At 37.1% G+C, this 125,274-nt stretch overlaps 2 protein-coding genes and 1 pseudogene across 4 annotated transcripts; 1 reads left to right on the forward strand and 2 right to left on the reverse strand.

Moving 5' to 3' along the window:
- The first annotated feature begins 11,037 nt into the window (after positions 1-11,037).
- LOC132495316 (securin-like) lies at positions 11,038-11,638 on the forward strand (annotated as a pseudogene).
- A 2,930-nt stretch (positions 11,639-14,568) lies between these two features.
- Positions 14,569-23,004, reverse strand: GCG (glucagon). Its single transcript, XM_060107119.1, has 5 exons — positions 22,988-23,004; positions 19,924-20,024; positions 18,300-18,461; positions 16,051-16,188; positions 14,569-14,716 (listed from the first exon to the last, which is right to left on the reverse strand). Exons 2-5 carry the CDS (start codon positions 20,013-20,015, stop codon positions 14,569-14,571), a joined length of 540 nt encoding a protein of 179 aa, XP_059963102.1. The 5' UTR covers positions 20,016-20,024; positions 22,988-23,004.
- A 15,488-nt stretch (positions 23,005-38,492) lies between these two features.
- FAP (fibroblast activation protein alpha) lies at positions 38,493-110,340 on the reverse strand. 3 transcript variants are annotated; one of them, XM_060106134.1, is made up of 27 exons: positions 110,124-110,340; positions 108,673-108,853; positions 108,256-108,340; positions 93,560-93,658; positions 92,498-92,592; positions 91,500-91,574; positions 89,904-89,956; positions 86,275-86,347; positions 85,450-85,570; positions 84,396-84,550; positions 82,228-82,331; positions 80,258-80,393; positions 76,599-76,643; positions 70,260-70,364; positions 70,091-70,161; positions 67,683-67,736; positions 65,901-66,025; positions 61,982-62,029; positions 56,735-56,833; positions 56,189-56,258; positions 55,251-55,445; positions 49,747-49,801; positions 42,542-42,641; positions 41,216-41,280; positions 40,642-40,714; positions 40,306-40,379; positions 38,493-38,893 (listed from the first exon to the last, which is right to left on the reverse strand). In XM_060106134.1, exons 2-27 carry the CDS (start codon positions 108,676-108,678, stop codon positions 38,798-38,800), a joined length of 2,277 nt encoding a protein of 758 aa, XP_059962117.1. In that variant the 5' UTR covers positions 108,679-108,853; positions 110,124-110,340; the 3' UTR covers positions 38,493-38,797. The 3 variants fall into 3 exon arrangements, with proteins under 3 accessions (XP_059962117.1, XP_059962118.1, XP_059962119.1); XM_060106135.1 differs by lacking the exon at positions 110,124-110,340 and having other exon boundaries at positions 108,673-108,881; XM_060106136.1 differs by lacking the exons at positions 91,500-91,574; positions 92,498-92,592; positions 93,560-93,658; ... (1 more) ...; positions 108,673-108,853; positions 110,124-110,340 and adding an exon at positions 87,726-87,852.
- Positions 110,341-125,274: the final 14,934 nt, after the last annotated feature.

Here is a 125,274-nt window from a genome sequence, read left to right on the forward strand (position 1 = left end):
AGCCTTTCCTTCTCATTCTCTTTCCTTATCATCATTTCATCTATAATTTATTGTGACACTTTTAAGACATTTAAGAAAATATGAAGGCTAATGAACACCAATATACTCACCACCAACCCTAAAATATAAACTTCCAAATTCCATAACAATTGAAGTACTATGCTCAATCTCTGCTTCCTTCCCTTGACTCTTAACAGAGGTAACCCACTCTTTTAAAATTAGTATTCTTTCATTCCCACATGTGTTCACTTTGAACGCCCAAATTACAATGGCTCTCACTCACCTGATGTAGCATCTCAGCCACACCACCCAATCGCTGAAGATAAACATTTAAGAGTAATCCTTAATTCATCACTTTTTCTCATCTTGTGGAATGATGCTGTGGGCTCGTACACTGGGGAGTAACAATAGTGCACATTTCTTCCCAAAGCCATGTTCAGTGTGAGATTGGCCATAGTGGGGGTACTCACACCATGAACACTGGCAATAATTACAAATCAAGTGTTTCCTCCTCATTCCCCTCCCACTCCCTGAGAATGGGCCATTAAACATTTACCAACATGTTACTGTTCATCTCAGAGGTGGCAATTTTGGGTGTGAAGGAGTTGCCAGTGGGGGTGGAAGGAATAACAGGGGAACAGGGTCTCTCATGGATGCATCAGGAGGGAAGAAAGGCTGTAATCTAGGACACTGAGCAGGGAACACAGCAGCCAGAAGTCCCTGACCTTGGGATCTAAGCAGGTCAAGCTAGGGGTGTTTTGAGGAAGCACCTTATTATGGCTAGTATGGTTTTGAATACATTGTTTGGCTTCACATTGAAGTGAATGATGTTTAGTGCTGCCAGGCAGTTGGCAGGAGACTTACGGTTTTGCAAGTGTTTTGATAGAGGCATGTTTCTCGGGGCAAGCAGTTAGTTATTCAGAAAAATAGTATTCTACAGGGTCCTCTAAGCTGACCAACTGGAGGCATTTTTGCAACTCAGCCTCCAGGCTGATACTCATCACAGCCATCTCCCTCCTGGTGGGGAGGTGATGTGGGGAAGGGTGGGATTCTAATGTCTAGTGAGGTTGAGGTGCGTTGACTGAGGTGCTGTCATCTCCAGCCGTGACCTCTTGGGCTGGGGTGACATCCTCTGAAGCGCTGGTGTCTTGGGGGTGCTGAAGGCCAACTTGGGGGAAGGTGACTTTTCTGGGTGGGACACATGAAGGAGTGGCTGGCTGCTGTCAGTTCTAAGTATATATGCTAGAGGCCTATCTCAGGATGAAATTACAAGTACAGGATCTACTGCTAGTTGAGCAGATCTCAGTGAGCTCTGTAGGATCCTCAGGGGCGCCTTGCAAAGGAGTGTGTGATGTCTATGATGGAGCTTTGTGCGGACTCCATCCATGATGTATGTAGCTTCTGGGCATATTGACGGGCTAATTGTGGGAACATTTTGTGGATGGCAGCTTTAAAATCCAGAGATTGCCCCATTAAGACTATATAGTAGAACCATTAGGGCACAAACCTGCCAGCCAGATGGGTCTGATTTGGTTACACTGGAAGGCCATTCTGCCTGGGATATAATTTGAAGCATGGTATAAGGTGGGAGCAGCTCATTTAAGTATGGCTTCCATTGGAGCCATTTAATATAGAAGGAAGTGAGCTCTGAGTCGGAATCCACTCCTGGTGGCAGGCTGGCTGAAGCCCTTCCAACAGGGCCTGTCACTCAGCCATCCTCCTGTGCAGTTGTTCACCTGGCTGGTATTCCCACACATCTCCTGAGACAGGATTAGTCCTGCAGGGTCCACTAGCAACTCTATCATCCAGGCTGTACACAATTAAGAGTAATAACCATGATAAAAGAGTGTGTTTGCATTGGACTAGCTTGCTGGGGCCTCCTTCAGAGCAAGTAATCTGGATACTGATCAAAGGTAGAGTTGCTTTGGATCAGTAGGTTGTTTCCTCCTCCCCCAAGGTGCTGTAGTGACCTGGATTCCAGGGTTCCTTTATGGATTTCACTTCCTAATGTGACTGGCATCCATTAGGCAGAGGGCCTGTGTTCTTCTCTCTGAGACCCACACAGTTATTCGTTAGTGGCTTTTGGAGTTATAATTTCCATGTAAAATTTTTGATGAATTTGCTTTAATTAACCAACTTTTATTACCTGAATAGTGAGGCAGAGCCAGTGGCCTGAACTTCACGTCTGGTACTGGACCATCATCTGGGCCAATGATATCTGTATAATCATGATTTCTAAACAATTTTCTTCCCTTGGTTTCTCTGTTATAAGAGGGTCATATTGCACAATCCACCCTCAGTTGGGTTGTCAGTATGTGGAAGATGGCGAGATTATTGAAAAGTCAAAATGACAAGGGAAGCCTTTATCTGTAAGCAGACTTGAATGACCTCCTCTCTGCTATGGAGGGAGTGAGAGTTCCCTGTAAGTACCAGTAGGGAAGTCTTTGGAGAAGACTGTCGGTGATGTGAGGGGTTTGGAGACTTGGAGGCCAGGAGTTGAGGAGTATGAGAACTTGGGGTAAAAATTTTGTCTATTTGGGTGATCATTTATTGTTTAAAAGCTTGAGGAACATGTCTTTGAGTAGGACATTGTCCTTCTCTATAAGTTTGGTCACTTGGGGTCAGTAAGCTAGGTGGAAATTCCATAAGATTCCATGTTCTGGATAGATCTTAGCTAGATGTAGGACATGATTGAACAGCTTGGGAAAGTGAAATGATACCTTGATCTGACTCTACAATGTCTGGTGGGCCAAAGTGAATGAGTACCTGCTTAAGAAGGAGATTACACAATGGGAAGCAGCATTTCAGGAAGAAGCAGCCAGTAGGAGTCTGCCCCCTAATAGTGTCCCCTAATACTACGTTGCTTGTCCAACATATGGACCAGGGAGTTACAGCGACTTTCGAGAAATATTATTTATGTCACACTTTCCTCAGGCAGTAAAGGCGAGTGATGAATCAGGAACAACCTTGTGACAATTTTGGAAGGACTATAACATCTACAAGGCCATAAAAAACCTTGACTTTGCTTGGAGTGAGGTTACGGCCGTCACCATGAATGGGGTTTGGGAGAACCTTTGCCCGCAGCTTGTTAATGATTTTCATGGATATAGGAAGGTGGATGACGAGTCCAAAGAGGTCTCTTCAGCAACTTAGTGACCCTCAGCAAGAAGCTGGAGCTAGATCTGCAAGAGGACGACTTCACTGAAATCCTTGCTGTGCAAGACGAGGAGCTTACTAATGAAGACCTGATGGAATCGGAGGCCGAGAGAAAGGACGAAGAGAGACAAGAGGAAGAAGAAGTAATTGAAGAACTGAAGAGATTCACGATGCAGGAAATGACGAGGGGATTTTGTTTATTTGATGAGGCACTGTTAGTTCTTGAGGCACAGGAATGTAGAAGAGTACGTGAAGGTTGCAGCAGCCGTTCAGAATGCAATCCAGTGCTACCGTGTCATCTATGATGAGAAAAAAAAGAGCTACAACCCAGACATCACTGGATCGCTTTTTCAGGAGGGCAGATAGGATTGAAGCCAGCAAGGAACCAGACCCTGTGCCATCAACGTTCAGGCCTGAGTGAAATTGCGGCTTGCCCTCTGTCTCCTATTGCTGATGATCCTTCAACTCTACCATCTCCCACCTCCTCTCCCTCCTGCAGTCAGTAACTCTTCTTGCCTGTTCACTCGATGCCAGCCCCTGTATGCCAGCTGTTGTTCTGTACTACTGTACTTTTCAAGGTACTGTACTGTAAGATTAAAAATGTTTTCTCTATTTTTTGTTTATTTTTTATGTATTATTTGGGTGAAAATATTATAAACCTATTACAGTACAGTACTATATAGCCAATTGTGTTAGTTGGGTACCTAGGCTAGCTTTGTTGCACTATGAACAAATTGGAGTTATGAACACACTCTCGGAATGGAACTCATTCGTATGTAGGGGACTTACTGTATCCACAATGGTGGTTTCATACCTACTAGCTCCAGGAGAGGGCGGTGGCCATCAAATAAAAATCATTTGCCATAGCAGTAAGGTCTATCGCCCCAGGGAACACGTCCCCACCTGGGAGCCTCCCAGAGTTTTGTTTGGGAGCAAAGGGGGCAATTATCTGCCACCATTATGTCTAGAACCAGGGTGAGGAAGATGCTGTGCCTATTTGCCCAGTCAGTCACTACCTGATGTCCTGATGTGATGTGGTCCCATTCTGCTAGTGGGTATGACATCTCTGGAGGAATAGTTGTTTCCAGGGCTATGTCTGGTACTCTGGGGTGTGGCTCATGTGGGGCCTTGGAACAGGTGTGTAACTTGGATAAAGAGTCTGCAATGCTATTATAATGTGCTTTTGGTGTTTGTTTATGTGTGTATGTGTCTGTGTGTGTGCACATGTGCAGAGATATATAAGTGACCACAATTGACATGTGTGAGCTGGCTATCTCCAGATGAAGACATCCCAGAGAGGCTTTCCTTGAATCATGAAATTACCCTTTTGCCAGTGTCCAGGCCAGACTGTGAACCCCTGATGGCAGCCCAGGAGTCAGTAAAAATGCATGTCTTTAAGAGTCTCTCTCCTAGCAGTTTCAAAATTATTATATAAGGGTTCAGAACAGGCCTCCCCAGGATGTGCTACTTTGGCATGTGGATTATTTTGAGCTAAAGGCAGTGGAGACCCTATAGGCTCAAGAGAAACTACTGTCCCTCCCTTAACTAGAAGGATTTAGATTGGAGATTTTCCCCAGTAAAAGAGTTATGACCAAGAATCTCTCATGTATGTGGGGTTCCTGCATGTGTGAAATGAAATTTGATTTTCTCCTGTTAATCTAATGTTAATTTAATTTTAGACCAGCCAGAAGAAACTAGAAGAGCAAAGGAAAGTCTTTTTCTTCCCCAACAATTACACTAATACTACTGGAAACAAACCTATCTTTATGAACTGAAACTCATTCTTCTTCTTTTTTAATGGCTATACAGTTCCCTATTTCATGGATGTATCTTGATTCATTCAACTAGTATCGTATGGGTATTCAGGTTATTTCTAATTTTTTACAATGAATAATCAATATCCACAAAGAGTAACCTTGTATGTAAGTAGATTTTTATTTTTTATTTTATTTTATTTATTTTTAAAATAAATTAATTAATTTATTTATTTTTGGCTGTGTTGGGTCTGTTGCTGCGTGTGGGCCTTCTCTAGTTGCAGCGATTGGGGGCTACTTTTCATTGCAGTGTGCAGGCTTCTCACTGTGGTGGCTTCTCTTGTTGAGAAGCATGGGCTCTAGGCACGCGGGCTTCAGTAGTTGCAGCACGTGGGCTCAGTAGTTGTAGCTTGTGGGCTCTAGAGTGCAGGCTCAGTAGTTGTGGTGCATGGGCTTAGTTGCTCCGCTGCATGTGGGATCTTCCCGGGCCAGGGCTCGAACCCATGTCCCCTGCATTGGCAGGAGGATTCTTAACCACTGTGCCACCAGGGAAGCCCCTAGACCTGGTGACTTTTTATGAGATGATACTTTGATATTTTTGTCCATTTCTTCTATGGAAATTGGTTTATTTATGCTTTTTTTTTATCTGTACTAATGTCAATTTTTAAAATTACATTTTCTTTCAAATTTCATCTCTCCTAGGTTTTCAAATACATTTTATTCTAATAAATCAGACATTTTCAATCGTCTCATATTTGTTTTAATTTCATTTGCTTCAGTAGTTGTTTCCAAATTCATTTTATTTTATATATTGTTGTTTCTTCTTATTCCTTGTTTGTTTGTTCTGTAATATTTCTTTTATATATTGCTAGATTTGATTCATCAGTGTTTTATATAGGATTTTTTTACCTATGTTCAGTCAGATCGATCTATTGTGTTCCTTTTCTGTAAAATCTTTGTCAGATTTTGGTATCAAGGTTATCCTGGTCTCATAAAATGAGGTGGGAAATGTTTTATATTTGCTCCTTATTTTGAAGAATTTATGTAATATTCGTGTTTTTTCTTCCTTAAATGTTTAGAAGAATTCACCTGTTAAGCCATCTGGGCCTGGAGTTCCTTTCTGGAAAAGTTTTAAAAATAACAGATCCAATTTCCATAATAGAGGACTATTAAGATTTTCCAATTATTTGTGTCTATTTAAGTAACATTTTTAAAAAGAATTTGTCCACTTTATCTAATTGTCAAATTTACCAGGCATAGAATTTTATGTACTATATACTTATTATCATTATATTGTCTGTAAGATCTTTAGAGATGTCCCCTTTTATTATAGGTATTGGTAGTTTTTCCTCTTTTTGTCCTTGCCTAGTCTTGCTAGGGATTTATTAATTTTATTAATCTACTCAAAGCACTGAGCACTAACTTTTGGCTTTGTTAATTTTTAGTACCAATTTTTATCTATTTCATTATTTTCTTCTAGTTTTTTAAAATTTCCTTTCTTTTACTTTCTGAAATTTGCTGTCCTTTTTCCCCCAGCTTTTAGAGGTAAAAACTTAGGCTATTGATTTCCAAACTTTCTTCTTTCCTAACAAATACATTTAAAGCTATGTTTTATTCTTAAATACAGCTTTAGTTGTATCTTTCATTTGTATTTATCTTATTTTCATTATAGTACAGTTCAAAAGTATTTTTTGATTTCCTTTATGATGTCTTTGACTGATGGGTTATTTAGAAGTGATTGCCTAGTTTCAAGCAGTTGTGAATTTTTAAGCTATCTTTTTTGATTTTTAACTTAATTCCACTATGGTCTGAATGATTTCAATCTTCAAAATTTGTACAATTATTTGTATAATTAAGGTTTTCTTTGTGGCCAACAATGTGGTCAATTTTTGTGACCTTTCCATTCCATTTTGAAGAACATGTATCCTCTTTCATCAGAATTCATAGTTCAATTTAGATCTATAAGATCTATCCTATTGATTATGTTGTTTAGGTCTCTGTATCCTAATTTTTTTCTTCCCTGACTCTATTTGAGTTAAGAGGGGAGAGTTTAGATTTCTTTTTATCAGTGTATTTCTGACTATTGCTTCTTGAATCTCATGTAGTTTCTGCTTTATGAAAGTGGTTGATGTGTTATTGGGTGCATAAATATTAACAGCTGTTATAGATCTTCATTATGATTCAGAACACTCAGCATTTTAAAGTGTCCTTCTGTTCCTTAATATTTTTTTGCTGGAGTTTTAACTTTTGGTGCCAATAGTTCAACCCCTGCTTTCTTTTATATTTATATCTGCCTGGCTCATTCAACATGACTGCTTTATAGTCTTATCCCCATTATTTAATCTGAGTTCTATAATTAAAGACATAAAATGTTTGTATGAGTCTTATCTAAATGTTCTACAGTAATCTTTGTTGGGTGCTTTACTTTTATCACATTGAATTCAGAAGGAGTCCAGGTTTTGCAAACCTGATTGGACTTAGGCCAATGAAACTTCAAACTACAAAGGTGGCACTCAGCAAAATGTGGCTTGGGCATCTCAACCCTGACTGTGGTAATGCACCGTTTGATTCTAATTCCATACATATATTCATTCTCTTACCTTTCCTTACTAATATAATCCTGTTTTGTATGGGCTGCAACATATTCATCTGAAAGAAAAAATTCCCTAGCCTTCCTTGTAGCTAGGATGAGGTCATGAGAGACATTTCTGGCCGAAAAAAAAAGAAAAGAAAAAATCAAGATTCCTGGGAATGTTTTGCTTTTTCAAAATTTGTGCATTCCGGGCTTCCCTGGTGGTGCAGTGGTTGAGAGTCTGCCTGCCGTTGCAGGGGACACAGGTTCGTGCCCCGGATCGGGAAGATCCCACATGCCGCGGAGCAGCTGGGCCCGTGAGCCATGGCCGCTGAGCCTGCGCGTCCAGAGCCTGCGCTCCGCAACGGGAGAGGCCACAACAGTGAGAGGCCTGCGTACCGCAAAAAAAAAAAAAAAAAAAAAAAGTGTGCATTCCCTTCCTGATTGTCAGTTCTCCTTTTACTTATTCTCATTTTCCTCCTCTTCTTCTTCCTCTTTATCCTCCTACCCATCCTTTTTTTCTCTTTATCTTCCCTAAAAAATGGACAGGAAACTTGGAGATGGATCAGTCATTTTTCAAATTTGAGATGACTGTGAGAGGAAAGCCATTTGCTAAGATGGCAAAGCAGAAGAATAAAGAGTAGGTGTTATTGCTGATATGCTTACTTTTGGACTTCCTGTTTCTGGACTTCTTGTTTTGTAAAAAGTATATATCCTCCTATTTAGTTCAGTCTCTGTGATTGAGTTTGTATTACACACAGGTAAACATAGTATGTAACTAATATATTCAACTTCATTTCTCGGCTTGCAGTCCCCATACTTAGCTTTATCTCCCATGGTCGTCCCTTAGTTTGCTTTTTAAACCTAAGGGAAGATTAATCTCTGATTTTGACCTTTGGCATTATTTTGGGCTTGACTCATATTTGCTGTTTTATGCTTCCCTTTTCCATTCACTCCAGCTAGGTGTCAGTTTCCTTAGCTGCCTACCTCCTTTCCTTTGTATCCCTGGTTCTGAAAGCTGCTGCTTAACTGGAGTGGGCATGGAGGTGTTCTCAAGCTTTTGAACAACAGCCCTACTCAGAAAGAACTTGTGCAGCCTATGAGCCTTCCCCTTTCAGATGCTTTGGAGGAAAACATGTTAGTTTTGGTTCTGGAGAAGCTGACTGACATAATCTTGATACATACAAAGGTAACTTCTGCCCTGAGTAGCTCCATAATAATGATCTTAGGATATATACTTCAGGATCCTATTATTACTGAGAACTCATTGTAAGACAAATACAGAGTTATAAACAAAGATTTCTGAAAGATATGGTGGTGATTAGGCACTTTTAGTCTAATTTTTTCTCATGAGGAATTTAGGCCCAGGCAGCTTAAATTACCTGCTCAGGCTCCCACAGCTGGCACTAAACTTACTTAGATAATGTTAATCTTAAATTTTCTTTCCAGATCAGGAAAAGTTTGTCATTATGTAAATGGGTGAGAGGATTATTACAGATATTACAGATATTACTCCTTTTGGTCAAAGTATGTAAGTAATTTATAGGGCTTCCCTGGTGGTGCAGTGGTTGAGAGTCCACCTGCCAATGCAGGGGACACGGGTTCGTGCCCTGGTCTGGGAGGATCCCACATGCCGCGGAGTGGCTGGGGCCATGAGCCATGGCCGCTGAGCCTGCACGTCCGGAGCCTGTGCTCCACAATGGAAGAGGCCACGGCAGTGAGAGACCCGCGTGCCGCAAAAAAAAAAAAAAAGTATATAAGTAATTTATAAACTTTGGAAACTTATTGGTGGGTAGCTGGGAAATTCTGGCTTACAGGCACTTTAGAGATAGAGGAAGAGGATCCAACTCAAACTGATGTCAGCATCATTTTGGCATAATACATTCCTCCTTTCGGTCCCCTTTTTAACAACTAAAAACCAGTATCCATTTATGAACAAAAGTACGTCTGTAGAGTTGTGGGATCGAGCACCATATGTCAAGGGACCTGGAAGGAGTCTCTCCCAACTGTGCATCTGGCAAAAGGAAGACAGACCTTTGTATAGTCTGCGAACCAGCAGGAGTTGGTGAACCTTCCCCAACACCCCTTGGTGGCAGTTGAGGAAAACCTGGAGAGTGCTGACTTGGGCAGCCATTCAAGAAAAGAGAGACTTTGTAGAGGTCTAGCCTTCCTGAGGGGCTATTCCAACACTCCATTGGAGCAAAAACAAAAACAAAAACGAAAAGTAAAACCAAATTTGGATGCTTTGGAGAGGGTGAGAGGAACCACCCAGCTCTGTCCCTCCCCCAAGGTGACACAGTGCAGGGCTGAACTAACTGGTGGCAACTTCTCTTGGGGGAGAAAAGGTGAGTGGTGAATGAGTGCCAGGCTACCCCAGCTGTGTGGGAAGCTACTGGAGAAACTCATTTCTCTCCAGCAGTACCCACAGTACTGAAGGGAGGACATCCATGACTGGAGGATGAGAGAGGCAGATAAGAATATCAAAGGGCATTAGAGAGTCCTGCTGAATGCTTTCAGGACTCCAAAGGAAGCTCACCTGTGAGAATCCCCCCAGCAGAACTGCAGGCATCCTCAATGCCCCAATTACTAAACACACACCTCGGCCCACTCTTCTGCTGGTTCCTTGTGTGGGCTCCCAAGTGTGGCAAATGGAGTGTGCTCAGAAAATCAGACCAAAGTCTGTGGGCAAGGGAGAAATCACAAACTTGAGCTGTAGTGCTACTTTTTGGAAAAAAGAGATAGGTTTCCAGCAGCTCACCTGGTGAGTAGTAAGAACCAGAGAAGGCATAAAAGCTTAAGAATTCTGCCACGAGAGGGAGCAAGAAGTGTGGAGTTGGTGTATCCATAGAAGGTCAGAGAAACCCCAGATATAATAGGACAAAGGATCAATGTATCTCACCTGATGGGAACTAGTAAAGATTTGTGGGTGATTCTGCTACTTCAAATGTGAAATCAGCAATGCAGAACTCCAAAAATATGAAGAATCAAAGAAATTTGTCATCATCAAAATAAAATAATAATCTCCAATTACCAAACTCAAAGACATGGAATTTTGCAATTTACTCGATAAAGAATTCAAAATCGTTCAATGAGCTACAAGAAAACACAGTAAGACACTTGAACAAAATCAGGAAAACAATACATGAACAAAATGAGAAATTTAACAGAGATAGAAATCATAACAAAGAACCAAACAGAAATTCTGGAGCTGAAGAATCTAATGAATGAAATAGAAAATGCAATAGAAAGAATCTATAGCAGAGTAGCTACCATAATTTGTTAACAAACACATAATATAAAAAGACATAGCTTGTGATATAAAAAATATAAAAGTTGGGGGGTAGAAGTGTAGAGTATTCATATGTGATTGAAGTTAAGTGGCTATCACATTAAAATGAACTGTTTTTTCCATAAGATGTTTTATGTAAGCCTCCTGGCAACCAGAAAACTAAAACCTAGAGTAGATTCACAAAAGATAAAGAAAAGGGAATCAGAGTGGAAAATCAAGAAAAGCAGTCAGAACAGAAAAAGAGACTAAGTCTTGCTTAATCCAGAATGACTACTCTAATCTATGTTATTAAGGAAAATGGAGAACCAGGCATCCATGTGGCATCTAAGGAGAGACTGAAGCTGGGGTCTAGGACTTCAGTCACAGTCTTAGATGGGAGATCTTAGGTTTCAACATCACATGTTTGCAAAATGTTTGATTTTCCAACAGCCTTATGTAAAGCCACCAGAAAGTCTTTAGGAACTGTCAACAGAGCTACAAAAAAAGTCAGTAAAGACTAATAGATGCCTCAGAGACAAACTTCTCTGCCAAAAAGATGACCAAAAGCACTGTTAAAGAAAAAGTTCTGTTCCTGCCTCAAATGATACCTATCCAGACATAGAGACACATTTCCCCTTCAATCCTCTAGATTTTGAGGGTTTTGACCTGCCTTAAAAGCACCAAATTGGACACCTCCCCTTGAATGGAGTGTCTCTCATGATTCTCAGTGAGGAGAGGAAACTTGAAAAGTTGTTATACCTTGGCCCCTCTTCACCTTTGAAGATTCCCTCTTCATCAGGGGAATCTAATCTGTTGCAGTATCTTTCAAGCAATTTGTCAACTCTGGATGTTGAATTGCCACCTGTTTGCTCTGACTTAGATATTTAAATTTCTTATTGCTTTATACTTTGTGTGTGCTTTTGTATTAATAAGCAATTTTTTTGTTTAACAAGAAGAAAATGGAAAATCACTAATTTAAAATGGTAAGCAGATATAGAGGAAAAAAGAAACAACGGAACTACAAAACACCTAAAAAGCAACTAATAAATGACATTAATAAGGCCTAACATATCAATAATTACTCTAAATGTAAATGGAATAAATTCACCAACCAAAAGTCACAGAGTGTATAAAGGGATAAAAAAACAAGACCTAACCATATGATGCCTATAGGAAGCTCACTTCAGCTTTAAGGACATACATAGGCTCAAAATGAAAGGATGGAAAAAGATAATCCTTGCAAGTGGAAACCAAAATAAAGTGGGGGTGGCTATACTTATAATAGACTTTAAGCCAATACAGTAACAAGAAACAAAGAAGGTCATTATATAATAATTAAGGGGTCAATTTATCAAAAAGATATAACAATCATAAAAATATAGATACTCAACAGTGGAGCAGCTGAATATATTAAGCAAATACTAACATATCTGAAGGGAGAAATAGACAACAATATAATGATAGCAGGGGACTTCAATATCCTACTTTCAGCAATGGATAGATCATCTAGATGGAAAATCAAGAAGGAAATGTTAGACTTGAAATATATATTAGACTAAAAGGATCTAACAGATATTTATAGAACATTCCATCCAACAGCAGCAAAATACGCATTCTTCTCAAGTGCACATAGAACCTTCTCCAGGATAGGTCATATGACAGGTAACAGAATAAGTTTTAGTAGATTTAAGAAGATTGAAATCATACCAACTATCTTTTCTGATAACAATGATATGAAACTAGAAATCAACAACAAGAGAAAAGCTGGAATGTTTATGAGCATGTGGAAACTAAACAACACACTTGAACAAACAATGGTTATCAGGACCTAGGGGGTGGGGAAGTTGTTATTAAAGGTTACACCTTTGCAACTAGAAGATGAGTGAGTTCTGGAGATCTAATGGGTAGTATAGTGATTATAGTCAATAATACAGTATTACATACTTCAAAATTGCTAGGAGACTAGATCTTAAATGTTCTCACTACAGAAAAGAAATAATTGTGTGACCTGACAGAGGAGTTAGCTAAAGCTCTGGTGGTAATCATATGGCAATATATAAATGTAAATTGACATGTTCACCATAAACAAACACAATGTTATGTGTTTATTATATCTCAATAATAAAAGAGAGAAAGAGAGTTGGCAATGCTGTCTGTATACAGCAAAGAAATGTCTCTGACACGGCAATCAGCATCAGACTGGCCCAAGATACTGGATACTGCAGGACAGGGAGATAAGAGTACAGGGTATGATAGACAAATTTAAATGCCTGCAGGTGCCGGGCAAGTAAGATATATAAATAAAGTGGATCGGGGAAAGTGGCTACCTGTGTATATTATCTGGTTGTGAATGTATAATATACCCAGGTGTGTGTGTGTGTGTGTGTGTGTGTGTGTGTGTGTGTAGGGGGCACAATAGTGAGCTGAAAAGCATGTGACCATTCAGAAGAAGGCAGCTGGCTCTCAGCTTCAGAAGAGATTTGTTTTGTGGGTCTAATATTTCCTGAGGACCCAATTTTTCAAGAAATGTAAGAGGTCAACATTTTAATGTTAAAAACCTTGATTTTTCAATGTTGGCCAAAAACGTTAAAGCACTGTGTAACAACTTAAAACATGAAACCACGGCTGGGCATCAGGTTTGGCTTATGGGCTACCAGCTTAGGAAGCAGGGGTATTTGGAAGGAGTGGGAGCACAGAGAAGAGAGAAAACAGACCATGGTGAAGAAGCTTGACATTTTTATTCAGTCTATCTTTTATATATTGAAAGCTGAGCATTTTTATGACAAAAGTTTTAAGAAGAAAGTTCTCTTTCAGTTTCACAACTGTGGCTACCAGTCCTTCCTTTATCCTATTATTATAACACAGATAGGTTGTGATTGGAGTAATTTATATATACAAACTATATCATAGAACAACAATTTCATTGCTAAGTGTAAGCAGGTTAGGGTACTTCATCCAAAATAAGAAGAAAATAAGAGAATTCTGCATTTTTTTTTATTTTAAAGCTGACATTTTCACACTATTTTGACAATGGTTTATTTATTTATGATCTTTTGGTTACACAATATTAAAAGGAAATTTATTTATTGGCATGCAAAGCAATATGGCTTTAGAATACACCTCTTAAATGTACAGAACTTAAAATTTCAAACATCCCACATGGCTGGCAGGTGATACTGTGAAGATGAACTTGAGTAATGACACACTTACTTCCTGGAGATTAAAAAAAAAAGAGAAAATGACTTAACATAGTATAATACACAGATGATATAGTTAACTTATCCAGGGAATATTTCAATGATTTATTTTGATCAAAGTTATTTATGTCTTTTCATCTTATATATCCCTTTGTCTTTTGGACTTTTCAAATATTTACATTTGAAGATGGCTTACCCTAAAGTGTCCTTATCAAGAAATATAAAGTGTATGAATAATTATAAAAAAGGCAATTACAACCTACCAAGATAAGTGGTTAATTTTGGCATTTAAATTTTTACTACTACGCTTATTACATTAAGTATTTAATACCATATATACTGGTATTTTACTTTGTGCTAAAATTTCAACATACATAGCAATTTGCAATGTGTTTCGAATGCCTTGTCCCTTATTGACACTCAGGAAATGTGTTTGGAATAAATGAGTGAATGGATAAAATTGTAATGACAGAAACAAATATAATAATGTACTCTTGAATGATTCATAATTTTGATTATATACCAAGAGAGTAAAGACTCTCTCCCCACATAGGAAAAACCTGTAGCTGTATGATAATATTTATGAAAGTGTTGATGGTTTTCAGAATGAACTAAAATAAATCACCTGTCAGTAATTTTTGTCTGAAGCAACCAGTTTATAAAGTCTCGAGTGGCAAGATTATCGAGAACTGTGCTCATCTCATCAGAGAAAGAGCCATCGGCGTGTCTGCGGCGGAGTTCTTCAACGATGGTGACTTCTTCTGGGAAACTGAGAAAAAGAGAGGTAAAATCAGTACTTGGTTAAACGTTTCAAATAAATACTTATTGGTTGCCTATCACTGGCAACATGTGTAAGCATCGCTGAGAAAACCATATGTTTCTATTTACAGAGGGCCTATCACGAAAAGCCTCATAGAAACTTGCATATCAGAAAGGGAATTAGGTAGAATAGCGCAGAGCTGGGACCTGAAACTAAGGCCTTTCCCATATTCCAGCTGCTTCAAAGATTTTAGTGTATTGCCAACACAGAAGTTATTATTGAGACTATTAATTTGTTTATAATTCATAAAAATATATTCTAGCCTATAGAACTAGTGATTATCAAAACAGCCTTGCCAAGTGCAGTATTAAGGGATTAAACCTTAGTCTATATCAGATTTTCTCTTCGATTGATTTATTTAACAGAATTTTTGGTATCCCTTTAAAACACTATAAAATAGTCTCAAGTGTAAGTGACTATTTTCCCACTGATTTTGTAAATTTGATTGTTAATGTTTTAAAAATCAGCACAATACTAGTTCCCTTTTGCCCTGAGAGCTCTTTAAAGTCTCACTAAAAATAAAAATAGAGTGGAACATGAATTTCCTGCTTCTCATAATTCAAATGTCAATCAAAATGGTCACAAGAAAACGGAATGGTTCAGGGTCTGATTGGTTGTGGTAAGATCCAAGAAAGTACCTAAAGGTCTTGGGCGTATTTTCAGCTGTGATAATTTAATGGTTATCTTTATGACAGTCCCATAAAAAATGGGCATGTTGTTAAATATATGGATGTTGCCACATATCTGTATTTTGAATGTCATTTCATTAAATGTCTTAAGTTTAATTCCTTTCAGTCTTTATCACATTTTTACCTCAATACTTACTAACACAATACTTACTAACACATAAATTATGTAAATATTTAAAGTGAAACTAAGTTTTCTGCATTATTTCTTCTTTTCCTTTATCCCTAGTTTTCCTGGACAGTCCTAGTTTAAGCTTATTTTCCTGGTGTAGTTATCAAAAGCACTCTGTTTATTCTCAAAAGTGTCCTGGATTGGCAAATTAATACCCTGATTATAATACAACTATAATGGGGGATAAAAAGTAACCTGTTTGACTCTATTAATACTTGCTAACAGAGGTAAAACAGATGAGACTTTTGTAAATTGTCTCCCACCAACAGGAGTTATTTCTTTACTCTGTGAGACTACACTAATGGCTTGTGTAATGCAGATCCATATATAGATAACCGTATTCTAAGTTTTTTACATCAAGCAAAAAAAAAAAAAAAAAAAAAAAGAAGAAAAAAGAAAAGTTGAGTAAGAATGTACAGACTTACTCTCGCCTTCCTCGGCCTTTCACCAGCCAAGCAATGAATTCCTTGGCAGCTTGGCCTTCCAGATAAGAACTTACATCACTGGTAAAGGTCCCTTCAGCATGTCTCTCAAATTCATCATGACGTTTGGCAATGTTATTCCTGAAAGAAATGTGAAAGTTAAATTGAAGATCTGCCTCTTTAGCAATATGGTTCTCACCTATAAGCAAGCAGTGGCAGCTTTGAGTTCGGGATTCCATGTGTTTTTTTTTTTTTTTTTTTTTTTTGCGGTACACGGGCCTCTCACTATTGTGGCCTCTCCCGTTGCGGAGCACAGGCTCCGGACGCGCAGGCTCAGCGGCCATGGCTCACAGGCCCAGCCGCTCCGCGGCATGTGGGATCTTCCCGGACCGGGGCACGAACCCGTGTCCCCTGCATCGGCAGGTGGACTCTCAACCACTGCACCACCAGGGAAGGTCTCTGTGTGGTTTTGAGAGATGAGGGTGGGTAGAGGACTTGTCTGGAAGCTACATTAATTATCTGGAGTGAAGGTTGATGGGGGGCTAATAAAAATTATAGGGGGCTAAGGTCCCTCACTCCACCTAGTGACCCATTTTCACCTGCCCTGCTTATCTGTGCCATTGACTATTACAGCAGCATTTTCTTCAGTCTCAATGTATGGGGGCTATCCACTGTGCTATGCTACCTGCAAACAAAGCAGCAGCTTGTCATTAGTACATATGGGGTCAGAGTTAGTTAACTGAATCAAGGGAAAGCAAAGGAGCATCTCAAAATGTCATCAAAAGACCACACGTTATTGGATTAAAGGAAATGTGTGATGGGCTAACAGTGAGGAAAGCTAAGAAGATGACCCCGTATCACCCTCAAATGTGTACAGAGTGCTCTGTGGAGGTGGTTGACCAGGTAGATGGTCAGTCGCTCCATCATATATTAGCCCTGGAAGGTTTCATCTTAAACACAACAGAAACTACCTGGGAGCTAGGATTGTTTTACATTAGTTTACCAAGTCATGGTATTCTCTTTCTAGAAATGAACATAGTTGTTTGCATTTTTTCAAATAAGTGATTTCTCCCATTTCACCAATGGCCCCATCTGTAATCCTTAACGAGGACTTCTCTCAGTGTCTTCTCTGACCATGACCACCATCTTTCCTGTACTCTCTAGTTTAAGGATTTTTGGTCAACAGCTCTCTTTTATTCTTCCTGCTGGCTCGTCTCTCTCTGTCCCCCTTCTCCATTCTATCCAGACAAATTTATTCCCTTTTCCTGATTTTTAGATTCCTTCAGCTGCTTTGTGTGCATAACTCCCTTCCCCTTGTGGGTCACCCTCCAAAGAAATTGTGAAATTCCACCATCCCTGTGAAACTCTTGTGGCTGATTTCGTCCAGTAGCCTGGATGCAGCAAAAAAAAAAACAAAAAAAAACAAACAAACAAAAAAAAACCCTGAAACTGTCAAAGCAAATCCAGCATTAAAATGTATGCCTTGTGATAGGCTTGTGTTCTTATATACCTTCTTCTTTCTTTATGCTGTGCAGCTAGGCTGTAATTTTAAATGTGTATCTTGGATTGTATTCTACAAGAAAAAGACTGCATCTGTTTCCATTCCTTACCATGACTAACTTGGCTAGAGGATACTTTGTGATCATAATCATGAGTTTGAATCCTACAAGGGAATGTTGAATTTGCTCTTATCTTTTGGTCAGGGATTAGATTTCTAATCTTGCAGGTCCATAAAGGTCAGCTTTCAATTTTAAAGGAAAATGGGCATGAAGTGAGTATTGCTAAGACCACAGCTGGGAAAATTTAAATTCTATGTCCCATTGGAGGGTGGGTAAGAGTTTTGGAGGGACGAGGGGTGGGACCTTCAGAGGCACATTATGAAGGATAGCATCACCAACCTTGAAAATCATCAAAATTGAAAGAGCTTATGGGGCTTTCCTGGTGGCACAGTGGTTGAGAGTCCGCCTGCCGATGCAGGCGACATGGGTTCGTGCCCCGGTCCGGGAAGATCCCACATGCCACGGAGCAGCTGGGCCCATGAGCCATGGCCGCTGAGCCTGCGCGTCCGGAGCCTGTGCTCCGCAACGGGAGAGGCCACAATAGTGAGAGGCCCGCGTACCGCAAAAAAAAAAAAAAAAGAGCTTATGGACACTATTTGATATGCATGATAACTTAAGAAAGTCAGGAGGAATTTTAGACATATTTAAGTAATACATTTGTGTGCAAATTTCTGATCAGGTTCAGACTCTTACTTATTCCTCTTGGTGTTCATCAACCACTGAACAAAATCCTGGGCACGCCTGGAGTCCAGATACTTGCTGTAGTCACTGGTGAACGTGCCCTGCGAGTGGCGCTTGTCTTCATTCATCTGATCTGGATCATTGAGCGGGTCGGTCTGGGAAGCTGGGAATGATCTGTGAAGAAGAGTGACTGGTGCAATTAAATCTCTCCTCAAGAGTAGATTCACTTGAGAGGCAGCTTCTCTACAAAATACAGAACCACATGAAGTTGGAAGGAAGGTTCCTTGAGTATTTCAGTTGGCAGTTCAGAAAGACCTTAATTTGCTATGGGAATCCCATGGTTTTACCAGAGTTGAATACACTCCGATTTGGAATTCTAGCAATTGATTTTTCAACTGGCTTCTTTTTTCTGAAATAGGATTAAATAAATCTTTTTTTAACAATTTCATCTACTCATAATTATGTTAATAATGCCAGAAGAGAGCAACGTCTTGAATATTTTAAAAGAGTGAAGAATACCAAACCGTTTTTTTGGGGGGGCAGCAGATTTATGTTCCGAATTCTGTTTTGCATATATTAATATAAAAAAGTAGCTCCATTACCTGGCTATGTGATAGCTAATGGTGAAGGAAAGACAATTAAAAATTCAAAGAAAGGCAAGAAAAAGCCCACTTGCTAATTTGAAACTGTGTAGTGGATAATCCACATGCCAGTAATCAACAGTTGGTTGGCACGGCTATGTGGGGAAATATTCAATATGATTAAAACTCAAAAATAGAAATGAGATACTATTTTTACCTATCAAATTAGCAAGGATTAAATACCGAGGAGGATATTATGAGAGGAGTATTTCTATAATGCTGATGGGAGTGTGCATGTGTATGACTTTTCTGGAAAGCAAGTTGGCAAGATAAAAAATTTAAACTCATTCAGATCCTTTGACATGATTATTTTACTACTAGAAATAAATCCTCAGAAAAATAGTAAGAAATGTAGGAAGAAATGTTATTTGCAGCATTCTTTGTGGGAAAATTTGAAGAACCCTTACATATTCAATAGAGCAGGAGTAGCTAAATAAATATTGTATATTTATGCAGTGAAATAGTATGTAGCCATTAAATATCATATACTTAATAGATATTTGTAATGATATAATAAAAATAAGCTAACAATACAATGCTAAGAGACAGAACATAATACAAAGCTGTAACTGATTGGGATATATTTATATACATTACATGCATATTTTGTATAAAGAACACGTATGACTTTTACAGTTAGTAAGAAGCAGTGTTATTTTTTAGAGAAGAATAAAAGAGGAAAAGTTGGTGTGAATAATTAAAATGACCTACTCTGCAGTGTGAGTAATGAATGAACGGGGAGTATTAGCTGAAGATTTCAAAGAGCTATAATTTCCCATGTAACATATTTTTCAACATTGCCCACCCCTTCGGTTATGAAACAACATACTCTGATCTGTACTCTAGAAAAGCCTTTATCACAATGATACTTTAAACATTTGAAAATTGTGCAGAGTATTTACTCCAAATTACTGAGACTTATTTATTAATCACAGTTATCTCGGGCTGTATTCTAACCATAGTGCTATGTTAGTTCAAGTCTAACGATTTAATACCTGGATTTCTCCTCTGTGTCCTGAAGCGAACGTTGCCAGCTGCCTTGGACCAGCATTACAAGCAATCCAGCCACAAAGTAAATGCTTTTCATTTTTGCTGCCTGTTGGAGCACAGAGTCAAGGGAAAGATAGAGACCCTCAACCATATTTAAACCAGTCAGACTAAATTAGTTCAATTTTGACTAAGTAAATATTATAAATAGAACAAAAAGCTAGTCATCAATTTTATTCTGATTATATTTCGAGTAATTTCAAATATTAGCTTATATTTTTCCTGCAGTTTTTTTGGTGGCTAAAAAGAATACAAAAGATGTGTAGCACTGTGAAGCTTTTTCATTAGTGTAGGACACTTCTGTTAATGATTAGAAGGCTCATTTCCAGACTTGAAATTAAAAATGTCCACAATAAACATTGAAAATACCCACTGTAGATGATATGCTACATATGGTTAGCCTGAATGGCGCCTTATCCGTAATGCCACCCTCTTCACTATCAGTCTGGCTTTCAATTAATAGTCCTTCACTTCCAAGCATTTACATTATACTGCATTTCAACCATCTTAAAGCAGCCTCAGGCTACAACTTGGCATACCAGCTGTCGGTTCAGATGTATTATTCATTTATATTTTAAATAGTGTAACTTGGTCTAGACTTTGTAATTATAAAGCGGCCAACAGATTTGAGGTATTTTAGGGTGCTTTGACCTGTTCTAAATTAAAGGAAAAAAATCATTTTAAAGACAAGCAATTTGCAACAAGAACTAATGCTTCTGGCAACTTGAACAATCACAACTAAGAAACTAAGAGATCACTGTCATAAAGAAAATTAATGCTTGCTTCTGAAGTCTTGGAAGTCCCCTGGTTGTTTTATAATTGGACTGAGTCCAGGACGTGTCATTCACTGCTAGTGACACCCTACACCAGGTTGTAGAATACCTCGCAACACAAGCAGATGCCTCATGAAGCCATGGGATGCCATGGACATCATGATGCAGTGTGGATGGGCGGGGTGGGACCAACATGAATGTGGCCAGAAAGTCCCCACAGGACAAGCACCCCTATTTTCTGAATGAAAACCTCAAGTCCAGTGTTTGTCATGAACTTCCCTCTGCTACTTTCAACCGACCATGTTTACTTTGAGATGTGGGGATTTCAATCCAAGTTTGATCATGCTTATCCATAAAATATTTGAATGAGTATTTTTAGCAAATGGCATGTGGTTTGAAATAAGTATTTTATAAATATTATCATTTTAAACTATCAGTCTTTTCTTTAACATCTTAGCCATACTTACTATCGGTCTTTGGCACTAAAACATGGAGACTGTAATACCTGTGCGATATTTTTTTCCTTTGAAATATTAACTCTTTTTAGATTAAGAGGTCAGTTAGACAAAGCCACACAATAGGCATTACATATTCATCCTTCTTCATTCATCAACATTCAATTACTACTATGGCATTTTGCTGTGCTTCAGTTTATCTGGTTGGCAAACTTTGGAAACCTTGCCAAATATAGAGGCAGGGTCTTCTGATTATAATTTTTAATGATAAATTTATGCTTTCAGAAACTTAAAAAATTAAAGTAAGCATTTCTCTTTAGGATTACATCACTGTTGGAAAGTCAATTGAGAACTGTACTCCCTTCCACACAATGTCCCTAACAGTTTTACAGTATCTTCTATGATGTCCTCTGGAGGCAGATATGGAGCAGGTGGTTTTCTGCCCCCGAGAGAGCTGGTAGAAGAAACAACCATACAGAAGAGAATGTTCGAAGTCCTCTCCAGGCAGCAGAATGAGCTCTACTGAAAGAAGTAACTGATTTTTAAAATGGTATTTATTCATTGTGTAAAAGTCAACAGAACTGTGAAAAATTTAAGAATAAGGTTGTTTGAATACCACGACTTGAGAAAGCAAATAGTTGCATTATTTTGGTATCAAAATCTTATTCAATAAGAGAAGACTTTCCAATTACTTCCCACCCCTGCTTTAGGCAGCCTACAGAAAGAATCTGCAGTTTTATAAGAACCTTACATTTCCACTCAAATTTAAAAGGAGATAGGGTACCAATAATATTTCCTGAATAGAAAGTCTTTCAGAAAGATTAATCTTTGACCTAGACAAGGTGACATACAGTATATCCCTAAATATATTGGTGCTTTAGGCCAAATACTTTAAAAACTGGCTAGATCATTTCCTCTCACAGGTGTTAATTAGTATGTGTGGAAAAGAAACCATACCACATGATCATTTACCCATTGAGGATCTCCATAAAAGTGTTCTTTGTCCTTAAGAGCTTAAGTAGGTACTTTAGAACATCTGATTTTTTTTCTAATGGTATTTACTAAAATTTCATTTTGAAATGTAAACATTTTAGATATTTTATTTATTACTTTTGGTCCTCAATACATAGTAAGTAATTATTAATCTATGCTTTTACTCAGTTCCATCCACAGGCTTCCCAGTAATCGATGATATTTGTTCTCTGCACAAAATATGCTATGTCTTATTTACAAAGAGCCGATTTCATGGACTTTGATTTTTTGATAGCCTTATCAGCCTTATTTGAATATTTGAATGATGATGTTGATTCTGCTCTTTTGGAAAACCATACGTTTTCATTGGTAAGGAGCAATTGCTGTTATAACCTCTCTAATGGACACATTTCTGCTGAATTTAAAAGGCTCCTTCTGTTCACAATAGTATACACATTTATCAAATCCAAAGAAAAGTATTTGTTTTTCAAAATGTTACCACTTATTTTTAAAATGCAGTTCTCATAACAGTTAAATCTTGTAGTAAGTGCATTGATTTGAATCTTTGTTTTTCTTTCTATTTTCTCTCTTTGCATTGAATTATTTCTTCAACTCACTTTGCGGCTACAGTATGTTGAAGTTTATGTAAATGCATTTTATATCACTTTTTCATCTCAACTCTGCCCTGTGTATTATAGTCATAAAGTATAAGATGAAAAAACAGCACTATAATTCATAATACGTTGCCCCCTTATGAAAACTGTACCCCAAACAGGATTTTCAGTCTTACAATCTGTCAGTATTAATCTTACCTTCTGACACCAGGAGGTGGAACAGAGCAGGTAGAGAGAGAGAGAGCCCTCTTTTGGGGACTTTGGTGTGCAGTGTCCTGAGCTCTGTAGTTCTGCACCAAAGCGCACTGCTTTTATATCCTCTCCAGTGTTGTTTAGCCTCACAGATATTACGCTGACAATATAAGTTTTTCATCTGTGAATAATGGGTTTTTGTTACAAACAATTTCACTCGCTCACTCACTTTGCTCATCTGCATTCTACGTTTATATTGAGTGGGAAGTCAGAGACCAGGAAACTTTTTATTTACTCTTGTCTTTTTTTTTTTTTTTTTTTTTGCTGAGAATGGTGGAAAGGGCAGCTTGGAGATTCACCTTTCACTCTTGGTCAGGCACGAAGATCACTTAAGTACTCTAAAGTGAATTTTTATGCTGCAGACAAAAGAACGTGAAATTACATAGTCTGTGGCCAACGCACTTTGAGCATAGCCTTATTCGAGCGTCTGGTAAGCCCCTCTTTGCTATTTAGTTATGATGAATTTATCTTAGTCTAATAATCTCTTCATCCTTTCATCTACCCAAATAATAAATCACTCACTCAAAACATACTTATTAAGAATCTTCTCATCTACACTATATGAAATTAATTTGTATTAATTACTGTATTTCTTACTGTATTATTTTGGTGGGGAAGTTTAAAGAATATCAGTTAAGACCTAATGTGTCCTGTGGTTAAAAATGGGATTCAGGAAGAAAGGATAAAGCAAAGTGAGGATTAAACATCCAAGATAGGTGATGCTAATAAGACAGGGTCTAGTATTTCTTTTTCCTTCTAATGGATATTTAAAGACTAACTCTGCTGATAAGAGAGTTGGACACTAATTTACAACAGAAAGAGTTACTAGGTATACTATCATATTTACTGAGCTTTTTGATCTGCCACTTAGGACTTCAGTGACCTATGGGATTTAGCAGATATGAGTCTGGTCACCTTAGAGAAAGAGAAAAGTGGGAAATGATCTGGACAGACAGCATGAGGACAGTGTTGGTGTAATTAGATTTTAGTTTGGCTGCTATAAACAAGCTGTTTGGCCTCAGTCAAGTCACATACTCTCTTTATGCCTCAGCTTCCTGTTTGGAAATGAGAGAGTTGGTTAAATGACTCTTCTAAAATAAAAATTTGTTTTCATTTGACCAAATCATTGCAACATGTGTTATCTAGATTCCAATATTCTAATATAATCGACTGCATGGTGAAACTTGTACAGAAGTAAATCATTGAGATAACTGTAGAAACATTCCCAATGAATTTAAATTGTTCACTTTGTGGATTGGACCCACTGTTGGATGTAGAGCTATTTAAAGGCCATAGAGATCAGTTCTCTGTGAAACTGGGGGACCTCAAGAAGAAGTGTTTGTGCTGGTGATTACTGATGTTATATCATTAATGTTAGCCTTGCTATTCAGTGTGGTCCAAGGACCAGCACCACTTGGGAGTTTGCCAGAAATGCAGACTCTCAGGCACAAGCCCAGACTTAGTAAGTAATTTACATGTTACCAAGATTCCCAGGCAATTAATATGCATATTAAAGTTTGAGAAGCACAACTGTGTAAAATACATATCTCATTTTCCTCACCTTCTCCCGGTGTTTGCTCATGTTTCGACCTGAGGACGGCTTTCACCAGCAGAGGGGGCGAAAGAGCAGAGAACTGTGGCACACCTCAGGGCTGTCTGGATTAACACTTAACACATGCTGTAATGATTTGAGAGTGTGGATTAGTTTACTGTATGATCAAATTGTTCTTCCCTCTGGCCTCAATCCTCATGAGTATATTGGCTATATTTTTATTAAATTGTTTGGCATTCAGTTCTATTTTTTTCCCTTTGCCTATTTGAGTAGATGTTTCTTCCTCTCTTTCTCCGTCTCTGTCAGTCTGTCTGTCTCTCTTTCCTTTGCAGATGCTACTTGTTTGTGGGAGCAGCCTGAAGAAGGGGGCTCTGCAATGACGTATATAAGGGCGTTAACATGGCACCTGGCATCTCAGTAAATGCCCTCTCCCAATATATCATGAAAAAACTTCTTTTTTTTCCCTCCACTCCACTTGCTTTCTATTATTTCAGAAGTGACTATCTCGAGTTTTTTCAGGAAATTTCCTCTAGCGTCATCTCCAGCCCAACAACACTGATTCTTGGGGGTCCCCAATACCATTAATGATAAGCGTTCTGAGAGTGCAGAAACACTAAGAGTGCCACTGAATAAGGCACTACTCTCCTCCCTTGGAAGGGGAAATCAGGCTCCCTAACAGACATTGTGTCATCAGAAATTAAGACAAACAACAAGTGCAACTTGGACTAGTGGATCTTCTTGCAATGACTGTCCCAACATCAACATCCACTGGGCCTTCAGTTCCCATCATCGCAGTTGTTCAGTTATTTAGACGTGAGGCAGGGAGAGTGGTGGTCCTGCATTTATATAACTAGTATTAAAAAGCTTGTCTGGGAGCAGGGAAGTTCTGGGAGAAGTCATCTAGAGTTCTCCCATCAGGCTGTGTGGTGGCACCTGAGGTATGGCCACGTGATAGCTATGATATGCCTTCCTGAAAGGTCAATTTGACTTGATAAGGTTAATTTAAAACATGACTATTATATGGAGTGGAGTGCAAAAATGTACATCACATTTTAAGGTAAAATAAGTTCCTACTCAAAGCTCTCTTACTTTCTTTACAGGACCGCATGCTTGGCTTAATGTTCTACTCTCGCCATCTTGAAATTCTTAATAATTTTTGAACAAGGACTCCACATTTTTGTTTTCTACTTGGCCGCACAAAGTAAGTAGCAGATTCTGCTTAGGACCTCACCTCACAAAATCATAGGGTGCCGGGGTTTTGCACGTTTATTTTCCTCAGCTGTTCAGGAAACTTGAGTTGAAATGCTTGAGAATGGCAAAGACCCAGGTTCACAGTGCACTCTGGTAGCAAGACTATGGTCGAGGGGAACACTCATGCATTGCTGATGGGATTACAGCATGTCACAACACGTTTGGGGCACAATTTGGCAACATTAACAAAATTACAAATACCTATCACCCTTGGCCTAGTAAGGCTAAAGCACCATTCTGGAAATTTATCCCATCTATCTTCCTACATATATATGTAATGATGCAGGTAAAAGTTTCTTCATTGCGGCCTATGTATAGTAGTAACATGTTGGAACCAATCCAAGGGGCCATGGATAGAGCAGTTTTAATAAAAAGAATGAGGAACCTATTTATTCACCAATACGGAAAGTCTCTAAGATATGTTGTTAGGTGAAAATAAGAAGGTGTATTATGGATATGTAGTAGGTTACCTTTTGTGTTAGAAGAGGGAAAGGGACAAATGTATGTTTATTTACTCATCACTGTGTTTAAAAAAATTGGAAGAATGCACAAGAGATTAATAAAAGTGCTTATCTGTAGGAGGCAGTGTGGAGCAGTGGGCTAGACAGGAACAGAGTACAAAGAATACTTCTTAATGTATACTCATGCTGTCTGGAATTTTTTACCATTTCATTTAATTATTTATTCAAAATGCAATTTAAAAAGGGATGGAAGCTTAAGCTTTAAAGCTAACTGTACAGCTACACTTTGACCTAGTAATTCCACTTCTAGGTGTTTTACCCAAAAGAAATGAAAACGTATGTCCACGAAAAGACATGTATAAAAATATTCACAACAGCTAAAAACTGGGAAGAACCAAACTATCCATCAACAAAAGAAAAAATAGACAAATTGTGGTATGGAATTCATATAATGGAATCCTACTGAACAATAACAGATATTGGCAGCAATATGGATGAATTTCACAGATATGATGCTGAGTGAAAGAAAGTGGACACAAAAAACTGCATACAGTATGAATCCATTCATAGAAGTTGCAGAAGCAAAACTAAGGTTAAATAAAACGCAGAACTGTGGTTGTCTCTTGGAAGAGGAGAAGAGTCTGGGGGTAACTTTCTGGGGACGTGGAAATATTCCATATCGTGAAAGGGGTGTGTTTTACCAAGGCATGTCCAGTTGTCAAAATAGTGCAGGTAAGATTTGTGATTTCAATTTATGCAAATTTTAACTAAAAGAAAAAAAACAGTAAAAATTAAAAGTGGTGTGGAGAGGCATGGCAGAATATTGATAATCGTTGAAATTGACTGATGAGTTATTACAATGAGGTTTTATTATGTGATTCTACTTACTCTAGACATGTTTGAAATTTTCCAAACTAAAAAGCTAAATTAAAGCTATAATAAAATAAATGTGTGGGTGGGCCATTAGCACCAATTAATCAGTTACTCTGGAAGCTAAAGAGTTTGACCCTTCAGTTACCAAGGATGTAAATGAAGTAAACGTAAATGAAGTTCAGAGACACATGGGGGCAACAAAGCTTGGATGTAAATTGGTAGCACAGGGCCAGGCCTGGGTAATGGAAAAACAACTTCAAGAAGGCAGGGTGTGAGAACCACCGTTCAGGGGTAGTGGAACAGTGATCACAGCTCCTTCTCAATCATTTTCAAGGCCTGTCCCTAGGGTACGCCTCTGCCCTCGTGTAAGACATAATAGTGACCACTAACACTTTCCCGATGAGTTTGAGGTCCATTTTTGTTTCTTGGAGATAATTCTCTCAATATGCATGCTATTCCTCTTCTCCATAACAAGGGTCTTCTGAAAATAACCCATGAGCCTGCAAAAGATCACCCCTCCCCACCCCAAAAATTTGTCTATAGCATGTGAGAGAAAAGTTTACATTAATTCAGGTTGGTTTGTTTTTTTTTAACTTGGAAGAAAAAAAGTAGCAAGGGGTTTAAAAAAACCCTTTGAAACTGTAAAAATTGAGTACATAGAACGTAATGATCAGATGCCTTTCACATCTCCTGAGAGTCTTGATGAACACAGGGGTCCAGAGGCAATAAAAGAAGAACATCCAAGGCGAGTTCTGAGTTTGCCAAAGGATGTGAGATAGATTTTTACTGAGATATATTTAAGAAACAGATCATGACCCTTTCATCTGGAATGATTCCAAAGAAGCCTGCTGGGTGAGGGGAAATTCCGTAATAAGATCAGTGGACAGTTTTCCCACCCTGAGGCTCTGAGACCCTGTAGACAGCGCAGCTCACAAGTCTGAGGAGGGGACCGAGCGGCATCATGGCTTTGCATATGTTGATTTTATCTCTTGCTAGATCCCTGGTATAATGAGATGTTTAAAATTGTTCTAAGTTTCAGTTGTTATTTTTATTCATAAAGGGAACAAGGAAGAGAAATAAAACAAAATCACATTGATACAAAATAATCATATTTCATAATTTATAATCAGAATATATATTTATATGTATAAATACATATATATCATTGAATACATGTGTTATGCTTCTATTTTTCGCATATTGTGACTATAAAAAACAAACCATATGTCATTACATTTATCCAACCTCTTGCTCATCTGGAAAGACTTTTCCCTCAAGCTTCTAAGAGTCTTTAATGTGAACAAATTAAAACATTGCAATTTCTCAAAGGCTTCTGTAAAAAGAAGTAACCTCAGCCATTAGAATATTTAAAATTTGAAATCTGTAACCTAAAAAAATGCTGAAAATGCAAAATGGACACTTTTTAAAATTCATGATGTCTTATAATCAGGCTTGTCCCCTGCCTGAAACTTGCTCAGGGCTGGTGCTGCCACATCATATTTTATCAGATGTATTACAAAGATATGCCCAGTTTTTTGGTGATATTAAAACGACGTAATCATAGACTGAAGGCTAATTTATAAAGCCCTCTAGGCTATTATCATATTTTTACGTAGAATTTTATCTAATTTAAAACAATCCATTGTTTGACTATTTTATTCTTCAAACATAGAGAATTCCTACAATTTCATTTTGTAATAAATTACCCCAAATAACTTATCTCTGAACTCAGAAACAGTTCTGTGGCCTCGGTACTGTGTTCTAATCCTGACTCCTTCTGACTGAAGAGTAAATTGTTTCTTTGTTGGAAAGCTGTCAGAGGAAATTAAGACTGATTTTTCACTTCCATTTTAATAAAAATCTTTTCATCCTCATAGAGCACACCAGAGTATTAACTGTGAGCCCTGTCTAATGCTGAAGAAATGTAGATTCTCCCTTTCTTTCTCATAAATCTAGTGCATGGTCAGCAGCATCCTCCTCCATAAACACTGATCAGCTAACTCTAGAAGTCAAAGTCTGGATATTAGACCTTTTTCTCCACCGCTTCCTCTCAACCCTAGGCATAATGCATAGCAAAAAAGCAACTCACTGAATATCTTAAACTTGGCTTTGATTTATTAAGCAGCAATTTGCATCTAATGTTTTTCTGGACAATTGTCCTACATAAATGTATCATTTAGGACAGTTGACATTAATGAAAACAACCAAGTATAAATTATAATTTCAGGACAACGTTTGACTTAGCACATGGATGAAAGTGTAAAGCCATTCATTTCAGTGGGTAGCACGTTATACTAACCACCTGATTAGGTGATTGCTTTTTTACATTTTTACCTGTGATTCATATATTGGCTTAGTTATAGGCAACCAATGTAGAAAATATTTGAGGAGCAAGTCCTCTAAGATAATTGAGATAGCTACCATTTATTAATGCCTACTAAAAGCAAAACTCTCTGAATATATTATTGTTTCATCCTCATAATATACAGTGAGTTAAATATTCTTTCCTCCATTTTACAAATACGAGGCAGGGGCTTAGAACAGGTAAGCAAGTTGCTTAAAGCCGCATCTGGATCTGAATCCAGATCATACTGCCTTTCTAGAGAAAGGCTCTACAAAGCAGTGGTGAGAATCCCGGCAGAATCTCCTAACCTCCTCAGAATCTGCCTTGACTTCTGTCTGAATCCATTCACAGACGCCAGATGGCTAAGATAGCAAGAGGACTAAAAAATAAACAATTGGCAATTCCAGGTATTTTATAGTTTAGCTTTTAAAAGTGTATGATTTTTGGTTTATTCACAATGTTGTATAACCATCACCACTGTCTACTTTCAGAACCTTTTCATTACTCTCAAAGGAAACCCTGTACCATTAGCAGTTTTTCCCCATTGCCTCTTTTCCAGCCCTTGACAACCACTGAAGTACTTTCTCTCTGTATATTTGCCTATTCTGTGCACATATCATATAAATGGAATTGCTCAATACATGCATGTAACTTCTTTTACTTAGCATAATATTTTCAAAGTTCATCAATGTTGTAGCATGAATCAGTACATCATTGTGTTTTATGATTGCATAATATTCCATTATATGTATACATAACATTTTTGTTTAACTATTCATCAATTGATGAACACTTGGTTTGTTTCCACTTCTGAGCTACTGTGAATAATGCTGCTATAAATAATTGTCTGGACTATGCTTTTAATTCCCTTAGGTAAAGTAGAATTCTATAAGAATTCTAAAGAAGAATTCTAGAAGTAGAATTGATGGGTTATGTTTAACTTATCAAGAGACTGTCAGAGTGCTTTCTAAAGTGACTGTGGAGATTCCATTTTTGAAGAATCAGATCCATGAGTTTTGGAGATGTCACTCAATTGACTTTTCACCCTTTCCAACAGCTACAGATTTCACTTTCTGATGAAGAAGCTGGAACATTGAAAGAACATAGGATTGAGAGCAGAGTAAGGGAATGAGACAGGTCTTGGCAAAGAGAGTTTGTTCTTATAGTTTTCTCTAGACTGATGTGTAAACAGAATGCAAGGAGCAAAGAAGGAGGCAGCCTGAGGTTGGGTATTGGAAAGAGTCATTTTGGAAGAACTGCTATACTGAGTGTGGTTGAGCAGGAAGTTGGAAGAACAGAATTTAAGAGGCAGACAAGCGAATATCTGGTATTTGAAAAGTCTGTTTTGAATGCTAATGAGGTGTAAGGTATGACTCAGGGGGTGAATTCTATGGATTTTCTCTCATCCACATCCAGAGGTGTGATGGTGTGAATGACAACTGGTTAAATAAGTATAACAAATTTTAATCTTTTCTTTAATTGAGAATAAAAATATTCCTTTATTGGCAATGAGGATGGATCAAAATAAATATTTATAAAGCACCCAAGAGCCTAATTTCCTAAAACATACCTTTCTTTTAGATTAAAAACTTGAGTCTACTGATTCTAGAAAGGGTGCCATAATTATCATAGATTACTTATGCTGAAAATCTTTACAAATAGAGTTTTTAAGATTAGATTTTTTAAAAAAAATTATTAAGATTAAATTCACATAACAAAACCAAACTGTTTAAAGTGAACAATTCAGTGGTATTTAGTACATTCACAATGTTGCGTAACAACCAACTCCATCTAGTACCAAAACATTTCAATCACTGCAAAAGAAAATATGCCTTCTCCATTAAGCAGTTTCTTCTCATCCTCAGGAAACTACCAATCTGTATTCTGTCTTGTGGACTTACTTATTCTGGATATTTCAAATAAATGGAACCATACAGTAGCCTTTTGTGTCTGGGCTTCTCTCACTTAGCTTGTTTACGAGCATCTCTCACATTGTAGCATCTATCAGTACTTCTTTTTATGGCTGAATAATATTCTTTATATGTATATACCACAATTTGTTCATCCATTCACCCACTGATGGACGTTTGTGCTGTTTCCACCATTTTGACTATTGTGAATCAGTGCTGCTATGAGCATGTATGCCTATACATGTATTTGTTTGAGAACCTGTTTTCAGTTCTTTCGGGTTACAACTAGAAGTGAATTGCTGGGTTGTATAGTAATTCTATGTTTAACTTTTAGAAGAGTTACTAAACTGTTTTCCACAGCAGCTGAACCATTTTACATTCCTGCCAGCAGTATATGAGGGTTCCAATTTATCCATATCTTTGTCAATACTTTTCTTTTCTTTCCTTTTCTTTTCCTTTCTTTTCTTTTCTTTTCAATAACCATCTTTGTAGGTGTAAAGTGGTACTTCATTGTGGTTTTGATCTACACTTTTTCTGATGACTAAGGATATTGAACATCTTTTCATGTGCTTGTTGGTCATTTGTATAACTTCTCTGGAAAAATGCTTATTCATGTTCTTTGCTCATTTTTTAATTGTGTTGTTGAACTGTAAGATACACAAGGCCACACTTAGTGGTATCAGTTGGATCCTGGAAAGTTCAATTCACCCATTTTGAATGGTCACCTAGAAAAATATGATCTTAACTGTACAACTTTTGGAAGATATATTTCACTGGCTTATTTTTGATAACTCCAAGTTTAAAATCTGAATTTAAAAGAACCAACCAATCAAACGTTCAGGGTTTGAACTTATGATCTATCTGATCAGGAGACAGAAACAGTGTAAAGCATGAGTATCCTTGTTTTACAATGTGAAGGAAACCTCTAGTACTTGAAATATATTAATTAAGTGAAATATGTTTTTTAAACTACTTTTTTTTAAAAAAATGAAAGATGCTAAAATAATCAATAGCATTCCAGAGACTTATCTGACTTTATTCAGTCTCAACATTTTGTGCTAAACTTACCCAGTCCGCGAAGTCATCTAGGGGCAGTGAGAATCAGGGGTAGGTCCGTGCAGTAGGCTGGTTTCTATTTCCTAACCCAAATTATTTTTTGTTCCAAAGACCAACTTCTTTTTTTTTGTTGTTTAAGGTACATTCTCAGAGATTACTTCTTTTTTTACTACATTAAAAAAAAATTATTTATTTATTTTTGGCTGTGTTGGGTCTTCATTGCTGTGCGTGGGCTTTCTCTAGTTGCGGGGAGCGGGGGCTACTTTTTGTTGTGGTGTGTGGGCTTCTCTTGCGGTGGCTTCTCTTGTTGCAGAGCACAGGCTCTAGGCACATGGGCTTCAGTAGCTGTGGTTCGCAGGCTCTAGAGGGCAGGCTCAGTAGTTGTGGTGCACAAGCTTAGTTGCTCCGCGGCATGTGGGATCTTCCCAGACAAGGGCTTGAACCCGTGTCCCCTACATTGGCAGGCAGATTCTTAACCACTGTGCCACCAGGGAAGTCCCAAAGGCCAACTTCTTAGATCTCTGGCTAAGATTCATGTCCTCCCCATTCTCCTGACTGTGGATCACCTGCTGCTCAGGGAGTTTTTTCTTTCTTTTCGCTTTGAAGGCGAAAAGGCAAGTTTCTATTACATACTCATTTCCAGAAAGGGTGACATCTGTTTCCACTGTGAGATCACACATAAGGATTCTAGTTTCATAGGCCTTCTTATCGGCAAAATGTGGGAATACATTCAGCAAATGTTTATCAAGCTCCTTCTACCTTATTCCAAAGTCTATCAAGGCCCTGGGTGCAGAGAGGTGAAAAGACAGATAGGGTCACTCCTTGTAGAGAGCTTATATTTGAGTGGGAGAACAAAGTACCAAGCACGTATCTAAATAAACATGCTTTTACAGTGCTATCAAATTATAAGTTGTTTATAAATGCTATTAAGCAAACAAAATTAGATATTGTGGTTGGAAGTCTCTGCCCTGTGGAAGAAGCAACAGTAAATCCAGTGACCATTAAAGCTAGAGAAGTTCTCTCTAAAGTGCTGACACCCGGGCTGAGACCTCGATGGGCAAGGACACAGCCAAATGAAAATGTGTGAAATCCACATTCGAGGCCCTGAAACAGAAATAAGCTTGGTCTGCACAAAAAAACAGGAAGGAGACCAGTGGGGCTGGAGTTTGGAGGGCAGCGGGTGGAGATAGAGCCAGAGCAGAAGGACCCGTGTGGTGCTTTGTAGGTTGTTTTGTGAAGCTGGGTGAGGGAACTGTCCGTGTCATTCAAGTGCACATTTCCTTGGTGGTCTGTCTTCCCCCAAGGTGTTTCCACTACTACTGTCAAATATTGACAATATTACTATTGTCAAATGATTCATTCAGGGTCGATGAATTTCCTCATCTTACTGGTTCTTCTTAAAAGGCCACATTGTTTCAGAAAAAAACAGAGATTCATTTTTAAGTGATGGATGGTTCTGATACTTCTACGAAACTCACTGATGTGGGAAAGAAATGATTGGCTTCAGATTAAACTATTAATTTCTTGAGAATTAATTCACTGAAAATGCCAACTAAAAAGTTGGTTTACTTTATGTATCTAGGCAGACCCCTACAAAATACTTACTATATGCCAGACACCATGAGCTCTATGAATAACAACTAATTTCAACCTCCAAATAATGCTATGGGATAGGAACTATTATTATTCCCCATTTCACATATAAGAAAACCGAAGCAGAAAGAATGTATGAACACTCACCAAAGTTACACAGCTAGTACATTGCTGAGCTGGGATTTAAACCACGTAGTCTAACTTTAGCATTTGTGCCCTTACCTGTTACAGTCCACTGCCTTTAAAATAAGTTATAATGAACATATTATATTTAAAAGAATTGGCATGTGAGCTATCTTGTATTTCATTTGAAAGGGAGGCATTCGCAATATTGCAAAGTATTGCTTTAATCTTCTAAAGAAAATGAGAAAGCAGCATTGTCTCCTGTCGATATATAAAAGTACTTGCATATAGTAAAGCATCATCTCTTACAGCTGGAAATTTAGCCAAGTGTCAGTGTGTTGCAAGCAAATTTTATGACCTACCTAAAATTTTCTATTATGTCCATGAATATCTGAAAGGATGTTTCAAAAACAAACTGAATCATGAGTGAATTAATAGTAGCTTTTTAGCAAACAAATAACATTTATATCCTTTTAAATGACTTGTTAAGACATTTATTTCAAAAATTCACTTTCTGTAACAATGAGAAAAATTCCTACCCCCAATAAATCATGGCTAGCAAAGATGCTCCTGCCTTTGCTTGTCAATGACCAGTAATTATGAAAGTAGGAACATGAGTTGTCAAACCATGGTGGCATGACCTCGGCTTGATTACCCCTCCCTCTTATGAATGTGGTATGGACTCTGTATAACCACAGAGCAAAGGCTGTACCGCTGCACCAACAAATATTTGTTAAATCATGTATTGTCAAAGCCATTTTTAAAGTGAGTACAGTAAGTAATGGGGTATTAATTAGAGGCCAATAAAATGAAATCATACTGCTCTAGCTTGCCAACGACATACCTGTGTGTCAAAAAGAAGTGTCTGTGACCAGCATGCTAGTATTGCATGCCAATAATCTGAGCAGGTGGTCAGTAGAGACTTTTGTTAGGACCCAGATCTTTTTCCCCATGAATAGTTCGGTAAGGTCCAGGCACTCATTTCTCCCTGAATTAGAAATTATTCCACTTCAGATTGCTAGGGTACCTGTTCATAAAGCCAAGGAAGTGTTTTTAGCAGTTCTTTCACAAGCAGGGAATGACTTACTATGTTCAGAATTTTTAAATCTGTTTTATTAGATAAACTCAAAGTATCTACTTTACTGGATACATTTAAAATATCTGTTAGGTGCCTTCTTTCTTCTTTACAAACAGGATAATTGAAAATGTTGTTTTGGTGGAATCTTCTCAGTAGACCACATAATCACCATTTAAATTAGCCCTACTTCATTTCACATTTGCTTATTTTACTGTTGTTTTCCAGAACTGTATTTTTTTTTTACAATTAGAACATCTGAATTTTAATTACATTACCATCAAGAAGCTCATTAAAGTCACTTAATTGGCAACATTTCAAAAAAAAACCTTAGCTGGGTTTAATATATTTTAAAGAGTTACTGTCAAAGTATAATTTCACCATTACAAACAGCTTGGCAACAACATTTGCATAAAGATCTGTCAGTTTCTGAAAAATGCTTAAATGTTGGGAAAATCAGATTCGTTAAGTTGCCTTTACTGAAACAGTCTAGAAATGGAGAACTTGTCACATACATTCATCTTTGTAACCCCTGCAATACCCAGAATACTGCCATGCACAGTATAGGATCTCAAAAAATGTTTCTTGAAGGAAATAAATCATACATTTTATACTTTGGAGAAGATTTTTTAAAAACTTAACCTCAATCAAAATTCCCTCATTTGTGTTAAATTTAAAAAGATACCCATTTTTTTGCTGCTTTTTTCTCATTCACTCTGACAAATATTTGATGATCATTTAGAATTTTGAAACCTTTAAAAATAGCTCTAAGGCCAGCATTGCAGGGTTGAAATTTGAGGTTATTTTGAAATGGCAGCATTTTTTATGGTTTTCCTCTTACACCTACTAGAATCTCACCCCCAGAGTACTGATGTCATTTGAACTTGCATTGTAGTTACTCACATTCATATCTCATCTTTACAAGCCTTAAGCTCTGCCCACAGATATGCATACTGTTTAACATACATGTCTTCTGCGGGGGAGGGTCACCTATAGTACCTGAGTCATTGGCTTGCAATTGCATTTGTTGAATGAATGCATGAAAATCCCTAGTTTGAGATATGTGAAGGATGATTCTACCCTGCAGCATGAATTAAGATGTTGGGACAACCTCCTCCCCAAATCACATATGAAAGAATAAAGTGTGGCAAACCATAGTTATTATTATAATTCACTTCCTACAAATGGAAAAGGTAAGACGTTTAATCATCCCTTTTAGTTTGGTATTTTCTACTAAAATCTTTGTACTTTATGTACCTCTTATTTTCCAAGCCAAAAGAAAAATCTAGGAAAGCTGTACAAAATGTGAGTGTTAAAAAAAAAATTAAAAAACAACCCTGCCACTCTTGTTGCTGCCTTGCTCTGCACTATGTCCTCAAAGCCTTGTCAGGTATACAGACAGCCTCAATAGATGGTTGTTGAATGGATGAATAAGTACATAAACACACACTGATAGTCCTGAGGAGTGCCTGAGGGGTCAGGAGAGGCTGCATCAACGGTGATGTAGAAAACCCGAGTCTTCCATGAAGACAGAGTTGCTCAATCATTCACTGGTTGGCGAGCTTCTACCATACGCTATGTTCCAAGATATGGTCTGTGAAGATTCCTCTAGGATAGCACCATCGCATAGCACTTTCTGTGATGATGAAAATTCTACATAGAATATCTACAATGTTATTTTCCAGAACATGGAGAATCCCTGGAGGTTTCTACTTGGGAAAATGACGCAGTTAGATCTGTCTTGTAGAAGTTGCCTCTGTGGCAGTGGGAACCAAGGCCTGAGGCTGGAGACTACTTCTTGCACATTGGTATTAAACACCAGGTTTGCATATTCCACAAAGGCAGAAGATAAGTTGGGGTAACAAGACTTCCTTATTATACAAAGAATAATTACAAAATTGCCCTCCTGTCTCCCTTAACACAGTGTTAGGAAAGGACTGTTGGCTCGTCTCCCCTTCCTAGCTGGAGAGAGCGAATGAGGAGAAAATTATGCAGAAATCTCTTGGGCTTGCTTCACAGGCTGCTCCAGGTGGAAGAGAAAAGGAGAAGTAGTAGCTTCCCTCTGACCCTGAGGGCATCAGCAGTTGTATAGATGTGCAGAGGAGGGGCTGTGGCCAGTCCTGAATCTGTGAGGGTGTTGCCGGGGCTCCCTGACCTCCACCAAGTACCCTTCCTGACAGGTGAGGTGGGTGGGACTCTGTGGCCTGAATGGGAGCATGATTTCAGAAAATCATAGGAGAAAGAGTGCTGGACTGAGAAAGGTCTGAAAACTCTAGAAGAGTCTGTGGTGTATGACCTTTGAGGTCCCTGCCTGCTGTAAGTTTTCCTGCCTGGACTTGTTCTTCTAGTTATACAGCATGACAGAAGGTGTGAGGGTCTTCTACCTGACACTGCGAAGAATCAAACCAAGGATGGGGAAAAATCATCCAGGGCAATTGAATGCTGGGAACCATGTCAATGGAAAGTCCTCTCGGCAGCAGCTTCATGATACTTCCAGCATTCATTTAAGACATCTTCTGGTGATCTGGTGTGGATCTTTTTAATTCTGTGGCCATCACAGAGATGGCGTACTGCCTGCGTTTGTAATTGATGGGGACAGTTGTTGACAGAGCATTGCCTTTGGGATTGCTGGCATTATGGCTCTCTTTTCTTTTTTCCAAAATAAACACTATAACATAGAACTAAAACCCCAGCATAATCTCACAGATGTAACATTTCCCTTCTCCAGCTGTTGATGTCCATTTTATCTAATTTTTTGTTTTATTTAGTTTGGTGTGGCTTAGCAATCAGAAAACAGTTAACCAATACTCATTCTAAAAAGGGATCCAAAATAGGAACATTTCCAAATTTGAAGCATTTCTTAAAAGGAGCCTGGATCCAAAATTCTGACTTTATCTTTATCAAATGCTTTTGGCAATGTTGAAGAAATCTTCTGGGAGAAATTTAATAAACACTTCTTGGAGGGACAGCACAGAGTGCAAATGTCAGGGTGCCTTTACAAACTGCATTGCCAACCTGATTTCTGAACAATGCTTTTGCACACTCTGAGCTCTGTGTTCCAGCATTTAGAGTTCTAATTACAAAAATCCAAAACTGCTTCTAGATTCTTCTCCTTCATGACCACTCTAATATTATTCAAACACTTGCCTAACATAAGCATTTCTTTCTCTGATAGAAACGGGAACATGAAATTAATGCACACAGAGAAAATCATAGCATTTTAACTTCTGACTTTATTCTTTTCCCCTCAAATGAACAGGTGATAAAACGCTGTTTGTGTCCAAAGCAAAAGGTATGGCCTCCTTTTCTCTTCTTTCACAGAGTGCCAGAAAATGTAAACAATATTTAGGTTGAACTTCTGAGTCCTCTGAATTTTCTGTCAGCCTTCAGAACAACATTTGTTTGTTTGTTTATACCAACATTTAACAGCATAAAGAGTAAAACAAGCAAACAGTCTGAGGCATTTATAGGAAGTGTTCAGATTGTGATACAGTCTTGTATCTGCATCGTTTTTACTCTTACAAAGAAAAACATTGCTTTAGGAAGTGGGTCATGTGGGTGTATAAGTGCTTCGTGGACAGGCCGGATATGCCATGGTTCTGGTCTGAGTACCACTGAAACACAAAGGGAAGAAACCTGTTTTATTCCTGCAGACACACAATGCATCCAGCTTTGGCTTTTTGTGCTCTCAGGACCTGATAATTTTTCTAAAATTATGGCTGGAATTCTACCTAAGAACACTTGCATAAATAAAATAGGTTACAGGTAAACATTTAGAACAGCAAGATTTAAAGCCTTTTTATTAACCTTCACTACTGTTTCATATTTTTCAAACTTCTATTTGAGATCTTGGTGGCTGAACTTCCACAGCAGCCAACATCCCGGGTTCCAGAGCTGGGGTGTTAGGTCAGTTACTTTGCTTCTCTGGAGCTTGGTTTCCTCATTTGAAAAATGAGGGGGTTGGAATTGATTTTCTCTAAGGCTCTTTCTAGCTCAAAAATTCCATGAATTTAATTCCTATCTGTTGCAGAAAATTCACAATACATGTAACTGTAAACACCCTCCATAGGAGTTAAAAATAGTATCATTAAAAAAAACCCAGGGAGATGGTATTACAAATTTAAACTTTATTGCTGGAGAGTTGCCAGTTAGATTATTGTTTTCACTGAATAAATGTGGCTAGTGGTTATTGATGTAATGCTATATACTTATGAGTTGAATTTACTTTGGGAGTCACAATTTCAAAAATGGGTGAAAGGGGTAAAAAAAAGATCAGAAAAATCTCACCTCACCCTCTTTAAATTATTTTCAGAAACCAAATTTCCAAAAGATGGGGGTTTCCTTTTCTAGGTGCTTGGGCAACATAAGCAAGCGAGGGAGAATTTATGTTCCCTGAAGAGGGGGAACAATAGCCACCAGGGACTGTCTCCCTTGCTTTGGCTTTTGCCTTATTTTCCTCTCTGTTTCCATTTCCCATTCTTCATGCAACTGGATTTCAAAGCTAGCTCATTTATTCATTTACTCAGTAAAAGTATGACCTTCTGTGATGGGCCGGCCACATGCCAGGCACTGAGACCACAGAGCTGGAAGGATTCTCTAACTCTGTGGAACCACCTGATTTCAGGGAGCCTCTGAGGTCTCATAACATTCTGCGATTGCTTCTTACTGAATAAACAGAATCTTCTAGCTTCTTCGAGCCTCTCAGATTTTACAGGGACTCTAAGCACATAGCTGCACTTAATACATAGGACCACAGAACTATTGGATGTTTGAGCTAGAAGATCCTCTAATCTTGTGGATGCCTTTATTTTATATATGACTCAACTGGGATCAGCAGAGGTGACACGGTTTGCCTAGTGTCCTTCAGGGAGTTCATGAAAAATCCAAGCGTCATTTGCTAATGTTCTGTCTACTCTACCTTACAGCCTCCTTGTCAGGTTTTAGTGTTAAAAAAAAAAAAAAGAAGAGTCCTCCTTTTAGCTTAGGGGTCTAAGGCCATGAACATGAGTAAAACAAAATGATGTACCATTGCCTGGAAATCCACTTGTGCATTAACCAGAGCTTTAGCAATCTGTGCTGAGTTTTGAAAGTGCACATTATCTGCAACAAAGAGAGAGAGTTAAAGTGCTGTTAAATACCAGAAAGCATAGAGTGACAATGTACCGCCTGGAAATGAACACCAACAATTATCTAGTCATGCAGTTGACATTGTCAGCAGTGAGTACTCACACTCGCTTATGGAAATGTCCCTGACTCTTAGGTATTGACCCTGAGCACAGGCATAGGAGGATGCTTAATGTTTCTTAAACAAAGTGATGCTGGCTCAGTATTTTTATGTGTAAGAGTCTTGCTTAAACCTCACCATCTGCTGTTCCGTGGATGAGAAGATAGTCTACATTTCTGAAATATTCTGCTCTTGTCATCACAGTTGAATTCTGGAAAAGGGGAAAAATTAACATCTTAGTTGCTGCAAGTTCTAATAGAAAACTAGCTAAATCATTGTGCAATGGACTTAGCACCAATACTGAAATTATGTATTGCTTTGGTTGATAAATATTTAAGAGTCAGAGCAACACATTTTCATCATCATTTGCATTACTTCCATCTGATTCTTAGTTTGAAACACTGAAAGTGTATGTGTCATATGTTACATATGAGTGAGACCTTAGGCAGAGAGGATGCCCGCTCAAGCTGTGGAGGAGTAGGGGCTGGGGAGGGGGATGAGGAAAAGGGAAGTTAGGGAAGGAGGATGGGGAAAGAAAAAATAGAACCCAAAGGGAGTCAATTCCTTGTTAGTGAGGTGTTTTGCAGCTGACAAAAGATCATCATACTTGCTTTGGGGACCCAGCCAAACTGTAAACTTGGAATGACTGCTTTACAATGATTTAGCACATTTGGAATAAATTAATGACCTAAATCAAACAGAAAATGCTTACTTTATAATGCTCGAGATTATCGTCCTTTGTTGGGAGGCCCATGAATCGCTCTGTGTAGATAGATGCTGTAAAATATATGAGTATATGAGTGTGTTGTTTGCATGAGATGTGTGTCATTTCATTAACCAACCAGACCCCACCCCCCACCCCCGAGTTTGATAACTGCCCGTCAATCTCCCAGGTGGAGCTGCCGAGGAAGGTTCTTGCTGCCCTTTCCTGTAACGCTCCACCCAAGTCATTCGCTCTGCAAGTTGCCTCAGTAGGGCCGGAGAAGCAATGCAGGAGAAGACTGTGGAAACAGGAGCAGCTAAGGATAGAAAGGGCTGCTCTTAAGCTTTTTCACTTCTACCCAAAGTTCTTCAGTGGGGGGAATGTTGAGCTAGGAATGACCTCATGATATTTTAAAAGAAATCACAAATGCAGCCACCTCTAGTACGTTTATTGGTGTCTTAATTAATTTGGGATGGAACTATATCCCCCAAGTCCTCCCCCAAAACACACACACGTTTTTCTCTGAATGGAGATTCCCTACAAGTCACAATTGTCTCATTTCCACCACAACACAGGGAAGAGGATCTAATGAAAGCTAATTTTCGTGCATTTATTAGAGTTATTTCCAAATAATCATCCTGCATTGATGTTCATCATAAAAATAGGCACACACGGGGTTTCCCTCGTAGCGCAGTGGCTGAAAGTCCGCCTGCCGATGCAGGGGACACGGGTTCGTGCCCCGGTCCAGGAAGATCCCACATGCCGCGGAGCGGCTGGGCCCGTGAGCCACGGCCGCTGAGCCTGCGCGTCCGGAGCCTGTGCTCCGCAGCGGGAGGGGCCGCAACGGTGAGAGGCCCGCGTACCGGGGGCGGGGGGAAGGCACCCACGGAAGGTGTACTTCTTGAACAAATTTTTGTTTCTTTGATTCCTAGAGCAATGTAACAGGCAGCTGCAAACTGTGGCGTGGCGGTGATTTGCTTGGTCCCGTCCTGACTTTCCCTAAGATGTGCTTAAAAGCTAGTTCAGCTGCCCCTGTGTGTCTGTGAAACAGACTTAACTCTGATTTTAAAGATTTGGTTCATCAGGGGGCACACGGTTTCTGGAAGAGAATAACTTACGTTGGGTTTTGGAAGAGTCCTTCCTGGTCTTAAAATTGCTGTGATTATTGCAACATGATTATAATGAATCATATAAACAACCTCATTTATAGATTATATTTTTCCCAGTGATGCTGGGGTGAATTTTACTGCATAATTTGTTTTCCTAGCAACCTTAAATATAGAGTAATTATGTGTTAAATGTTTTCGCAGCAACATTTATGAAATGTTTCCATACCGTAATATTCCCAGCTGGAGACTGGAGCCACTGCGATTCCACATTTGAAAAGACCACTTCCTGAAGCAAGGGCCAGCGATGAAACATAACCTCCGTAGGACTATAGAGACATTGTTACAAGTCAGTCCCAGATTGACTCTCATCTAAGGTATTTGTATAGCAATTCTACTCAAAATAAGTGCTGATGGGAGCTGGGGAGTATGGATAGGGTAGATTAAATGTCTATCTTGCACTCTTGGTAGCCATCTCCACCAGACATGACAACAATTTCAGCTTAGTCAATTACAAATACTTGGTGTGCTGATCCCAACATGGTGTGGGCAGTTTAAGAGATACTATAATTGCAATGTTTCTGCAAAATTCTTTTTTCCCCCCTTTATGTTTTTCCAACTAGGACCTTGCTATGGCAAAAGCAGGATTTTTACTTTAAAAAAATGCACAAAAAAGAAGATCATTCCCCAAAAGTAAAAGCAAGATACTTCCCACAACGTGCAAAAAACTCGTGTGAGGCAGCACTTATATCTGTATATTTATTCATTTATTTTCATAACAGAACAGCAAGGGAAGGACACAAGAACCTTTTGAGTAGTTTAAGACACGGCCAAAGTCTGTGTATAAGGTAGCGTTACGTATTCTGTTTTGAGGATTTCTGGCATAGCAGCTCAAAGGAGGAAAAGCCACTGGTGTCTTTAAAAATCTTACATGCCCCCCTCCCCAACTTAATGGAAAAATAAAGTAATACAAAAGGGGATACAAATTGCAGAGTCTGGAGTAGGTTTAGCACTCATCAATTTTCTTCCCCAGGGTATTGGTAGGTGATTCAGAAATGTGACCCTCATAACAGGAGGAGATGTGTGCCTGTGTCACATGAAAATTTGAACCTTTTCCTAAAAATGAAGAAATGAACAGGGTGTCACAGTAAAGCTCATCTCTCCCTGGAAGGCAAATTTGGTCTGTATTAACCTGCTGGGAGAGAGATGCTTCCTCTAGGAACATGGATTAAGCAGTGTTCTGGGACGTGGACCCTCCTCCCCCCTCTCCGCCACCCCAAATGTGTGTGCTAGATTAGGAAGTGACTCTCAGTGCTATTCTTGCCCCAACACAGGAACTTCCTTACAAATCAAAAGAGGACAGTGTGACTCTCTAACTAAGGGTGTGCCTTGCGTTTAGGACTTTATTGTCACAAACTTCTGGGAATCATTTTTCCTCCGGTCAGGAGAGATCGTATCATCCTTTGCTACCGAAAAGTCAGTCTTGAGAGAGGGTGAAAGAGACAGTGGGAGTGAGAACCCTACAGAGCAAGGGAGAGACAGGAGACAGACGTGGTGAAATCAGGCAGCAGGTCAGTGGCCTGGGTCTAGTCTTAATCCGTGAAATACATGGCCTGAGGGAATAAGCTAAACCATTTTGCTGAATTCAATTGTTAGAGAAAGAATGCTAACTAACTAGTTTACAGTCTTATGTTTCCAACTCTGGGGAATCTTATTGAGGACCCTTGGCTACAAAACACAGACTAAAAGTGGCAGCTCCAATTATACCGTGGCCTCCTTTCATTATACTTGGAGGAGAACTAAAATGTGTTTTAATAGAGGAAAAATATATTTTAAAATAGAAGGAACATGTGGGTTTAAAAATCATTTTGATAAGTGAAAATTCTCTATCAGGATCGAACTTTCACTTAAAACATAAAAATAATCTGTTTTGGGCTTCCCTGGTGGCGCAGTGGTTGAGAGTCCGCCTGCCGATGCAGGGGACGTGGGTTCGTGCCCCGGTCCGGGAGGATCCCACATGCCGCGGAGCGGCTGGGCCCGTGAGCCATGGCCGCTGAGCCTGCGCGTCCGGAGCCTGTGCCCCGCAACGGGAGAGGCCACAACAGTGAGAGGCCCGCGTACCGCAAAAAAAAAAAAAAAAAAAAAAATCTGTTTTGATTAGCAGGTTAGCAACAACTATTACTGAAACAAAAGATTTCTTCTTCCTTCTTAATTTTTGATTTAAATGAAAGTAGAGTAAGCCCGAGTCCTTTAGAAATATGATTACTGTTTATGGTTTTATTGGAAAAGTGTGGTCACTGCAAATTATAATACTGGGTTCTGCTTCTCCTCTCCTATGCCCCAGAACAGAAAATAGCATGGAGTGACATTTGAAATTAAAGCATTTGCATACAGTAAAAAGGGTTTTGAATATTTCCGTCCAAAATCTTAGGAATTATAAAAATATTAATTTTTATCTACTCAGTGATTAGATAATAGGGCAGTATGTAAATAAAATTGTCATGCTTTCAACATGAATACAAATTGCCTCTAGGAATTTGTAAAAGCAAACTAGTGTAGCAACAGCACAATAAAAGAAGGTGTACTTGAAATTCTCAGGCAGCTTGGAAAAGCTGTTTCTATTGTAGAAATAAAGAGAAAAAAAACCACCCGAGCTGACTTTTTTCTGCTCTCCCATGGGTGGGGCTCCAAGGCAGAGTGGGTGGCTGCAGAAAGAAAAGAACCCACGGAGCAGATTGGCCATGAGAATTCTAGAATTTTGTCCTTTGCACTTAGATGCCTTGCCATTTTGTTTAAATGAAGGATATCTTTAAAAACATTCTTAGAAGGGCACAGAATTTTGAAGGATTTATGGAATAGTACTCTGATGGGAGCTATAATGCAGATTGGAACATTTCACCTACAGACAATAATAATAACTAGCTAATGTTTGTATGGCCAAGGTCATTGTGACAGTCTTTGTGGTCCCACAGGCTCTGTGTCCTTTCTCTCCCCCCTCCCACTTCCCCTTGCTCACTGGCTCTCTTGATGTTCTTTGAACTCTCCAAGCGTGATCTAGCCCCAGAACTTCTGCAAGTGCTGCCACCCTCTGCCTGGAATTCTCTATCCCCAGAAATTGACATGGTTCACTCCCTCCCATTTGAAGTCTTAACTCAAAAAAAAAAGTCTCACCTGTCCTAATCTAAAATTGCACCAATCCTGTATGATGCTCCTTGCTCCTTTCTTGCTTGGTTTTGCTTTTCTCCATTGCACTGATCATTGTTTAACATCCTGTATATGTTACTTATTTATCTTGCTTATTGCCTTTCTCCCCAACCATTCCCAACTCGATAAAGGTAGAGATTTTTGTCTGTCTGGTTAATGAATGTCTCCCTAGCACTGACAATACAATCTGAAACACAGTGGGAATAGAATAAATATTTGTTTAATATATGACTTCCTATTAACTCATCTAACTCTCACACTGACTTGATGAGGAAATTATTGTTGCATTTCGTGATGAGGAAACCGAGGCTCAGAATAAATTTAGAGTAAGCGGTGGAGTTGAGACTCAACTGCAGAATGCCTGATGACAAGCCAGTTCCTCTATATCCCTACATTAAGGCAACCTCTTTGGGCAGTTTTAAGTTCAGAGTCTAATATAGTTTCATTAGAGGTACATTTGTCCTGCTTTTACATCCTTGATCACACATAGCAATTCAAATTGCTTATAATTAGTCACTGGAAGAGAAGGGAGCTAAGATTAAATCACGAACTAATGCTTATTCAACACCACCTGTCTAGGTCTATATTAACAAAGCAAAGCCCATAAGTGAGGTTGTTATTCTAATAATTTAGGCAAAACCCCTGCTGCTCTTCAATTGTCAGAATAATTGCTTCAATTTTTCTTCATATAAATTAGGGTTGTTTAACCTCAGCACTATTGACTTTTTGGGTTGGATAATTCTTTTTTGTTGGGTGCTGTCCTGTGCATTGTGGGATATTTAACAGCATCTCTGGCCTCTATCCACTAGACGCTAGTAGCACTCCCCTAGTTCTGACAACCAACGACATCTCCAGACGTTGCCAAATGTCCCCTAAGGGGTAAAATTGCCCAGGTCAGAACGACTGTCATAACAGACACTTCCTAGGCATAGTGCTGTGTGCATAGTAGATGTCTAAGAGGTAGCTAAAAAACAGGCTACTGGACTTTAATTTGTGTGCCAGAAAATTGAAAGTGTAAGATAAAAAGGTAAAAATGCCTTCTCTCCCCTTCTTAATCTGGATAATGGAGGGAAATGTAAGATTTGCAACTTATTGACCAATTGACCAAAGAAAAAAATTGCATGGCTAGCTTTAGAGTATTTCTCAGACCACTAAGGTATCTAATACTTCGTAGAAACAGGTACTTATGGAACACAGTGATAGCTAAACAAACCCACATAGTCATTCTCCACGTCTTTCTCTTTCCCTTCTCCAATTTCCCATAGGTCTCTGCTTATTATACTATAAAAGAGCACTCAGAACTATGACCTATTCCTGCCCCCTTCTTCACTGCCTAAATTCAGGCCCTTGGTATTTGTTGCCCATATTACTGCTCTCTTAGCCCCTTGGTCCACTCTCTCCCCCAACATCAGGCTGCTCTTCATTCTGCAGCCAAGAGTATCTTTCTAAGGCTCCAATTCCACTCCCTATTGACTTCAAGACCACTATTAAAAGAGGTACCCATGGAATCAAATACTTTTTGGTAATACTGTATTAAACAAAATTCAACAGGATTCTTTACTATAGGGGCTATATACACTATTACATAGACTTCATAGTTTACCAAATTATTAGACCAGAGAACATTTCCCCCAAATTTCCTGATACTAACATGACACATTTGGGGGAACATTGACTTACAGGATTAAATTCAGTTTAAACAGCATCACAGATATGTGAGATAGCCAATATTGTGCTAAACATTTGAGAAACAAAGTTGAAGAGAGACAAAGTCCATTCCTTGATTCTTGTGAGAGCAAACAATGCACAAACAAGATAAAGCATGGCTGTTCCTATAAAAGTAGTATAAAGAGCTATTGGAGCACAAAAAGTCACATCTGAGTTGGGTCTTAAAGAACAAACAGGAATTTTGTGTTTTGGAGAGAGGAAGACATGGGGAATGGGAGAAGAGGATGGGCATTGCAGGTGTAGGGAACAGGACGGATCAACACATGGGAAAAAGGAAGCACAGACATAAAACAAATTACTCATAAAGTGTGGGGAGAAGTGGAGGGAGAGAGACTGGAAAAGTAGGAGCAACCAGATTGCCAAGGGCCTTGCATGCAAGGAAATGTGTTTGGGCACTAGGCTGAGGTCAACATGCAGCCCTAGAAAATTCATAAGCAAAAAGGCAACGTGGTAAGAATTGTGTTTTGGAACAATAACTTCATTAGCAACATTGGAGTTTGTGAGACCAAAACAAGGAGGCTAGTTAAGAAGCAACTGGAATAGTTAAGCCTGTACCACCCAATCTATGGTCCATGTAAGTGGACCCTCAGACTCCACCCTGGAGTACTTGTTGGGGGGAGGTGCCTGGAAAGCGTTTTAACACGTTCTCCAAGTGATGCTTATGCAAGCTAAAGTTTGAGAAGCTCTGATTTAGATTACATATAAAGAAACTTGAACTAAAGCAATGTCAGTGGGGATGATGAGAATAGACTCAAATGTTTGAAGGCAGAATTGATAGAATTTACTAATCAACAGAGTATTGGAGTCAGGGAGCAGGGGAAGCTGAAAATAGCTCTGAACTTACTAATTTGGGTGACTAGGTGTGTGGTGAGGTCCTTATTAAAGGTGAAGACTTGTTTTAAAGTAGACTATAATACGTTTAACTTGGGCAAGTTAAGCTCGAGTCCTCTGTAAGACATTTGGGAAATATGATCAGTAGCCATTTGAAATGTGAAGCTCAGAAGAGAGAGGAGGGTGTTAGTGGCAGGCATCTTGCAGTCATCATCATCTTTGAAACCAATGGGTTTCCCCAAGGAAATGAAGAACAACAAGAATCAAGACCAGACCCAGAAAAACACTGACATTTAAGGAATGGAGTATAATGATCACAGAAACATAGAAAAATAAGAAGAGAAACATGTCACATAGTCATGGATAAAGCTCACTCTCCTTCATGTGATGAGTGGGTTTCTTAAATCATCCCACACACATGGTTCTCTACCAAACCACTTATATCTAGAATGTTCTAGAAGTGAAGTTAAAAGGTGGCTTTTGGTTATTTCAAAGACTGAAGTAAAAGCAAAGTGAAACCCTAAGAGAAATGTTAATATTATATGTAAGTGTTCAGTTCGAAATGTGAATCTTTCAAGGATTTACTTTAGGAAATTTCATAAAAATGGATGGTAAGAAAGGTCTTATCTGAACTATTTCACTATAAAAATATTTCATTTATTTCCACCCATTTGAATTCCATTCTGTTTAGATACTTAACATTTGATAGTTTTAAGAAGGACCAAATGGCTTGAAGTAACAACTTTCTACAAATTCATAACAGCTCTTCATCTGGTCACTGAGCTGAGAGATGAGTGGAATCCTGAAGATTCCCTTCAATATTGGGTTTCATTCCCTCCATCTTGTGCAGGCCGCGCTCAGAGAAAACAGCCAAGAAAAACAACCCAAGCACAAATGGCTGCAAATTGACTTGCAAATGTACAAATTCAGACCAAAAAGTGAAACAGGAAATCTTCTTTGAAGGGTAATTATCATAATTTATAATGGGCAAATCTAAACTCTTTCCCATATTTCTCAAAACTTTCCAGTGACTTCATTGTCCATGACGGATAAATGTTGCCACTTCCTTTTAATGTGTGTTTAAAAAACCTGTGTAGCTCTTCAAACATGGGAAATTATCTCCATGATCTATAACTAGTAATAAATAATTATTTCTCTCCAGTTAGCACAAATTAACATTAGGTCTGGTAAAAGAATTTGTTTGCAAGAAAAAAAAAAAAAAAAAAGGAATCAAAACAGCCAAGATATAACTAGGATAGGCTAGGTACTAGGAAATTTATATTCTGAAAGTTTCTATAATTTCAAACTTTATCTTAGCTTTTCATGAAAATGAAATGATGACATATAAAAGAAATATATTAACCCTAAAATAACAAAGGAAATTAAAGTTCTGATGAATATGTTTCAGTTCAGTATACTCTAATACCAGAAATTAAGTGAAAATGTGTCAATTACGAGTTGATTTGCTATACAGGGAAGAAACTAAATGATTGAAAAAAAGGAACAGACACTTAAAGCCACTACTTTGAAGCCCAGATTATCCAAATTGACTGTTTCCATTGACAGGTTAAATTATGTTGCAACATTAACATTTCATGAGAAACCTTATAAGCGAACACTTTAGAAAATGATGAACCAAATAACAGGCATAAAACATACAAAACAACTCACCCAGCCCCATATGGCTATTCTTTTTTCATCAATGAAACCCATTTCTATGAATTTTCTAAAGTAAAAGAAACAAATTTTTAGAATTTTAAGTGCGTACACATGACATTTACTTCATTACACAAGCGTATTTAATCCAAAGATTTAATAGAAACGCTACATTTTCTTTGTTTAAACACTTGCATAAGAAGGCTGCATTTACAAATAGTTAAAAGAACATTATCATGCTTCCTGCAAGGGATAAAAGGATCCTTTAGACTCTATGGTACATCTATTGAGTAAGACTTTCAGGGCTGTAAGGCCTCCTACCCTAACTGTGCTGGTGAGTTACTTGGGACTCAGGTTAAGAGACAGGCTCATATTCAGCAAATGAGAATAGACTGAAAGGGGAAAATGTTTTTTAATGCAGTGAACAAACAAATGGTTAACTCAGGTTCTAACACTACAGCCACATGTTTTTGAGTTTACTATTAAATGCACTTAAGATATTTTAAAGAAAAAAAAAGAGATACTGGCTCATAGTAACACCAGAAGTAATAGCACCATGACTAGGACCAAATTTCCAAATCTCCAGCTTTTGGAAAAAAGGGTTTCATTATTGCTGTTTTAAAATTTATTAATTCTTATGATTTTGTTTGCTTAGATGTTAATGTAAAATAATTTCAACCTAAAATGGGACTGAAGAATATAAATGAAAAATTGCACACATGTGCCCTCAGGAGTGAGAGACTGATTTCCATATATGCCTGATTTCCATAAAACTGGTCATATTGAAATTTTCTTAAATGATAGGGAGTTGGTCAGGGGTTGCCTCATATCAACCTTGGGAAGTTTTGTTTATGGTTTCCAGAGGCGTGAACAAGAAATGACCCAAGGTGGCTTGGTTTCTCAAAATACGCTGAATTGAGCGTTGTTTGTAGGACGGGATTGGTTTTGTCTGCCCAGGGAGTAGTCAAAGCTGGTCTCTGTTTTTTTTTATTTTAATAGACTCTCACTGAACTCTCCCCTCTTTTATTCCCTCCCTATGAATACAGCCTTCCCCAAACCCTCAATGGACGGGCCTATAGCTTGCTACAGTTTGTGAGTCCAGAATTTCAATTCCTCTGCTATTCCTGAATAAACTCATTTTTTGGCAATTTTGAGCTTGCCTTGTTTTAACCTTTTATTTAGGTTGACATGCATTATAATCACTGCCTTATTTTTGGTCACATCCATCCATGGAAAAATATCTATCCCTCTCCCATTTCACACTTAGGTATCCTCAGTTCATCATGGTTTGGACAATTGTATGCAGCTTTCAGGATATGAACATTATTCATTCAATTTCCCTCACAGAAGAGCCTCCATTTAAAAATGAGTTTGAAAATAAATCTATCCTTAGGAGCAAGGGACCATGCTGAAGGATAACCTTCAAAAAGTCCTGGGAAGCCCTCAGAAATCTAACTACGTCATTGGTACAAAAAGAGAGTGTTTTAGGCTAATTTATTCCATGCTTCCTTGATGGCTGGTGTTCTAGAGCAATTGTGATTTATTTGGGGAGCGTTTTAATAAAAACTCAAGAAACTCTTAGAGAAGCAGAAGCAGTGGAAGAAAAAAGCAAAGTGGATGAGCCATTATAGAGGCCTGGATGAGACAGTGAAGGAAAAGAGGGGAAGAGACAAAAGTGACACTCATGACCCCAGAATAATACTCTTTTTTTGGTGGCCTTAAGTGACGTTAATGCCCTTTCTCATTCTTCTCTGGAACTAGGACCGAGTGATTTGCATTAGTTAAATAATGGAATTTCTTAAAGGGATTTCACAGCAACCATTTTGCTCGTTGCATGCATTCAAAATGCACGTTTCTGATGCATAGAGGAGTTGGGCAGATGCCCGGCACAAACAGATGGGAAGAAGCCCCGTCAGTCACAGCTTACTCGACACTGATTTTGAGGGACACTGAGGGGTCTACAGGGGAGAAACGCAGTAGCAAACGGAAAGTTGCTACCTGTGTTGACGCTTGGTCATGGCAAAGTAGAGACAACGGGCAGCAAATTGTGGCATTTCGGCAATTCTCCCACAAACTTCAAAAGCCAAGTGAAAGAAAAGAAGGTTCACTTTCTTTGTCAAAAAAATGATCTTGCTGCTAGTGCTTGAAGCCAGTTCTGAGCCATAAAATCAATCGTGATTTTATGATCTCCCAGAAGCTAGCAATCATATTGCCTTGCATTTGGGGTAAAAGCAAATAACAGGTGATACATGGGAACAGGAAATTCTTAACAGCTCCCTTCCTAGGTTTATTCCAAAAGGATGACATTTACAGGAAATGATAGTGCAATAGTTAACATGGAAATGAAACATTAACACTTACTGTGGAAGGACTAGGTTAAAGGTTAGCTAGATAATCTGAGACCAACAAGCCTCTATAAAATTTACCTCCAAATTCTGAAGAGCTTCCAGGAGGGTTATCAGAGATACTGTTGACAGTGTGGTTAAATCAACAAAATGTTAATAGCAAGTGAAAAAGCATTTTTTCTAATTTTGGAGGCTGGACTGGACATTACAACTTTTCTCTCATAAAAATGCCCTAAATCTAAGGTCAGTTTGAAACCTTAGTAATCAATTACGATTATTCTATTTTGGAAATGTTCTTATTGATACCATGTGTAACAGTATGATATATTTTTTTCTCATATAATCCTTCTTTACTGCTATCCCTGAAGTTATATAAAATTTCAAAATTGTGGGAATGTCAAAAATGCCAAACCTACCCCAAATGAGCAGATTTCATCCTGTAACTACTGAAAATTTAAGGGTCTCACATATGAACCACTTGCAGAGGAGCCTGAAGAAAGCAGGTCTCAGTTTTACTTAAGCTTTGACCTCACAAGCATATCCTTTGGGGCTTTCTCTTATGTATATTCAAAATTTGTGAAGTTGTAGGGCCTCTCTTTTTTTTCCTGCTTTGCTTTGCTTGAGTCTGTTTCTTGACCCTGACTAGTATTTACTGTTGTTTCCAAATATGTACTTATGATTTTTTTTTGGTATATAAAAAATTTAGCCAGATTACATTTCATAAGAGATTCCAGGGAAAAATCTCATTCTTTGAGGGGAGGTAATTTGGGGACTACCATAGAGGAATTACAGTCCCCATTCCTCAAGTCAGACGTTCAGTGTCTGATTCCTAAAACACTTCTCAGGAAGATATGTGATTGAATTATTTCTAGAGTTATCACTATAAGTCTATTCTTTTAGCCTTTGGTTTCTCAAAGCATAGGGTTTCAAGGCTTCCCTTTCCCTTTTGCAGAATAATGGTTTCAAGCAAAGCCAAGGCCAGCCCCAACTGGCATCTCCACTGCTGTATATGTGCTTTGCCATACAGCTGCCTCTGTTCACTAAGGTGAATACAAAATGTTCCATCTAATAACCATGCTCTCTTGAGTGCATGTGGTTTATTCACTCTTCAAAAACTGTAAGTGCACTGAATGTTGAGATTGTAAATTGAACAATTTTATACAGAGTATTGTAATAGCATATACTAATATTTCATCTGTTCTTGAATGGCTGAGTCAATGAGTGAACATATGCCTGATCTATAGTAGGAAGACATTCTTCAGGTTCCATCCTAAAAATGGCTCAGAGAAGGTAAATGTAGCCAATTACCGCCTCTGGTCCATCTTCCTTTCAATTCTAAATGCCAAAGACATTTATATTATTGTGAAAATCAATAGAATTTGTGGCTTCATGTCCTATATGTTGGACACCAGAAGTAACAATTTTTGTTAAGGTCTATACATGGGTTTCATGTTCAAATTTTCATTTCATCCAAGGAAAAACATTAAGAAGCTATCAGTTCTATCTGTTCTGTTTCTTGAGGTATTCATCTTAAATTTGAATGCTGCATTTTTGGTGGTAAATAAATGCACAAAAATATAATGATGTATGATGTTAACGATGATTGGTTTTTAACCAGTGCCAAAACAAACCACTTTTTAGCTCGGCCAACTTTGGAAAGTTGAATTACAAACCATAATTTACATCTCTGTCTTTTGATGTTGTCCCAGGATTACATGTCCTTGGTGTTTATTGCATGGTTTAAATACAAATAAATGTGACCCAACCCACAATGCCAAAAACAATACCGTAAAGAATTAAGTCTATAATGCTGACAATTGTGTTAATATTCTTAAGGCATACCACAGTCTTTACATGAACGATTGAATCTCAGAGTTTTTCTTTGAACTATCTTTTCTATGACCCTCTATCAGGCCGAAGACTCCCTCAAAAAAGTTAAAATAGTGGAAAGGCCAAAAATCTGGATCAGTAAGAAAGACGGAGCTTCCTAAAGGTTAGGTGTGAATGATACCTACAGATTGTATAGTGTTATTTAATAATTTAGTTATCAATTTTTCAGATTTTACTCAAATAGCCTTTGTTTTTAATTGAATGTTTTAGGTGTTAGTGTGTGTATATTACTGTTCACAGAATGAAAGAAAAATTTGAAAGCATATGGGTTATGATTACTTTTCTATTTAAAAAAAATAATTACTTGTGAGTCTAAATTCTTCTGCTTTGATTACAGAAAAGTGTTGTCTGGGCCTGGCTCCTAGTTGTTAAATATAATCTGTGTTGTGTGTGCTGCATTGAAATCAATAACTGCTAATGATATTAAGATGATAAAAGAAACATACTAATTAATTTTCTAAATTGCTCTTTGCTGTGAAACAGTGTTTGACCTTTAGACATCACTCATGCACATATATCCATGACTAAGAGTACAGTCAGCCTGTGTTAGCTTTTACATTTACAATCTAGTATTCTCCAACTTCACCTACTCACATCACAATAACAGAAACCCAACAACTATACAGAAATATCCAGAAGAATCCTGCACAGTGTTTCCAAATTAGGAACAATTTTGGTGACTCTATTCTTTTTGTTTCAGGAAGAGATGACTGAGCCATAAATTGTGGTTGAGAATGTAGTTGGGAAGAAGAACTCAGATTATAAATCTGTCTTTCCCCTAAATGTTTTGGTAAATTTCTATTATGTAAAAGAAATTTTTTGTTGAATGAAAATAGGAAAACACATTCTTGCTAAAATAGCTAGTTTAATTACAAAAGAATGTTAATATATATAAGTATATAGTGCTGATGAAATCTTGAGCCATTTCTAAATTTATGAGGTAGAATCCACAAGGCTTGAGCAAATTCAGATGTCTGGTTTCCTACAGACCATCCCTAAAGTTATACAAAGTTTTCTGCTAATTGTGAGCCATGGTAATGAAAGTCTGTTAGAATGACTGGAACATGGAAAGAGAGTATTTCACCATAAATCATTTTTCTTCTCTCTTCCGTGAATAATTTTTTCTTATATTGGGTAAAAATATCACTTTAAAGTTAATGATAGCTTTAGATGAAGTTAGGAAAATAGACCAAAAAAATTTAAGACATTAAGGATGGGGAAACCCGAGAATGACTGCATGACTTTTGCTGACATCAGTTTCTGTTTGAATGAGAAGGCGCTCACCTGACAGCTGTGATCTGGTCCTCAACTTCATAAACACCCAGCTTTCGATACACTGCATACAGAAGTTTGTCACCTTGGAAAGCTGTTCCTCGACCATCCACCAAGGCAATGACAATCCCTTCCTTACTTGCAAGATAAGATATCCAACTAATAGCGAATACAGACCTTACACTCTGACTGCAGGGACCACCATACCTACAGAAAAAAGAAAAAGATAGAATCTCTGATTACTTTGTGAAACTCAACTTCCCATCATGGCCAAGAATTGCCTTTAGTATTTCCCAGTACATTTGTATGATAAAATTTCAATAACAGTGGCATTAGAACTGGCTCAAAATCAAGAGAGGACCAGGCTTTTCCCAGAGGTTTGCTACAAGGAAGTTGTTTTGGGACACAGCCTCTCCTATTCCCCAAAACGGATACATCTAGGGTTGGCATTTCAAGGAATATGTGTGGGTTTTTCGTCATTTCTGCCACCTGCCACTTGCTAAAAGCAGGCATAAGATATACTAAAAAAAATGCATGGTGTTTTAAGCAAATTGTGTGTAGGTCAGCACTGATTTTGGGTGTGATTCCACAAAATGTATTCCATTCCCTTATTTCATTTCTAACTCAATTACATAAGATGTTAAGATGATTTACAATATTTTTTGGCTGCAATTTCTCTATCTCAAAGGTATTCTGACACATTAGGCAATTTGCCATACAAAGGAAATTCAAAACAGTAAATGCAAGCAAGTCCATCTAAAAATCTCAAAACTTTCTCAGGCTATTTTAAATAGCCATATTTTATTTACTCTGATTAGTTGGAGAATATATAAAAACAGCATCAATAGGAACTGTTACAGAGGAGAATGGTTCATTCTATCTCACAAATGTGTATTTAATCCAACATATTTTCAGTAAATAGTTTTTAAACCAAAGAAAATATTACATACACTTGAATTAGCAAGGGATACTTCTTTGATCTGTCAAACCGAGGAGGAAGAATCATCTTGTACCATAAAGCTTGAAAAACAAAAACAGAGAAAAATCTTCATTCCACTATACTCATAGCATTATTTATTTTCTTTAATAACAACATATAACATAAAATCAATTTATAACTAGTAAATTGTTAAGAACAAAGACTATGTTTTACTTGATTTTTATTACATATTTTTGTCCAATTTACAAGTTGCTAGAAATGTTGAACTATTATTTTTCTAGAAGCACACATTTTAAAATTAAAATTAGATAAACTCTTTTAAAAAGTATCAGTGTTGAAATGGAGCTATAGAAAAGTATAAGATCAACCTATCCACAAACATATGAAAGATATTTCATAAAAATTTAATGTGACAGTAAGATTTTTAAAATTAAGATCCTGTAATATTGTAGAGATTGGATTATAATATTTACCCTACAATTTTGTTTTAAAAAAGCAAAAGCTGATAAGTGTTCAGCTTCATATCTATTCATGAGAAATTTTTAAAAGATCTTACTAATATCATCCACTTCAAGTTTCTTAATTTCCTCTTTAGGCAGCTGGATATTTTTCAAAGCATTTTCCAATTCCTTGTTTTCTTCCAGGATTTTAATTTCTTAAAAAAAAAAAAAGTAAAATGTTCATTTTTAATTAATAGAAATTCCATAAGAAAATTATTTCTTAAAATGTCTTTGGCTTTACTATGGATGAAACTGAAACTGTATAAGGATTGCTTAAGGAGTTTCATATTGACAAGGATATTTTTAATCCAGCCTTTAAAGCAGGGATGAACTTATGAAGGACATCAGTCATTGTCTCTTAAACGAACCCTGATGGCATCAAAATACATTTTGAGCAGAATCACAGAAGTAACGATGTTTATTCAGCCACATTTTCCTGTTTCTAACTTTTTTTTTACAACATGAAGCCATGACCTGAGTAGGTGACATTTAAAAAAATTATTTTTACTGAAAAAGTGGTAGAAGCAAAATCTATATTGCTGAAACCTCAAATTTAAAATAATTAAGTATGTATTATAGTTACAAAGTTTGTTTTAAAATCTTCAATGTGTAAGGTCAAATATTAATTCTGTGATTTTTTAATATCTATTTCTTTCTTAAACTTTCCCTGCTGTACTTGCTTAATATAGGATATTCTTCCTTTTTTTTTTCTTTTTGTGATATTCTTCCTTTTTTTTCTCTTTTTGTAATTGAATTACTGTGCATCCTATTCCTTCAATTCCTTTCTTTCATGGTAGTTATATATCTTAAAAAAACAACAGTATATACACACTATGATTTCTATCTTTCACCTTAAAATATCTCCTAAACAACTCTTGTTTATCTTTCAGCTTAGTTATGTTTCACACTTTAATTTTTGTAACTGAACAAATATATTGATCTCCTGATGCTGTAGATCAGTGATACATTCGAATGGGTTTCTAGCAGTAGAGGACTTTTTGTAAGCTTTGTTTTGACCTGGATAGATATCAGGTATCGTCTAGAGAGAAGTTAGATTTTTGTATAATAAGTGGAGTTTGTGGCTTTATTTTTTAAAAGAGGGTCTGGATGACTTCTGAGGTATGCCAGTCCTGTGGTTTCCGTGTTTTTGTGCCTTTTTAAAAAAGTGGTCCTTGAAGATGGGGAGCTGGGGGAGTACTTGTAACTACACTAAGTTTGCCAAACCACTTCCCTTGTAACTCTCAGTTTTCATATACTCATGGCATTTTGCTCCAAAGTGTTATATTTAATCTTAGAACAAGTATAGATGTTTTGGTATGAGTTGTATAAGATACATAATACATTTCATTTTAACTTTGGACAATCCATCAGGAAAGAGATAGTTGTGGCAACTTAAAAGTTAAAACTAGAAAAAGGGATAGCAGTGGGTGGGGAGAAGGATAAATTAGGAGTTTGGGATTAACATATACACACAACTATATATAAAATAGGTAAACAACAAGGACCCTATTGTATAGCACAGAGAACTATATTCAGTATATTATAATAACCTATAATGGAAAAGAATCTGAAAACGAACATGTATATATGTATAACTGAGTCACTTTGCTGTACACCTGAAACTAACACAACATTGTAAATTAACTATAATTCAATTTAAAAAGTTAAAACTAAAAAAGAAAATAAAATGAATACTCAATTATAACCACAATGCAGCCAGCTCTTCCTTCTTGTGTGGGTTCTCAGTGTGGAACTGTCAAGGATAAAGGGAATCTATGTGGAGTAAGTACAAAGAATGGTTGCAATATTTATTTATGTAGACCATGTTTATCATTCTGTAGACAGATACTGGAAGTCAGAGACAACACGCAGATGTTGCCTGGTTGGGTTGACCTTGATTCCTTTCCTATTCTGTTCCTAGCTACTGAAATTTTCTGATTCATGACTTACTGAAATGACAAGTTGAATGGAAAATCTTATTAACGCCTCTACAGTCCAGGGTTGCATTTTTATGGATAGTAAATGTGCAATTTTCCCACCCCTTGGAGGCAAAATGGAATTTCATACGGTTGTGAGGAGAGGGAGGGGTGGCAATTGGGCTTCTCTATGTGGCTGTGCATTAGCAATGTATAATGTGGCAAGGAGTGCTACAGCACAGACTGTATCTTTTACCTTCTTTCACTCATCATTGTATACTCAGCACTCAGCATGCTCAGTACCAAGTGCATGATATGTAGTATGTGCTCTCCAAATGTTTGAAGACTCTTCATTACAATGAAATCAAGTGGTAAGAATGATGGATCATATGTGAGATTTTTGTTTAAACCCTATTAACTATGACATATTGTTCATTGATTAAATTATGTGAAGAATCTGCAGAAAATCTGATAAATAAGGTTATTCAATCAGTTAGGTAATTTTAATGAAGATCTGCTCTGCCAGAAGCAACTAAGCCTCACCTGGGTCCTCCATGTCAAGTGCCAACTCTTCTGAGTTTTTATAGCATCTGGTTCAAGTACTATCTGTTATTTTCCAATGATTTTACTCCACTTTGCAGAGAAAATAAAGCCATTGTACTGTTTTCTACAAACTTTCATATAATTCCATCGGTAATTTCCTCATTCTCTCTCATCACAATGCTGGAGATTAATCTTCTCACCTGTCTCTGGACTCCACTTTGCCCACCTTCTCAGCGACCTCCCTCCTTTATGCCTTCAACCACTTTTGGTCTCCAAATTTCTTCCATCAGCATTCAACCATGCTCAAATGTTTATCAGCTTTCAAAAACTAACTTAAACCTCTATCAATCTCTTCCAGTCATTATCCCACCTCTTTGCTCATCAGTCAGACCTACTGAAAATAGTTTCTTTTTATTTATTTACCTCCTATGCAGACCTAAATTTGCTTCAGTCTGGCCTCTACCTCCACTGTTCCAATGAAACTGCTCTGACCAAGCTAATGCTCATCCTTATTTCGCTAAGCTCATTGATTTAGAGCAGGTCTTGCTTCACTCTCTGAAGCACTTGACACAGATAAGCACTCTCTTTTTCTTGAGATACTTTCTTCCCCTGCCCTTCATGACTCCATACTCTCAAGGTTGTCCTCCTTCTTGTTCCCTCTTGGTCTCCTTTACAGGTTCATTTTTTGCTTTGCATTTCTCGTGTTGGTTTTCTGCACAGTTTTACTCTAGGCTCACTTTCCACTACCCTTGCCCACCCTCATTTTCCCCACTCTGCTGCATCATCCATTTCCATGGACTTAGTAACCATGTATTCCTTAAATGAATGATTTCATGATCATTATCTTCAGTTCAAACCAATCCTCCAACATCCAGATCCAAAACTCTGTCACTCCAGGACAGCTCTTCTTAGTTATATGCCATCAGTATCTCAAACTCAACATTGAAAACAAAATTCATTATCTCTCAAAAATGTTCTCTCCACTGTGAATCCCATCTTTCAGTAAAAAGCATCAATACCAATCCACTTGAGCAAGCTAGACATCCAAACAGCATCAATCCCTCCTTTATATTTATGAGTCTTAAAGTCAATGTAGCTATCATTAGGAAACATTTCCTAAGCCCCCTACCCCAGATGAGGTGCCCTTCTTATATGTTTTTATGCTATCTCTATTTCCCCTATCTTAATACCTTACCCCACTGTGTTGTAACTGCCCATTCACACGTTTGCATTCCCCACTGATCTATAATCTCCTTAAGGACAGGGACCATATCTAACCCAGTTATCTGTTCATTTTAAGGATCTAGTATCTAGTACAGTGTCTGTTTTAATGTAATAGTGCTTAATAAATATCTATTGAATGAAAATTTGGGGCACCAAATACAATGGAAAATGGCTGAGAAAACTAGAACTAAATAGAAGAAATATCATCTGCTCTAAAAAGCAACTCCAAAACTTATTTGGGGATTTATTAAAAATACAGATTCCCTAACCCAATATAAGACCTACCGAACTGGAATTTCTGGGGGCAGCCTGAGAATCTGTATTTATAATAAACCTCTCTGGAGAATTTCATCATGAGGCAAGTTTGCAGAACTGTGCTGTAAAAGACTTTGCATTATGTTTTGAGAGTTAGAAAACATATAAATACATATGACATATATGAGACTGACATGAACACTGTCCCTATTTTGTAAGTGTTGGGTGAAGTAACAAGACTTTGTAAGCAACACAGAAATTTGTATCTGGCAGGAATATGAGAAGGATAGTAAGAAGGTAGAAACTCAGTAAAAAAAGGAAGCTGACCTTTATTTTGCGGTCATGATAAAATGAGAATTATACATTTATGGTGACTTCCATTAACACAAAAACTTACAAATTTCAAACTATTCTTGCTTTAAAATTTCTCTCACTGCAGGTTGAAATGAGAAATACAATCTATCATTCTTAAAAGTATTTCATTATTAGACACAAGGTAAAAAAAAACCAAAACTTCAAGCTGAAACTAAATTCACAGTGTCATTATTACAATGCCTGTCCTGTCCTGGGCTCCTGAATCTACTCTGTTTTTCCTCATTGCTTTATCTTCACCTATACTTAGGCCATTGAGCTGGCAGCCAAACTAATTCCAAAGCAGAGTACTGAAGTCCCTCATTGTCCCTAGACTCCATCAACTTCAACCCTATAATGTTTAATAGTAAATCAAAAGATAACAGAGAACCGCAGGAAGAGTCTCAGGGCAGTTATACACTTTGATATCTCCACTGAGAGCAAAAACGGTCATCTTTGAGCTGTGAACTATTTTGAACCAATATCACAAATGCAGGATGGAGGAGTTCTGTCTTGATAGAAATTGAAAATGGAAAGAGCCTCCAAATTTCAGGGCTCTCATACGTGGCAACAGTGTGATGTAGCTGTTAAAACAAAAAAGCTAGCGTGATAGTCACCCTCTGCTTCGAACTGGAGTTATATCTGGAACTCTCCTCCAGTTTGGGATGTTACCAAAAAAACAGGTCTTCTTATTTGGGAGAGAGATTGTACTAAAAATCTTAAGTTTCCGTCCAATTCTAAGCTTCCGTGTTTTTGATAAGAATGATTGGGGGAGACAGGATTAATCCCTCTTATATATTTGCATTATGCCAGGTTCTTACTGCAAATAATTATTAAAGTTCATATGATCAGGTTTGACTCAAAGAATAGGCTGATCTATATAATCATAAGCTATACAATAAGAGAATCCATCACTGTTCCCCTTGTTTGTGTGGGGCAACTGTCTTGTTTCCTCTAGTGTCATAAGAGTCCAGGATTTCTTAAGGCAAGACAAAAGCATGGGAGAGAGAGTACCTTGATCAGTGTGGCCATCATGAAGGGTGGAAATTGGGAGGCCTGGGCCTGTACATAGGATGAAAACAAAAACGTGGGTTAGTTTTAAAATAACATTTAGTTTTCAACAAGAACTTCTGGTAGTATTTGTGATTACTGTCAAGTTCAATTACCTCTTTTAATTCTACAACTATTTTTTTTCTCCCCATAGAGAAGTAAACATCACCTTTTAAGTTACATTGAAAGAACACATGAGTCCAGAGCCCAATCAAAGGACAGACATAAGAGAAGAGTTGCCTGTGCACTTTTCCCAGAGTGATCCTAAATAGTTAAGATCTAATTACACAAATGGGTCCCAGAAGCTGCAGTGATAAACGGCCTTCTGGGAAGATATGTTGTATGGGCCAGTTTTAGCTGTGTTTTTATTATCAAATGACCTTCTCCAGTACCTATAATGTATTTTCAATCTGGCTTCTTGATTTGATGTACAGTTTATTTTGGTAGGTAGAACCCAACATCTTTTTTTCTTTCATTTAGTTACTATATGCAGAAATTAATTTATATAGAAAATATTTTCTGTTCAAATATGCTTTGATGGGTCACATTCCCCACGAAACAGGCCCAGAAGGAGTTTTGTGCACCAAAAGTTCATCTGGGGTGTGGTGTTGACCTCAGCCAACCCCACTGGGAGCTCTGGAGATATATGGCCTGCACAGTTGTCTTGAATGGTGCCAACTGAGCTGGCTTTTATACCCCAGAATGAAGTGCTAATTGGCTGTGGCCTGGGATGAGAGCAATCTCTGGGGTGGGAGTGGGGGGCCCAGCTGTGAGGTGTCTGCCACCAGCCCTCTCAGCAGCTAGAGAAATGAATGATTCAGATCTGAAGATGGGACGTCTGGGTGGCAAACCACTGTCCACCATATATTCCAACATGGAATTCAGGTTCTCTGTGCAGAAATTGGCCCTTTTAACAAAATCTACAAATATTAAACACTATCACTTACTGGAACTATAGAATAAATAATACCTGGAAATACATTTTAAAGGGTAAATTTGCTCAGGCAGCCAAAGAGTTAAAAGCAACAAACATGGAGGTTGAGAGATGTTCATTTGCACTCCTGATGCTTCCTCCTCTGTGGCGGGAGTTCCATTAGAGCATCCTTGGTCCCAAGCAAGGAGAGGGGGAATGACCTATGTTTCTGAGAAAACCAGAGTATGAGTAGCTCCTTCTTCTACCTTGTTCCTGGCATCTTTCAGCCTGCAGAGAACAGGACTGTTTTGATCTATTCCACTGCTATAAGTGTGACAGTGGCCAATGGGCGAAGCCAGTGGCTGTCTAGTTGTACCCATATTTGTGTGAATAATTGTAATTCTGGGGTGCAGTATTAGGAAGCTTCACACCTTAGCCACATTTTCCAATTAACCTTTACAGGTAATAAAGCTAATATTGATTTCCTGCCTGACTCCTCAGTCTAACCTGAGAGCAAGGAGAAGCGATATTGTTTATAAGGCTCCCTCAAAAACCAGCAGTTCTTTACTGTGTGGAGTCTCATAATTTTACAGAATTTAATTTCAGAGATTTTCATTTTGGTTAGCTTTTCTTCAACGTTATTAAAAGGGACAAATACACATTTTATTTTTTGTTAGAATGTAAGGCAATGAGACATGAATCTGAATTTCTAGACTTTAGTCCATCAACATTGACCTTATGGAATTTTCATGGGTGTGCAGTTCCAATAGAGAAACTGGCATATATATCTCTTTTGCCCCAACTATGAGACAAACTAATGACTGACTGCCCTTGACACAAGTGGTCTGAGGGTGTGGTCCTAGTGGCATAAACATCCTTTGCATTGCTTTTGTTCCATCAGCATCATCAGCATGATTTTACCTGTATCAAAATCCTATTATCTGGGATTTACTCACCATCCCTTTTGGAGAGTTTGAAGTTACATAATGAAGCTTTACTCTTAGTCCTAAAGGGAAAGATTTCAAGGTTTTTCCTATGATGGTGCAGTGACTCATTTTACTGGAGCTTCAAAAACACCAGACGATGTGATGCTTCCCACACAGTATATTTTTTGCTAAATGGGAAATTACCATACTGCCGAGGAAGAGTGAGTGTGGAAAAGTCAGGCGATTCAAGTTCTAGAAAGGAGTCTTTCACCAACTTTTGATGAGAGCTTAGTCTTTGATTCCTTACTCTTCAGGGGGCACTTAGGCTCAAGTAGATCTCAGGAAAACAAAGTGATATAAAAAGTGGTATAGTGCTTTCAAAAAGCATTAAAGCACTGTACAAATGCAGAATGCATATAAATATAAATGCATGTTTCTATGTGTAGGGTCACTGATGTTGTTATCAGTAAATATATCAGCATAAAAATGAGGTTTGGGGTACACTTTGCAAAAGGCAGCAATGTTTTGATCTTCCCTAGAACCTACGTTCATTCCGCAAACCTTCACTGTCTATTACGCACTAATCATTCTTTTTGGCCTTATGAATATAAAGATGAAAGGAAAGCAGATTCTGCCTTCAGAAGAGAAAATAGACAACCAGATGACTCAGGACAGTTAGTTCAATGATACTATGTGCCTGGCATGTAAGCTTTCAATATATGCTCCGTAAACATATAGCTTGGGATGAAAAATGTTGCACATAACTTGAGAGGGACATTTAATGTATACCTTGAAATGCCATAACCACAATCAGCACATATGGTCATGAACAACAATCTTTTGACTTTTCAGAGATGCCACTGACCAAACCTTTTGTGAAAATGTTGTATTAAACTGACATCTTGTGCCATCTTGAAGGGAGCATTTGGATTAAAATGCTTACTCATTTCCACTGCTGGGGCTGAGGTTCTGGGCCCAGGTGATTGGACTGAGGTAGTGGCATGTCAGGGTGGTCTTCCATCTGGGAAGTAAAGGAGACCTCAGGGTCCTCTACAACTGAGCAGGGATCTCAATCAGTCAAAGATTCTATTTATTCTCTGAGCTGTCCACCTGAATATGGGGAGTTGATATCAGAAACAGGAGAGTGGCATATGTTTGGTAATAACCCCCTTTGTTTTCTGTACCCCCTCAACTCCCATGGAAACTCAGGGATTAATGGGGGTAGGGGGGCGGTGTCGGGACGGAGAATGGAGGGGTAGATATTTTACAGATCAGTTTTCCTAATCCCCATGATGACTACCAAGGTCCTAATGTATCTCATTGATCTACTGATGGCCTAACCCAACTTTACTACGTGTCCAAGATAGAGATGAAAGGTTACACATAAAATGAAATTATCTGGATAGAAATTATTTGCTAAATGGACATATAGCTTAAACATCCAGGAAACGTCTAGTATATTTTATTACTTGTTTATTTTATACTTGAATGAATTACTTATCATGTTTCCCAAGTTTAGAAAGAACATACTAGGTGACAAAAGCTCATTTTCCATCTGCATTGAAGCTATAGTTCAAAGAATTGTTGGCCTCCAAGGCAAAGAGCTCAGGTTTCTTTCACTGGCTATAGGAGACTGACATTTCTGCAGGTAAATGGGGCTGAAGTCCAGCATCCATTTTATCAGAGGACACGTATTTTTATGATATTGTTTTGGCAATACAACATTATGGTGCTGTGGCACTTGGTGGGTAAGAGGTTGGGATTTACAGCCAAAGGACTCTTGCTCCCATCTGGCTCTCATGCTTACCAGCAGTGTGGACCTTTAACAGAAGGTCTGTTTCCTCAACCGCAAAAAATGGAGATAATAATTCCTTCCTATCCTCCTTACATTTTTCCCCATAAGCATTAGATAAGATAACTTAGATAAGTTCCTCACATATAACAGGTGCTCAGTAACCTGTAGCTAAGGATTGATCAGATAGTGATGACGAGGACAAAGAAAGTGGCAGAGGAGGGTAGAGAATGCGTTAGGTCCATTACCTACCATAGCAGACGAGTGTATAGTACTTGGCATAGTCGCTGAAACTTGCTGTGTAATATTGGCACCTTTTTCTCCTTAGATGGCAAGTAATGCACTTCTTGCTTGGAGGATAGCTTCCAATGCTAATTCTAGAGGAAAATGAAAATAAAACTAAGCTGAAATTTTGAGATTGTATTTATCAAAATGTACTACTCCGTGTAAAATGACTAATTTACATATTGACATCAAACTCACTCTATTTTTCTGTTGCCAATATCGTTTAAAGTAAAGGGGGAATCACAGGATTTTGATTTGTCTGATTTTCAGTCCATCTTTGCCTGAATAGGCACAGACTTTGAGAGAGAAGCCCTCTGTGGTTTTCCTGCGGTGTGAGAAATATCTAACACCTCGAATGGGAGCCAAGTAGTCACTTCTCCTAACCATCACTTTCTTACACTTTACAAAGTGGTTGAGAATGCATAGTTCTTCCACGTCCCATCTTTCTTCCTGTGTTCCCATGGCAAAAGATATAATGAAGATCTGACAGTATCACCAAAAAAAGGGGTCCCTGTCCTTATCATATATCTAGAAGGGGAAATTAGTAATAAGCCAATTGCAAATAAGAAACACGGTTCGAAGTAGCTCCTGTGGCTTTCATTTTATTTGGCAGGAAATTTGGGCTCATGAAAGCTCTTCCTGGAAATGTTCCCTCCACACATTCCTACACAAGCCATCCTGTACCTACCAAGTTTGGGCCCATTCTCTGGGTGACTGGCTTTAACAAACAGCCTCCCAGACTTTACCCCAAATGCTCAGAATCTCATTTGGGGATGACCAGGTGGAATTATGCCAGGATGGAGGCACAGTTGGAGTCCTGCTGTGGCTAGTAAGGTTACCTGTGGCCACTGCAGTGTTCCTTCTGCTGCTGCCCCTGACCTTGCCTTGGGCATGTTAGAGGGTGGTCAGAGCTATTGCTATCATCAGAGAGGGAGTCTTCTCAACAGATGAGAAGCCATGATCCAGGAGGGAACAGAGGAATGCAGCAGAGGGAAAAATTTCTTATTTTCTCAGCTACAGTTAGTAGTATTCATGTTCATATTTTGGTGTGATCTTGGAAAACATTAGGTAGGCAGTTAACAGTAAGGGGTCAAGGTCAGCATGCCCAAGTATAAATTTTGGCTCCAACAATATCACCAACATCATAGAGTTGTTGTGGGGATTAAATGAAATTACATATGTAAAGCAGATAAAAATGTGCCTATAGCAGACCACCAGCCCATGGTAACTATTGTTTTTGCTTCCACAACCAGAGGGGCTTTAAAGACCACCATTCCAGCCACCATGGGGGCCAGTGGACTAACTTAAACACTAATTTAGGAACAGAGGTGAATTCTTTCCAATCATAATAGGCTTATGACAAAGAAAGTCACATTAAAAGAAAGCACACATTATGGGAATAAATACAATGCCTGGTACACAGTAGGAAAATGAATTTCCTCAATTACCTCTAAATTTAGTTGAAAAGATTAGTACCATGTTTATATCAGCATTAAAATTTCTTGATTTTTCTTTTTGAAAACAAACATTTTGAGTCAGCTAATATGCCGGGTGTGTGTGTGTGTGTGTGTGTGTGTGTGTGTATTTTTGTACTGATGTGGTGTACAACAGTCTTAATATTTTATTTTAATTCACAAATTAATTTTATTACATTTCAGCTTTTTAAAAATATTCTATACATTCTGAGGACTCTGATTTTTATTTAAATTTCAATATATAAAAATACTAGAATAAATTGATATAAATTACCTATAGATATTTCGTCTTCCAGGGTAGCCTTCAAATTCATTGCTAGAATAAAACCTGAAAATATATTCAGAAGTTAGTAAATAAGTATTGATGACTAAATGGTGATAGAATTGTTAATACTAGTACTAATATAGTAAATAATATAGTCTAATGTTCATTTATGAAACAATTAATTGGCACTTATGTGCACAGATCCCTGCTGTTTATACCTCTGAATTTTGTGTTCTTACTCTGACTTTATAAATTATAATTCATATATAAATATATTTATAGCTACATAAAATATACTTATAAATATGTTTATAAATTATAGGAGAAATATTAAATTATGTTGAGTACTCTTTTTTCTTATATGTATATTATACTCTGATGCATTAGTTATGAGCCACACAAAATAAACTAGGATGTTTGATTAATATCACCCCTTTCATTTCCATAATTAACAGCTTACTGATTTTTTATGCTATACTATTTAATTTTGTCTATGATTCTGTACATCTTTAGAACTTAGTTTACAGAAGCACTGACAGTAGATAACTTTTCTATAAATCAGGAAACTCGTCCACCCAGGGATACCACACAAAGGGCCATGTGAATTTACCCAGGAGCAGAACAAGTCACAAGAGAACACACTTGTTACTTAAGTATCTGGGTCCCAGTTTTAACCTGTTTTACTATAGCCACGAAGTGGGAAATCCAATTTAGTGGCATGATTTTTACTCCTCTGTGAGTTCATCTGAATATCACAAAGCAACTGACTTTTAATTTTTATTTTTAGGACGAGCTCTATTTTTAGAGTGTTAAAAGTTTGGAATAACCTAGGTTTGGTTACTAATTTTCAATTCTCAGAACTTTTTATTAACCCAGGTACTTGTATATCCTCACTGAAATAAAAATCTTGTTATCCCCAGTAAAATGAAAAAGCAGCAGAATACACCCTACTCCTAGTATTAATTTTACATTTTAAACCAGCATCCTTCTAAATGTCTTTACTGACTTCACGGGACTCCAAACATCACTTATACTTGCCTTTCCCACATCATCTCAAACTACCTGTGAATAAACTGTTCAGTAGCTTTTCCAATCAGCCTCCTGCAGTTTTCTTGCCATGTCAAAGATTTCACAGTTGTCTTTATCTCTAGCACTTAGAACAGAGTCTACTTTCCCTTTTTCCTTTTCCCTCACAGCCACTGACCCACCAGTGCTGTTCAGCCTCTCTCTTCACTGTCTGTCTACTCTTCCTTTTATTCATTTGACAGTAGTGTGCCAGGCACTATATGCCAAGTTCCAAAGATGCAAAAAAAAAGGAACCATAGTTTTCCCTTGGAGTCCACGTTTCATGGCCACTTGTCTAGTTCAGTCCTCTGTCACCTCAGGCCTAGATTATGACCATACCTGGGTCTTCCTGCTTTCAGTTTTCCCCTACCTCCTAAACATATTATTTCTGAACTGTCCCATTTGTTTTTATCTTGTCACTCCTCTTACATGGGCGGTTTTAATGGCTGCCCCATGTAATGTCCAAACTCCTTTGCCGACAGTTCAAAGAATTCCATGGATTAGCAATAGGTTTCTAAAGAGTTTTTATCCAGTGAGGCTGGGCTAATGATCCTCCTCTTTTGCTCTTAGAATTCCAGCTAATGGCAGGCAGGTTACAAGAGAGTGCCCTGGATTTGGACTTTATTAAAAGTAAGGGGAAGGAACTGCACATTCTTGATTAGAGATGTTTGATCATAAATGCTTATTTTAAGAAGATCTATTTAGACAGTACGCAGGATGGACTGAAAAGGAAAGACCTGGAAGGAAGAAGCCCCATGTTGAGGTTAATAATAAGAACCTTAGATTTAATGTGTTTTAGGTTTAAATCCTAGTTCTGCCACTATGTAACCTTGGCCAAGTTAATTAAATTTCCAAGCATCAGTTTTCTCGTCTGTAAAACTGGGATTATCATTTCTACTTTACAGTACATTGTACACAACAATCGCTCAATAAATAATAGCTGTTATAGATAATAATCTTAAACTTATATAACAGTGAATCACTACAAGAACATTTCTTTATCAAGGGGCTGTCATCGTGGACTTCTGCACCTTGCTTATTGCTTCAAGTGCTAGCGGGGAAATCTATCTTTAGAACCAGTTACTATTTTAAAATTTTTATACTTTTAATGAAATTATATACCAAGTACCAGAAGAGAAATAACCACCTACTAAATCTTCTTTCCAAAAGGAAATCATGTTTACTAGTTATTAAAGAATGTGCAATCTTAAAGAAACCACAGCTGTCTGAACTAAACTATAGAATAAGTAACAAAAATCCTCTTAACTGAAAGAAGTGGTGCCGTATCCTTTGTATGTCCATCAGTGCCAATTAAAACCTGAATGGTGCATCAAGCTTCATGCAATACTTACAGTGAATCCTGTGTTACTCTGAATATATTTATGGCCTCCCACTTGCCACTTGTAATTTGAATAGCATTTTCCTATAAAAAGACAAACATTATGTTGTGTGAAGCTGAGCGTTATTTGAGCAACCTCAAGTGAATGATCTTTGAGGAGATAAATCTTGGAAGGAACATACCACAGTGTCTTTGATATAGTGAATATGTTTGTAGCCATTCTTGTCGCTAAATATTTTGTAGTATGAAATGGCATCATAGCTGAAAACTGGTGTTGAAACAAAGAACTGAAAGAAATGAACAGAGGTTATGTTCAGAAGACAAACCAAACTATAGATTCTTTTAAAGCCATGTGTAGTTATAATTATCAGGACCAGAATGCCTTGCTTCCCCTCCTTCCGTCACTCTCACCTGAAGTTCCATTCTTTCAGATGGACAGCTTTTCTGGTGCTTCTAACAAGCACTTACATATTCCAACTACTATTTAATTGCTACTACATACCCGTGGGTTTATATTGTTTAGTTTGATCGAATTTCTATGTTCTGAGATTATGTGATTTGAAATAGAGTTAAGCGAATCACAAATGAATGTTGATGTTTAACCAAGTCAATCTTCAAAATATGGCTTTTGACCAAAGTGACTCTTCTGAAGCTCTTTTAACTCTTGACTTGTCTGATGCCAAGCACCTAATTATAATGCTACAATAAAGACATTTTAAAGATTAAAATATCATGACCTGCTAGCCACAGTTTTTAATGGCAAGAAGAGACTTCTGGACTTGAGAGAAAAATGTAACGCATGACAAGCCAACAGAAGGATTACTCCTTGAACTCAGAGAGCAGAGCAGACCTCATTGCTCATCTCTGACCTCTTCCCAGGGCCCATGTTCTCCACCTGCTGGGAATTTTGGATGACCTAAGGAGTCCCTGCCACAGGTCTAGTGTGACCTGAACAGAGCAAGCCACACCTCAGCATCCTGAAAGGTACAGATAACTAAAGTCCTGCAAAATGTCCTCACACCAAATTTTAGCTAGTAATTTCTCCCTTCAAAAAACAGACTCATTTTACATCTGTTGGTTTCCTTTTTTTTCCCGGTCATTGGGTTGGGGAAGGATGGTAACGTGATGAAAGTGTCCCATGAGGAAAGAGCTATTCCACATCACGCAGAGCAGAGTAGATATTCCTACAGGTTATCCCAAACCAGCTCTCTTAGCTGGAATGCTTCCACATGAGAGCAAACCAAGACTTTCAGATTCTTTAAAACTGCCCAAGCAACAACAACCAAAAGACTACTGGTATCTTTTAGCGATAAACACCTATTTTGCTGATACCATCTTGCTGGGACCCACTTCTGAGCAAAAAGAAAGCAAAGGAAGTAGCTGTAGGCCTCTTTAATGATGCTCCTACCTGTGATTTGATACTTGATGCTTTTTGATAAAAGTCATGATTAGAATTTCATGATATTAAAATGCAACTTATATGATGTGGTGTTGGTAGGGTCTAAATAGTGTTCCCCTAAATTCTTTTCAAACCAACCTCAGAAGATAACTGTTGTGGACTGAATGTTTGTGTGCCCCCAAAATTCATGTGTTGAAACCCAATCCCCCAATAGGACGGTATTTGGTATTAGGAGGTGGGGCCTTCGGGAGGTAATTAGGATTACATGAAGTCATAAGGTAGAGCCCTCACGAATGGGATTAGTGCCCTTACAAGAATCACCAGAGAGAGTGCTCTCTCCACTCTACTCTCCGCCATTGAGGATACAACAAGAAGTTGACGCTTTGCAACCCAGAAGAGAGCTCTCACCAGAACCTGACCATGCTGGCATACTCATCTCAGACTTCCAGCCTCCAGAAATGTGAGAAATAATTTTCTGTTGTTTATAAGCCACTCAGTCTCTGGTATGTTGTTATAGCAGCTCAAATGGACTAAGACAATGACCCTATCTGAAAATAGGGTCTTCGCAGATGTAATCAAGGTAAGAACTGAGATGCAATCATAGTGGATCAGACTGGGCCCTATATCCAATGGCTGGTGTCCTCATAAGAAGAGATGTGGACTCAAAGAGACCCAGGGAAGAAGGTCATATGAAGATGGAAGCAGGGATTGGAGCTGGTGGAGCTCTAGCCAAGGAAGTCCAAGGATTGCCAGGGGCCACCAGAAGCTGAAAGAGGTGAGGAAGGATTCTTCCCTGGAGACTTCAAAGTATGGCCCTGCTAACCCCTTGACTTTGGACTTCTAGCCTCCAGAATGATGAATTTTTGTTGTTTTAAGCCTAATTTGTGGTAATTTGTTACAGCAACTCTAGAGAACTAATATAGAGTCCCAAGTCTTATCTATTTGGCATAGAATTGATGTTTTTAACAAAATGTAAAATGGAATAATGAGAAACTGCTGTCTCCTTACGTGATTCCTTTATTAGTTTGATTAATAATAAGGCCAGCCCTGGTAGGATTTTGTGTATTGAGACTCAGTGAAATTGAGAGCCAAGAGGCCCTGGAATAGGAAATTCTGATTAGCAATTTTGCTGATGGAATTTCATTAGCATAGGCCTGACAAATCACTCTTTCATTTTAGAACGAGGCTTTACCCTCTTAGCCAAATGATTACTTACTAGTAACCACTTAACAGTGTCTCCCTCCCCCCCCACCTCAAGATGAAAGACAAAAACTGGCTCTCCATTGTCTTAACCACTACAATGGAACTGGGGTCACAAAATATTATAAGGTGCCCTAGTAAAAAAAATACTCTCTTTACATCTGCAATTAGTTAGGGAACTCTAAAAAAAAAAAAAGATTTAGTTCTAGATTAAAACTGAAAACTTCATTTTCATTGAAAATAAAAAATAAGAGGGCAGAGTGTTATGTTTTAAGATATTAGAATTGGGCAAACAGGAAGAATATTTTGCTAGGTAAAGACTGTTATCTTCTCCCCTTTTATTGCAGACATCCAAGATAGCTGCTTTAGATGAGCAGGTAACTTGGGTGCGGTAAAGAGAGTGTGAAATATTTCCGCCTTCACTTTGCCAGAGCGAGGTCCTTAATGCATCCTGAGTTAAATCCCTCTCGAGGCAGGTCACGCCTGGACCCTAGATAAGCTCATGTCACTAGGTGGGCCTCAGTTTTAACAAGTCCTCTCCACAGGTCCCTTTATCATGCTTAGATGTGCTGGTAAATTCCTCACCTTTACGTGCAAAGCACTTAAAATATTTTTCTTGGAAGGTAAGGTTATGTACCACCAGTTAATTTCTTGCCACAGTTGGTAAATAACCTGAGGAACTACTTATCTAAGGCTTGTGCCTAAATTGAGTCCACATGCAGTCAAAAGCACAGACTTCCAAGCATCAAGTAGAACATCCATTTTTCCGAGCCAAAGGATTTTGCCAACCGCCTAAAGGAAGTGTGGTGTGTTGCTTAATTACTTTAAAATAATTTAAATGTGGTTTTGCAATCTAATCATTATGTTTTCAGTGTTTGTTCTTCACATTTTAGTAATTAAATATTAGATTATTTGATTAAATCTTCCTTTTTGTCTGTTCTCCACAGGGTAAAAAATATATACATATTCAAAGTGAATTTGTTGTTGTTATTTTTCTAATCAAATACCAAAGAAGAAGTTATGGTACTTCCCCCAAATTAAGACACAATATCTCATGCAGGAGGAAAGGACAGTGACAAGTAAAGTTCTCAAGAAACTATTTGCTAGTTCTGTGCCTGAAACTAACATGTTAACTACTTTTAGCAAGTCATTTAATCGCACATTTCTAATTCCTAGGTGATATCCAAAGGTTTTTTCAATTTAAATCTCTTTGATAAATACTAAAGGAACAACTCCTCTAAAATTGCTCTTTAAATTTATATTAATATGACTAGCCTGTACACTTTATCCAAAACCCTCATAAATATTATTTGAACAAATGTCTGAAAGACAAACATTTCTAGGTCATTTCTGGGCACTTTTATTAAGCCACTGGTTTGATGATAGGTCCAAGGAAGCTATGCAGCATATTACCACACATGAGTTATAACTAAATAAAATCATGAGTTCAAAAGATGTGTCAGAACTTATAAAATCTAATGACTGACCTCTTGAAAGCAGTTGCCTTGAGGAAGTGTGAACTTACTATTGAAAGCTATCATTTAAAAAAAATTTTGACAATTCCTCTTCTGATATTCAGAAAGTTTACTGACTATTGGATACATTTGAAGAGATTGAGATTAGTACACAAGAAAAATAATTTTCCCAATAGAATTCTAAAGCTACAGATATTAAAATGATCTAGTGCAAAATCACATGTTGCAGATACATATTTCACTTATTCACTAGATTTATGTTGTCATGACTTTTGATTTAATGTAGAGACATCATCTTCCCTCAAAGGACACATATGTGCTTCCACTGACAGTATTTAAAACAATATTATTAGAAGGCAATTAATTAATTCATTCATCCATTCATCCAGCTATTTTTTGCTGACATTGCAAGGCTGGTGCTATACAAACTATAAAAATTGATAAGATACAATTGTTTTCCTCAAGATGCTTATACATAGGAGATTTCAAAAGATGCATTCTAAAATAGTTCAGTGTGTTTTGAATGGTGGCACTATTTTCAGAATAAATATGTATGGATTCTTAGATCATGTCTTTGATAAGGTTGTTGGTATCGTTATCTATTTGTAAAATCACATCATTCATGTTACTTTATAGAAACTCTAGTTATACTATCTTCATGGAGAACACAGCTAAAGGACATATTCAAGTGTTCTTTCTTCCCTTATTCTTTACAGAAAATCTCTATAATGGCAGTAAACTCATAAATTAATTTTTTCCCTTTCCTCAAGTTTTCAAATGCTGATCTAGGAATTATCTTTCTGGAAGGTGAGCTTCTGATTGACCTAGAATCCAAAAAAATTAGAAAATTCTGTTCTTTCACTGACTACTTCTCATTTTTCCTGTGTTATTTAGTACAGCATTGAAGAGTGAATTAAAATAGGATTTCCAGGACTTCCCTGGTGGTCCAGTGGTTAAGACTCTGTGCTCTCAATACAGGGGGCCCAGGTTGCATGCTACAACTAAGAGCCCACCTACTGCAGTGAAAAAGATCCCGTGTGCCACAACTAAGTCCCAGTGCAGTCAAATAAATAAATAAATATTAAAAATAAAATAAAATAGGGTTTTCCTTTTTTTCTGAATTACACACTTATCCTTGTTACATTGTTATTTTAGAATGCAATGTACGTTTACTTATACAATTAATAAAGTAATAACCATTCTCTAGTTAATGAATAAAACTGAAGTATCTTTAACTGAAAGTAAATATATGTAAGCTAAAATTGCTGAATCCAGGAAAGTATACGGAAAAGAATTTTGAATATCTGAAGATTTTTACTTCACTTCACATCCCATCTTAATTTCAAGTTTTACAAGACATCATCTTAGAATTGATTTCTGAATTCTGTATTGTCCCTTGTCTTGGGTTAATGTGTTAAACTAGTTCTTAAGAATTTCTTTTTTCTTTGCATGTGTCCAAATCTCAGAAGAAGTAGCCTTTTTTTCCCACCCAAGTGTCAGTTGAATTCAACCACATGTGTGTGGTAAATGGAGCATCCACATAGCATTCACTTATTATCTGTCCTATTTTGTATTCTCCATATAGGATATAAGATACAATTGATATTTTCCTAAAACATGATTTATTTTTACACAAAAAATCCTTATAAATCACTGAATAAAACTATCCAAAAAAATCCAGATATATGTGATCACAAACCATAACAAAATGCAGACTTTCCTATTTGATACCACTTTACTTAAAAACTAGAATGAATATGCATATATATGAAATACATCTAATCATTTTAATTTATATGAAATTTAATAAACAGTAGGTTGTCTCTAAACCAAGGATACCCAATGTAATTATTTTCCTTGGATTCAATGGCTAATAATTATTCAGATTATTTTAAGCAAATCAAGGATTGTGTTCTCTTTTGAAAAATGATCTTTATTGTATTTTTAAAGAGGTAATATTAATTATGGATATCAGAGAGTTGATTGAAAAAGTGAAGTTTGGAACATGAGGTATATGATTTATTCTTAATAAAATTCTAAATATATACACATTAAAAATTGTCTGGGGCTTCCCTGGTGGCGCAGTGGTTGAGAGTCCCCCTGCCGATGCAGGGGACACGGGTTCGTGCCCCGGTCCAGGAAGATCCCACATGCCATGGAGTGGCTGGGCCCGTGAGCCATGGCCACTGAGCCTGCGCGTCCAGAGCCTGTGCTCCGCAATGGGAGAGGCCACAACAGTGAGAGGCCCGCGTACCGCAAAAAAAAAAAAAAAAAAAAAAAAAAAAAAAAATTGTCTGGCACAAAATTGCTGAAGGGATCACTACCTTTGTGTTTTTTACCTTGATATTTTTCTATAAAAGCAAGTAGTGCCAGTTTGGATACATTTCAAATAGTCCTTTGATAGCTGAGAATTTCATTAAAAGATAAGGAAAAGATAGCAATCATACTCCACCAGCCCATCCAGTTCTGCTTTCTTCTATATGTTCCTGGGTCTAAAAGAAGAAAAAGATCAAATAAAGCATAGTATTAGCAGGACAGTTTTCCCTAAATATAATCTGGACATTTGAACAAGTTAAGCTGCCTGGTCGGAGTATATTATTGCTAGTCAGCTAACTTCACACTTGAGTTTAAGATGACTATATTCAAAATCTAATACAACAACACCACTGCATACACAAGGATGATCTAAGGGCCATATCTTATTGCAAACCATTCATAATTCTTGTTAAATTTTCCATAAGGCAGTGACTGGAATTATGACAATATCTATGGAGGCTTAGAACAAGCCAGACACTTGGTGTCATGTAGGTAAAAAGGCATTTCACAGTGGAGTTTAGGTTAATTTTTTTCTTTTCTCAATCTTATGAAGCAGCTAGAAATCTTAAAATTTGCACTGAATCTTATTTTGGAATATATTTTAGCATAGTACAATCAATCATTTATTGAACAGATGTTTAATGAGCCTAAAAAAATGAATAGACTTTTCTAGACAATTAGAGGAAAAACATTCTAGGTAGAATGAAAAGCATAGAGACAAGGCCAGCTTAGAAAACCACATGTGGCTCAGTATGTCTGAATGGAGGGTGACTGTGGGGAAGAGAAAATGAGAGAATGTAGAGGGATCAGCAAGATTGTACAGAAAATTTTATTCCACCCTAGGAAATTTGGATTTCTCCTGTAGGTAAGTCCTTTGAAAGACTTCAGAATCACAATTTAAAAAATATAATTGGGAACATGATACAGAGAATGGATTAAGTGGGTAAGATAGAAGGAAGCACAAAGAGCCATTAGAAGGCTACTATAATGTTGGAAAAAGGATGCTGAAGACCCAAATCTACGTAGCGGTAGTGAGGGTGGAGCAGAGAAGATGTAGCCAGAGATACATAAAAGTTCAAATCCTCAGAATGAACTTGTAGGGCAAGTGGTAATTGAAAACCTCTAGTATTAGATAAAAATCACCTAGGAGAATTATAGAGAGTTGTGACAGAGACTGTAGGATAATTAGCAACCATTTCCTGTTTTTGTTAGGACTTCAGGTAGGCTACATTTTCCAGACCCCCTTCCAGTTGGATGTGGTCATGTGTTAAGTTCTAACCCAGGGTATATGACCAGAAGTGACTCATGCTGTTCCTACACTTAATCTGTAAAACCCTCTCACATGATCCTCCATTCTTTTTCCACCCGCCACCCCCCTCCCTCCCCGGTGGATGTTGATGACCAGGTTTGAATAACCTTGAATACCCTTAGATGCCACTAGATGAAGATAGCAGAAATGTTATCAACCTGTGTTCCTGAATGACTCTGTTAAGCAGGGGACCCCATCCCATACCCTCACCATTCCCCACTTACCTGGACTCACTATTAGATGGTTACATGAATGTGCAAAAAATTTCTATTGTATTAACCCACTGAATTTTTGGAGGGGTTTTGTTGTTGTTATTGTTATAGAAGTTAGCCTATCTTGAAAATACATTAACTTGGAAAATAATAAGATTTCTAGAGAAGTCAGAAGAGGAAGAGCTGGAAAGGAAAAGAACAGTCAGTAAAGTAGAAGGAGAACCACGAGAGAGTACTGTCAAAAAAAGCAAGGGAATAATAAATTTTAAAACACAGTTTGGATTTTCTCTTACAAGGATAGGCCAGTGTCTCAGAGAGAACAAGTTAAGACAAGACTTAATAAAGTAAAACTTTTTTGATTCACTGTTTCTAGTTATTAAGATAAAATTAATTTTAATTCCCTTTTCAGAGAAGAAAGAATACTATGATGTTTCTCCCCCAAACTACAAATTTCTTAATAAAGCTTATTAATATTGTTATATTAAGCAATTATTGCCAGTTTCCTTTGCCTCTTTGTTTTGGGTATGACTCCCAACATGAATAAAGTGTTGCCAAGTCACTTAACCTTAAATATTATTTGTTTTCAAAACAAAACACACACACACACACACACACACACACACACCCCAGTCATGAGTATTGTTACTGGAAAATTCAACCCTGTTTTTCTTAAATCTGAAAATATGTTCCATGAACTTACCAGACTATTTTGAAACAGAGGTTGTTTTGAAATTCTAAGGTTATTGAAACCTGGTATTCTAAACTTAATCACTGATTTTGGCCATAAAACTAAAGCTTATATTCCAGGGAATTCCACATCTCATTGAATGAGCATCTTATATGTTCTGTCAGTTTGGATTAAGTTGTCTCAGATTTGATAAATTAGAATTTCAAATTCCAAAGCAATCACAGTTTTAAATGCCTAGTTTTAAGAGCTAAAAATTGTATCTAAATGACCAATCTTATAGTTTTACTCTAGTAAAATTAAAGCAATAATTCCTAGTATCTAGATTCAATGAAAACGTTAAAGATATATTCACCCAAAGTTGACTAATCAGATAGATGGCTTTTAATTAACTAGAACAATCAAGTTTATTCTTTTTTTTTCTTTTTTTGCCTATGATACTGCATTAAAGCCAAAAAATCTTTTTGCTTTGTATATCAAACTATAAATAAGATAAAAATCAGCTCTAGCATATTCCATCAAAATTAGTCAAGCTTCTTATAGACACAGTAGTGATTTAAAAATATTTTTAGCCTGAGTAATGTTGACTATTATAGTCCTGATATACTTCCAAACAGATTCATATGACTTTTTTCTTGCAAAACATAATGTCCTAATTTCTAGATGGAATTTAGTGTTTTACTTTGATTGCTTTGTGCTTTTTTTCTTACTTTATAAAATAGGTTTATTCTATATTTGGTTTAATGAAACATTTCTTCATAATTAGATGTCTCATGAAATGTACCCATAAAATTTCCTATTTAAAGAAAACATTTTGTGTTTCTTAGTCTCTAATATGAGTACTTATGAACAGGCTTATTTTGAAGCTTTTCTATTGGTGAAGTAGTTTTCTGACTCATTAATTCAACAGATTATGTTTGGATTTGAGCAATAAAAACAATTAAAACTCAACTATAAATTTGTGCCTAGTTTTTAAGTTTTTTCTCCCTAAAATTAGTACAGTATTGAGCACTCTTCTAAGATAACAGGATAGCAAGATAATTTGATCTGTTTCATGTCATTCTTAGTTATTTACGTTTGATTTTCAAATGGGAGTATTTGGCTTTCCTTTGATAATATTTGTTTACTTTGGAGTTTTCATTTTTCAGTTTTGACATTGAATAGAACATGTTACCATTTGCATTTTTTCTCTAATTCTTTTGAATAGAACACATCTATTTCCTTAATGGACCCATCTTATCTTTTCATCTTCATTATTTTGATTTTTTGACTGCCAACCTTATAATCTTAAAAGGATGGATTTCCATCCTAATTCAAAACCAGATACCTGATTTTCCCAGTATTACATTGTTTCATTTAGTCTTTTTCTCTATTCAGTTTCAATACTAAAGTCTTTCAAGAAAACAAAAGGTATCTTATTTATTTAATAAAAATAATGAAACTTTGAATAGAGAGTGTTTTTTTGCAATCGGGAGTTGAATGCAGTAATTCTGCTTTATAATATAAAATGTTAGCTATAAATAAGTCATCACTCTTGTACTTTCATCTTCAGAAACACACCTCTGTGGTTTTAATACAACCTACCTTTGGACAACTCCATGTCTTCCAGTCTTCTCTGAAATCACATATAGATAAGACTGAAACATTCTGGATTCTTTTCAGCCACTGCAAACATATTCGCTCATCAGTAACCCATGTAAGCCAACTGAAATAATAATCACTGCAACCAAATCAAAACAGACAGTCACAACCATAAATCAATATCACATTCAAATAATTTCTTAATTTGTGCTTTCTAAAGGATGTATTTTGTTACTCTGTAATATTTATTCCATAGATAAGGAAGGCAAAGCATTTCTTTCTCTTCAGAGAGAGTTTAAATATACCTGCTGACTTTTAAAGAATATCTATAAGAGAGTTCATTCATCTAATAGAATTACTTTACACTTTAGTTTTCTCCCAGTTGGTATTTTTATATCTCAGGAAAAAATTTAAGACAGAAGGCCAAAGCTACTGGTTAATCTAGAGGAGAAAAAGCATTAAACTGGCTATTTTCCCATAGCTAAACTCAAGTTTTCACTTCTTAACTAGTTGAAAGAGAGCTAAGTGGGTAAAAGATAGGCAGGCTTGTGTTGGAAGCCGAGTTTTAGCTGTGACCATGGTCAGGGGTTGAAATTCGGGTTAATAAAATGGAGATGATGTATGCAAAGTAACTCAAACAATGCTTGGCACAAAGTGGATGTCAATGAAAGGCAGCAATGGTTACTTGGCTCTGAGGGTGAACTTGTAGTTAAGAGAACAGCAATGTAAATGAACCACAGAATGTTGGACATAAATCTAAAAGAACTCACAGAGCTAGAAGGGGTCTCTGGCTCAGATTCTGGCTTTATCTCCTACTAGTTATACTACCTTAGGCTAATTACTTAACATATCCATGCCTCTGTTTCTATATAAAATGGGAATAATAATAGTACCAGTTTTAAAGCTTTCTGTAAAGATCTACTGAGAACGCTTAAAGTGCTTACAGACTATGCTCACTACATAGTGAGTGCTCAAAAAATGTTAGCTATTACTATTGTATTGTTAGTATTTTACAGATGCTTTAAACAAGCCTCATGACTCCTTACATGATGCTCTTCCTATCATTCTGCTTGCTTCCTAAGGAGAATGACACATAAAAAACCAGATGCATTCAGTCAAGTTTTCATCAACTAGATTAAGGTGGGGAATAATGGATAATTTAAAAAAATTAAAGCTATTTTTGATTATCTGAGAGGGGATTCATCTTGGCAAAGCCCAGCAGAGGCCTCTGATGAGGATTTTTTTCCTATTAGTGATCAATCATCTGGCCCCGGCTGACTTCCTTCCTGAGGCAGGAGGAGAGGAGTCAAGCCTTGGCCTGGTAGGGTGTGGGAAGGGCTAAGGAAGACCACCAGGCAGGGCTTGCAGACCCCTCCCCTTTACCCACTTCAACCTGAATGACCAGGACTAATCAGACAAGATGTACGTAGGGCACCATGCTGGGGAAGTGAGAATGCTTCAGTCCCTGTCTGCCTGCAGTTAATCCCAAAACAGATAATTCTACAACCAGACCGTTTCAAATAGACTGCATCCTAGTGAAAAATGCTAATATTTGGAGAGGGTTGGCATATCTTCTCCTGTTTGTCATGCACATGTGATAAGCATGATCTACAAACCCTGGGAGAAAGTAGGTCAGACTTGGAAGAAGCCAGGATGAGGATGTATATGAATTTTACTATCTCTCTGTTTGTCTCTAGCTTACACTCACACATCCAGAAGTAGCACTTAGACTGAGCACCATGGTCATCTTTACATGTGTGAAAAGGGCTAATACTTTCAAATCAATTTAAGAAACTTATTTGTGAATTTTGATTTTGTTATATATTTAGCTGGGCATGCTAATTTTATTTATTTATTTATTTTTGCTGTAGCATATACATCATAAACTCATTAGAAAAGAAATGTAAACCTTGATGAAGAAATTTCAGTGTTAAAATTCAGTTTGAAAAGGGAAGCAACAGAGATGAATATACCTTGAGGCTATCATTGCTGGAACTGGCACTTCTCTGGGACCTACATGCTCAGGGTAAGTGGCATCAACAATAAAGATCCGAACAATGGGATTCTTAGCTCCAGCCTGTGAAGAAAATGGAGATATATAAGCTCATAATATTCTAATTATCACCAACATTTTAAAGACAGTTTAGGAATTTAGGCATATTTTTATAAGCTAACAATGTTAGGTATATTATTGTTGAAAACATTCTAATTATAACATGACCACGCATTTCACTTCAGTGCAATTACAAATATTGTGCAACCAGAGTGAAAACACATATTTTAAGTGATTAATGAGGGAGTTTTGATTCATAGGGAAAAATATTTGGGCTATAAAAATCAGTTCTGTAAGTGATATTCTCTTTTCTGACTTTTAAGACAGATATTTCCTGTTATAATTGTTATTAGGATAATTAATTATAATAATATTGCTTCACGTGCCAAGGGGAGTGCCGAGGGGGATTGATTTTGGTAAGAAAGGGTAAAGAATAGATAATGAAAGATACCTTTTGCTTTTATCCTGTAATTTGGTCTAGGACAATTACCAGATATTCTACTAGCTGGTTACATTATTACTGCTATCAATACTCCCAAATTAGGAAAATTCCACCTCAAAATAAAGTATCATGGGATTTACACTGTTCTTGCTTTGTGCTTTACGTGCTAGTATATGCCCTAGATTTACATGACAGTATAGTTCATGCCCAGACATCTACTTAGAGTTCAGTTACTTTACCACAGAAAAAGAGAATCTTATAATTGTCAAACAATTTAAATCCACAAAATTTAGATATATAGCCATAAGTGGCTCCACGCTATTTGGCTTTATCAAAGAAATTGTCCAGGCTCTCCTCACACCTTCCTGTTTCACTCTGAGGTTTAGATGGGACTTTCTGCTTCTTTCAAGTTGTTTCACTTCTCAGTTCAATGTCAGATGTTTCAGCAACTTCAGCCTTCAAAGAAACATGAGAATTTGGGTCCTGACTTCTCTGTCCATGTGAGTTACTTCTCAATTCTGGATTTCTGCATCTCTTCCTGCACCCTACTACCTTCTAAAGATCCAAGTTCTTTTACATCTTTTGGGTTCCAAGTATCATACCTCTCACTTCCAAACATCTCAGCTTCCAGACTTTATATACAACCCTGAGGTGTCTCTTACCTAAACACTCATCTCCCACCCATTGCCTTTTCTCAAAAGACTTTTAACATAAATTTTAGACTATCTGGAATTTCTGTTTCTCTTGACATGGCCACTTTGACTTGCTTTGGAATCCACTTGTGTGTATGCATATCCATCCCATCTTTGTCACATATAGGGACCCATTGGCTCCATCCATGACAGTGTTCCCCTTGACAAGGGAAAAAAATTGTGACTTAAGAACAAAGAGCTAAATTCTAAAATCACTTCCACTCCTTGTGCAAGAGGAGAATTTATGATTTGATCCCCTTTCAGATTTCTTGTCTAAATTAAATTAGGATACGACGTTTCTCCACTGTGACCTGGCCGTTCTTCTTTTGCATACAGGTTGACTGTCTTGAGACATGGGACTGTATGTGAAGTATGTAAGTTAAGGATTCTAGACATGGGACTGTATGTGAAGTATGTAAGTTAAGGATTCTAGAATGTTTATACGAGAAACTGAGGGCTTACACCATGTCTAATTCCCTCAAAGAAGAACCTAGGCTCATAAACTTAACCTACCATGTATGTCCAGAAAAGACCATAACTCAGGCTTACTTTGACATGAGAGGAACACCACATTCAACATTTTAATTTCCCATTCTACTTTGAATTTACATGAGAATTCAAGAGGGAATTGCAAAACAGAACTTTACCCGAATTTGGAGCATGAAATATGAAAAAAATTAAAATTAAGTTAAGCTTGTTTTTCCTCCATGATCTAGACCATATGTTTTTCAAAGACTCTGCAATGGATTTTGCAAAGACTACTTCATCCAGCCCAACCAGATGTCCAAAGCAACAGATGTCCACATAAATAATAGAGCACAGTACAATGTTTGCCTTACAATGCACAAGGATAAGAAGCTCTCCAAACTTGTTGATCCCACCTCTATTCATGGTATTGGTTGCTCATTTTGACACCAGGGAAATGGAAGCATCTGCTAAAAGTATTCCACATACCTTTGGGTATGGAATATTTATTGTTCTAGGATATTGTTCATCGCCATAATAGGAATAGGCAATAACTGGTATCTCTGTATCATTAAATTCTGCATATGCCAAAAATTTTCCATTAGGAGACCACCAGAGAGCATATTTTGTAGCAAGCATTTCCTCTGAAAAATAAATACTACCATATTAATTACTATGACAGTGTACTGTTAAAATCATCATAAATACTTCAAAATACATTGTATATAACCATTTATTAACTGAAATAATTTATTTAATGTGGATATGACATATGCCATGCTTTGGTTATCAAAGATAAATGATCTAGGTTTAGAGGAATAGTTTAACTTAATACCCTATATCAAACATCAATTAGTCTTCTGGGGAATTGACATTAATCAGAAATGTAATTTTAAAAATAAATAGTAAACATCTCAGCAATAATTAACTTTCCCTTTTGGGGCCGCTTCTGATTTTTACAGTCATCTAAAGTAGCCAAAACAAGGAGAACTGTACTTATACTACAGAGTGACATAAATTTGAAAGTTAACTTTCTCTCCTGGGAATATTTTAAATAAAAACAGTTAATTCAGTTATATACATTTTTAATAAAGGCAAGGACTAGAAAACCTTTTAAAGTCCAGTTAATTCCTAGATACTACATGACCCAGAAAGAGGACAAAATTCATGAGAGCATCAAGAGCCGAGAATATTTTCCTGCAAAATAATACAGACAGTTGTTTAGTTTTGGAAAAAAGGTTTATTTTGCAAGAAAAAAACAAACCCGAGAAAATGTACTAACGCAGCATCTAAGGACCAGATACTTCTTGGAATATAAATTATTACTACCACTTTATAATGCTCATGAAAATAAATTCTGCAAGTCAGATAACAAGAGTTTGTTCTTTCAGAATTTGCACGTCCTGTTCATAACCTGATAACAGCTTTCAGAAATGCCACCATTCATCTCAGTAACATACTACTCATCTAAAGGTTACTAAACGTGTGTGATTATTTTCAATTAAAAGCCTAACGGTAGCAGTAAAAAAAGAATACAGCGTACCTTCATAAACCCAGTCTGGGATTCCATTAAATATTTTATTTTCTTTTCCATTATATGTTATTTGAAAAGGTGGGTCTTCTGGTCTTTGTTTCAGATAGATATTGTTTTGATAGACATATGCCTAGAAGTGGTGGTAAGTTAGTTAACAAGGAGAAATTTCATAAGAAATACAATAAAGCCTGCATGTTTGTGTTAATTATTCACCTAATACTTATAAAAAGAGTGATAATCCAGATGCAAAAAGCCTCACGCCTAAGATATCATTTTAATAGGTCAAGAAACCCCAACCAACTTATATTAACATTATGATTTTTAACATAACATAAAAATTATTATTTTAAAGTCTATATATTAAATAGAGAATAAAGCCTGCTATTATATTCGTTGCCTTTATTACCTAAATAAATAATTGTGTATATTGACAGAAAGTCAAATAAATCTCTGAATATTAATAGCTAGCCAGATCTAATCTTTATTTAGAGTCCTTAAATAAGAGCTTGGACAAAATTTCATGTTGTCTGAAGCTAGTCTGGGAAACTTGTGAAAACCATATTTTTCCTGAGCTTTCTGGCACAACGCATTCTGGCTGAGTATAAGGATAAAGTTTTTGACTGCGATATTTAAAGAAGTCTATCCATGAGCTTGAGATTTTACGGAATTCTCAGATGGGTTTCAATTTATCAAAACTCTTCCCGTTTTTAACCACTTAAAATAGTCATAAATGTATTTTTTTTTCTTTCAGGCATGGAAATTTAACAAAGGCCAAAATCAAATGGCTCCTCTTTTATTTGAATGATTAAACACTTCTATAATTTAAACATTTACTAATTTACTCCCAACAGGCGACCAGCATAAATACTGAATTGGACGAGGAAGCTCATTTCTTCTTATAAACTCTCTAGAAGAAAAGAAAGAAAATAAATAAATAAACTTTGCTGTTCAATGCAAATAACAGGTATAAAAAGAAAAAATAAACAAACAATAAACATAAAGCATCATCGTTTCTGCTTCTTCAAACCTAATGGAAAAAATGTGACAACATGGGACAGAGGACATGGGGTAGTAGTTGGAATTCTTCACTAGTTACTTACAGGTCGTTTAACTTCTGACCTTTTATATTGAGGTGAGTGGATTAATGGGTTATAGACTGAGAAAGTGGGAATACCTCCAGAAATTACCTAATGGAACCCCCCTCATCTTATAGAAAATAAACTTGAGGTTAGAGAAATGATAAGACTTTTTAAACATCATATTGCTAGCTCTTGGAAGACCCCTCATTAAACTCAAGCCCTTTAACCCTCAGGACTGTAAAATGTGTACACACCAGGCTGAGATGGTTGCTGAAGCCTTCCAGCTCTGAAATTCTATAATTGTGCTGAAGTTTAATATGTACTCTTCCACATTTTCATTCACAACCGCCATCTCTGTGAATGCATATGCATTTCAAATTTTTGAAAATAAGATGCCATTTGACAATCTCCCCAAGGATCTGACTTGAAATCAGAAAAGGAAAGGAACATCTGATCTCAAGCTAAACTGAAAAAACAGATCATATACTGGGCAGTATGCCTTAAGCTTGAAAGTCCTCTACTCCACCCATGGGGAAATTTCAAATATATTATTGACCAAAAATCTCACTTTGATGCTTAGAGTAGCCCTGCAAATACTCAATTGACTGACTTGCTCTGTGGAGTTTCTACAGTTCTTCAGCAAGAATGTGTTCAGATTTTTATAAGTGTTAAAGAGTTGTAGGATGCTGTGCTTAAGTTTTGACTATGATCTTCTTGAAGACTGTATGAATAGTTTCATCAAGAATGCTTTTGTGGAGATGCAAAACAAGACCTGCCTCCAAAGTATAATTTGAAGAGCCTGAAGGAAGACTCCTTGTCTGCCCCCTCAAAAAAAAATCTCTCCAACTTGGACCTAACATATGCTTGATATTTCTACTTTTCCCATTCTTTTAAATTTTGGACACCTGTGAAGACTTGCAACACATGTTAACTTATTAGGTCATGAAGTACGAGGCCTAGTGACCAATGAGGGAACATGGCACTAGACAGATCAGCTTTGATTGGAGAAAGAGTGATGGCCCCGGAGGAAGGAGACTGTTGGTACTGCAGTGGGAATCCTGATTGCTGGAGGGAAGTTTATGAGCACCAGGCCCCTGGGAAGTCTGGAACAGATCAACATACGAGGGCACAGGCAAAAGAATGTCCCAGAAGAGAAGACATTCATCCTTGATTTACAATTCTCTCTCAAACCAGTGTCCACGTTACCTTTGACATTGTAACACTGCCTTAGTTTTCCATATACCATGGAATCTCAAGCATGCCGACAGCACCAAGCTGAAAATCTCAGTGTGCAGTTTCTTCATGGCAGGCAGGTCACCACAGCTGCCATTGTCTGTGTTTTACAGTATGAGAGAAAGTGGAGGAGTGTGCTTTACAAAGGCTGTCATGTCCTCAGTAATCCTTCCCTTGCTTGAAATCAGAACTATCTTCATTTTCTCTATGGTAGATTTTTTATAAACCTTTAGGAGGCACATAGAAGACTTGGAATGAGTGATATTCAGTCTTGCCTTGAATCTCAACAAATTTGTCATTCTTCACTCCTTAAATTATGGTGTATTTACCTGACAAAAAACCAATCTCGCAAATTAGATAGTTGTGCAAGAAAAAAACAAACAAAATAGTGGTTTGATTAAATTCACTGCACAAAAGCTAAATATTTAAAATGATTCTAGGCCACAAAGCTTATACAAACCATGATTGAAATATTAGTATTGTCATCTTCTTTTGGAGTGCTGTTTAATTTGGTGAACCTCAACATAGGTAGGACGTGGAGAATTTCATAATGATTAAAAGAAAAACAAGGAGGACTTCCCTGATGGCGCAGTGGTTGAACGTCCGCCTGCCAATGCAGGGGACACGGGTTCGTGCCGCGGTCCGGGAAGATCCCACATGCCGCGGAGTGGCTGGGCCCGTGAGTTATGGCCTCTGAGCCTGCGTGTCTGGAGCCTGTGCTCCACAATGGGAGAGGCCCCAACAGTGAGAGGCCCGCATACCGCAAAAATAAAAAAAGAATTTAAAAAAAAAAAGAAAAAAAGAAAAACAAGGAAATGATTAAAGCCTTAAGAAATTCTACTGAAAGAGTAAGGTTTCCACTTCACTAGTCTAAAGGTTTCTTGAGAATAGGGTTGGTACCTCAAGCTCATTTGTGTCTCCCCACATATACTTTTCACATAGTAGGTGCTCAATAAACACTTCTTGAATTTGGTAATGATGTGGATACAGAGAAAAAGACTCAGAGTGCATTAGATGGATTTAGGGTCTACGTTACATAGCAGCTCCTATTTCTTAATTTGACAGTTTAAGAAGATCAGAGTTATTCTTTTCTGAACATTTAAAAGAAGTAGAAACATAAAGTTTTTAAAAATTTTTGTGTTCTTACTAGACAAAAGGGGAAATAGACCATAAGATTTTTCAGTACCTCTTCAAGCCATACAAGTATTTTCACTTTTATATAACAGCAAATAGGATATCACATTAAGATGAATAATTTAACCAATTCATTGTCCATACTTAGTCAGAAAGATTTTTCTAAAGTGCAAATCTGATCATGTCATTTCCCATTTAAAACTGTTCAGTGATTCCCTACTGTCATCAGAATGGGATCTAAACTCTTCTTAATGGTTTCCTCATTATTATTTGGTCCGTGATTTCTGGCCTCAACTCCTTCCCAAACTTACACCACCTCCTACTAGTAAGCATGCCCTCCTCTAATTTCAACTTATCTGACCTATTTTGAGTGTCCCGAACACTCCGTGCTTTCGTTTCCTTTTGGGCCTTTACATGTTGTTCTTTCTGCCAGGAATTCTCTCCCTCAGTCCTTTGCCTACCTACTCATTCATTTAATTTTTTTTCTTGTAAGCTGTAAATATTTCAAATAATTAAACATAAAGATAAAAAATAATATAATAGATGACAATTTAGCATCTAAATTTAAAAAATATTAACATTTTACATTTTAAAAAACAATTCATTTAAAATTAATTAAATTTAAATTAAATACTGCATCTCCCTCCCTTCTGCTTCCTTCCAATGAAGGAGCCCCCTCTCCCCAACATTGTGTATCATTCCCATTCATTTTTGGTACTTTTATAAATTTGTGTACTTTTATAAATTACATATTTATAATTTGGTGTTCAAAAGTAGGAAAAGTAAAACTATAGAGTGTATAAAATGTAAGATATGAGTCAAATAAAAAGAGGTGAATATTCCAAAGGAGTATTTCTTTGAATTTCTTAAGTTGTACAGGTATACATATATTGTAAAGAAGTAAGAAATTAAGACCAGAAACAAGAGAACTCAGTCTTAATCTCAAATCAGAGTCTGGGGTGCAAAAGTCTCTATATGAGACTTAAGTAGTGTTAATTAAAAGACATGAAGTTTTACCCATTTGTAAGGCGGTAGATGTGATACGTTGCTGTGTAAGAGTATCTCCAAAGCTGTCAGGAAGAAGAGGCAAAGACAAATCATGATTCTTAAAAAGCTTAGGTCAATAATGTATAATCATGGGTCATTCAATTCAAGGTTCAGAATTATAAAAGGACTATTTTCACAAAGCACTAGGAAAGGCATGTTTCAATTCTAAATGAGTCTCATTTAAAGAGTTTTACTGTGGACTTTTGTGCTGTTCGTCCAAATTCCAGAACTAATCTCAGCAATGATTCAATCCTCACTCCATAAAAAGCATATCCAAAGACATTTCTTAACATAAAAAGCTTTTCTCTGACACACTCTACCCTAAAAAATGTTCCCCTTATGCTTTACCTTGATTGAAGTAAAACCACTATAATTTCCAAGTCCCATAAAGATTACCCTGCACCTGGGTAATTATTATGATAATAACCCTTTAAAATTGGGTGAAGAGAAGTTATTCGACATATAGTTTTGTTGCTAAATGCTTGCTTTTCTTTGAGCATAGTTTTTTAAAATAGTAGAGACTGAAAAAATAAATAAGAGATATATAGCATGTAATTCCTCCAGAAAAAAACTGCTCGTTTCTCATTAAGTTTATTTGTGCTGTAGTTAGTGAATAAAGCAAGTATTATTCTGGATTTTGTTTCCTAAAGGGCTTTCAAACTTTTGGCAAAGAAGCTCCAGTGGATTGAAACATATCTTTCTGAAGATTGCAGGTGACCAAGACCTGGTCCACTGGAAAATAATCAGCTGTCTGAACAGTGGGGAAGGGGCAAGCTTGACTTTTCATTCTGTGTATTAAGGGAGTTTAGCATCTCAAGTAGAATATGAAAAACGGCAGTTAAAACAAAAGGTTCTTGATCTAAGAGTAACTATTAGAAGTTGAATTTGATAGTAAATTCTTCTTCCCTTTTACCAGCATAAGTAGAAAAAATAAGGTGATTATCTTCCATCCACAACTTCATTCAGGAGGGGGAAATTAAGTAAGGCCTAATAGTCCAGCTATGTGGGATTCTCCTACACTAGGCTTTCGAAGACAGATTTAAACCCCTGGTCTACCAGGGTTAATTTATATATATATATATATATTAATATACTGACTGTGGAGAAAAGGGACCCCTCTTGCACCGTTGGTGGGAATGTAAATTGAAACAGCCACTATGGAGAACAATAAGGGGGTTCCTTAAAAAGCAAGTGAATTCAATAATGTATATCTTGATTTTTCCATTTTCAATAATAATAAATATCAACAAGGTTAAAATATGTGAGAATTGACTAATGATTCATGATACCAAATAACTTTTTTCTGATGAATATCAGTGTCCCCAAAATAAGTTTTTCCCTTAAGATGAAAGTAGTTTCTACTACTTGATGGTAACCAGACAAGAATGCCAAATTCTGAATTATTTGTATATGTTTCTGTTATGCTTTGGGGGTTCAGCTAGAATTGCATCAATTTCTTGAATATTTAGAGATAAAGATAGACTCTTGCTTCCTCTTACTTTTATAAACCAATCTGTGGGCTAGTAGGAGATACAATCAGATAAGCCCAAATTAAATAGTCAATACCTTTGAATAATCACTTTCTAGATATGCAAATTGCCGATCAGGTGATAAACCATAACTTGAAGCATTCACACTTTTCTGAAATTATGAAGAAGTTGATTAGAATACAGAAAAAATAACAGAGCCATATAAATTTGTAGTTCTAAAAGAATATTATATCATCGATATACTCCCACATATACATTCAAAGCAATTTTTTAAAAGTTTAAGTAGTACCTACTGTATACAAAGAAATTTACTACACATTAGGGGATGAGGATGTGATAAATAGGATATACTTTGTGATTTCAAGAAGCTTATAATAGTAAACTTCTAAATAAATAACATTACAATTTAGAAAATTTTATAAAAGAGATATAACATTGCAAAAGTGTTAAACAGGGAGTGATTGAATGCAAATGATAAGATGGTTTGTTGCACAGAGAAGGAGAAATATCAGCTGAGCTTGACTCTAAAACATTATTAGGCTCTTAAAGGTAGAGAAAGTAGGTCTGAGAGTCCAGGAGGCCAGAATAACATGTGCCCATGTATCATAGGACCAGTCACTGAGCCTTTATTAGGTACTGTCCTAAGCACTTTCAAATGTTACTTCATTTAATTCTTATACTAACCCAAAGAGGTATTATTATTCCTACTTTACAGAGGAAGAACCTGAGGCATGGTGAGGATGGAATAATATGGAATCTTACCCAAGGCTCCATAACTAGTAAATGACAGAGCCAGGATTTGAACCTCAGTTTGCCTGATTATAAGAACTGAGTTTGTACATTTTATCTCATAGGATACCTGTTCTGCAGAGGAAGAAAAATGCTAAGTGATTTGAGCGGGCAAGGGCAATAATCTAGTGTGACTAGAAGAGAGAATGGGAGGATAACTGTGGTGGGGGATGGTGCTGAGAAGGCAGGTTGGGTCCAGATCAGGTGCTCAGTTTGTACTCTGTTCTTTGGTCAGTGAAGAGCTGGCAGAGGTTTTTGAGGAGGAAGATAATGGAGGATACATACCATGGTGGTATTACTCAAAATAGTATATGATTCTCCTGTTTCAATATTATAAAATACTATATTATTATCTGTAGATTGACGAAGATATTCTTGTCCTTTAAACAAGAAGGAAAACAAAACTTGAAATGATCTCCCTTAACAGGAAATACATTTATAACAAAGAGAAGCCTCTCTTATTTCACATACTGACTTTCTTCTTCCTCTCTGTCTGGTACATATTGCTTTGTCAAATTTAAAATATGATAGTAAGTTGATGGTGGAAGGGAGGAAAGGGTTGTTTTTCTATATTACACAAAAATGCCATATTTGCTAGTAGGAGCCTTATTCTAACCAGTTCAGGGTGCTTAGGAGTCAATTTGGATTTTCTCTGTGTTACAAAGAGAATAAACCAGTTTAAAATTGTATGTTTCTTCTGCAATAAAAAAATATATATTCCATTTAGGCCGTGTTTGACTTAGTTTAAAACCTATTTTATATGCTTATTATTTTCTAAAGAGAAAATGAAAATATTCTATTTTGTTTAGTGGCACTTTAGACATGAATTATATATAATATAAACAATTTAGTTACTCTTACCACTTGTTTGATTAGACTCATTTGATAACATACTATTTTGAAAAACTATATGTAAGTATCAATTTTATGGACCTTAAAGGATTTGTCTTCAAGTTAGGATTTGTTCATTTCTCAGATTATCTAGATTAACAATGGAATTTTTCTTTTGGTAAAATACTCATGACCTCTTCTAAATAGGTGCTTATTTCCCATTCTGAAAAGCTATATATATCATATGATCAATTTATTCTAACAGTGCATTCTCAGATTTTACTGTTCTGCTAAAGCTACTACTGTATTGGCATCATTACTATTGGACAAACCCTGCCTAAATAGTTCTGTGAAAAAATATTTTGTTGGCCACTTGACTTATCTAAATAATTGCTGTTTTTATCCATTTCAACTAAGATGGCTTATGTTACCATAGAGAATTGTTGACAATAAAAATAAAAACCAAAAATCATACATTTAAAAAAAACCCAAAAGGTAAAGAAATAATTCACTTACCTGAAATCCAGTTTGGAAAAAATGTTTTATAAGAAAATGTCCCATTTAAAATATCCTTCAGTGTGAGTGCTCTTGTTGTACTTCCTTCAGAGTTATGAACTTTGGGGGAGGAAGAAACATATTATTACTTAAAAGAAGATGAATAACTCAAACGTCTCTCATCTGTTATTCCTCATATAATGAAAAGATCTGCCATTACTAAATCCTTGTTTAACTCTTGTCTTAATAGCTCTGAGTAGTATTTCCTTTTTGATAGACAAGCTAATGAGGCTTAGAGAAGTAGTTTGATTGCCTGGAAAGGAACACTGGTGGGAAAATCTTGAGGAGTGTGACAGGGACCATGCTGAGCAGTAGGGACATTATTCTTCAGACAGTGAAGAATTTTCAGAGGTTTTTAAGAAGAAAGATGAGATGAGGTTCCAATAACTCTAGGTCTTGCAAAGCTGGGATTGCAGACCATGCAGGTTTCACTAAAAATTTAGCCTTTTAAGCAGTTCATTGTAGTTCCTCACATATGCTTGGCTTGGATTGCTACTGATTTATCAGTGATATATTTTAGCATCCCAACTGGTCAAATGACATCATCCAGAATCCTTACTTTCAGACATCTCAAGAAAGGCATTAATGAAGGTAGATAATTTCTTATCCTGGCTAGGGGTTTTTATAAAGAGAAAATGGACCAGAAGAAAAGAAAACCACATCATCTATACAAATGACCTTGGAAATTCCAAGAGTAGAGGTTCTCCATATAAAAACTATCCTAAAGTAGCTCACAAACCACAAGCAAATTTCTCCTGTATTTGAACCCTCCAAAACAATTTTATGTTTCAAACGTGATTTCCATTATCAGAACAAATTCATTATAGAGCCCTGAAACAGTCAGATATACCAGAAACTCTGGCAACCAACTTCCAATCCTTCTTCAATCCATATTCCTGTTCTCCATCCCTCCCACCTTACCCCTTCTCCAGGCCATCACTTACAGAACCAAAACTTAGAAAAGTGTCCTATACCTTGAATAGCATATATGAATCTGGTATTTGTTCATGTAAAAATAAAACTGTCAAAGATGAGCTTACATTTATATCTTCCTGTTAAACTCTTCCACAGCTTTCTATGACTCTTAAGATAAAGACCAAAAATGTTAGTCTGGACTATAGGCCCTAGCTGGTCTGGAATGGTCTACCTCTCCAACCCCTTCTTGCCCCACTCTCACTACTTTGTAGACTCCAAACATGCTGGGCTTTCTGTTTCTCAAATACTGATTTCTTTCGCCAGGGCTACTGAACCTCTTCCCACCTTCTCCCTTCTCCTTATAACTTCTCTTCAGCCTTTAGTGCTTAATATAAGTGCCACTTTCTCTGGGAAGCCCTTTCCTGATCCCCTGGTTTAGGTCTGGTTCCCTTGTTATACATTACCATAGGCCAGGTTCCCTTTTTTAAGAACATTTGTCTTGGTTTGTAATCTTGTATGTATTTGAGTGATTATTTTATTCATATTTCTTCACCTTCCTGGTAGCTATAAGAACATAAGTGGCTGATAAACCCCTATGCAACCAGGCACTAAATACTTAATAACATTAGATTATTCTAATAATCATCTTTGTACAGGTTCTTTGCATCCTAAGTAAGGTTGTACATGCCATACAATTATTCATAATGAAAGTGCTTCTATTTAATTAAATGGTCTTGTGCAAAATTCATACCACTGATTTTATAATTTCCATTCTATGAATAAAATACTACCATTTTACTGCAACAACATTAGTATAATTGCTAAGTATTTTAATTCAATTTTATTTAACTCTCTTAAGATCAAATTGTAATCTGTTTCTAATATAGTCAAGGGGAAATTCTAACACTATTTATAATGGAAATTATTTTCCTTTTGAGATATATTTAATTTGTGTCCTCACAACCCTGAACATACAGATGAAAAAAATTTTAATTTAGAGAATTCCTTTATTGTGAATACGAAAAAACTAGGTAATTGTTTTTCTTTAAACTTTTTTCAATATTAATTCAATAAATGAATATAGTCTTGGTGATATCTTTTTTTGTCTAGCATAAATAATGGTTTGATTATGGCTAATGACTTATATAATAGATTTTCCTATTTAAGTATCCTTGCATATAATTTTCCTTACTTGCAATTATGTTTAATTGAGGAATTCTTAGCTATAATTAATCTTCATTTTTATAGAAGGTTAAATTAAGTGAGCTAATTCAAGTGAAACATTTAGCTCTATGCTTGGCTGTCAATAAATGTTAGCTTTTGTTATTGTCATAGCTTATCAGTAGTCTTCAAATAAATATTTTTGATCATTGTTTCTCAAACTAATTTGACCACTGGGATTGTTTTTTTAATATCTACTAAAATCACAGTATGGGAAATGCAGTTTCAGATTAAGCTATTAGTATATGTAATTAAGGTTAACTTTTATTTTAATATAATGGAATTCATCAGTTATACTTAGAACATCTTGGTCATCCTAGGGCTCCATAAGTGAAATAGTCCAATTATGATCATAAATAGAGTTAGTACTAATACCCCACATATGAATAAATAAAATTTATAAAAAACAAGAGTTTCAAATTATTTTAAAAATTCCTACTCATTTTCCTTTTTTAACATTAATAATCATGCTGATCCTTATCAGATTTCCCAAAAAGATTTCAAGGGTTAGTTATTTATTCTTTTTAACCTCTAATTTAGATTATCCTCAAAAGTTACATGAGATTATATTTCATATTACTTCCCACTTAGTCATTTATTTTAAATGGGTGCATAGTAGTTATAAATACCAATGATCTATAGAGAGAACTTAACATATGTCATATAACTCAATATCTATAAAGCAATATAAATATATATTAATTGTACTACTAATTATTGTAATGATAATAAGCCCACCAGCACCAATGAAGTGATAAGGGGATATACAGAACACTTCCAGAGGAGCCAGCTGTGTTTATGTGGAAATAGGCTTGTGGCACAGATTTGGGGTAGGTGATTACTCCTAACCTCACATGGGCTCAGAAGGTGTGATTATCCTGGCATCAGGCTGGGCTCAGAGTGATACCAAATCAAATGGGGAGAATTTAAATTAGGCATTCTTCTCTTCCTGCTGAAAATGACCACATGTTCTTAGATGCAATAGAGTAATGTATCGGCTCTAAGACGATGCTTTAGGTCACATATTAAGAGTTATAAGACATGTACTTAGAATTTCCAATCCAAGTTCTGGTCCTTTGTACCAGCTAGGACAGTCCTCGGCATATAGTGGAAGCATGATAAATATTTGTTGAATGAAAAAATAAATCAACTGGACAGATTTTATTTTAGTTTGTTTTCACTAATTCTCCCCCAAAGATACACCTGCCCTTACTCTTTATCCTCCTGTCCATGTTGTACATTTCATGTATAATTCTACCTGGACATGTCATCCTTTAAATATGTATCAAAATTTTGTCCTTGGAGTTAACTGGAGTGCTTGTTTGAAAAGCAAGTTTCCTAGTCCTTATCTCAAATCTACTGATTCAGAATCTCTGGGGATAAGGCCCTGATTTTCAGTTTTTACCAAGCCCCACAGGTGATTATTCTGCAAAGAATCCAAATTTAGTGATTTCACTGAATCTATTGTACTTGGTTCAATGTTCTCCTGTGCCTGTCGGTGGAATGGCTCCTTGCTTATAAACCCCTGGTAGGTGGATGGGTCTGGCCTGCATAACAATTCACACTTCATGGACAGACTCCCCCCAGCTAATGTTAATCATGGCTTTCAAGGAATGTTAATGGTCTCCTGTAATGTTTATGTCCCTATTCAGTCCTCTTGCTCATTGTCCAGATGGACTCTTCTTTAGGTACATTCCCTCTGCTGATCCTTGAGCAGAGGAGAAAGGGCAAAGGGAGTGATTCTGCCCCAGATTAGATTTAAACAAGATAACAGGGAAAGCACTGGTAGGGGAAGGGGTCATTGTTTTCTAGTGTTTTGAATGTGTGTGTGTGTGTGTGTATGCATGTGTGTGTGTGTGTTTCTGTGTAAGTCAGTATAAAATTCATCTCTATGGCATCAATCACACTAAACAAGTTCTAGTCACCTGAAAAATATTCCACTAATAATTACTGAATGAATACGTGGATTTTCATGCCTTTTTCCAAATAATGTTTTAATGTTGAATTATAATCTTTTGATTATTTTGGAAGTTTAGTTTTGGCATCTACAATTTTTAAACTCTAAGTAGCTGAGCAGAAGTAGAAAAGAATTCTGAGAGCATATCTCTCTTCTATACGTAACTGACACTCACTTAACACTTAATTCTTGACAGTGCCCCTATAGTCAATTTGGCCCATCTTTAGCACAGTTATTTATACACTGAAAAACACTCCAATTTACTATAGTTTAATTATTTGCGTTTTCAACTTTTTAAAGCACAGCTGGAAATTATTTCACTTATAAATCCAAGAAATGACAATTCACAGAAATGATTCCCAAGTAAATAATGATTCACTATTCTCCTAATTCTTTCTTAAAACTTTGTATTTATTCTTTATTAGGGTTCTATTTCTATTTCTGCCATTTAATTTTCTAGTCCTAAAAAATTACAAATAAGTATCAGAACAGAGACATCTGATGTCAGCTCCAATATTCATCATAAATTAAATGAGAAAATATGGTTTATTAAGTGAGCACACAAATGGCTGGTAGGTCTTTTTGTTCTCACTTTCATACTTGTTTTGGAGCTGATGCTTATGAGGCCACCCCAATGAAAATGATATGGGCTCCCAGGCACAATGAACCTGTCTCTCTGCTGGCTGTGCAAAGATGTTGTCCTCAGATAGGCAATGTCTCCAGCCATTGCATCAACTCATGTTTGTTTTTGGAGTGAGCACCACAGGGGCAAATGTTGGAGATATTTGGTTGGGAAATAAACTATTTAAAACTAATATTATATTTGGACAAAGACTGACAACTTTGAAAAAAAATGGAGCTGAGGTAGCTTTAGGCCAGTAATAAGTGTTATAATTTACTAAGTTCTAATAAGTACCAAGCACTCTGCATGCATGGTCCTGTGAAACACTCACAGCAATTCTCTAAGTACTATTATTAACACCATTTTACAGATTAGGAAATGGAAATTAGAGAGTTAAAGTAACTTGCGTAATACATAACAGAGCTGGGGTTTAAATCCAGCTCCATCTAATCTTAGAGACCGGACACTTTACCACTACCTTTTGATTTAAAGTGAAGGCATACGTGTGATAAAACAAGACAAAACAAACACAAAAATAAGGTCAAGAACCAAGCAACACACAAGGGGGGTTGAATAATTATACCTCAAAATGAACGCTAAGAGAAAATGAGACAGTTTGAGTTTTGTCAAAGCAAAGAGGTTGCTATAAGCTTTCAATGTCTCACTGAAGAATGTAGTAGCTCTCAGTTCTGAAAGAATTTCCCATAGTTCTCTCTACAGGTAACACTGATCAACATATGTTACTCAAAGTTATTGTCAGGTGTAAGTTCATTTTGTGTATTATGTTATTGTTGTGCTATGTTAATTAGGGCTATTTTTTTTCATGATCGCTGAAGCAGTAAAGGTCATAGGGTATGGTCAACATAATGCACAAGAACATGTTGGTAAATGTCAAATATTTTGGTGACCCTGAAGATGAAAATAAACCTCATCTATATCTGAAGGCCCACTCAGTCTCCTTTGCCAGCTCATTTTCCTCTAAGCTCTGCTTTAAGTTGTGGTGTGGCTTATATTAGTTTTACTTGGGACCTCAGAAAGAGTCACTTTCCTCAACCATTTAATTCTCCCGGGGTTTCTATCACATCTTCTTAGCTGGCTCACACCCACCCCCACTGCCACCCCTCACCCCTCACTGGATTTCTTCTCTGAGATCCAGACGATATATTAAACTTCCTCTTTAACATCTCCACCTGCATATCTCACAGGCACTTCAAAATCAGTATGTCTAATAGGTAACTAATGAGAACCTACTGTATAGCACAGGGAATTCTACTCAGTGCTCTGTGGTGACCTTAATCATGTTGAGTCTCTTTTCATGAGCTTATTGGTCACTTTTATATCTTCTTTGGGGTAAATGTCTATCCTTTGTCTATTTTTTGAATTTGGTTATTTGCCTTTTATTATTGATTTGTAAGAGTTTTAAAAAATATATTCTGGATGCAAGTTGCATATCAGATGTATGTATGTGCAAACATTTTCCCCCCATTTTGTGGGTAGTCTTTTCACTTCCTTGATGATAGCCTTTGCAACTGAAGTGTTAAATTTCAAAGAAGTCCAATTTATGTACTTTTTCCTTTGTTGCTTGCACATTGGGTCATGTCTAAGAAACCACTGCCTAATCCAAGGACAAGAAGATTTATTCCTAGGTTTTGTTTTTAAGTGTTTTATAGTTTTAGCTCTTACATATATGTCTTTGATCCATTTTGAGTTAATTTTTATGTATGGTGTGAGGAAGTGGGTCCAACAGTTTTTGCATGTTGATATCCAGTTGTCCAATTGTTGAAAAGACTTTCTCCATTAAGTTGCTATGGCATCCTTATTGAAAATCAATTAACCATAAATGTAAGGCTTTTACACTTATTTCTGGGCTCTCAGTTCTATTTGATTGATCTATATGTCTATGCTTTATTTATTTATTTATTTATTTATTTATTTTTGGCTGCGTTGGGTTTTTGTTGCTACGCTCAGGCTTTCTCTAGTTGCGGTGAGTGGGGGCTTCTCTTGTTGCAGAGCAAGGGCTCTAGGCGCATGGGTTTCAGTAGTTTTGATATGCGAGCTCCGTAGTTGTGGCTCGCAGTCTCTGGAGCGCAGGCTCAGTAGTTGTGGCACACTGGCTTCGCTGCTCCATGGCATGTGGGATCTTCCCAGACCAGGGCTCAAACCTGTGTTCCCTGCACCGGCAGGTGGATTCTTAACCACTGCGCTACCAGGGAAGTCCCTATATGTCTATCCTTATGCCAGTATCACATGGTCTTGATTATGTAAGCTTTGTAGTAAGTTTTGAAATAAGAAAGTGTGATTCCTCCAACTTTGTTCTTCATTTTCAATATAGCTATTATGGATCCCTTGCATTTCCATACGAATTTTGGAATCAGCTTGTCAATTTCTGCAAAAAAAAAAAAGTCATCTGGGATTTGGATAGGGACTGCATTTAATGTGTAGATAAATTTGGGGAGTATTGCCCTCTTAAACATACTGTTTTCTGATCTATAAATATAGGATCTCTTTCCATTTATTTATATCTTTTTTGTATTGTTTATTGGTAATGTATAGAAATCCAATTGATTTTTTATATATTGATCTTGTGTTTTGCAAATTTTCTCAACTTGTTTATTAGTCCCAATATTTTTTGGTGAGTTCCTTAGGATTTTCTATAAACAATGTCATCTGCAAATAGAGATAGTTTTACTTTCTCCTTTCCAGTCTGGATACTTTTTATTTCTTTTCCTTATCTAATTGCCCTGGTTACAACCACCAATAAAATATTAAACTGAAGTAAGAGCAGACTTGATGTCTTGTTCTTGATCTTAGGGGAAGAGCACTGAATCTTTCACCAGTATGATGTTAGCTGTGAGGTTTTTGTGGATGCCCTTTGTCAGATAGAGGAAATTCCTCCTATTTCTAGTCTGCAGAGTGTTTTTACAATGAGAGGCTGCTGTGTTTTGTTAAATACTTTTTCTGTGTCTATTGAAATGACCATGTTGTTTTTGTCCTTTTTTCTATTAATATAGCTTATTATAGTAATTGATTTTTGGATATTAAACCTTGCATTCTTGGGATAAATCTCACTTGGTCTTGGTGAATAGTCCTTTTTATACATTGCTGGATTTGGCTTGCTAGTATTATGTTGAGTGTTTTTCCATTTATATTCATAATAAATACTGGTCTGTAACTACTATTGGTCTGTAACTTCTTTTCTTGTAATGTTTTTGAATATTTTTGGTATCACAGTAATACTGGCCTTACAGCATGAGTTGACACGTGTTCTCCTTTATTTTTTGGAAGAGTTTGTGAAGGATTGGTAATAATTCTTAAAAAGTTTGGTAGAGTTTACCAGTAAAGCCAGCTGGGCTTGGGGTTTTCTTGGCAGGAAGTTAAAAATCACTAAATCAATTTCTTCAGTTGTTATAGTTCTATTCAGGTTTTCTATTTATTCTTGAGTGAATTGTGGTAGTTTGTATCTTTCTAGAAATCTGTTCTTTTCTTCTAAGTTATCTGATTTTTTGACAGTTTTTCTATCCTGTTCCTTTAAGGAGTCCTATCATATCAGTTTTTCTACCAAGTATAAAAACCATAATCAGTTTGAAAAAAAATTTAATTTAGGTATTAAGCAACCCTATTTTTTAAATTATTAACAGGAATAAAGGTTAATAAAGATTGTAAATTATTCTGTTTTTACTACATAATTTTGGTTAATTCACAAGGATACTAAAATGAAAAATAAATTCTTTGCTCTCTATATAATAACCAATAAGTAAGTAAAAGACTGATTAGTGTTGATTATCCCATTGAAATATTATTTTAATTTATGCTTAACATGTTGCTAGATTTTAAGGCTCAGTTTGACTGTCTCTGGTTCTTAAGAACCTTTAGCCTTGATTCCACCTCCCCTATTTGAACTTTAGAACATGTTTTTCTCAAGGACTATATATGACTAGATATTCTTGTGTAAGTTGTAACAATTCACTTTGGAAATCAGAGACGGGTAAACTCCTCTGCATAGTGGGAGTCATCCAAAGACTTGGATTATTTTCTAAATTATGTAGAATTTGACAAAACTCAAAGAATTTTCCAAGATTCATCTTCTGTGATTTTAAAATCCAAGTGCAAAGTAGAGAAATATAATCTGCAAGGTTGATGTGTTTACACTCAACTCAAAAGCTCTGTTATGTCCATGAACTTTTTGAAACTTTTCCTCAGCACTTTAGACTTCCCCATATTTCCTCCAAAAGAACAGTGAATAAATAAGCTTAAAACTCTTAAGATATTTGAGGGAATCTGTTTCACAGTTCTGAATGTTGATACTGGGAAAATTTTAAGCCTTAAAAACATATTCACATCTCCTTTGATGATAATTTGGTCTCACAAATATCTTATTTTATAAAAAGTGATTGTTGAGGTTATAATAGTAGTAATAGTAACAATAATGATAATAATAACAATGGTTTTCTGCCTAAAATATAGACATTCTAAATGATTTTTATTCTTATAAAATATTGATTTATATTCTGTCTAAATCATCTGTGACTTCAGATATCTTCTGAAATAAATTATATAAGGTATTACTTACTTAAGTAAGCAATCACTGTAAATTTTATATGTGTGTACAGTCATAACTACATATGTATATATGTATTTTCCTGTGTTCATTTGTTTACATAATTTTGGCCTCACAACTATCACTTTCCTTTTGATTCCTTGAACTTCCCAAATATACTTTCCTGCTTCAGAGCCTTTGTATCTGCTTTTCTCTCTGCATTGAGGATCTAGCCCCCAGCTTGCGTCCTTCCATCCTTAAGGTCTTGGCTCAAATATCATCTCAGAGAAGGCTTCCTTGACCACTTCTGTTATGAACTGAATTGTGTCCCCCCAAAATACATAAATTGAAACTCTAACCCTCAATGGAACTGTATTTGTAGGTAAGTCCTTTAACAAGGTAATTAAGATTACATAAGACCATAATGGTGGAGGCTTAATCTGATAGAACTGGTGATGCCCTTATTGGAAGAAGAAGAGACACCAGGAGTGTACATGCACAGAGGAAAAGCCATATGAGGACAAAACAAGAAGGCAGCCATCTACAAGCCAAGGAGAGAAGCCTCCAGAAAAACTAAACCTGACTATACCTTGATCCTGGACTTCCAGCCTCCAGAAGTGTAAGAATATAAATTTCTGTTGTTTAAGCCACCCAGTCTGTGATATTTTGTCATGGCAGCCCTAGATGTCTAACAGCCTCCACTCCAGTTGCTGTCTGTAGCACTTTTATGAATTTGAAATACTCTATTAATTCACTTATTTACTTGTTTATTATCAGATTGTCCTTTCCTAAGGCCAGAGACCTTGTCATTCATGCCTTATACCTGTGCCTGATATTTAGAAGGTGCTCAATAAATAATTCATTGAACAAATAACCAAAGTATCCTGGAGCACAGTGGACTGGGCATTGTGGATAGTGGATAACTATGGATGTTAATCTCTGTTTTTTCATATTCAGTAGATTGTTATTTTTAATCTCAGGAAGAATACTATAGCTTCTTCAGTCCAAAGATTAAAAATCCAAGTGTTTATAGGAGTCAAGCAGATGTTGTAAGTGAATATGGTACCTTGTGTAAATAAAATAGAAAATATTTTCTATTTTCTATTGGGGTATGTAGCAAACTGGAGAATTCATTGTCAATCTAAAGACAACGGCTTCTCAGCTGACTATTACCTTGGGCCCAATGTTGCCAGATCTAATATTTAAAAAGAAGCCAAAAGTGTACATTTCTATGTGAAATCTTTCTGATTTTAAAAAGTTGACAACTAATACAAACTTGTATAAAACACTGCAGGCCAAAACCACCACCACCACCAACAACAACAAAAAAAAAACAATAAAAGAAAAAGTGTGCAAAGGTAAACAGGAGGACTTCAGGGAGATCTGAGGCTAGGCTAATGATGGTTCTCCTTTCACAGAAGGTACTGGAGGCCCTCCCTGCCCAGGAGAACTTGGATTTCTCCACACTACATAATGTCCCTCTTCTTTCTCTCTCACTCAGTCTTATTCTGCACCCTCACCCACCTCAGCTTCCTTTATCATATCTCTTCCTTTCTTCAATCTTGCTTTTGCCTCAGAGCTGCCAATATCCTTTATGAGGGCCTTGCACACAAAATTTCTGAAAAAAAATTTGTTTTTGATCCAAGGAGGTGGGGGATAGGAACAGGGATGGTGTCCAGGGATAAGTACTCCCTATTCTCAGACTTAAGAAGAGCATTGTTGAAATCAAAATACATCACACAGAAGGCCTAGTTGCCATCTTTGTGTGCTAGGATGGAGAGCACAATAAAATGGTAGCTACCATTTATTAAGCTGCTACAAAATGTTAGAAATCTTAGAAAAAAATAGTTAGTGTTTATTGAGTGTTTGCTTATCACCATGTAGGGAACTCTATACTTGACAGAAATCAAGAAAAGTGCAGACAGCTCCCACAATTCCTTTCACAAACGTCCAGGAATTCAGAAACTATTAATCATGAAGCAAGGCGATATAGAATTTACTTGCAAAATTCTGTAGCTTCTGTTACTTTCCAATTCTAGCTTTTTGTTTGTTTGGTTTTTGTTTTGTCACCTCTGTATATCTCTTGAAACAAAAAGTCCTGTATTTATCCTTGGGGTTGGCGAAAATGAGGAAAGGGTGAGGAGTTTAGTTTCCACTCTTGGTTTGGTTGCATCTTTACACAGGAAGAGGAGTGATGCTTGAGAAGAAGAATCTCAAGAGAAAAAAATAGAGACAGGAGAAAAGAAAGGGAATCGGTTGAAGAAGTAGGCTGAGGCCAAGGAGGACGGCCTGGGTCTAAGGGGTGGAAACTCATATGTGTTTCCCATTTTGTGAAAATAAAAATGGGAAAACTTGGCAATCCCAAACAAAGTTGTCTGTTATTTTTATTATTATGTGAGTGAGTTAAACGAATCTTTCTCATTTCACCATTCCATTGCCCTATTTGTTCCTAAAATCCTGCCTAATTCCTCCAAAGCTCTTTTAATCCTGAGATTGGTGTTCCTGGGACCTGCTCCCTCCTTGGAAAAGCCCCTCTCTCTTCTCCTTTCACTTAGACTCAGTGGTTTAAGTGAGCCAGTGGTCTCAGTGAACTCCTGATCTCATATTCGTGGTGATGACTGAGCATCCATTCTGGGTGCTTACCGTGCTTTCAGAAGAAAGTCTAAACTGCAGTATCTTTGTTTCCCCAACTAGCACAATGATGGGTAGGTGGAACTCAGTTAGTTTAGTGGGACTAACTAGTGGGACTTCATTTGTTATTATATAAATAAATGAATGAGTGTTTCATAGGGGGTCTTTAATTTTATCAAAGGAAGACTGTTCTTATGCTGGCGCATATATCTTGGGTTAAGAATACGAGGGCACTTAAGGCAAATGTGACGTAATCGGATTTCTGATGAAGCGTGAAAAGAAGGCTAAAGAGAAACTTATTTGGCTCTAAATTTTCCGTTCTTCCTTCCCCTTTCTCCTTCCCTTCTCCTGCCTTGCCACCTCAGATCCTCCCTCACCAGCCACTGGGCAGATGTGAGACTGAGAACTGGACCTGAAGTTCCACACTGGGGTTGGCTGAGGAGCAGGGTGTGAGGAGAAAAGAAGGAAGTCATCAGAGTACACTTCACATCAGGGCTGCCTGGACCACTGACTCAAGGCAAGAAGAGTCTCAACCCCAGTCCTGCTCAGGAAAGTAGATAAATGAAGTGTCCCCTGTACAGTTTACTTAAGTGACATTCTGATAAGTTCTTCAGCAAATTTAGAATAGAAAAAGAATGGTATTATGGAAGAAAATAGTTCTCAGCTTTTTTATGATTTTCTGTTGCTGAAAGAGTACTAAAATTTCATTTGGGACTTCCCTGGCAGTGCAGTGGTTAAGAATCTGCCTGCCAATGCAGGGGACATGGGTTCAAGCCCTGGTCTGGGAAGATCCCACATACCCATACCGTGGAGCAACTAAGCCCGTGCACCACAACTACTGAGCTCGCGTGCCACAACTACTGAGCCCACGTGCCACAACTACTGAAGCCTGCACACCTAGAGCCTGTGCTCTGCAACAAGAGAAACCACCACAATGAGAAGCCTGCACACCGCAACGAAGAGTAGCCCCCGCTCACCACAACTAGAGAAAGTCCACGCACAGTGAAGAAAACCCAATGCAGTCCCAAAAAAATAAATAAATAAAATATTAAATTACTTCAAAAAGACTTATAATAAATAAATAAATAAATAAAATTTCATCTGAAGCTTAAACTGATTATTTCACTCTATCTGAAAATTACTTTGCTCTGAGAATCTCCTGTTGGTTGAAACAGAAAATTAGCTTATAAAGAACATAGGGCTTTTATAATATATGTAGATTATAACATATATCTATGTTAAACTTGGGGAGAGGGTAAGGATTGGGATTATATATAATTAGACAAATATCTATGAATGTGTATACTTACATATTATAACTGTAGTATATTTCTTATTAGAAATTATGACTCTATAATTCCAAAGTGCAAATGCAACCCATCCTTGCCTGTAGACAAGGTGCAGGCTCACCATAAAATCCACACACTTTTGTTCTCAGAACATTTGTTTCTGATGGAACAAAGTGTCCATTTCAAGTATTGGGGAGTTTTCTTTAAAATTCAGGAACTAATTTTGAATGTATTAACATCCAAAGGGCCAATAGGAACTAATTTACTACCTGACAATTGCTGGTGTGAGGAAAATATGGCCCCCAAATGAGGAAAGACACCGGTCTGAAAATAATTTTAACTTGAAAAAATATAAAAAATATGAACTCAGTCTATCTCAACAACCTCAGAATAATCTTGTGCTAGCAGAGAGGAATGAGGACTGAAAATCAACACTGAAGATACAAGAACATTGCCTTTGTTTTATTGGTTAACCTCTTCATTTTGTAATTCTGTGAAAATCCCATGAGCATTTTGAAATTTTCAAAATATTTTTCTATATTTCATTTTTTAAAGCAACAAATCATTCAGGACTCATACTTTCTTCAGCTAAAGGCTGGTCATTGATCTTCCTTTACTGTCAGTTAGCTTTTAACCAAAGATATTTTCCACTTTAGCTATCATAAGATTTTAATATTTGCCTGTACAAACTTTTTTGCTTTCCCTGGACCCCAAGGCAGAAGACTTGTTATTATTGTACATTTTTCCTGTTTAGAACTTGAGCTTCTTTTCAGAGTTTCATAAAAATCTATTTCTCTAATATTACTGAAATATTTATAGACAGAGTCTTAATTTAAATCCAAACTAGCCCCCAACATCAGTCTCCCAAGTTTTAGCAAAGTGAGATCAGTCTTAATCTAAGCTTTTCTAAAAAGGATAAATTTATAACTAAACATAACGCTTGCTTAATAATATTTAGTCTTCTAACTTGATTTTCTTGGCTACTGCATCTAGAACAACAATTTCACTTTTTCTATGCAGCTATTCTCGAGATCTCTATTCTTGACTGCCTCCCTAAATTTTTGGAAAGACTCATAATAAAAATTTCCATAGGTTCTGTTTTAACTTTTCCATTCTTACTCATCTTTACTTTCCATGAGGCAATCCAATAACGAAAGCAATGTTAGTTAAAAATATTGTCTCTAAAGGCCTGTCAAAGCTTGGAATTTAGCACATACTTTGCAGAGATGTAGGGGTGATATAGAAGAGCACTCAGGTTTTTCTATTGCTGAAATAATACTGGAAACCTCTTCCTACCCGTGCCTTACATTCCTCAGTATTTCTGGTTGCTCAACAACATATCTGGGAGCTTATAAGTCTTCTTAGAAATAACAGATTTACTTTGGAAAATAAGCACTTAGGAAATGTTCGATCACTTGTGACCAAGCACTAGTGCATTTTCTGAACTATTCTAGGCAGACAGAGCAAATTAGAGAAAATTCTTACCTCTTGAAGGACGTAAGACAATGCACATCACCAATAAGGCAAGCACAGCAGAAGTGGCAACTCCAAGTACAATTTTTAACCATGTCTACATAAAATAAAGAAAATTAGACATATAAATGGTTTCTGCTAAATAGTAGAATTGGCAAGCTTTTGTTTACACCTAAATGCTCTTTCTCCCTCCCCATAAAGCTTTTGATTGTCTTCCACTGATCTGGCTATAATTGCTGGAATTCTTCCAGCTCTGCAAGGAGAAATGTTTCTACAGTATATTTAGAACAAATTTCCCAATCCCAACCCACTCCAGGAAGTACATACTTATGTACAAATCCTCACCTTCTAAACGATAGAGAACTCTGATTGCGCTCAATTCAGCCAGCCCCCATGCTTTAGCAAGTATCTGAGGCTGCATATACTAACCTTCATTTTTTCCAGATGTTTTTGAAAGTTAGCTAATTCTGACTTCAGAGCGTGGGTCACCGGATCTGTGAAAACCGTTGAAAGAAGTAAGTCTGTCTTCGTAGTTGGAAGCCGAAGCTAGGGCAAGGGTTTTTTTTCTTTCCACAGACTTTTGAATACCGTGCCAAATTTCAAAAGATTTCTGTAAAATCAGAAACAGATTTTGGGGGCGTTCTTGGCCTTGAAATGAACTGTGAGTGGCTCAAGGGAGGTTTTATAGCATTCTCATCCTTGTAAATTCTACACCAACATCTGCTTACGTTGCCACACAGAAGTTTTTTTTAAATTATTTTTTACAAGTTTAGGTTTTTGTTTCATTTTCTTCTAGAAATCACTTACAGATCACATTGGCAAGTCATTGGGTTTTGGATAACCTTTCTATTTGCAACCAAAAGAAGAATTTAAAATAATATAAATTCCAGGTGTGTACAGTACACATATATCTCATTTTTAGCAGGAAGAAAGTTAAAGTCATATAAGATTTTGTGAGAAAGACACCACATTACTGCAATTTCTTTTCTTCCTCTGGGAGATTATGAGGTACTGCAGACAGAAATGTTTTTCTTTCAGCACAATTTCTTTGTCCATATAGCACCATATGCACTTTCAGTAAATACAGAAGTTTAAAAATTCAACTGTCTAAACCCACGACTGCTTTACTTTAAAGAAATAAAATGCCATCTGGTGAAATTTAGGATGGGTTAGGTGTGTATGCACAGGCCAGAAAGATGGAAAGATCAGTAAGAATAATTTACCAGCAGACCTTTGAAAGAATGAAAATGGCTTTGCAAAAGTGATATTTTTGCTTCCCTCTCAGAATAGCTTCTGAGAGAGGAGAACAGTTAGTAATTATAAAGCCTTTAAAATAAATAAAAAAGCGTTTGAAAAGAGAAGTAAGTTGTATGTACAATTTCATTTGGGATAAATTTACATAAATCCAAAGCAATCGGTCAACTTGACATCAGTAAAATGGTAGTCTGAATTAAAACACATACACACACACACACACACACACACACACACACACCAGTTTCTTGGAGTATATTGGCTGGTTCAATGCAATTCATTTGGATAGATTCTGTTATTCCACATAAATACGGTTGTTAACCTACTGTCTTTTAGTTCTTCCACTAATGGTTTTCTTCTTCGGACATTTGTAATGGTCACAACCTGACTAAAACAAACTTCATGGTGAGCTTTCATGGATTTTTCATGAAAAGTTATGAGGAAATGTTCCTGAAATCTTTTGCTGTTTGCTTTATTCAACTGGTCTGATTACCATGGGAGGCTTTCTCCAGCAAAGAGCAGGACGGTGGCTTATGAACTTCCTCTTAAACATTCTCCAGACATCCCTCCCTGAATTCCAGCCTTATGAAACTTCTGTTGAGGAAAATGAGTCATTAAGCACTTACTGGCAGAGAGGTGTAACCACCATGAGTTAGAGAGGAGCCCCTCCTTCCTTTCCAGTTGATGGGGCCAGCTCTTTACAAACTGAAGCATGCATTAAGATAAACATCCGAGTTATGCTATATGCTTGTAGGCATCTCCGTGTGATCGTGAAATCCTCAAATCCAAGATAAAAGCCACCAACCAGGTCCCAAATGGACTGCTCCCATGTGAGTCCTCTTGGATTGATTGCCTTCTTTGGAAAATTCACACGTGTTCTCAGAAGTGCTGTCCCAGCCTGCCAAAGCCTCAAAGTCCTCAAGTACTTTTTAGTGAGTTATTCCCATGACTTTACATCCTGAAGAGAAACTGACTATAATAAATGATTAGGGCGTGATTAAAATGGTTACTCTTGGCTTTAGCAATTAAAAATGCACTGACGTTTGACTGGTCTGAGTACCACTTAGGACTGCAGTCAAGTGTGGGTGTCTGCAAAAAAATCATTTTGACAGGATCTAAGGAGAAATCAGGGTGCTTTAAGAGGGAGAAATTTAAATGGAAGCTGTTAGTGAGAAGGAAAATTATAGGCTAAAACACATTTCTATAGTTTTGTTTGTTTTTTCCTTGGATGGTTGGGTGATTCAAACTGCAACTTCTGGAAAATTCTGACTGGTTTGAATGGTTTTAAGAAAAATGAGACTGACTGCAGAAATAAAGATGTCAAGATTTTTTCCATCTGATTCCATGAGTTAGGGATACATTGCTTATAACAGAACTACAAATGTCCATCCCTTTGAGATAATGTGTAAGTGCTCTAATTTTCATCCAAACAAGTACTCCCACAAAAAAATTTAGATTCTTTTAATATTATAACATCTTCACTGACTTTTTCTCCTTTTACAGTCAAAATGAAAATGCTTATACTAACATTTTTTAAACATTGAGGAAACTGACTACTATCCTTATTTTATACAGTTAGTTAATATCTAGTCAATATTTTTGTTGGGAAAACAAATATGAATAAGCTACAGTCTGCATCTTCAGGAAGCTTACATTCTTCTACAAGCTTGGCATGTAAGTCCTTACATATTTGTTTCTTTCCCCTCTCTGGAGCTCTTGCTGAGAATGAGCCTGAAGCTAAGTTTGTGCTTAGTAGAAAAGAACCTACTTTTCTGGGTTTGTTGACTGCTGCACGGACTCAGAAGGAGAGACAGAAAATAAACATGGCTCATGTTTGTGATTCTTAATTCAAGTCCTATTTTTGCCAAGACTGGGACTTTTCTCAGAAAGCAACTCTGGATCTATTCATTGCTCCAAAAACAGAAAGCATGACTTTGGCCTGTAAAAAATTAAGAGCAAGAATTAGGATAGTAGAGGCTCAGTGAGCTTTTTCCAGAGATGGACCTTGTAAGGCTTAATTTAGAATATGACTGCATTTTAGTAAGCCCACTGGATAAGTTAACTATAACATAAATCCTTAGCTTGCTAAGAGAGCTTTCTAGAACTATTTAGTAATAGCCACTGTGTGCCTGCCAAAACTGACTTTGATTTAGATGTTTTCCCAGAAAACACATTCAGCTATATATTCCTACAGTGTGAGGGTTATGATAATGCTGAAAGCATAAATAAGGATGTTGTGTTTTTAATTGGGGGTAGGGAGATAAGAAAGAGACATACATTCATTAACCAAAAGCTAAAATAGATTATTCAAGTTTGAGTGATACTTTAAAATAAAAATTTGCTCCAAAGAAGGCCATGCCTGCCCATTTGATTCCTCAGATTGGGTAAAAATTTCCTGTCAACTGTTTTATACGAAGTGTTTTAATACATTTCATTTAACTCATACCAAAACTCATTTTAATGATTAGGAAATGGAGCCCTGAAATATTAGGTAACTTGCCTAAGATTCCAACAGGAACCAATGTTACTATGTTATATTGCTTCTTTATGATAATTCCTGAAGTTGATTCCAAAGCAATAAATGTGTTTTTAAAAATAAATAAGTAAAAATTTTAATTAACATCTCTTTGATTTTCTTTTGAAAGACATCTTAAGGGAGTGATGGTAAAATAATTACAGCTAAAATATGCGTAATCCTCACATCTTCAGAGGGCATTGTTACACATGCCTCAAAAGACCACAGTCTTACTCTGCAGGGACTGTGTCCAAAATGTTAACTTGGTTAGAGTTTTGTTAGAATTGAGGTCTAATAATCAGAGCACTAGTTATATAGTACCTGGGGTTAGAAGGTCTTCCTCCAGGGACTTGTTTAAATTAAGGAATTCATCAGAATATCCAACATCAAAGATATTTGAGACCTAAGCTAAGAAAAGCTAAGATTGAGACTTCCCTGGTGGCACAATGGTTAAGAATCTGCCTTCCAATGCAGGGGATGCTGGTTCGATCCCTGGTCAGGGAACTAGATCCCACATGCATGCTGCAACTAAGAGTTTGCATGCCACAACTGAGGACCACACGACCCGCAACTAAGACCTGGCACAACCTAAAAAAATAAATAAAATAACTAATAATAATAAAAAAAGAAGAGCTAAGATTGTCAAAGCTCATAGTAACTATCGCATAGTTATAGATCTGGAAGACATGACATAACAGCAACAATGAAAAACGATACAGCTTAAACTACTTTTGAATCTGATTTATTTTCTAAAACCCCAGTTGTTACAAGAGGGAGAATATGAAACAACATGCCTCCTAGTTTGTAATTGATACCTACTTTCTTAATAGATGTTATAATTAGATGCCAGTGGTTTATTATCCTCTAATAATTAGGGCAAGATCTCCTTAGTGGCCCAGAGAGTTAACAGTCAAGTTGGATTAGAAAAGAAACAGTAGGGAAACAACCTGTTTCTTTGGGTGTTTTGATGCAGTTTAAAAATGCAAATATTGGACTTCCCTGGTGGCACACTTGTTAAGAATCTGCCTGCCAATGCAGGGGACATGGGTTCGAGACCAGGTCCAGGAAGACCCCACAAGCCATAGAGCAAATAAGCCCGTGCGCCACAACTACTGAGCCTGTGCTCTAGAGCCTGTGAGCTGCAACTACTGAGTCCATGTGCTGCAACTACTGAAGCCTGCGTGCCTAGAGCCTGTGCTCTGCAACAAGAGAAGCCACCACAATAAGAAGCCTGCGCACCACAATGAAGAGTAGCCCCCCCTCGCCGCAAGTAGAGAAAGCCTGTGTGCAGCAATGAAGACCCAACACAGCCAATGATAAATAAAATAAAATAAATAAATTAAAAAAAATAAAAAATAAAAATGCAAATATTACATTTCCTTAGAAGTAGTTAATCAGTAGGTTTGATAATATTAAATAGTTTAAATTGAATGTGTAAGCATTTTATATACTTTGATAAAACTTATTAAAGACACTACTACTTCACTAGTATTTTAGAGTAGAGAATATTACTACTAATAGCTAATGCTTACTGAACACTTTTATTAATCCTGACATTTTTCTAAGCACGGCACCTGTACTCTCTCATTTCATCTTCAGAACATTAGTGCCATTATGATCTTCATTTGAAACATAAGGACATGGATGCACAGAAAATGTAAGTAACTCCCTCACAGTCATATAGCTTATGACTATGTGTTCATGAGCAATGTGGGCAGTAGCAATGGCACATGAACCCAAACGGTCTTATTCTATAACACGATTTGACTGGTCCATGTTTAAGTTTCTGCCAAGAGGGTATATATAGGTATAGTGATGGGATGTGTAATCGAGACTGGATCTAGGAGGAGGTAAAGCAGAAGGAAGATATTAGATGGGCTAATAAGCTGGATATCTTGATGAGGCCAGTGATAGAATAGGAAGTAAAGAAGTTGTTACCAGAAAGGAGCAGGTTTCAGTTTAAGCTTTCAGTTCAAAGTGCTGACAAGGTCTAGAGTGTGGATACAGAAGTAGTGACTGAGGAAGAGGAAAGAAGTGAAGTTACCTAGAGATATAAATAGCTGTCAAAACAGTGAGAGGCAAGGGAGTCATTTGAGATGTTTATCTGGGAACTTAATTTACCTCAAGTTATGGCAATACTTGTGGAGGGGGAAGAAATACACTGACTCACATTCTAAACTCTTTATAAAAGATTTGGAGAGATTCCCAGGTCAAACTGGTAGAATGAACATGTACATCAATTTCTTTGCCTTCTGAAACACGATTAAACTGATTGCAAAAGGAAGAAAAGTATAAGGCATGTAACAATGGAGAGATGGAGAGAGTATCACCAGTGGATAAAGCAGAGCAGAAATAGCAACTGCCTGGGACACATCTAGAAAGAAACTTGCATGGAACAGTTCCAGAATTGAAATGGCATTTACCACTGAGGGTAGGAGAGAGAAATGGTGTTGGAAAAAAGGAGGCTAGTTAGATATCCATATATGGACTCTTCATCTCTGGATGCAAAACAATCTGCAGCTGAGCATTTACCCCAGGCAAAAAACAAAGGATTAAATTTTAAGAGATATTAAACTACTGTTGTGGAGTACCAGAGGAGCCAGTTGGGAGTCAGTGCAACAAAGTAAATTCAGTCCTCCAGCTCAAGGGCTTCCTGACCCCTTCTCCTTAAACAAAACCCACCAGCTGACAAGCCCCACCTGCATAACAGGGTCTCTCCGTTCTTCCCTCATTTTTATGTCTGCTACAAAAACCAAGTATCAGTAGACAAGGATAATATTTTTTTAAAAAAAGAAGAATCCAAACCTTAAAACATGAAAGAAAAATAAAGACACTAAGAAGGACAAGTAGGAAAAAAAAAAAGACACTCAAGAAAAATAGAAAAAAAATGACCAGGAAGATAATTATGAGAACAGAAGACAACCTTTAAAAAAGCTTGAATTCAGCAATCCCACTTCTGGCTCATATCCAAAGGAAATGAAGACAAGATATCAAACAGATATCTGCACTCCCATGTTCATTGCAGCATTATTCACAATAGCCAAAATATGGAAACAACCTAAGTGTCCATCAACAGGTGAGTGGATAAGGAATTCTGGTATACATATACAATGGAATATCATTCAACCATGAGAAAGAAGGGATCCTGCCATTTGTAACAACATGGATGGATCTGGGAGGCATTATGCGAGGTGAAATAAACAAGACAAAGAAAGACAAATATGTCATGTTAACATTTACATTTAAAATCTTTTAAAAAATGTCAAACTCATAAACACAGAGTAGAAAAGTGGTTGCTGGGGGAAATAGGGGGAGCTTGGTAAAGGGTACAAACTTTCAGCTATAAGCTGAATAATGTCTGAGGATCTAATGTAAAGCATGGTGATTACAGGTGATAACACTGTATTGTACAAACAAAAGTTGCTAAGAGAGAAGAACTTAAATATTCTTATAAAAAATGTGAGGTGATGCATGTATTAATTAACTCAAGGGGAGTTCCTTTCATAATGTATATGTATATCAAATCACCACGATTTACACCTTAAATATCTTGCAATTTTACTTGTCAGTTATACCCCAATAAAGCTAAAATTTAAAAAAAATTAAAAAGCTTGAATTAGCATCCTCACTGTGATTCAATAAGATATTGCCACAATTTAGACAACAGGTTATGATAAAGTAATATTAAAAAACTCTTACATATTGAAAATACAATTGCCAGATTTTTAAAAATCGATATAGCTTTTGGGAAATGAAATTGAAGAAACCTCTCAGAACAGAAAGACGAAGATGGATAATATGATGAAAAATATAAGACACATAGAATATAAACTCAGAAAGTCCAACATCCAATTAGTAGGAGTTTGAGAAAGAAATGTCAAAAAAAAGCAGACAGTAAAGTATTATTATAGAATGAAGGCAAGAGAATTTCCCAAAGATGAAGAAGAAAATACATCTTCTGGGCCTACAAAATGCCCAGGGCAAAATATGAGAAAAAACTCATACAAAGACATATAATTGTGAACTTCTAAAATATTAATTACAAATAGAAAATTCTAAATTCTTCCAGAGAGAAAAAATTGCTTACAAAAGAAGCAAGAATTAGACTGACAACAAATTTACCATCTGCCAACTAGATGCTGCAGAACAAAGGTGTAATGGTTTTAAAGTTCTGAGAGAAAATGCTTGTCATGCTAGAATCTACTTAGTCAAGATAGGAGTCAAATATGAGGACAAAATAAAGATAGCTTCAGATGTATAAAATCTCAGAAAGCTTACACCCCAGATATCCTTTCTTAGGAAGACACTTGAGGGTGTATTTCAGCAAAATGAGGCATTAAAGTACTGAAGTCATCATTCAGGGCAGAGAAAAGCTGAGCCAAGAAAGAATCTGGTCTTTGAAAACCCGATGCTACCATTGTATGAACCCCTGTCTCCAGTCTTTTCTTAAGACAGATCTATTCCTTTGCATAACTAATTTTTTCTAAGCTTGAATTGTTTTTCATGCCACTTGTAAATAAGAGTCCCAATAGTCACACAACTGATGGAAGTAATTGATGGTATGTAAAAGTAGGATCTTAGAAACATTCTCTACTAAGCAGCATGAGAAGTTCTATTAGACCCACAGAGAAAGAAAAGTAATCCTGCTAAACTACTTAGCTCAAAAGGAATACTTACCTAGTCACAATAGTTTGAGTGTTTATTGGTTTTACATTTTTACAATTCATGTGGACAAATCACAAAAGACTATTTTGTAGTCAGAAATTATTGATCAAAATGATTTATTATTTATATGTTAATAAAATTAAATGTATACCTAACAAAGTTGGAAAGTGGAAGGGGGATGAAGAAACACAGATAGATGGACAGGAAAACACATGCCCTCATCTCCCAAAGCAGGCAGTCAAGAGATCTCATCCATGATGAACAGAATAAGAATTGGAAGTACACGTAACTGTCCCTGCCATGTCATCTCCAAATGGTACTGAGGGCACAGTGTAGGAAGAGAATATTTACCTTAGTAGAAATATAGAACCATGTGATTTTTCATATTGTTTCAGAAAGTTTAAAAGATAAATCTGAAAATTCATATGATGAATTAGCAGGTCTTCTTCACTAAGTAGTCTCATACAGTAGGTGACATTTGTGGATTTACCTGGGTAAACTGCCTGTTTCTACCATTTACCTTTTTTTTTCTATTGTGCTATGGAGCAAATGTGTCTGGCAGACGGTGTAGGGAAAGATTATGATAGCAAAGTAAGAATTATGGATGAGAAAATAGGAAAGACATTACCAACATGGGCTCAAGTTTTTGCTTGTGTCACCTTCTCAATGAGTCTGAATCACTCCCTTAGAGTTGACCCCCCTCCACCTCCAGTTTTTCTTAGCTTACTCTTCTTTTTTTCCATAGATTTTGCCACTTCCCAATATCCTGGAATATGTATGTATGTATTATTTTTAAGGCTTATTCCTCTTTATCTCCCATACTATCTCCATTTTTGGCGTGTTTCACTCATATAGCCCAAGGACATAGGAACAATTCTTGGTGTAAAGTAAGTGCTTAATAAATATTGTTATCTGAATGAATGCATGAAGAAGAATATAGAGGATTTGGTGCTCACTGGCTGCTCACTGTGGGCCCAAGCTAGATATGGCTCAAAGAGAGCACATCCAGGTGTGACCAGTAAAGGGCAAGCTCATGATTATTAAACAATCAGATATTAACAATTGTTATCTTAACAATTATCGCTTAATCCTTGTGTTACTGTTTCAGGGTGCCTTTCAACATGAATTGCAGTTTAGTTCATTAGAACATGGAGAATTAGTCATAGGAGATTTTACTGCAGATATTCAGTTATCTTTTCCTGAGAACTGAGGAAAGATTACCAACTATGTATGAGAAGTATCTGTTTTATGTGTTAGTAAAGTGAGAATTAGTTGAACTTCATGTCTACTTCCTTTTGACATTCTAATTAGTGAAATTTCAATTAATACATAATCTAATCAATTCTGTGTTCCACTCTGATAATTTTTCTAATGTTGACCTGAAATAAATAGATCACCAGATATTTCTCCAGCAAAGAGGGTTTTATTCGGGATCAGCAGAGAATTGTTATTTGGGGTCTGTGACCATGATGAGCCAAGTGCAAGTTCCCCCGCACAGCAAGCGAAGGAGAATGCTTTGTAGGGAGGAAAAGGAGGTTGAGAGGGCTGTAGTAAACAAAGAGTCCATAGCTTTTCATTGGCTGAGTCCTCGCCAGGAAAGAAGAGTACTTTTTCTTCTTCCTGTTGGGCCCTGCTATCCTTGAAGGGCGTGAGAGCTCCCTCTTCTGGTCTCCCAATTGAACTGATGTTTCTGTTTATTAATATTTTACATCTCCCCCTTTTGATCAAGATATTTCTCTGAGGGACTCCCCTAGCAGTCCAGTGGTTAGGACTCCGAGCTTCCACTGCAGGGAGCACAGGTTCTATCCCTGGTCAAGGATATGTCGCATGGCACAGCCAAGAAAAAATCTCTGAATGCATTGCTTATCCACAGTTAGGTTTTCTGGTTTCAGTGACCTTTTATCTTTTACTGTCAGGAAGGACCTTTCCTAGGTATAGTATCTTATATATCATACCTAGTGTCCAGATTAGAAAACTATTAAGGTCACATTAGAGAAACAAGGAGGAGTAGGAAGGAGAACTCCCAGGCATTTTTTATCTCAAGTCCATATGCTATCAAGATCATAGACACTGGAGATCATCTGAAGCATTATGTCATCATCAAAGTTTTGGCAACAAACTTCCAACATTCTTAGTCTGGATATTTTAGGAAAGCTGTCTTATCAGATGTCATCTACTTCAGTTCTCTGGAATCTTTACTTTTAGGTCACCAGATGATGATCTAGTCAATGTTTGGTGCTTTCTTTAGGTGTGTCTTGCAAATCCAAGAGTCTATCCCTTGGAGTTTGACAGCACAACGGTTGGTTAGTAGTACCTGATAGGGGCCTTTTGAGAAAGGTTGAAGAGAGGTATTCTGGAAGTGCCTTTTCCAGTAGATGAACCTCCAGGTTGCAAGGTATGATGCTTAAGGTCTTCATCTCCCAAGGGCACACTGTGAAATTATTGCTCTACCAAAGCATGATTATTTTTATTAGAAGCAATTAGGCCTTTGCAATATTGGAATATATCTCCTTTTAACAGTCGTGTGTCAAAAAAAGCAGGAGCCAAGTTCACTGGGTATCCCATGACTGTCTCAAAGGGTGAGAATTTGTGAGTTCCAAAAGGGGTGGATCTGAGATTTAGAAGGACCAGTGGCAATGCTTTTGGCCAAGGTATTTGGAGGGCCTTGACCAATTCTGCCAATTGAGTTTTTTTTAATAATGTCATTAATGCATTCAGCTAAACCAGAGTATTTGGGGTGGTAAGCACAGGGAAAGTTTTCCAGATCAGACTTCAGGATTTGTGAGGAATTAGACCTCTCGGTAAAAGCCCAAGGCATTACTGTGCAGGTGAATTATTTTTCTTCTCAAGTGAAGGCAAAAATGTATTGGTTAGCTTCACCAACTGCAATACTAGAGAATGCGCTGCATAAATCAGTTACAGTAAAGAATTTACTTCTGGTGGGAATGAATGTTAGTAATGTATGAGAGTTAGAAAAACAGGGTGTCAAGGGATAGCACTGTTGTTTATTGCTTGGAGGTCCTGGACAAACCTCCACCTTTGGTCCTTAAGTTTTTCTCACAGGTGAGAAAATGGGACTAGTATGAGGGTTAATGAGGACTTGAGCCTTGTAATCTTTTGTTATAGGCTTTCTGCCTTATAGGATTTATTTACTTATAGGGTATTGATAATTTTGGGAAGAGGTCTTGAGGATTCTATTTGAAACTTGATGGGAGGTGAACTGTGAATTTTGCCAACTTCAGTTGGAGATTTTGCTCATAAGGAAAGTGGTAGCTTATTCAATAGGGACAAAAGATCAGTGTTTTCAGAAACAGCTCTAGTACCTTCAGGGACTGGACAAATAAACAATGTCAAAGGGTTATTTAATTCACCTGGTTGATTATTTTGAGGACTACTGTCAAATCTCAGAATTATTTTCCACTTTTGGAAGAAAGAAATACCAGCATGATACTTCTCTAAGAAGTCTCAGCCTAATAAATGAATAAGGGTGGATGAACTAAGGAGGAAAGGCGGTGTATCTCTCAAAGGGTCTAAACAAAAGGGAATAAGTTCAGAGACAGGAACCTCTTAAGGTTCATTAGAGATCCCCACTATTTTGACTGTTTTAGTACTCCAAGACAGGGGCTGCTTTGTTGTAGTGGGGCTGAGCACGAAGAGTGTGGTTCTGGTGTCATTTAGGACTGGAAGAGAGTCATCCTCAGTCTAGAGAAATGTTTCTCCAAGCCAGTGAAGAAGATTGAGAAGAGCCCCGGTAATTCCTCGGAGCCATGTCATTGAGAATCAGGAGGACATTGGAAAGGCTGGTTAGAAGGCTGAAGGCACCTAAAGTGCTTAAATTTGTAATAATCTCTTTTTCAATGTCCTGGCTCTTTGTAACAGTAGAAGAAACTAGGAAGGTTTTGTTTTGTTTAGGACACTTCATTTGCTGGAGTTGAAGAATTTTGGCCATATTTTTTTGAGGTGACTCATCTGGAGTTTGAGAGAGCTGGTTTGCCAGATTAACTAAATCTGGAATAGGCATAGTTTCCCATTCCATTCTGGTCCTTTTTACTAGAAGGGAAAGGTCACAGTTCAGCTCATTAATAAGCATAAAGTTAAAAGCTACCTAGGTAGAATCAGTATCTGGAAAAAAAAAGCCAGAATTTTCTTTAAAAGTAATCTGAAGTCAATTGTAAGAATCTTGAACAGATTCATCAGATTCTATGTGCAAATTTGAATTTTGTTCCAACTAACAGGCTTTGGAAAAGCCTTAAGAATGACTTCATAAAGTTGCCTGGTGATTGCTTGAGCCTGATCAAATAATAAGGTAGGGAGCTTGTCTCCCATTTGTAATTTTAGAGATCTTTCAGGATTTTCCCAATTAGTGGTTTTCATCCAATGCTGGGCTTGACCTTCACTGACAAACATATGAACTAGATGATATAAGTCAGAGAAACCAGGTCAACAAGTTTGAATGACTATATTAAATTCCTCAGAAAATCTGTGAGGATCTTCAGTTACTTTGGAAAAATCTTTGGCTATGGTTCGCAGTTCAGCTTTGATTCAGGGGATATAAGAAATTAAAGGTTTCGCCTCTGAATCCACAGAAGGCTTCATTTAAAAAGGACAATTTCTGACAAGTTCAGAGGAAAAGGGAGTGGGTAGAGTTTCAGAAAAGGGGAAGTCTGGCAAGAGAATGAGTATAAGGGAGCTGAGGGTATAGAGGAGACGTGGGTGGTGTAGAAGGGAAGGAGGAAGATGGTGCTGGTGACTGGTGCCTCAGTTAATCTTAAAAATCTTATTTTGCAGAGAAGCAATTTTAGACTCCTGATAATGTTGAGAAGCCTTAAAATACCAATTGAAATAAGCATTCCACTAAGCTCTGGAAATTTTTGAGCTATTGCAGTCCAATTCAGTTTTAAGGAAATTAAATTTAGAGATTCCAAAAGTTCTCCATAATGGCTATTGATATTCTAAATTGCCTTTGGTCAGGTTGGTCCATTTTGTTAGAAATGAACATGAGGAAAAAGCACAGTTTTTAAACACAAAATTGACCAGAGACCTTGTAGGGGGACACCCTCAAAATATTTAGATAACTGGGATCCTATTCTCAGAGGTTTTTCTCTCGAGTAGAGAACAATTTTCAAACAGCTTAAACAGCTTATAGCACAAACAGCTCAATTCAAACAGCTTGCAAGCAGTACCAGCCAATTCTAAGGAAACAGCTTGGTCCCAGAAGAGTGAGGCCAAAGGCTTTTTCAGCCAGTTTCCAGAGAATAGCCCCTTCCAAAGGAATAGGCCAAAGGCTGAAAACAGCAGTTTCAGAGAAGCAGACCCTGTTCCCAAAGGAATTGGCCGAAGGCTTTTTTAGACAGCTTCAGTTGAAAGACTGATCTCGAAATCAAACCAAAGTGCCAAAAAGGTACTGATATACAGAACAAGCCTTTAACCAGAAAGACAAAACCTTAAAATAGATCTCAGATAAATCCCGGAGAGCTTCAAATGCAAAGAGGATGTGAGTTCTGATCCAGGAGAAAGAAGGGCTTTCAAACTCCAGGGTTGGCAAGAAAGCAGTGAGTGACAATGGGCTCTATTGTGGATACTGCACCTGTTTGCTAACCAACCCCAGAGCTATTGGAGGTCTTCTCTGGTCCCAGTACAGGTCAACATTTTGGTAGCTGGAAATATTTATTTGGAAATAAATAGACTGCCAGATATTTCTATAGCAAAGATAGGTTCATTCAGGATCAGTAAACAACTGTAATTCAGGATCTGCAACAATGTGAGCCACATGCAAGTCCCCGCAAAGCAAAAGAAGAACTCTTTTACAGAGGGGAAAAAGAAGTTGGGAGGGCTATAGTAAACAAAGAGTCCATGGCTTTTCATTGGCCGAGTCCTTGCCAGGAAAGAAGAGGAGGCTTTCTTCTTCCAGTTGGGCTCTGCTATCCTCCAGGGCATGAGAGCTCCCCCTTGTGGTTCCCCAACTGTACTTAACTGAGGTTTCTGTTTATTAATTTTTTACACCAGCAACTTGTAGTTTAAAATATATACATATAATAGTATCAGAATATTATAATTAATTATAAGAGCAATCATTTGATCAAATTCTAGAGAGAGAGAAAAAAGTCTGTGGGGTTCATGTGCCACATTTGTGGGACTTTAAAAACTTTTTTATTGAGGTACAGTTGATGTACAATATTATATGTTTCAGGTGTACAACATAGTGATTCACAATTTTTAAAGGTTATACTCCATTTATAGTTATCATAAAATATTGGCTACATTCCCTGTGCTGTTCCATGCTCATGGTGGATGACTTGGTGTAACAATCAATTTGAATGGCAAGGCTTAGCTGATGTGGTCAAGGAGTCGTATGGGAGCCTGTGGGATCCAAAAAGACTGTGGGCTGTCTGGACCATCTGGTGGCTAAGGGATTGTGCTTTTCCACTAATTAGCACCGACTCTGATGCAGCAAGTTCTCCCTTTCATGCTGCCTCCTCAGAGCTCATACTGATGAACTGTCACAGGGGAGGAAGTTGTGAAGAAGGATGAAGGAAACAGCAGGCAGGAGAGAGGAAAAGCAGATGGTGGACTCTGTGGAAACACGCAGTCTGGTCAGGCATGAATCTGTTGTCCTATAATGTGATGCCACAACTGGTTACACTGAGGCATGAGTGCAAACCCACAGTTTCTCTCTTGGTGAACACTGAAGGTCAGAGAAATTACTTTTGTTGTGATATGGAGGCATGGCCTTTTATTCTGTTGTTACCCTGTTCCTACTGTAACAGGAAAAAGGAACAACAACATTGCCTTCCCCCATATAAACTCCCATTTCCTGATGGAAGGTAAAAGAAGAAAATCCCCTTTGTTGAAAACAGGAGGGGCCATGCTTGACTGCATGAGGACTTGCTCTAGTTTTGATTTTATTCAAATAAAATATCCAATGTGCATTACTAGATATTTTCAAATGTATTCTTACAGCCTGAAGTACTATTTATGCCAGAATCTCCTTATCCCTATGATTCACACAATTTGTCCTTCGCTAAATGTAGGGTCCCTCCTTTGAAAAATCCATAGTCTCGCTGACCTCTGGGTGCCATTACAGTATCAGCCTAGTGGTAAGCCTAATATTTCATAGAAGCACAGAGACTTCTATGGTTTCAGTATGTCTAACATGGTCATATCTTAGTTATAGACAAGATAAAAATACCCAGAAAAAAACATTTTTTCATAATACTTCAGGAAAACATCCACTTGCTCTAAAATTCTTTTCTACCACCCCTCTGAATGTTTCCAGGACCAAAGAGGCAGCAAGGTTTTTGAGGAAAAGACACATTGTCGACCTTGTGTAAGACTTTATCCAATCTTGAATTTGTGGGCTAGAAAAGATTTGCAGGACACAAAACACTTTTAATCATTATTTTGCTACACTCTATTTAACAATTAGGTAATAGAATACTCCAGACATTAAACCAGTCACAAAAACTTTGGTAAGAGAAAAAAATCAGATGGAGAATCAAGAACTAAGTACCTCATCCTATTTAGAGGACTTGAGGTATAGGGGCGGGGAGGGGAAAATGATGGGAATGATGCCTTCCTTCTTCCATTTCCCTAGATCATAATGTTCTTTGCTGTAACAATAATCAATTGATTATGACTTGGTGAGATCTGGAAGAAAGCCATCCGAAGTGCTGTGCAGAACAAACTGTCATTAACCTGGATGAGTATGTGTGTGTATGTGTGTGTAAGACAGAGATATGAAGTCATCCAAGAAGGCTAAAGGAGTAATAGTAACAGGTAACAATCTCCAGGAGAATAAAATAAGATGTTTGTGAGTCACAGATCTCTGTGTGGCAGACAAGCCCACGTTTTAAGACAAGGGAGATCTTGATTTCCCCCTTCAACAGGATTGATTTCCCCTTTCTCATGCTTTGACCCAGTGCTGATTCATCCCAGTTTTGACCATACCCTTTACTCGGTTGTCACTTTGGCCTTTGGGAGACAAAAGATACAGGAAAAAAACTAAAGATAATGGGAGTGAACAGACATATAGAGAGGAGGGGTCAGAGAGGGCTCTGGCCTTGTTCACCTGAAGGTAAGTCTAGTTTAATACACGGATGTCAATCAAAGCGTGCCTCCTGCTTTTTCCTCACTTCACTTCACACAGTGCCTATAATCTTGCTTTGTAGAATAAAGATTACTTTATCTTCTCTCTTTACCTGGGTTCCCTGGAAACAGATTCTGAGATGGAGAGATGCAAGCAGGGTTTGTTTTGGCGGTGAGATCAAGAGCAGAAAGATCTCTCAGCAGATCCACCAGTAGGCAAGTGAAGAGGGCAGGATGGGGCAGTGAGAGATGCTGACCAGCAGTACAATTGCAAAGGAAGCCTCATTATATGGGGACCTCAGGAGCTTGGATGGCCCTTCAGAGTGTTCCCAAATGAAGTAAGGGAGGATAGGCCTGTGTTCCTTCATTCATCAGTCATTGAGTTCAGGCCACCCCAAAAGGGCATAACCTTAGGGGAGAATGTTCCCAGGGCCTAGGATAGTACCAAGTGAGGGAGGCAGCTGTGGGCTCTTGGGAGCCATATTCCCAGGGCTGGGCCAGGGGGTATCCCC

This window comes from Mesoplodon densirostris, chromosome 8, assembly GCF_025265405.1.
Source record: "Mesoplodon densirostris isolate mMesDen1 chromosome 8, mMesDen1 primary haplotype, whole genome shotgun sequence".
NCBI lineage: Eukaryota > Metazoa > Chordata > Mammalia > Artiodactyla > Ziphiidae > Mesoplodon > Mesoplodon densirostris.

Excerpts from the sequence above, each read along its gene's own strand:
- GCG (XM_060107119.1), bottom strand. The coding sequence starts at position 20,015 with ATGAAAAGCATTTACTTTGTGGCTGGATTGCTTGTAATGCTGGTCCAA. Across the intron at positions 18,462-19,923 it reads GACACAGAGGAGAAATCCAG|ATCATTCCCAGCTTCCCAGA; the intron begins GTATTAAATCGT and ends TCTTCTTCACAG. Across the intron at positions 14,717-16,050 it reads AAAGGCCGAGGAAGGCGAGA|TTTCCCAGAAGAAGTCACCA; the intron begins GTAAGTCTGTAC and ends TCTTTTTCTCAG.
- FAP (XM_060106134.1), bottom strand. Across the intron at positions 85,571-86,274 it reads CGCCTGTTGGGAGTAAATTA|GCATATGTCTATCAAAACAA; the intron begins GTAAATGTTTAA and ends CACCACTTCTAG. Across the intron at positions 55,446-56,188 it reads TATCCCTTGCTAATTCAAGT|GTATGGTGGTCCCTGCAGTC; the intron begins GTATGTAATATT and ends TTTTTTCTGTAG.